The 121,896-nt window shown below is 46.0% G+C and overlaps 1 protein-coding gene across 3 annotated transcripts; it reads right to left on the bottom strand.

Annotated features, from left to right (window-relative positions):
• Positions 1-5,573: 5,573 nt before the first annotated feature.
• On the bottom strand, positions 5,574-106,543 carry LOC129810772 (rho GTPase-activating protein SYDE2-like). 3 transcript variants are annotated; one of them, XM_055861636.1, is made up of 7 exons: positions 103,962-106,543; positions 87,869-88,615; positions 70,966-72,161; positions 40,951-41,077; positions 27,985-28,166; positions 27,549-27,780; positions 5,574-9,694 (listed from the first exon to the last, which is right to left on the bottom strand). In XM_055861636.1, exons 1-7 carry the CDS (start codon positions 106,198-106,200, stop codon positions 8,961-8,963), a joined length of 5,457 nt encoding a protein of 1,818 aa, XP_055717611.1. In that variant the 5' UTR covers positions 106,201-106,543; the 3' UTR covers positions 5,574-8,960. The 3 variants fall into 3 exon arrangements, with proteins under 3 accessions (XP_055717611.1, XP_055717610.1, XP_055717612.1); XM_055861635.1 differs by having other exon boundaries at positions 70,966-72,164; positions 103,962-106,542; XM_055861637.1 differs by having other exon boundaries at positions 70,966-72,164; positions 106,092-106,528.
• Positions 106,544-121,896: the final 15,353 nt, after the last annotated feature.

Here is a 121,896-nt window from a genome sequence, read left to right as displayed (position 1 = left end):
AAAATGTAGAGAGGAGGGAGTGAAAGGATGCCAGGTCCGCAGGGAGGCGAGTTTTCCTCAATTTCCGCTCGGCTGTCCGGAGCCCTGTTTTTTCAACTACTCAAAAAATTTCTTGTTAACAAACTGTAGTTTTGGCAAGTCGGTTAGGATATCTACTTTGTGCATGACACCAGTAATTTTTCCAACAATTGTTAACAGATATTATTTGACTTATAATTCACTGTATCACAATTCCAGTGGGTCAGAAGTTTCTAAACACTAAGTTGACTGCCTTTAAACAGCTTGGAAAATTCCTTCCAGTCGTTCCAGTCATTGGCAGCAGAGAACTGGAAGGAAAGGCGACCAAAGGAGGAATTGGCTTTGGGGGTGACCAGTGAGATATACCTGCTGGAGCGCGTTCTACGGGTGGGTGTTGCTATGGTGACCAGTGAGCTGAGATAAGGCGGGGCTTTACCTAGCAAAGACTTGTAGACGACCTGGAGCCAGTGGGTTTGGCGACGAGTATGAAGCGAGGGCCAGCCAACGAGAGCATACAGGTCGCAGTGGTGGGTAGTATATGGGACTTTGGTGGCAAAACGGTGGCACTGTGATAGACTGCATCCAATTTGTTGAGTAGAGTATTGGAGGCTATTTTGTAAATGACATCGCCAAAGTCGAGGATCGGTAGGATGGTCAGTTTTACGAGGGAATGTTTGGCAGCATGAGTGAAGGATGCTTTGTTACGAAATAGGAAGCCGATTCTATATTTAATTTTTGGATTGGAGATGCTTAATGTGAGTCTGGAAGGAGAGTTTCCAGTCTAACCAGACACCTAGGTATTTGTAGTTGTCCACATATTCTAAGTCAGAAGCGTCCAGAGTAGTGATGCTGGACGGGCGGGCAGGTGCGGGCAGCGATCGGTTGAAGAGCCTGCATTTAGTTTTACTTGCATTTAAGAGCAGTTGGAGGCCATGGAAGGAGAGTTGTATGGCATTGAAGCTCATCTGGAGGTTAGTTAACACAGTGTCCAAAGAAGGGCCAGAAGTATACAGAATGGTGTCGTCTGCATAGAGGTGGATCAGAGAATCACCAGCAGCAAGAGCGACATCATTGAGGTATACAGAAAAGAGAGTCGGCCCAAGAATTGAACCCTGTGGCACCCCCATAGAGACTGCCAGAGGTCCGGACAACAGGCCCTCTGATTTGACATACTGAACTCTATCAGAGAAGTAGTTGGTGAACCATGCGAGGCAATCATTTGAGAAACCAAGGCTGTTGAGTCTGCCGATAAGAATGTGGTGATTGACTGTCTCCTAGAGATGAACGTACTTTGGTGCGAAAAGTGCAAATCAATCCCAGAACAACAGCAAAGGACCTTGTGAAGATGCTGGAGGAAACAGGTACAAAAGTATCTATATCTACAGTAAAACGAGTCCTATATCGACATAACCTGAAAGGCCGCTCAGCAAGGAAGAAGCCACTGCTCCAAAACTGCCATAAAAAAGCCAGACTACGGTTTGCAACTGCACATGGGGACAAAGATCTTACTTTTTGGAGAAATGTCCTCTGGTCTGATGAAACAAAAATAGAACTGTTTGGCCTTAACGAACATCGTTATGTTTAGAGAAAAAAGGGGGAGGCTTGCAAGCCGAAGAACACCATCCCAACCGTGGCAGCATCATGTTGTGGGAGTGCTTTGCTGCAGGAGGGAATGGTGCACTTCACAAAATAGATGGCATCATGAAGATGGAAAATTATGTGGATATACTGAAGCAACATCTCAAGACATCAGTCAGGAAGTTAAAGCTTGGTTGCAAATGGGTCTTCCAAATGGACAATGACCCCAAGCATACTTCCAAAGTTGTGCCAAAATGGCTTAAGGACAACAAAGTCAAGGTACTGGAGTGGCCATCACAAAGCCCTGACCTCAATCCTATAGAAAATTTGTGGGCAGAATTGAAAAAGCATGTGCGAGCAAGAGGCCAAAATGGGCAAAAATTCACCCAACTTATTGTGGGAAGCTTGTGGAAGGCTACCCAAAACGTTTGACCCAAGTTAAACAATTTAAAGGCAATGCTACCAAATACTAATTGAGTGTATGTAAACTTCTGACCCACTGGGAATGTGATGAAAGAAGTAAAAGCTGAAATAAATCATTCTCTTAACTATTATTCTGACATTTCACATTCTTAAAATAAAGTGGTGATCCTAACCAGGGAATGACCTAAGACAGGGAATTGGTAGGGAATACTAGGATTAAATGTCAGGAATTGTGAAAACCTGAGTTTAGATGTATTTGGCTAAGGTGTATGTAAACTTCCGACTTCAACTGTATAAATATATATATATTTCTATCCAGCCGGATAAACACTACAAACAGCCTACCCGACCGCTCAGAGTCGTCCGCACGGTCCTAAAGCACACCATTGCCTCGTTTTGTATCACATGATAAAACTGTGGTGGACAAAAATTAATTTCAGAATGTGGGGGCGACATGTCGTCCCTCCCGTCCCGAGTGAAAGTTGCGCCCCTGATATTCACAACAAGCTCTCACATCAGAATTAGATGTTCATCCATGTTTCTCAAACGTCAAATTTCACAGTCGTTTCAAATGTCAAATTTCGAGGTGTTTAAGGTTAAGTCTAGGCATTAACACCACATTTTTAAGGTTAGAGTTACATTTAGCCATTAACTCCTTAAGGTTAGTTATTAACTCTGAATGGTTAAGGTAAGGGTTAAGATTTGGGTTAGGCTTAAAAAAATTACAAAATAAATAGTTTCTGTCGCTGGATTTGAATATGCAACCTTTGGCTCATGCTTACGTCCATGTGCTATCCCCATCCACAATACTCTAGCAAAACTAAAATCTACTTGAATGTAACAGCGCTCACTGTTGCCTCTAGTGGCCGGTTTTCACATCTTCTCCCAATGTCCTCAGACATGGATGGACATCTAATACCGACTTCTATCATGGGTGACCTGGCCGTATTTTCAAACAAGACAAAACAAAACATACAAATACAAAAGATAACATAATGATGCACAAAAACATCAACATCACTCCTGCCCAGACCCACCTGTTCTATCTCCTGCCCAGACCCACCTGTTCTATCTCCTGCCCAGACCCACCTGTTCTATCTCCTGCCAAGACCCACCTGTTCTATCTCCTGCCCAGACCCACCTGTTCTATCTCCTGCCCAGACCCACCTGTTCTATCTCCTGCCCAGACCCACCTGTTCTATCTCCTGCCCAGACCCACCTGTTTTATCTCCTGCCCAGACCCACCTGTTCTGTCTCCTGCCCAGACCCACCTGTTCTATCTCCTGCCCAGACCCACCTGTTCTATCTCCTGCCCAGACCCACCTGTTCTATCTCCTGCCCAGACCCACCTGTTTTATCTCCTGCCCAGACCCACCTGTTCTATCTCCTGCCCAGACCCACCTGTTCTATCTCCTGCCCAGACCCACCTGTTCTATCTCCTGCCCAGACCCACCTGTTCTATCTCCTGCCCAGACCCACCTGTTCTATCTCCTGCCCAGACCCACCTGTTTTATCTCCTGCCCAGACCCACCTGTTCTATCTCCTGCCCAGACCCACCTGTTCTATCTCCTGCCCAGACCCACCTGTTCTATCTCCTGCCCAGACCCACCTGTTCTATCTCCTGCCCAGACCCACCTGTTCTATCTCCTGCCCAGACCCACCTGTTCTATCTCCTGCCCAGACCCACCTGTTCTATCTCCTGCCCAGACCCACCTGTTCTATCTCCTGCCCAGACCCACCTGTTCTATCTCCTGCCCAGACCCACCTGCAGACCCATCTGCATCTTCCACCTGTTCTATCTCCTGCCCAGACCCACCTGTTCTATCTCCTGCCCAGACCCACCTGTTCTATCTCCATGCCTGCACTACTCTCCGCCACATGTCCTCAAATTGCACCATTTTGTTCCTCTTCGTTGCCCACGCTCTTTCAATATTTACATAATGAAGCATGTTTTTTCTATTGTCTTAACAATGGAGGATTGGTTGACATATGACATGTCTTGAAATATGCGGACAGACGGATGAACAACTTTCTAACTCAGGCCATCATTTTTTAACTTCATAGCATTCCCAGAAGGCATGGATTATTGACTCATTGTTAGTCTTACACTTAAGACGTGACTCTCCGTTGTGCTGTAGAATTTATTAATTTTGTCTCTTGTATAATAAATTCTATACATGGGATTAAGTGTACATTTTTGTTACCTGTAACTTTGTTTGCTATGCTCCAACATTCCCTCCAACTTGTACCAATATCAGTTATTTTTAAGTCTTTTATATTTGTTTTCTAAGAGATTGTCAGTTGGATAGTCTCTCTGCAAGGTTTTGTATATCTTACCCATCATATGAGTATCATTTTCTGACTCAAATAGAATTCCCTCAACATTGCTCTGATGTCCAAAAGATTTCAAATCAAAACTTTTAATTTGCATATATTTTAAAATATCTACATTGGTCTTTTTAATTCTGTCATGGAACTTAATGTATTTCCTAATACCAATTATTTTACGGTTCCTATGCTTTTAGTTTTCTATGTGGACCAAATTATCGGTGTTTTATGAAACGCTGTCCAGGGATTGCTCCATAAGGTTGTGGTTTTAAGGAGTGATATTGGTTCTTGTAGAATCCGTTTCATTTCATTCCATATTGTTATGAGGTTCTTAACTATGAAGATGTTAATGTTCTTAGCTTAATCTTTTGAAAACAAACATGTAAAAAGATTCTGAGGATGAGCATGTGCATCTTCAATATGTACCCATTGTTCCTCTTTAGTGCATTTAACGATATGTCGCTAGTAAAAGCCTTGGGTAGCGAGTTGATACAATTCCACGTCTGGAAGGTTAAAACCACCCTCAGACTTAGGAATATGTAAAACTTTTCTTTTTAATCCATTAGTTTTATTTGTCCATATAAAGTCTGTTATGGAAGAGTATACTTTTTTAAAGAATGTCTTCAGTGGGGTAATTGGTATTACAGAGAGTAAAAAGAAAGAAAAGAAAGGCTACTCCACAGAGTTAAAATGATGAGGGCTGTCATTTTGGAATGTCCCCGAAGCTGTGCCAAGCACTGGGAGATTCCCACATCCTAAAAATATTTCCAAAACTCTGCAGAGCCAGGAACACTTCCCATCTTTCCTGTCTTTTGTTGCTTTGCTCCAACTTTTCCATAGCAAAGATAGATTAACCCGAACACCTTGGAAATCCATATTTGATCCCTAATACCTTAAAAACCCTTATTTGAACCCTAATACCTTAAAAACCCTTATTTGAAATCACTTCTAACTTAAAGGCAGGAAGTCACAGCACAGTAGCAGATTCTGAAAGCAACATCGGTAGAAACCAAGACCCAATAAATAACTGACTGTCAATGACTGTTAATGTTACGACATTTTAATACTGGTCTAAAGTGATTAGCAAAAAGACATATAACAGACATTACATCTCAAAATGGGATGCTTTGAGTGTTTCACTTTACTCTCATCTACAGGCCAATGATTTGGCAGCAAAACATGGTTGAATCAACTTGACAAAATGTAATAACCAGAAAGACGCAAGGCCATGTGAAATATATACTTTAATATGACCATACATTTTTCAAGATCAGTACAAAGTATTATTCTATTTTAGTGATGCTTTCATCATAGTTTTCTGTTTCCAAGACAGACATACAAACAGGACAGAGATGAAACAAAACAACTATTACAAAAACACGTTGACCGTATGACACTTACTGTACACACAACCAACGATGTACACACAACCAACGATGTACACACAACCAACGATGTGCACATGCTCAGACACAATGTGGACATGTGACACACTGATTAAGAGGGAAGGAGGGAGGGGGTTAGAGAAAGAGTGAAGAGGGAGGAATGCATTGATAGATACAGTGCTAGGCCAGGCCCGGAGTAAAGGAAACAGGGCCAGGCCAGGCCCGGAGAGGAAACAGGGCCAGACCAGGCCCGGAGGAGAGGAAACAGGGCCAGGCCAGGCCCGGAGGAGAGGAAACAGGGCCAGGCCAGACCCGGAGGAGAGGAAACAGGGCCAGGCCAGACCCGGAGGATAGGAACTAGGGCCAGGCCAGACCCGGAGGAGAGGAACTAGGGCCAGGCTAGAACCAGAAAAACATCCTTATATAATGAAAGCTTCACTGGATAGTTTCCCATCACCATAGGAAACTACTGCACTGCAGTGCAATCGCCTTAGGGACTAGCTAGCTGAATGATTTTCCTTTCTTTTAGTCTTTCAATTAAATGTTCTTTTGAACCTGGTTGTTAGTCTGTGTGAGCAGCTGTCAAAGGGATGACAAAAAAGTGGGATAGGAACAAATAGAAAATAATCTCCATGTACACATAAATATGATACGATAACCTCAGGTGGGAAATATACTTGTTTAAGTCAGTAATAAAGCTTTTGACCATGCAACAATGTTCATCAGTACCTTTTAAACACAACTATGAACACATATTAGACCAACCGGCGACAAAAACAGATGCCAAATATGTACAAAAAAAATATAACAATATCTCTCTTTCTGCAAGAACGTATTTCTGTCATATATATTACAGCTTAAGTTGTACCATTAGTCCAGCACGTTTAAGATGTGTACAGGTAGCTTAAGTGGGAGGAAACAAAGCAACATAGACGGGTTAGGTGACAACGTCACGAAAACCATGTACGCATTTGAATGGGGCAGAAGGCCGTGTGTTGTTGTGGTCCTGGATGGCCAGACAGCGAGCAACAATGACAAGAATCTGCCATGTGGGGAAACGTATGTGGCTCGTTTCAGCTGCTTTTACCTTGTTCTTGATTCCATGTCTTATTTTGACTGATGTCACGTCTATGCTAATATGGCGAATGTTCTCTAGCTATCTAACCAACTATAACAATGTATTTGAGAGACAAGTGCTCATTGTGGAAATGTATTTGTTTTCAATGAACATTAGAAACCAAATATAGTTGACATGTGATCAACAGTCTAAGCCAAACCCGTCTGTTTGACCCCATAGTTGCACATGTGTTGGTTTTGTTGCTAAACAACCAACCCGTCTATATAGTCTATCATGGGTCAACACTACAATGTTATGGAGAGCATTTAAATATGCCTGTATGGAAATATATATATAAGCTGTAAAAAATAATATATATACTCCAAATACATTTATATATACATAAATATGTTAAATACTGATCATTCTGAATCCCTGGATTTCTGAAAACTTTCTTTTATCTATTTAGGTAGTGGACTCACATGTCATACTAGCCAGAGCCCTCTCCACACAGTAACTGTTTCTATGAAACACGTGAACTGCTGTTCTGCAGTCAGTATGTACCATACGTAAGTTTCCCATATTTGACTTTTTCCTCTTTAAACCCGCAGGTGATCACTGTCTGTCTAGATCATGGGTCTGAAACTCATTCCATGAAGGGCCTAGTGCCTGCAGGTTTTTGGTTTTTCCATTTTAATTAAGCCCTAGACAACCAGGTGTAGGGAGTTTCTTACTAATTAATTACCTTAATTAATCAATTAAGCACAAGGGAGGAGCGAAAACCCGCAGACACTGGGCCCTCCGTGGAATGAGTTTGATACGCGTGGTCTTGATCAGGGCTTCTGGGGAACCCCTGGGTGCACATTAAGACCAAACCCTGGTCTAGATCATGTGGGAGGTGGCGAAGGTCTAAAAGAAAACCAGATATGAATGGTTTTCACCCATGTCATATTCACTTATTCATTTTTCAAATACATGACATCACATGAGTTATTTTTTTCTATCTCTGTTTGTTGCTACAGATTAGCTGCTCTGTTCTAGCAGGTATAGAGAAACACGTATCACCCATTATCTCCTTGTTTATGTGTTTCTTCATGGTATTGGAGCAGGTATGTATGTGACTGTATGATACGTTTGTACTCGTACCCGAGGAGGAGGAGGGTTCAGAGGGCTAGCCCCCTCCCTGGTTCTCCTCCCAGTCCATAGCCAGCTATACTGCATGTACCATATACCTAAATGACTTGTACTATACACTAAAGCCTGCCTCATAAGTGCATTGCTGTACGTCATAATGTTTCGTACCTCAATAGAAAAGCTCTCCCCTGCCTTAAAGTCCCACCTTCACACAATTAAGGCACCGTTTACACCCCTGGGGGTCAATGGGTTCTTCTAATAAGAAGATAAGCAACAACAACAACCGGATAAGAACAACAGAACATGAGCGACATGTAAAAACAAGTCATCAAAAGCAAAACATTAATGAAACATCAAATAATGTCTTGTGGGTAGGTGCTAAATGAAGTGTCCAGCCAATCACGCACCAGAGTTCTAAACACCAGAGTTCTGCAGGGGCACACGACACAACACGGGTGCACGTGCCACTGAGTCGTCTTTATTAAGAGTCACCACGGCAACCCTGGAGCCCAATTCCTGAACCCCAACAACTCCAACCAGTCTCGAAGCCCTTAGAATTAGCTAAGCCTTTTCCACCATTGGGGGCTGTGTGTTTGAGTCAGTAGCCTGTTGGGCTGTGTGTTGAGTCAGTAGCCTGTAACGGCTGAGTGTTTGAGTCAGTAGCCTGTTGGGCTGTGTGTTGAGTCAGTAGCCTAACGGGCTGTGTGTTTGAGTCAGTAGCCTGTTGGGCTGTGTGTTTGAGTCAGTAGCCTGTTGGGCTGTGTGTTTGAGTCAGTAGCCTGTTGGGCTGTGTGTTTGTGTCAGTAGCCTGTTGGGCTGAGTGTGTGTTGAGTCAGTAGCCTGTTGCCCTGTGTGTTTGAGTCAGTAGCCTGTTGGGCTGTGTGTTGAGTCAGTAGCCTGTTGGGCTGTGTGTTTGAGTCAGTAGCATGTTGGGCTGTGTTTTTGAGTCAGTAGCCTGTTGGGCTGTGTGTTTGAGTCAGTAGCCTGTTGGGCTGTGTGTTTGAGTCAGTAGCCTGTGGGGCTGAATGTGTGTTGCGTCAGTAGCTAACTTTGAGATTGTTCTTGTTGAGCTCTCTCTCCAGGTTGCCTATGAGCGTGTCGATGCTCTCCTGCAGGTCTCGCAGGTTGACCCTGTTGCTGAGAACGGGGCTGATGTCCTGGATCTTCATGTAAGCCTGGTATGTGTGCTCTTTGGGGTTGTGGAGGGGCAGGATGCGCTCATCATCATCATCATCACACACCCTATCGTCTGACGGCTGACCGCCACTGGAGACATCGCTCTCCTCCACTCTCTCCTTCTCTGCTTCTCTCTCCTCTTCCTCCTTCTCTACAGGTCCCTCCATCACCTCCTGGAGTAGTGGGGGTTCCTGTTTTGCTGTAGGTGGCTCTGCCTGTCCTTCCTCCTGTCCACTGTCCAGTAATCCTTCCTGTCTCAGCTCCTCTCCCCCCTCCTTCTCCGTGTCCTGTCCTTCCTGTCCCTCCTCAGTGACCTCCATATCCTCAGAAGGAACATCATCATAGTCATTTTCCTCCTGGGGCAGAGGAGGGGGGAAGTAGCGCTCTCCACAGCGACTCCAGTCACCAGCGTAACGGTTGCTAGGGCTGTCCAGTCGGCCCGGCCTAGGTCGCAGCACCCCGGCCATCTCTGCATCACTCAAGTTCAGCACCTGGGGACGCTCCTTCCTCCGACGCAGGGGTGGAGCGGCAGGCTGGTCGGCTGGGCCGGGGTGCTCCAGGACGGGGGATGAGGTCTTGCCATGTGGGTCCACCACTATAAGGAGAGATGGAAAGACATAGGAGAGAGAGAGAAAGAAAGAGTTAGTTAAAGAGTAAGCAGGAAGTTATTCAGTCAGTGTCATAGTCCTAGCTTTGTTAACTCCTGGTGTACGGCACAAGCTCTTCAAGCATTGTTGGTGCAAACCAATTATTCAACTAAAAAATATTATAATTTTCATTCAAGCACACTGTATACACAAGGTCCTCCTGGAGTTCAGCCACGGTCTAAAGGTGGTATTTCAGACATTAACCCATGCCATGCTGCATAGAAATATGCCAAAGCCACTCCAACACACTCTACTACTTCACTTCTACAGCTGTACATTTTACCTAGTCTTCAAATGTCTGTGAACTAACCTAACACATGTCCCTTCTGTGGGGTGAAGAAGGGGTAGGAGGGAATCACATGATATGAGCATGTCTGAGCTAAGGAGAAGAACAGAACACTGAGCACTCCAACCACCACAGCCCAGTTACCTGTCTGTCTCTCTGTGTTCCTACTAGAGGTCGCCCGATTATGATTTTTCAACGCCGATACCGATACCGATTATTGGAGGACAACAAAAGACGATACTGATTAATCGGCCGATTTATATAAAATAAAAATAAATGTTTAATATATATATATATATATCATACGTACACACACATTTTTGTAATAATGACAATTGCAACAATACAGAAAGAACAATGAACACTTTTATTTTAACTTAATATAATACATAAATACACACACACACACAGCTCTGAAGTGACAATGATACTGAAGAGTCTGCTTAGGAGACAAATACTCTCAACTGTGTGAATAAAAATAGAGAAAAAAAATAGAGTTTAAGTTACCTGTGATGAATGTTGAAAACAAAAACTGTAATTTCTATATGCAGGAAATCCTATTTTGATAATGGGCATGGTAAGAATTGACGACCAAAGTGCGAGTCATAATTCCCATGACAGCAAAATCTGAAAAGCGGTTCCTTCATTTATTCCATAGGATATTTTTAGATTCACTTAAAATAAGGTCTGTGTTTCGTGTAGGCTTACACCACCTTGCCAATTTTATAACTGTGTAGATATCCATAGGACAAGGTAACTCTGATCAATATTGGCTAAATATAAGCAAAGATAAAAAAATGTGTAGAGTGGATTTATGAAAACATTTTGACAAACGTTACCTTATCCTAGTGAGATTTACACGGGTATCAAACCGTCGAGGCGGTTTAAGCCTGCACGAAACACAGACCTTATTTGAAGTAGATCAAGACATTCTCTATGGAAGACATGAACGGTAAAATAACGAAGGAACCCCTTTCAAGTTCAGCCGCAAGTTATAACAGGAATTATAACGCGTCGACTACTTCTCTCTAAACCATATACCTTTGACTAATCCGGAAACTATCACCTCGAAAACAAAACGTTTATTGCGTTCCGTATTTTATCTAACGGGTGGCATCCATGAGTCTAAATATTCCTGTTGCATTGCACAACCTTCAATGTTATGTCATAATTACATAAAATTCTGGCAAATTAGTTCGCAAAGAGCCAGGCGGCCCAAACTGTTGCATATAGCCTGACTCTGCGTGCAATGAACGCAAGAGAAATGACACCTGGTTAATATTGCCTGCTAACCTGGATTTCTTTTAGCTAAATATGCACGTTTAAAAATATATACTTGTGTATTGATTTTAAGAAAGGCATTGATGTTTATGGTTAAGTACACATTGGAGCAATGACAGTCATTGATTGATTGTTTTTTATAAGATAAGTTTAATGCTAGCTAGCAATTTACCTTAGCTTACTGCATTCGCGGCACAGGCAGGCTCCTCGTGGAGTGCAATGTAATCAGTGTTAGAGCATTGGACTAGTTAACTGTACGGTTGCAAGATTGGATCCCCCGAGCTGACAAGGTTAAAAATCTGTCTTTCTGCCCCTGAACGAGGCAGAACGTTCCTAGGCCGTCATTGAAAATAAGAATGTGTTCTTAACTGACTTGCCTAGTTAAATAAAGATTAAAAAAAGGTGTAAAAAACCAAAAATACCGATTTCCGATTGTTATGAAAACTTGAAATCAGCCACGATTAATCGGCCATTCTGATTAATCGGTCGACCTCTAGTTCCTACTACACGGTGTCCCCCACAGTACACCTTTACATACCTCCTACAGTCAGTGGCGGAATAAAACAAAACAAACAAAAAACATTTCAGAGGTAAAACTGACATGTCCACTCACTGCAACAAAAAGCAACCAGTCAAGCAGCCAGTTGACATGAAATACCTTGAAACTTGACTTTACTATTACAGCTATTTCATGCTGAAGAAGGTAGAAAGTAAAGTACACAAGCTCCACAGTGGTACAGCAAAGCCAACAGCTGATTTTGATATCATACTGTATGAAAGCTTTCAATGAGTCCCACCGTAACGCTGGCGCGGAGTGCCACGTCTTTCGACAAATACGTCTGTAGAGTCCGGATGGTTTGTCTTATTAAAAGCTGAGAGTCCCACGAACACGGATATGTAACATGTTTTGCTCTATGACTTCACAAGCTACACAAGAGTTGTTAGAAGGTATGGGATTCGTCTACATAGGAAGTCCCAGGACGAAGTGTCTATAATACTGTAATAAGCTCACATAGTTGCGGTCTCAAACTCCAAACTGTTGTCACTGTCATTTCCCAGTGAGCAAACAATTTCTGTACTTACATTCGTATAAATTCATTTTTTATCAGGTTTTTGCTTTGGTGGACCTTCTTTTTTTGTATTGACATTTGTCAATAAATCATGAATGCATTTGTTTATATCAAATTGATTTGTGATCGACTTGTAGCCCTGGTTGTCCTGAAAATAAAATGTTAAAACACTTCATTGTGAGTCTACATATAAGGGCTGGACATGGAGATAAATGAAATGCCGATTTTTGCCGGGGTATCTGGCAAACAGTCATCACAGCTGATCCAAGAATAAGCAAATAACCCCGAACCCCCATCACCTCAACCCCTGAACTCCCAGCCACCCCATCCTGCCTGTGCCACACACCCTCCTGGACACTTCCAAATCCATGGCTGCTCCCACTGTGCTGTCCCTGACCAGTTAAAAATATCCAGAGCCTTACACACCCTTCCCCCTTCCCTCCTCCCCTCCTCTCATCTCCTCTCCCCTCTCCTCCTCTCCTCTCCCCTCACTCCACCACTCTGCCATAGTGTGATCTCTCCCTGACCACCTGCTCTCTGCCCAAACACACACGCCCGCAAGCACACATGCGCGCACACACACAACACAAACAAGCACGCCCACACACACACTCACCAGAAAAGCACAGCGGTCACCAAGGCCAATGAGTCACACGCACACTTTCACCTCCTTATGAAAGTCACCAAATACCAAGGCCAAGCAGTCACATACACAGACACATGTCTGCCCACACACACACACACCGTTCATTAACACCCTCCCCCCCATTGAAAACAATGCAAGTACAGAGGACAAGCCAACTCTCCTAATCACATAACCCCAGAAACACATTCACACAATCCCAGAAACACATTCACACAATCCCAGAAACACACTCACACAACCCCAGAAACACACTCACACAACCCCAGAAACACATTCACACAACCCCAGAAACACACTCACACAACCCCAGAAACACTCACACAACCCCAGAAACACACTCACACAACCCCAGAAACACATTCACACAACCCCAGACACACATTCACACAACCCCAGAAACACATTCACACAACCCCAGAAACACATTCACACAACCCCAGAAACACACTCACACAACCCCAGAAACACATTCACACAACCCCAGAAACACATTCACACAACCCCAGAAACACATTCACACAACCCCAGAAACACACTCACACAACCCCAGAAACACATTCACACAACCCCAGAAACACATTCACACAACCCCAGAAACACATTCACACAACCCCAGAAACACTCACACAACCCCAGACACACTTACACAACCCTAGAAACACACTCACACAACCCCAGAAACACATTCACACAACCCCAGAAACACACTCACACAACCCCAGAAACACTCACACAACCCCAGAAACACATTCACACAACCCCAGAAACACACTCACACAACCCCAGAAACACTCACACAACCCCAGACACACCTACACAACCCCAGAAACACATTCACACAACCCCAGACACACCTACACAACCCCAGAAACACATTCACATAACCCAGGTCACACACTCCAGGCCTATGCAACATTGCAGTGGAAGGTGTGGACCTCGTGAAGAGGCTGGACATTTCTCATAATGATTGTGAAATTTTAGGGTGAAGCTGGGAGGGCTAAGGGCTAAGGTTAGGACTGGAATATCCTAGGTGGAGAGGGTACTAAAAGTCATGTTTTAACAAAATCGTGCAGTTTGAGGCCATGTGGTGGAAAGTGATACGGGCGCTGGAGATAGGGGTGATGGCTAGTGGGTCTGGGTAGGAGTGATGTAGTTGGTGGAGATAGGGGTGATGGCTAGTGGGTCTGGGTAGGAGTGATGTAGTTGATGGAGATAGGGGTGATGGCTAGTGGGTCTGGGTAGGAGTGATGTAGTTGATGGAGATAGGGGTGATGGCTAGTGGGTCTGGGTAGGAGTGATGTAGTTGATGGAGATAGGGGTGATGGCTAGTGGGTCTGGGTAGGAGTGATGTAGTTGATGGAGATAGGGGTGATGGCTAGTGGGTCTGGGTAGGAGTGATGTAGTTGATGGAGATAGGGGTGATGGCTAGTGGGTCTGGGTAGGAGTGATGTTGGCGCCCCCCCCTTGGTTTGTGCTGTGGTGGAGATCTTTGTGGGCTATACTCGGCCTTGTCTCAGGATTGTAAGTTGGTGGTTGAAGATATCCCTCTACTGGTGCGGGGGCTGTGCTTTGGCAAAGTGGGTGGGGTTATATCCTTCCTGTTTGGCCCTGTCCGGGGGGATCATCGGATGGGGCCACAGTGTCTCTGACCCCTCCTGTCTCAGCCTCCAGTATTTATGCTGCAGTAGTTTATGTGTCGGGGGGCTAGGGTCAGTTGGTTATATCTGGAGTACTTCTGCTGTCTTATCCAGTGTCCTGTGTGAATTTAAGTATGCTCTCTCTAATTCTCGCCTTCTCTCTTTCTTTCTCTCTCTCGGAGGACCTGAGCCCTAGGACCATACGTCAGGACTACCGGGCATGATGACTCCTTGCTGTCCCCAATCCACCTGGCCTTGCTGCTATTCCAGGTTCAACTGTTCTGCCTGCGGTTATGGAACCCCTACCTGTCCCAGACCTGCTGTTTTCAACTCTTAATGATCGGCTATGAAAAGCCAACTGACATTTATTCCTGATTATTATTTGACCATGCTTGTCATTTATGAACATTTTGAAAATCTTGGCTCTCTCTAATTCTCTCCTTCTCTCTTTCTTTCTCTCTCTCGGAGGACCTGAGCCCTAGGACCATACGTCAGGACTACCGGGCATGATGACTCCTTGCTGTTCCCAGTCCACCTGGCCTTGCTGCTATTCCAGTTTCAACTGTTCTGCCTGCGGTTATGGAACCCCTACCTGTCCCAGACCTGCTGTTTTCAACTCTTAATGATCGGCTATGAAAAGCCAACTGACATTTATTCCTGATTATTATTTGACCATGCTTGTCACTTATGAACATTTTGAACATCTTGGCCATGTTCTCTTATAATCTCCACCCGGCACAGCCAGAAGAGGACTGGCCACCCCTCAAAGCCTGGTTCCTCTCTAGGTTTCTTCATAGGTTTTGGCCTTTCTAGGGAGTTTTTCCTAGCCACCGTGCTTCTACACCTGCATTGCTTGCTGTTTGGGGTTTTAGGCTGGGTTTCTGTACAGCACTTCGAGATACTAGCTGATGTACAAAGGGCTATATAAAATAAACTTGATTTGATTTGATGTAGATAGGGGTGATGGCTAGTGGGTCTGGGTAGGAGTGATGTAGTTGATGGAGATAGGGGTGATGGCTAGTGGGTCTGGGTAGGAGTGATGTAGTTGATGGAGATAGGAGTGAGGGCTAGTGGGTCTGGGCAGGAGTGATGTAGTTGATGGAGATAGGAGTGAGGGCTAGTGGGTCTGGGCAGGAGTGATGTAGTTGATGTAGATAGGGGTGATGGCTAGTGGGTCTGGGTAGGAGTGATGTAGTTGATGGAGATAGGAGTGAGGGCTAGTGGGTCTGGGCAGGAGTGATGTAGTTGATGGAGATAGGAGTGAGGGCTAGTGGGTCTGGGCAGGAGTGATGTAGTTGATGGAGATAGGAGTGAGGGCTAGTGGGTCTGGGCAGGAGTGATGTAGTTGATGGAGATAGGAGTGGGGGCTAGTGGGTCTGGGTAGGAGTGATGTAGTTGATGGAGATAGGAGTGAGGGCTAGTGGGTCTGGGTAGGAGTGATGTAGTTGATGGAGATAGGAGTGAGGGCTAGTGGGTCTGGGCAGGAGTGATGTAGTTGATGTTTGTATGATGTCTGTTTTGTACTGTTGATAAAACTTCAAATAAAACCGTATATTTTTTTTTATAAAGGTCATGTTTTAACATATTAATAAGCAGAATGGGATTCAATTTGGAGGGCGGGGACAGAGAGGAGTATAAAGATCAGTGAGGAGTATAAAGATCAACGAGGAGTATAAAGATCAGTGATGAGTATAAAGATCAGTGATGAGTATAAAGATCAACGAGGAGTATAAAGATCAGCGAGGAGTATAAAGATCAACGAGGAGTATAAAGATCAGTGAGGAGTATAAAGATCAACGAGGAGTATAAAGATCAACGAGGAGTATAAAGATCAGTGAGGAGTATAAAGATCAACGAGGAGTATAAAGATCAGCGAGGAGTATAAAGATCAGCGAGGAGTATAAAGATCAACGAGGAGTATAAAGTATAAAGATCAGCGAGGAGTATAAAGATCAGCGAGGAGTATAAAGATCAACGAGGAGTATAAAGATCAGCGAGGAGTATAAAGATCAGCGAGGAGTATAAAGATCAGCGAGGAGTATAAAGATCAGCGAGGAGTATACAGATCAGTGAGGAGTATAAAGATCAACGAGGAGTATAAAGATCAGTGAGGAGTATAAAGATCAGTGAGGAGTATAAAGATCAGTGAGGAGTATAAAGATCAGCGAGGAGTATACAGATCAGCGAGGAGTATAAAGATCAGTGAGGAGTATAAAGATCAGTGAGGAGTATACAGATCAACGAGGAGTATAAAGATCAACGAGGAGTATAAAGATCAGTGAGGAGTATAAAGATCAACGAGGAGTATAAAGATCAGCGAGGAGTATAAAGATCAACGAGGAGTATACAGATCAGTGAGGAGTATAAAGATCAGTGAGGAGTATACAGATCAGTGAGGAGTATAAAGATCAGTGAGGAGTATAAAGATCAGTGAGGAGTATACAGATCAGTGAGGAGTATAAAGATCAGTGAGGAGTATAAAGATCAGTGAGGAGTATAAAGATCAGTGAGGAGTATAAAGATCAGTGAGGAGTATAAAGATCAGTGAGGAGTATAAAGATCAGTGAGGAGTATACAGATCAGTGAGGAGTATAAAGATCAGTGAGGAGTATAAAGATCAGTGAGGAGTATAAAGATCAGTGAGGAGTATAAAGATCAGTGAGGAGTATAAAGATCAGTGAGGAGTATAAAGATCAGTGAGGAGTATAAAGATCAGCGAGGAGTATAAAGATCAGCGAGGAGTATAAAGATCAGTGAGGAGTATAAAGATCAGTGAGGAGTATAAAGATCAGTGAGGAGTATAAAGATCAGTGAGGAGTATAAAGATCAGTGAGGAGTATAAAGATCAGTGAGGAGTATAAAGATCAACGAGGAGTATAAAGATCAGCGAGGAGTATAAAGATCAGTGAGGAGTATAAAGATCAGTGAGGAGTATAAAGATCAGCGAGGAGTATAAAGATCAGCGAGGAGTATAAAGATCAACGAGGAGTATAAAGATCAACGAGGAGTATAAAGATCAGTGAGGAGTATAAAGATCAGCGAGGAGTATAAAGATCAGTGAGGAGTATAAAGATCAGTGAGGAGTATAAAGATCAGTGAGGAGTATAAAGATCAACGAGGAGTATAAAGATCAACGAGGAGTATAAAGATCAGCGATGAGTATAAAGATCAACGAGGAGTATAAAGATCAACGAGGAGTATAAAGATCAACGAGGAGTATAAAGATCAACGAGGAGTATAAAGATCAGCGAGGAGTATAAAGATCAGTGAGGAGTATAAAGATCAGTGAGGAGTATACAGATCAGTGAGGAGTATAAAGATCAGTGAGGAGTATAAAGATCAGTGAGGAGTATAAAGATCAGTGAGGAGTATAAAGATCAACGAGGAGTATAAAGATCAGCGAGGAGTATAAAGATCAACGAGGAGTATAAAGATCAGTGAGGAGTATAAAGATCAACGAGGAGTATAAAGATCAACGAGGAGTATAAAGATCAGTGAGGAGTATAAAGATCAACGAGGAGTATAAAGATCAGCGAGGAGTATAAAGATCAGCGAGGAGTATAAAGATCAACGAGGAGTATAAAGTATAAAGATCAGCGAGGAGTATAAAGATCAGCGAGGAGTATAAAGATCAACGAGGAGTATAAAGATCAGCGAGGAGTATAAAGATCAGCGAGGAGTATAAAGATCAGCGAGGAGTATAAAGATCAGCGAGGAGTATACAGATCAGTGAGGAGTATAAAGATCAACGAGGAGTATAAAGATCAGTGAGGAGTATAAAGATCAGTGAGGAGTATAAAGATCAGTGAGGAGTATAAAGATCAGCGAGGAGTATACAGATCAGCGAGGAGTATAAAGATCAGTGAGGAGTATAAAGATCAGTGAGGAGTATACAGATCAACGAGGAGTATAAAGATCAACGAGGAGTATAAAGATCAGTGAGGAGTATAAAGATCAACGAGGAGTATAAAGATCAGCGAGGAGTATAAAGATCAACGAGGAGTATACAGATCAGTGAGGAGTATAAAGATCAGTGAGGAGTATACAGATCAGTGAGGAGTATAAAGATCAGTGAGGAGTATAAAGATCAGTGAGGAGTATACAGATCAGTGAGGAGTATAAAGATCAGTGAGGAGTATAAAGATCAGTGAGGAGTATAAAGATCAGTGAGGAGTATAAAGATCAGTGAGGAGTATAAAGATCAGTGAGGAGTATAAAGATCAGTGAGGAGTATACAGATCAGTGAGGAGTATAAAGATCAGTGAGGAGTATAAAGATCAGTGAGGAGTATAAAGATCAGTGAGGAGTATAAAGATCAGTGAGGAGTATAAAGATCAGTGAGGAGTATAAAGATCAGTGAGGAGTATAAAGATCAGCGAGGAGTATAAAGATCAGCGAGGAGTATAAAGATCAGTGAGGAGTATAAAGATCAGTGAGGAGTATAAAGATCAGTGAGGAGTATAAAGATCAGTGAGGAGTATAAAGATCAGTGAGGAGTATAAAGATCAACGAGGAGTATAAAGATCAGCGAGGAGTATAAAGATCAGTGAGGAGTATAAAGATCAGTGAGGAGTATAAAGATCAGCGAGGAGTATAAAGATCAGTGAGGAGTATAAAGATCAACGAGGAGTATAAAGATCAACGAGGAGTATAAAGATCAGTGAGGAGTATAAAGATCAGTGAGGAGTATAAAGATCAGTGAGGAGTATAAAGATCAGTGAGGAGTATAAAGATCAGTGAGGAGTATAAAGATCAACGAGGAGTATAAAGATCAACGAGGAGTATAAAGATCAGCGATGAGTATAAAGATCAACGAGGAGTATAAAGATCAACGAGGAGTATAAAGATCAACGAGGAGTATAAAGATCAACGAGGAGTATAAAGATCAGCGAGGAGTATAAAGATCAGCGAGGAGTATAAAGATCAGCAAGGAGTATAAAGATCAGTGAGGAGTATAAAGATCAACGAGGAGTATAAAGATCAGCGAGGAGTATAAAGATCAGTGAGGAGTATAAAGATCAGCGAGGAGTATAAAGATCAGTGAGGAGTATAAAGATCAACGAGGAGTATAAAGATCAGTGAGGAGTATAAAGATCAGTGAGGAGTATAAAGATCAGTGAGGAGTATAAAGATCAACGAGGAGTATAAAGATCAGTGAGGAGTATAAAGATCAGTGAGGAGTATAAAGATCAACGAGGAGTATAAAGATCAGTGAGGAGTATAAAGATCAACGAGGAGTATAAAGATCAGTGAGGAGTATAAAGATCAGTGAGGAGTATAAAGATCAGCGAGGAGTATAAAGATCAGCGAGGAGTATACAGATCAGCGAGGAGTATAAAGATCAGTGAGGAGTATAAAGATCAGTGAGGAGTATACAGATCAGCGAGGAGTATAAAGATCAGTGAGGAGTATAAAGATCAGTGAGGAGTATAAAGATCAGCGAGGAGTATAAAGATCAACGAGGAGTATAAAGATCAACGAGGAGTATAAAGATCAGTGAGGAGTATAAAGATCAGTGAGGAGTATAAAGATCAGTGAGGAGTATAAAGATCAACGAGGAGTATAAAGATCAACGAGGAGTATAAAGATCAACGAGGAGTATAAAGATCAGTGAGGAGTATAAAGATCAGCGAGGAGTATAAAGATCAGCGAGGAGTATAAAGATCAGTGAGGAGTATCAAGATCAGCTTAAGCAATACACCATGCAGCGTACGTAAACAACACTATGAAATTAAATGCAGTTAGTGCAGTTGGAATGTTAGTGATCTGAGGGGATCAGACAGGTTTAGCCTTATAGGCTTCTATTCTCCATCCTCCTCAGACTTAAACAATAACACAGGCTTTGACATCTAAACCGCCTAGCAACCCAACACTCATACCCCTCTCTCTCTCATATCCCTCCCAATATCCCTGTACTCGACGGTGCGTATTTGTTCTCATGTCACCGTGCACACTAAGAAGACAGCTGCTGAGAGCAGAACAGTTAAACAGGGAGACAAATGACCAACCATAGAGCCACAGTTGGTCCAGGATGTCTGTCTGCATCCCAAACGGCACCCTACAGGGTGTCCACCCACTCTGCATCCCAAACAGCACCCTACAGGGTGTCCACCCACTCTGCATCCCAAACGGCACCCTACAGGGTGTCCACCCACTCTGCCCAGAGCGGGTGAAAATGCAATTTGGTGAGGAAATTTCACTTCCTTATGTTGTAAAGTAAATTTTAACAAGACAAATATGATTATTCACGTTTTGAATAGTTCAGTGTGGTCTTTCTCTAACATATAATTAACATTACAGTTGCAGTCGGAAGTTTACATACACTTAGGTTGGAGTCATTATAATTCGTTTTTCAACCACTCCACAAATTTATTGTTAACAAACTATAGTTTTGGCAAGTCGGTTAGGACATCTACTTTGTGCATGACACAAGTAATTTTTCCAACAATTGTTTACAGACAATTGGAAAAAGGGGGAGGCTTGCAAGCCGAAGAACACCATCCCAAACGTGAAGCACGGGGGTGGCAGCATCATGTTGTGGGGGTGCTTTGCTACAGGAGGGAATGGTGCACTTCACAAAATAGATGGTATCATGAAGATGGAAAATGATATGGATATATTGAAGCAACATCTCAAGACATCAGTCAGGAAGTTAAAGCTTGGGTCTTCCAAATGGACAATAACCACAAGCATACTTCCAAAGTTGTGGCAAAATGGCTTAAGGACAACAAAGTCAAGGTATTGGAGTGGCCATCACAAAGCCCTGACCTCAAACCCATAGAAAATGTGTGGGCAGAACTGAAAAAGCATGTGTGAGCAAAGAGGCCTACAAACCTGACTCAGTTACACCAGCTCTGTCAGGAGGAATGGGCCAAAATTCACTCAACTTATTGTGGGAAGCTTGTGGAAGGCTACCCGAAACGTTTGACCCAAGCTATTTAATTTAAAGGCAATGCTACCAAATACTAATTGAGTGTATGTAAACTTCTGATCCACTGGGAATGTGATGAAAGAAATAAAAGCTGAAATAAATCATTCTCGCTACTATTATTCTGACATTTCACAACCTTAAAATAAAGTGGTGATTCTAACTATTTTAAGATAGGGAATTTTTACTAGGATTAAATGTCAGGAATTGTGAAAAACTGAGTTAAATTGTATTAGGCTAAGGTGTATGTAAACTTCTGACTTCAACTATGTATAAAAGGTCAGATTTCGTAACCTAATACATCCGATAATAAGCCCTGAGCTCTGTTGACCTGCACATGGTGCAGGTTTCTCTTTTGAGTATTTTACATATTGTGGTCGTCGTCTTCAAAGTTGCGTCCATGGGTCACAAAAAGCTAAATTAGCATGACACGAGCTGAAATAAATGTAAAATGCTTTGAAAATAAAAAGCTTGGTATACGCTCAGTGCTCTGTTGACATTTCACAAAGATGAGCTTATTTTTGTGAGAAATCTTTGAAAAAGAACAGGAATTTCAAATTAATATGAAAAGCATATACTAAAATATGAAAATACTACATGTCATGTCTCTAAATTGATATCCATCTTACCTCTATATTGTTTTATGTCCTGCGGATTCGAGAAGAAAGATGAGCCTGTCAGGTAGCTATGTAGCTTTAATTCTTGCACAGAATCCAGCCTAGCTGATGCGAAGCAATTTTCCAATTTGTTTTACCACTTTGTTTCTCTGGCCTCCATTGATTTAGTCACCCTAATTCTGGCCATGCTACAAGGGTAAAAACTTCAAAAACGTTTGTACGGATTATGATAGAGACCAGAAGTTTGGACCATTGGTTTTCTGGAGAATTACAATGCATTTGAAAAGTATTCAGACCCCACTTTTTCCACATTTTGTTACATCAGAGCATAATTCCCAAATGTATTGAAATTATTTATTTTTCTCATCAATCTACACACAATACCCCATAAAGACAAATTTTTGCAAATGTATTACAAATAAAAAACAGAAATAGCATATTGTGACCAGTTTCAGGAAAGTTGGCGTTTGTTGCATGACACAACTTCACAGGAGCGTCATTTGAACGTAAACATTCAAAATAAATCATCAAAATGCGTTATTTAGCAGGCGCTATCGACAGATCAGTTGGAAAAAGTCATGTGCTACTTTCTGCGCACGCCCCGGTCAGTGTGAACCAGAGCTGTCACGTTCCTGACCTATTTATGTTAGTTTTTGTGTGTTAGTTGGTCAGGACGTGAGGTTGGGTGGGCATTCTATGTTATCTGTTTCTATGTTGGTTTTGGTTTGCCTGGTATGGCTCTTGATTAGAGGCAGGTGGTTTGCGTTTGCCTCTAATTAAGAGTCATATTTAGGTAGGGCATTCTCACTGTTTGTTTGTGGGTGATTGTCTTCCGTGTCAGTATGTTTGTTCGTACCACACTGGACTGTAGCGTTTGTTTGTTTCGTTTCGTTGTCGTCTGTTTCCTGTACGTGAGTTTATGTTTAGTTATGTAAGTTTATGTTCAGGTTTCGTTCGACGTCGTTTTCTTGTTTTGTTATTTCGTAAGTGTATTTGTTTTCGTGTTGCCATCATCGTTGTTAAATAAAAGATGGCTTATTTCCCTGAAGCTGCGTTTTGGTCTGAGGATCCTTCTCTCCTCTCCTCATCCGAGGATGAGGAGAGCGACAGACTTTACAGAATCACCCACCACGCTAAGACCAAGCGGCCAGGGAAAAATAAACGGAGTAAGGGACAGAAGAAGGAGCAATGGACATGGGAGGATTTATTGGATGGAAAAGGTGTCTACACATGGGAGGAGATCCTAGCTGGTAGAGATCGCCTCCCATGGGAACAGCTGGAGGCACTGAGGAGAGCGGAGGCTACCGGAGAGAGGAACCGGAGCTATGAGGGAACGCGTCTGGCACGGAAGCCAAAAAAGCCCGTAAGTAATTCCCAAAAATTTCTTGGGGGGGGGCTAGGAGGTAGTGGGCCAAGGGCAGCTAGGAGACCTGCGCCCACTTCCCAGGCTTACCGTGGAGAGCGGGAGTACGGGCAGGCGCCGTGTTACGCAGTAGAGCGCACGGTGTCTCCTGTACGAGTGCATAGCCCAGTGCGGGTTATTCCACCTCCCCGCACTGGTAGGGCTAGATTGGGTATTGAGCCAGGTGTCATGAGGCCGGCTCAACGCGTCTGGTCTCCAGTGCGTCTCCTCGGGCCGGCATACATGGCACCTGCCTTACGCATGGTTTCCCCGGTTCGCCTACATAGCCCGGTGCGGGTTATTCCACCTCCCCGCACTGGTCGGGCAACCGGGAGTATTCAACCAGGTAAGGTTGGGCAAGCTCAATGCTCAAGAGTGCCAGTACGCCTCCACGGTCCGGTATTTCCGGCACCACCTCCCCGCCCCAGCCTAGTACCTACAGTGTCTACACTACGCACTAGGCTACCAGTGCGTATCCTGAGCCCTGTTCCTCCTCCACGCACTCTCCCTGTAGTGCGTGTATCTAGCCCGGTGCCTCCAGTTCCGGGTCCACGCACTAAGCTACCAGTGCGTCTCCAGAGCCCTGTACAAACTGTATCTTCTCCCCCTACTAATCCTGATGTGCTTGTCCTCAGCCCGGCGTCACCAGTGCCGGTACCACGCATCAGGGATAGAGTAGGCTTTGAGAATACAGTGTGCCCTGTCCCTGCTTCCCGCACTAGTAGGAAGGTGCTTGTCATTAGCACGGTGCCTCCAGTTCCGGCACCACGCACCAGGTCTACAGTGTACCGTATCCGGCCAGAGCCATCCGTCTCCCCAGCGCCATCTGAGCCATCCGTCTCCCCAGCGCCATCTGAGCCATCCGTCTCCCCAGCGCCATCTGAGCCATCCGTCTCCCCAGCGCCATCTGAGCCATCCGTCTCCCCAGCGCCATCTGAGCCATCCGTCTGCAAAGCCGCCCGTCTGCCATGAGCCTGCAAAGCCGCCCGTCTGCCATGAGCCTACAGAGCCGTCAGCCAGACAGGAGCCGCTAGAGCCGTCAGCCAGACAGGAGCCGCTAGAGCCGCCAGCCAGACAGGATCTGCCAGAGCCGCCAACCAGACAGGATCTGCCAGAGCCGCCAACCAGACAGGATCTGCCAGAGCCGCCAACCAGACAGGATCTGCCAGAGCCGCCAACCAGACAGGATCTGCCAGAGCCGCCAACCAGACAGGATCTGCCAGAGCCGCCAGCGAGCCATGAGCAGCCTGAGCAGCCAGAGCCGTCAGAGCGCCATGAGCAGCCAGAGCCGTCAGAGCGCCATGAGCAGCCAGAGCCGTCAGAGCGCCATGAGCGTCGAGAGCCGTCAGCCTGCCTTGAGCGTCGAGAGCCGTCAGCCTGCCATGAGCGTCGAGAGCCGTCAGCCTGCCATGAGCGTCGAGAGCCGTCAGCCTGCCATGAGCGTCGAGAGCCGTCAGCCTGCCATGAGCGTCGAGAGCCGTCAGCCTGCCATGAGCGTCGAGAGTCGTCAGTCAGCCATGAGCTGCCCTTCAGCCTGAAAAGGCTAGATACCCAGAACTGCCCATCAGTCCAGAGCTGTCTCTCTGTCCGGAGCTGCCTTTCAGTCCGGAGTTGCCCCTCTATCCTGATCTCCCTCTCTATCTTTATCTACCTCTATATTCTTATCTATCCCTCTGTCTTGGTTTATCTCTCTGTCCCGGTGTTGTCATTATTAGATATGTTATTAAGAGGATTTTGTGGGGGAAGAAAGAGGGTGGACATTCTTGGAGGGAGGAGGCTAGGATGGATTATGGTGGGGTGGGAACCGCGCCCGGAGCCTGAGCCACCACCGTGGTTAGATGCCCACCCAGACCCTCCCCTAGACTTTGTGCTGGTGCGTCCGGAGTTCGCACCTTGTGGGGGGGGTACTGTCACGTTCCTGACCTATTTATGTTAGTTTTTGTGTGTTAGTTGGTCAGGACGTGAGGTTGGGTGGGCATTCTATGTTATCTGTTTCTATGTTGGTTTTGGTTTGCCTGGTATGGCTCTTGATTAGAGGCAGGTGGTTTGCGTTTGCCTCTAATTAAGAGTCATATTTAGGTAGGGCATTCTCACTGTTTGTTTGTGGGTGATTGTCTTCCGTGTCAGTATGTTTGTTCGTACCACACTGGACTGTAGCGTTTGTTTGTTTCGTTTCGTTGTCGTCTGTTTCCTGTACGTGAGTTTATGTTTAGTTATGTAAGTTTATGTTCAGGTTTCGTTCGACGTCGTTTTCTTGTTTTGTTATTTCGTAAGTGTATTTGTTTTCGTGTTGCCATCATCGTTGTTAAATAAAAGATGGCTTATTTCCCTGAAGCTGCGTTTTGGTCTGAGGATCCTTCTCTCCTCTCCTCATCCGAGGATGAGGAGAGCGACAGACTTTACAAGAGCGAAACAAGATGAGGCTACAAACAAAACGGAGTTAAATGGTTCCAATCTGCCGTGAACTGTTCATTTATGTATACGGGTAAGAGTCTAGCTACATTTTCAGATCTACATTGTTGACAGTGCATGTCAGAGCAAAAACCAAAACACCAAGCCATGAGGTCAAAGAAAATGTCTGTAGAGCTCCGAGATAGGATTGTGTCGAGGCATAGATCTGAGGAAGGGTACCAAAACATTTCTGCAACATTGAAGGTCCCAAAGAACACAGTGGCTTCCATCATTCTTAAATGGAAGAAGTTTGGAACCACCAAGACTCTTCCTAGATCTGGCCAGAGACCAGACTTGAACCCGATCGAACATCTCTGGAGTGACCTGAAAATAGCTGTGCAGCAACGTTCCCCATCCAACCTGACAAAGCTTGAGAGGATCTGCAGAGAAGAATTTGAGAAACTCTCCAAATATAGGTGTGCCAAGCTTGTAGCGTCATACCCAAGAAGACACTAGGTCAAGGCTGTAATCGCTGCCAAAGGTGCTTCAACAAAGTACTAAGGGTCTGAATACTTATGTAAATGTTATATTTCAGTTTTTTCTTTTTAATAAACTTGCAAACATTTCTAAAAAGCTGCTTTTGCTTTGTCTTTATGGGGTATTGTGTGTAGATTGATAAGGGAAAAAAACTATTCATTTTAGAATAATGCTGTAACGTAACAAATTGTGGAAAAAGTCAAGGGGTCTGAATACTTTCTGAAAGCACTGTATCTACACAATTAACATAGTATGTTACCCATTTGTCAAAAGATGCGTTTTTGATTCAACACTTACACCCTATTCCCTTTATAGTGCACTTATTTTGACCAGGGCCAATAGGGCTCTGAACAAAAGAAGTGCAATATATAGGGAATAGGGTGCCATATTTTCTCTGGACAGTGATTTATATAAAAGCGGCACTACCCAATGAGCTTGGTTTACAACAAGGCTTTGGCCCTCCCAATATGATGAAGCACTCTGTGTAGCATTTCATCTATGCCGATCGAACAGATGGCAGAGAATGGCTAATTGCTGTGTGTGTGTGTGTGTCAGCCAAGCCAAACCACCAGAGATCAAAGCGCCAGCCCAGCCTTTTAAAGTCATGTTTGGAACAGAACCACAGAGCTAGGAGCAATTTGCGCTAGAAAGCAGTTCCACCAACATAGTGCCCTTCTAGGAAATGTCTTGATTTTGGGTGAGTGCTTTTTAAAGTCTATAAATGTAATTAGTTGTTTATTAAGTTGTTGGCTCAGCGATTCACAATGCCCAGGATGTTCATAATCCCAGACTGCCAGATCTTAAAGCCTCATACATCCACTGCAAGATAAATGACCTAGTAATTAAGCTAGTCATTAATCAACTATAAAAAAATGGATGGATGAAGTTGACTAGATATTCATTTATCCCTGACCAAGATGGCTGCCATTATGCGCTACATTCTAGAGTTATGAAGGTTTATGACATAGGTCACTCTCGTAATATTGCATCTCTATGGTGGAGGTTACCTGGCCATAGCTGCAGAAGGTAGTGCAGCACCTCGATGTGCTTCTTAAAGTGCAGGGCACTGGCCAGCTCTTCTGAGTCGATGAAGACGCGGTTGCTATGGCAGCTGGCCTCCTGGCGTTGGCTGAGCAGCACGGGGCCGAAGCACACTGCCAGGTTCTGACACGTCATCTTGTTGACGTCGTGGTGCGACGCCACCAGCTTCAGGTGGTCCAGCAGCCTCCGCAGGGTCAACTGGGATCACACAGACAGAGAGCATGCTGGGCAGGGCAGGCTAACACAACTGTACTGCGCTGCCTCAGATATTTTTTTTTTTTACAGCATGGTTCCAGAAACTACAGGGAGGATTTGCAATCAGGCCAGCTCAGTACAGCTTGGTTTGGCTCAGGTTCGGCTCAGTAGTGTGAAAAGCCCTTAATACAAGGATTTTTTCCTTACCCTCTCCACCTCTGGCAGGTTCTCCAGCAGGCTGACAGTGTGTTCTGTGTCCACCAGGTCGTTCTCACATCCTCCTGCTCCAATACGCAGAGGTCTCTTAGCCATGGAGTCTAACACAGCCTCATACAGGTGCTTAGTGATGAGGGGGTACGGCAACTCACGCAGGTAGTCCTTCAGCACACCTGGAGAGAGGAAGGGATGGACAGAGAGAAAGAGGGAGGGAGAGAGAGACAGAGGCAGGAGAGAGAGGGATGGAGAGAGAGGGGGGAGAAGGAGAGCATGAGAAACCCTTTATGGAATGAACAGAATAATTATCTCTGATTATAACAACTCTGGCAACGATGATGACAGCAACCAGATGTTACTTCAGAGGGTAGAAAAGATTTTCACCAGAAAGAAGACCATGAACAACACCACTGTCTGTCTGTGCCATCTGGACCTGATTCAGCCTCGATCAGCTGGACTTTAGATGCTTTTTTCACAGCTCAATCGAGTGAAACACACAACCTCTTATGCACTTCACAAGACAGCTTAAATACCTGACAAATTGCTAACAATATAATCTTTATGAAGAGTCGTTATTGAGAAATCAAAGGCTTTTCTTCTCCCTTACTTTTATACAGCAGGATGGGCCTGGTACACACTCTGCTGGCTGCCAAGGATTTTAGGACCCATTGTTGTGGTGGGCTCTGTTCTGGGGGCATCTAGGGCGATGCCTGATTGGAATCGGGCGTGACATGGTAGCCTGAGAATGTCGAAGAAGGGGTGGGGGGACTCGATTCTGTGATGGTGCAGACTTTTAAACCTGTAACTCCAGCCACATTCAGCCTCCAACAGGCCCAGACAAAAGAGGCGAGCAAACATGAAACCCACACTGTCTGTCTCCACTAAGCCCCCTCAAAAGTATTTTATTTTCCTCAAAGGCGAGGAGAAAAAATAACAGACAAATATGGAAATAAAGAAAGATGTCTTGGCAGCGTGTCAATTCTCAGCGGTGGAATGGATTGATATGCGTAACTAGCTATTGGTTTTCAGAGCAGAGCTGTGAGTTGGGCAGTCAGTGGGTCCTCAGTGACTTGGAGACAGAGACTGAGGCTGCTTCAGTTAGTAACTACTACAGGTCCATTACCATACAAAGACAACTTCAGTTCAGACGCATGTACGTGACTAGATTGACAATAACATCTAGATTAAGCCACTGTAAATAGAACTGCTTAATCAATTAAGCATGGCATATAACCAGCACAATCAGTACACTTAATTGGGTTTTGGCTTTTTTCACAACAGTTCTCCAGAGTATAACTACAACGTTATAAGAAGAACCTTATGTCAATTGTTACCCATATTTTATTTCTAACATACTACATTACAACTCACGGTCTAGTTGTCTTCCCTAACAGCTTTATAGGAGAAATAAGAGCATGAATCAATGTTCACTTTTTAATCCTGTCCAATCCCGTTGTTCACTTAAGGAAGAGGGAGTCATTAACTTAATGCTGTCCCGTCTTTTTCAGACTGCCTGGTATAATCTCTATCCATGCTACCCTCTAATCCAGATAGAAACAAAGAGCAGACTGAAAGCATAGTGGGGATCTGGGATTAGGCTGCTTTTTAGTGTGTGGAATAACCAGCATTTCCTCCCCAGAGATGGACTAATAAAGTACTATTCTAATCTACATCCAGAGCATGTAGTCTGCCGGGAATGCAGTAGGTGGACTTCTGTTGACAGAGTGATGTAGATTCAGTCCACTGTTGAAAACTCCCAGATGACCATCAGGCTGAGTTGTTTTACTCATCAGCAGACACCTGCAGTTTAAGGATGGGATCTGCAGTAGGGGAAACAGCGCCACTGGCTGTCCCACTACAGCTGTTATAGGTTTTGTTGTCGAGCTGAGATTTTGTTGTTGTTGCAGTACATATTGTGCTCTTCAGTTGCGAGTGCAATGTTGTCCGAGGTGAAAAAACAGTGTCCATTGTTTTCAGTCACTTCTTTGTTGATGTAATTTCACAAACCAACATGGCCGTTTCAACATGAAGGATTCCAGCTTCAAACACACTGGCAAGAGCATAGTATATAGTTACAGTCTAGTGGTAAGACTGATTACAAAACTAATCTAAAGAAAATAGATATAGTAGGACCCTATGTTAAAGGTTTTTTCACGACTCCCACCGAAGGTGGCTCCTCTTCCTGTTCGGGCGGCGCTCGGCGGTCGTCGTCAGCGGTCTACTAGCTGCCACCGATCCCTATTCCCTTTTCTGTTGGTTTTGTCTTATTGGTTACACCTGTTTCTTGTTTAGGTTTTCGTTGGGCTATTTAAGCCGGTAATACCCGCCTGCTCTTTGTGCGGGCTTATTTTCCTCTGTTCATGTTTGTGGTTGTGCGTTTTTCTTGGTTTTCTCCGGACTGGTTGGGTCCTGGTTTTGGGCCGGTCTTGTTATTTGCGCCTGGTGTTTTGGCGTTACCATTTTCCTGCGCCGGAATAAAACATTGTCCTTTACCCTCTGCTTCCTGCGTCTGACTCCGCACCCACTACGCATAGAAGTGCGTGACAGATTTATACATACTGTATGGTCTTTAAAGTTGTTGCTGTGTCAGAAAGGATTTCCCTCTTATATCGCTCCTGACCTACAGTACATAAAAGTCAGGGGTGTGACCGTTTCTTTCCCTTCCTCTGTCCCTAACTCAGGTCTGTTTTTCACATCGGGATACAGAATCTGAGCCCCCTCCATAACTGTACTCAAGACCCAACATGCCTCAACATAGCAGTGCGGAGGACAGTCTGCTGTTTGTGCATTCCTACACCACATAGCCATGGTGGTGCTGCAGATTTTATTTTACTGAAAAAACAACTAAGTTTGCTGTGTCAAGCCATCACGGTAGGCACTTAAAGCATCATCCTGTCTCTCTCTCAATTAAATTAAATTCAAGGGACTTTATTGGCATGGGAAACATCTGTTTACATTGCCAAATCAAGTGAAATGGATAAACAAAAGTGAACAGTAAATATTACAATCACACAAGTTCCAAAAGAATAAAGACATTTCAAATGTCATATTATGTCCTATTATTATTAATTATAATTATTAATAGTTAAAGTACAAAACTGAAAATAAATAAACATAAATATGGGTTGAATTTACAATGTTTTTTGTTCCTCACTGGTTGACCTTTTCTTGTGGCAACAGGTCACATATCTTGCTGCTGTGATGCACACTGTGGTATTTCACCCAATACATATGGGAGTTCATCAAAATTTGATTTGTTTTCGAATTCTTTGTGGGTCTGTGTAATCTGAGGGAAATATGTGTCTCTAATATGGTCATACATTTGGCAGGAGGTTAGAAAGTGCAGCTCAGTTTCCACCTCATTTTGTGGGCAGTGTGCACATAGCCTGTCTTCTCTTGAGAGCCATGTCTGCCTACGGCGACCTTTCTCAATAGCAAGGCTATGCTCACGGAGTCTGTACATAGTCAAAGCTTTCCTTAAGTTTGGGTCAGTCACAGTGGTCAGGTATTCTGCCACTGTGTACTCTCTGTTTAGGGCCAAATAGCATTCTAGTTTGCTCTGTTTTTTTGTTAATTCTTTCCAATGTGTCAAGTAATTATCTTTTTGTTTTCTCATGATTTGGTTGGGTCTAATTGTGTTGCTGTCCTGGGGCTCTGTGGGGTCTGTTTGTGTTTGTAAACAGAGCCCCAGGACAAGCTTTGTTAGGGGACTCTTCTCCAGGTTCATTTCTCTGTAGGTAATGGCTTTGTTATGTAAGGTTTGGGAATCGCTTCCTTTTAGGTGGTTGTAGAAATGTAACGTCTCTTTTCTGCATTTTGATAATTAGCGGGTATCGGCCTAATTCTGCGCTGCATGCATTATTTGGAGCTTTAAATTGTACACAGAGGATATTTTTGCAGAATTCTGCATGCAGTCTCAATTTGATGTTTGTCACATTTTGTGAATTCTCTCTTCTTCTCTCTCTCTCCCCCCTCTCCCCACCCCCCACCATTCTCCCCCTTTCTCCCTCTATCTCTTAGGTAGATCTACAATGATGACAGGTCTCTGTTCAGACTGGAGGACTGCATGCCTAGATGAAAACAGCAGATATGAAAAGGACATTTTTGTTCAGGGAGCCTGGCGATAGATAGCACTCCAACCAGCCTGCCAGCCAGTCAGCCCACCCCTCTTGAACAACAGCCTGGGCAGAGACTCTACCTGGTTTACTATTGAGCTTTTGAAACATTTGACAAACAGCTACAATGTTGTTTGCTTTTTCATTCATGATTTTCCCCCCATTTGACTCAGAGGTACCAGGTATTAAAGAGATGTTCAGAATGGGCAGTGTTAGATAAGTACAGATAAAGGAGAGATAAATGTAACAGGGTTTTACTTCGTAGCTCTCTGGATACTTCCTTAGACATGCTGATTTCCCAGACAGATAGAAGCAGTGTTTTTGAACATCCTCCAGCAAAACCAAAACACAGTGTTCTATCAGTCCTCACAAAAACAAATAGATTTATCAACTTCAGTTTAATCTAGTTATTCCATCACCAACTAACATAGTGCTGTACTAGTACCAAGTTTGAAATGCAATGTGACAATGAAAATAACCTTTTTTTACTACTGAGCACAAATAACGCTTATAGGTTCTCACTTCCACCACCTTAATGACCTCTGTGTGAACACAACACACCTATAACTCAATACACACCAATATTCTATGTTCCCTTCTGGAGTAGTTTAGATATAAACACTGGTCACCCTGTTTGTTTGTGTGTGTGTGTGTGTGTGTGTGTGTGTGTGTGTGTGTGTGTGTGTGTGTGTGTGTGTGTGTGTGTGTGTGTGTGTGTGTGTGTGTGTGTGTGTGTGTGTGTGTGTGTGTGTGTGCGTGCGTAGTGACTCAGAGCAGAGAGAATGCAGCCATTATGTGTGGGGTAAATGATTAGCCTGCTATGACACAGCTCTGTGTTTACTCTGCCGTTGGAGTACCTTAACCCCTGTTAGGGCTTGACACACACACACACACACACACACACACACACACACACACACACACACACACTCACACACACACACACACACACACACAACGCACGCACACACACACACACACACACACACACACACACACACACACACACACACACACACACACACACACACACACACACACACACACACACACACACACACACACACACACACACACACACACACACACACACCAGGCAAGGTCATGCTCAGTTTGGAACAGGTGGCCTTCCTCTGCAGGTGTTACCTTTATTTTCACAGCCTGTGATGTGTTAGGCAACAAACACATCATGGAGACGAGGAATGTTGTTGTCAGGGAAGGTGTTTGTGTTTTTCAGGGAAGGTGTTTTGGTTTTTCAGTTAAATTGTTTTGGGATTTTCCTGTAGGGGAATTGGTGGCAGAAATTAGCTTTGAGTTGCTTGAGAAATGTGTTGTGTTTTTGGTCCAAAGTTTAGTCATTGACGGGCAAATCTTATAAATACGGTTTCTCACAACTGAAACTGTTAACTTTTGCAGAATATCTACAAGACACACTACAAGGCCCATACAGCTATGGTCCAACACCTTTTCCAAACAGAACTACAGGTCACTGCTGCCGTCGGTCGATGCCGCCCTAAAGAAACAAACAGGGGCTTGTTCTCCCCTTCCAACACCTGCCTTCTCCTCATAGTCCCAGACCAGTAGAGAGACATTCAGAGGGGCTGTAGAGGACAGGGGGCGGTGCCTTGCCTTGCCCGCTTCTCTCTCTGACACCCACCCACCCTTCTCTCTCTGACACCCACCCGCCCTTCTCTCTCTGACACCCACCCACCCTTCTCTCTCTGACACCCACCCACCCTTCTCTCTCTGACACCCACCCACCCTTCTCTCTCTGACACCCACCCACCCTTCTCTCTGACACCCACCCACCCTTCTCTCTCTGACACCCACCCACCCTTCTCTCTCTGACACCCACCCACCCTTCTCTCTCTGACACCCACCCGCCCTTCTCTCTCTGACACCCACCCACCCTTCTCTCTCTGACACCCACCCGCCCTTCTCTCTCTGACACCCACCCACCCTTCTCTCTCTGACACCCACCCACCCTTCTCTCTCTGACACCCACCCACCCTTCTCTCTCTCTGACACCCACCCACCCTTCTCTCTCTGACACCCACCCACTCACACTGGACAAGGACTGTAGGTGTTTGTATGACGGGCCCTCCCTGCCTCCTGTTCGGCCTAGAGTTCAGCTAAGCCACCATGCCTCCACTTAACCAAATACCATCTGTGTGTTCTGCATCAAAGGGAGCACTATTAATGACTTTCCATGTATTCACTGCATGGGGAGGGCTGGACTGGGTAGCTGGGCTACAAACTAGACTCTTTATCCTTGTTAACAAAGGGAGTCTCTTAAATCAGATGCAATTTCAGATTTTTCCGTTTTTCTAAGCTTTCGGTTTGTGATGACCTATGTCGGAGCAACTAGCAGCTCATCACACGCACAGACTCTAACTAAGCCCAAACCACTATCTTCCCTTTCACTGAGAGGAGGGAAATTACACTGATTCACCATTAACCCTTGCTCTATTTAATTTAGAACGCATCACTGAGGCTTCTTGTTGTGTTGGCTTCCTGCCAAGAAAAAGGTTGATAGATGGGACTCTCAGATTACTGTCCATGCATTAGCTACCAGGTGGAGAAACAACATCAGTTATATCTACAATGATCCTCGGACAGCCTCATTGCTATGTTACATAGACTAGAAATATATTATATTTCAATAATAACTTAAAAATGGCAGATGTTGTGACTGACCTAGTCGGCCTCTCAAAAGCCTCCTTGTGTAAAGCATGGCGTTCTCTGAGATCAGAACCAGAGAAGTCTGAAGTAATGCCTGGCCGGTGACCGAAGCACACCACCGTGACTAAAACTAAAATGAGCAGCTTGTCCTTCCATCTGTGCTCCTAACTGAAGGGGCTGGGGGGCGGGTCTGTGGACGCTGGGTCCTGCCAAAGCCCTCCCAGCCCTGGAGGAATGTCTCTGAGTCAAAGGGGGCTAAAGAGAGAGAGAGCTCCTGCCCCCCTCCACCACCCTTCTTGATTTAAGTCACATCCCAGCTGTCAACACTGATTCAATTACAGTAGAGACCTACACCATCTAGACTCCTGTTGTAATCCATGTTAACCCACATACAACTTCTGAATGTACTGACAAGTCAAGTTTTAATGTTAATACCAAAAATGTCTGTACCTGAAAATACTGTATCGCAATAAAAAAATCTAACCCAGAAATTCCGCTGCCTGAGACAAAAAGAGTCATTGGCTACATTCAGTTCATGTATGTTACCAAAACTATTCTCTATTCAGAGCATGACAATCATGATGAGTTGTTTCCTTTGTCTGGGATCATGGTTTGAAACAAAGTAAGGCTAGGCAGTTCACATGTTTTGCAAGCTTTGGATTGAACTTTGACACGGGGTAATCCCTTTCAATACCTCCGCCTTTTAAATTAGCCGGGTGACAGCCCAGACCTCGCCGCCTCCTCTTAGCTCATCCATTTGGCCTGCTTATTAGCTAGTCTCTCTGTCTCTCTCTCTGGCTGACCTGACTACACTCAAACCACCAACCCCCATACCCCACCCCCCTCTATCTATCACTGCTCTCAGCCCAGCCACCCTTCCCCCACGCTCTCTCTCTCACTCCCTCAGCCCATCTGCAACAGCCACACGCTCGGCAGAGTAAATTTAGACAGCAAGCAAAAACCAACAATCCACCCTGGTGCTGGCCCTTTTTTCTAACCCGCTCAACTGTTAACTGTGTTCTTTGCCCTGCCATGCTAATGCATTTGGATCAAAGCAGGCATGATATGAGGACGCCTATATGGGCCTCTTTCCAAAACCAACAGCAGCTCCCACAATGCCAAGGGGCTTCCATGGTCTTCCTCTTTTTCGGTGGGAAGAAAATAATAATCCATGAGCAAGTATTTTTATTTATTATTTTTCTCTTAACTGTTGCCCCTCCCCTGTCTATTCCCGGATTCTGTATTCATTGGTTAACAAGTGACATGGAAGACATACTCTGGAAGTTAACAGATCATTGGTGTTGTTTAGATATTTTGATCAGGCTAACATCCTTCTGCAGGCTGCAGCGAAGGGGAATATTGGACATTCACTCGAGTCCCAACTTCAAGCAGAGTGAAACTGGGTTATTGTCCTCTATTTTATGTGTAAATAATGGTAACCCTCAGTGTGTGAGTTATGTTCAGGGGTCTGTGTGTGTGTGTGTGTGTGTGTGTGTGTGTGTGTGTGTGTGTGTGTGTGTGTGTGTGTGTGTGTGTGTGTGTGTGTGTGTGTGTGTGTGTGTGTGTGTGTGTGTGTGTGTGTGTGTGTGTGTGTGTGTGTGTGTCAGAGCGGGGGTGGTCAGAGCGAGTGGCATGTCTAAACCTGGGGAAGAGAAATGAAGGAATGACCTAAATGCACATTGGTCTGGATGGTTGGCTGGCTGATGTGAGGGCTCTCCTCTCAGACACACTCACATGCTGGTGGTATGCTGACTGGAATGCTTTTACAACAAACAAAGACATGCATGCACACACAAAGTAAGCATGCATGCACACACACACACATGTACACACACACACATATACACACACACGTAAATGCAAACGCAAACACACATGCACAGACACATGTGTGACGTGTGTACAGTACCCTCAGAGAGCATTCACACCCCTTGACTTTTTCCACATTTTGTTTTGTTACAAAGTGGGATTAAAATGGATTGAATTGTCGTTTTTGGTCAAAGACCTACACAAAATACTCTGTAATGTCAAAGTGGAAGAAAAATTATAACATTTGTAAAAAATATGACTGTCACGCCATGGCCTTAGTATTCTTGGTTTTCTTTATTATTTTAGTTAGGTCAGGGTGTGACATGGGGAATGTTTTTGTTTTGGTGGTTTTGGGTGTTGTTTATGGTAAAGGGGTTGTGTATAGTATATGGGTTTGTGTGGAGTACATGTTTCTAGTATTGTCTATGTATGTTTAGTTGTCTAGGAGAGTCTATGGTTACCTGAATGAGTTCCCAATTAGAGACAGCTGATTTCGGTTGTCTCTGATTGGGAGCCTTATTTAGGGTAGCCATAGGCTCTCATTGGTTGTGGGTAATTGTCTATGTAGAACGTTTGTAGCCTGTATGTATGTGCACAACGTTTGTAGCTTCACGGTCGTTTTGTTGTTTTGTTAGTTTGTATAGAGTTTTGTGTCGTGTTCATCTTCGTGTTGTTAAATAAAAGAAGATGGCTTATTTTCCAACTGCTGCATTTTGGTCCGTCAATCCGCCACACGATCGTGACAGAATTACCCACCATAGGACCAAGCGGCATGGAAGGCGGCAACAGGACCTACCTACACAGGATTTCTGGAGATGGGAGGAAATTCTAGACGGGAGAGGACCCTGGTCACAGCCAGGGGAATATCACTGCCCCAAGGCAGAGATGGAGGCAGCACGGAGACACGGGAGGAAGCCCAAGAGACAGCACAAAAAAATTTTTGGAGGGGGGCACTTGGAGCAGTCGGCGAAGTTGAGGGGGAGATTATGAGACATTCGAAGAGTTGTTGACGAAATTGGAGGAGAGTGAAGAGAGAGAGCTGTTGGTTTGGCAGAGCATGCAATGCATTCTCCCTGAGGAGCGTATTAGCTGTCCGATGCCACCTGTGTCAGTTCCTCGTACTCAGCCTGAAACTCGTGTTAAAGTTCCGGAAGATTTGATGCCGGCTATACACACCAGGTCTCCAGTACACCTTCACAACCCGGTGTGTCCTGTTCCTACTTTTTGCACTCATCCTGAGATGCATGTCCCCAGCCCTGTACCACTAGTTCCGGCACCAAGCACTAGGTCTAAGGTGCGTCTCCAGAGCCCTTTACGCACTGTTCCTGCTCCTCGCACTAGCTTTGAGGTGCGTGTTTCCAGCCCATTACCACCAGTGCCTACACCACGCATCAAGCTTCCTGGGTGTCTCCAGAGCCCTGTTGTTCCTCCACGTACTAGCCCTGTGGTGCGTGTCTCCAGCACATTACTACCAGTGCCTACACCACGCACCAAGCCCTCTGTGTGTCTCCAGAGTCCTGTACGCACTGTTCCTTCTCCCCGTACTCGCCCTGATGTGCGGGTCCTCAGCCCGGTACCACCAGTACCGGTACCACGCACAAGGCCTATAGTACGCCTTGCGAGTCCAGTGTGCCCTGTTGTTGCTCCCCGCACTAGCCTTGAGATGCGTGTCCCTAGCCCGGTACCACCAGTTCCGGCACCACGCACTAGGCCTAATGTGCGTCTCCAGGGTCCAGTATGCCCTGTTCCTTCTCCCCGCACTAGCCCTGAGATGCGTGTCCCCAGCCCGGTGCTACCAGTCCCGGCACCACGCACCAGGCCTACAGTGCGCCTCAGCCGGCAGGAGTCTGCCGTCTGCACAGCGATGACTGAACTGCCCGTCTGCCAAGCGCCATCTGAGCCATCCGTCTTCCCAGCGCCATCTGAGCCATCCGTCTCCCCAGCGCCATCTGAGCCATCCGTCTGCAATGAGCCTGCAAAGCCGCCCGTCTGCCATGAGCCTGCAAAGCCGCCCGTCTGCCATGAGCCCACTGAGCCGTCCGCCAGACAGGAGCCGCTAGAGCCGCCAGCCAGACAGGAGCCGCTAGAGCCGTCCGTCAGACAGGATCTGCCAGAGCCGTCAACCAGACAGGATCTGCCAGAGCCGCCAACCAGACAGGATCTGCCAGAGCCGCCAATCAGACAGGAGCAGCCAGATCAGTCAGTCAGCCATGAGCAGCCAGATCCGTCAGCCAGCCATGAGCAGCCAGATCCGTCAGCTAGCCATGAGCAGCCAGATCCGTCAGCTAGCCATGAGCAGCCAGATCCGTCAGCCAGCCATGAGCAGCCAGATCCGTCAGCTAGCCATGAGCAGCCAGATCCGTCAGCTAGCCATGAGCAGCCAGATCCGTCAGCTAGCCATGAGCAGCCAGATCCGTCAGCTAGCCATGAGCAGCCAGATCCGTCAGCTAGCCATGAGCAGCCAGATCCGTCAGCCAGCCATGAGCAGCCAGATCCGTCAGCTAGCCATGAGCAGCCAGATCCGTCAGCCAGCCATGAGCAGCCAGATCCGTCAGCTAGCCATGAGCAGCCAGATCCGTCAGCTAGCCATGAGCAGCCAGATCCGTCAGCCAGCTATGAGCAGCCAGATCCGTCAGCCAGCCATGAGCAGCCAGATCCGTTAGCCAGCCATGAGCAGCCAGATCTGTCAGCCAGCCATGGGCCGTCCCTCAGTCCGGAGCTGCAGTCCCTCAGTCCGGAGCTGCCATTCCTCAGTCCGGAGCTGCCATTCCTCAGTCCGGAGCTGCCATTCCTCAGTCCGGAGCTGCCCCTTACCCTGGTACTGCCCCTTACCCTGGTGCTGCCACTTACCCTGGTGCTGCCCCTTACCCTGGTGCTGCCCCTTACCCTAGTACTGCCCCTGACCCTGGTACTGCCCCTTACCCTGGTACTGGCCCTTAGTTCGGAGCTGTCCCTTAGTCCGGAACTGCCCTTTAATGCAATGGGGTTAATGTGGAGGGGGGTCGTTTGGAGGAAGCCTAGGATGTGTTTAGGTACTGTGGTGACGTGGGGACCGCGACCAGAGCCGGAGCCGCCACCGTGGATGGAAGCCCACCCAGACCCTCCCCTAGACTGTGTATGGTGCGCCCGGAGTTCGCGCCTCAAGGGGGGGGTTATGTCACGCCATGGCCTTAGTATTCTTGGTTTTCTTTATTATTTTAGTTAGGTCAGGGTGTGACATGGGGAATGTTTTTGTTTTGGTGGTTTTGGGTGTTGTTTATGGTAAAGGGGTTGTGTATAGTATATGGGTTTGTGTGGAGTACATGTTTCTAGTATTGTCTATGTATGTTTAGTTGTCTAGGAGAGTCTATGGTTACCTGAATGAGTTCCCAATTAGAGACAGCTGATTTCGGTTGTCTCTGATTGGGAGCCTTATTTAGGGTAGCCATAGGCTCTCATTGGTTGTGGGTAATTGTCTATGTAGAACGTTTGTAGCCTGTATGTATGTGCACAACGTTTGTAGCTTCACGGTCGTTTTGTTGTTTTGTTAGTTTGTATAGAGTTTTGTGTCGTGTTCATCTTCGTGTTGTTAAATAAAAGAAGATGGCTTATTTTCCAACTGCTGCATTTTGGTCCGTCAATCCGCCACACGATCGTGACAATGACAAATAAAACTCTAATATATTTTGATTAGATAAGTATTCAACCCCCTGAGTCAATACATGTTAGAATCACCTTTAGCAGTGATTACATCTTACCAGCGATTAAGAGCTTACCACACCTGGATTGTACAACATTTGGCCATTATTCTTTTCGAAATTCTTCAAGCTCTGTCAAATTGGTTGTTGATCATTGCTAGTCAACAATTTGCAGGTTGTGCAATAGATTTTAAAGCAGATTTAAATCAAAACTGTAACTCGGCCACTCAGGAACATTCACTGTCTTCTTGGTAAGCAACTCTGTTTTAGGTTATTGTTCTGCTGAAAGGTGAATTCATCTCCCAGTGTCTGGTGGAAAGCAGACTGGACCAGGTTTTCCTCTAGGATTTTTGCTGTGCTTAGCTCCATTCTTTTCTATCTTGAAAAACTCCTTATCAATTATAAGCATACCCATAATATGATGCATCCACCACTATGCTTGAAAATATAGAAAGTGGTACTCAGTAATGTGTTGTATTGAATTTGGATTTGCCTCAAACATAACACTTTGTATTCAGGACAAAAAGTGAATTGCTTTGACACATTTTTTGCAGTATTAATTTAGTGCCTTGTTGCAAACAACTTTCTAAAGGCACTGTACATGTCACACACACAGCAATAGCTTCACTAGGTGCTACAGGACACAGGTTCTGATGCTATTTGCAGTGTAATGTTACCTGTGATGACGTTGATGTCAGGGTAGGTGTTTTCACAGAGCTCCACACGCAGGCTGTCCCTTTCAAAGGCCTCCCGAAGCTCCTTCTTTACTGCCGCTGAACCACACAGACGGTAGAGGCCCACAACCTGCAGAAACACACACAACCAGGTTAAATACACACAACCTACAGAAACACACACACAACCAGGAAAAATACACACAACCTACAGAAACACACACACAACCAGGAAAAATACACACAACCTGCAAAAACAGACACAACCAGGAAAAATACACACAACCTACAGAAACACACACACAACCAGGTTAAATACACACAACCTGCAGAAACACACACACAACCAGGTTAAATACACACAACCTACAGAAACACACACACAACCAGGTTAAATACACACAACCTGCAGAAACACACGCAACCAGGTAAAATACACACAACCTACAGAAACACACACACAACCAGGAAAAATACACACAACCTGCAAAAACAGACACAACCAGGTTAAATACACACAACCTACAGAAAAACACACACAACCAGGTTAAATACACACAACCTACAGAAACACACACACAACCAGGAAGAATACACACAACCTACAGAAAAACACACACAACCAGGTTAAATACACACAACCTGCAAAAACAGACACAACCAGGTTAAATACACACAACCTGCAGAAACAGACACAACCAGGTTAAATACACACAACCTGCAGAAACACACACACAACCAGGAAGAATACACACAACCTACAGAAAAACACAAACAACCAGGTTAAATACACACAACCTGCAGAAACACACGCAACCAGGTTAAATACACATTACCTGCAAAAACACACACAACCTGCAAAAACACACACAACCTGCAAAAACACATACACAACCTGCAAAAACACAAACAACCTGCACAAACACACACAACCTGCAAAAACACACACAACCTGCAAAAACACACACAACCTGCAAAAACACACACAACCTGCAAAAACACATACACAACCTGCAAAAACACATACACAACCTGCAAAAACACATACACAACCAGGTAAAATACACACAACCTGCAAAAACACACACAACCTGCAAAAACACATACACAACGGGGTTAAATACACACAACCTGCAAAAACACACACACAACCAGGTAAAATACACACAACCTGCAAAAATACACACAACCTGCAAAAACACACTCAAAACCAGGTAAAATACACACAACTTGCAAAAACACACAGGTCAAATACAGGCAAACAAAAAAAAACAGCAAAAACACACAACTAGGTCAAACACAAAGACAAAACCTGCTAAAATCACTCACATGACTAGGTTAAATACTCACCGTCCCAAATACAGAGTGCAGACCCTCTAACATGAATCATACACAGAGGGTTATACCATTATCTAGTATATACAACAGTGTTTACCCTAGGATTTTCAGCAGCGGTGGCAGATAGTGGACGGGCGGAGGGAGGCACTTCTGGTGACTTTTAAAAAGACATTCTACTCCAAAATGCATAAAACTTATATGAGGTTGACAACATCTGAAATATAATAAAATATGTGCACCACTGCACTGTAGAAATGATGAGGATCAAGCTGTGGCTGGACGCTTGTGGCTCTCATTCACGCCACTGCTTGCTATGTTTGCTACAAATATATGTTGTAACTTGTCACTCTGATCTTAAAGGGATAGCATGAGATTTTGGCAATTAAAAAAATACATATATCCATGGGTTAATCTGACTCTGGATAAGTATAAAAAGGGCTTAATTGCCACAATCTGGCACTATTCCCGTAAAAGCGTAAAATATAAATAAACAACTGACTGAGTTTGAGAAACCTTAGCTTAGATCATGTATTTCATCCCTCTGAAATCGTGCTGTGGCGCATTCTTCTGTCTCTTTTAGGTGTAAAAGAAACAGATCGGACAAGTAGGCGTGCAATGGATTATGGTCGTTGTAGTTAATTAACATTATTTCTGCGCTAAACTATGTAGAATATTGGCCTGTTGGAAACTACAACTCCCTACTACATCACACACTTCGGGCATGATCTGATTTATCTCTACAGAAACTGCACAATCTGGGCAGAATTTTTTTACAAAATGGAATTCAAATAATTGAACCGATGTCTGTCAATGAGTTGTTTGAAAACCGAAATGTCAGTTAATCGCTCAGCACTAATGACTAGCAAGGATCCCACAGCTGTCAGTTCAAAACATGGCAGTCACCCACTGTAAACAACCTCTTAGAGTAGCAACAGAGTAGTTACATGACCAGTGAAACCACCATGGAAAACCCATGGGAACACGGAGCGTGTGTGTACTGGCTGATCCCAATAAACACTTAATTACACTGTTATGAACTGTTTGGAACTGTTATGAATAGCTCAATGATACAGCTTTCTAATCTCCGGCCAGGGAACTGCCATGTTCCAGGTAGTGCAGCACCTATCTATGGTTCTGGGTGGTACGAAGCCTCTTTGCTTTGTTTCTTACTAAACAATAGGTTTAATGAGTACAATGCAGAAACCACACGTTCTCTTGCATAACCCAGAGGGGTAATGCACTGACTGGACTCTTCACAACTGGAATGGGAAGCTAGCTAAACAACAACAAGCATAAAATACCTGTATTTATGGCAAATATGTTTGAAAAGGGTTTCAATTATATTGTAAATTGAAATGGTAGAGTTATGTCTTTCATGGAGTTATCAGAATTGTATGGGAAGGTCTGCTCAATCCAAGATTACAACCAATTGATTTCAGCATTACCCCAAAAAGGGAGGATGCAGGTGGCAGCGGTAGGAGGTAGGGAACTGGTCTGTCTGCCCAATATAAAGGATCAAGGATGAAAGGATGAAAATAGGATCAAGGATGAAAATAGCATAAATAGGAAAGTATACCAGTTTAATTTGAGGCCCGGATGTTTACAGCTGTGCCATACAGATTGCAAAATAGTTGGGAAGAGATTTAATGTACCGATTCCATGGTACAGGGTGTATGAGTTGATATATAATATGACGTAAGATTCAAGACTTTGTGCTTTTCAGCTCAAATTACTATATAGAATGGTTGAGGAGCAAATCTTGGGGAACTGTAGGGGGGATCTTGGAGGGCTGGTGGGTGATCTGTCAACATGCCCTTGAGCAGGGCATTGACTCTGGTTGCTTCTGTGTGTCGCTCTGGATGGGAGGCTGTTAGATGACTAATATGATGTAGTTGTTGAGTGGCTTCACTGCAAGTATATTGTATGTTTTGAATACAATTTTTCAATATATTTATATTTTAAACACCAAGCATGGTGTCACACATTCCACCAACTAGGGGGACGTTTACTGGACATAGATTATTCCTAGTCCTGGACTAAAAAGCATCCTCAATAGGGAATCTCCATTTAATTGGCTTTGAAAAAACATGTGCAGAAAAGTCTTCACCCACACCCCTTTGAGCAATTTCCTAACGGTATACAGTACCAGTCAAATGTTTTGACACACCTACTCATTCCAGGGTTTTTCTTTATGTTTTACTATTTTCTACATTGTATAATAATAGTGAAGACATCACAACTATGAAATAACACATATGGAATCATGTAGTAACCAAAAAAGTGTTAAACAAATAAAAATATATTTTATATTTGAGATTCTTCAAAGTAGCCACCCTTTGCCTTGATGACAACTTTGCACATGCTTGGTAATTTCTGAACCAGCTTCATGAGGTAGTCACATGGAATGCATTTCAATTAACAGGTGTGCCTTGTTAAAAGTTAATTTGTGTAATTTCTTTCCTTCTTAATGCGTTTGTGCCAATCAGTTGTGTTGTAGGGGTGGTATACAGAAGATAGCCCTATTTGGTAAAAGACCAAAAACCATCAAAAACCATCAAGTGCTATGATGAAACTGGCTCTCATGAGGACCGCCACAGAGGATAAGTTCATTAGAGTTAACTGCTCTTCAGATTGCAACAAGTAACAGACACTTCTCAACATCAACTGTTCAGAGGAGTGTGAATCAGGCCTTCATGGTCGATTTGCTGCAAAGAAACTACTACAAAAGGACACTAATAAGAAGAAGCGACTTGCTTGTGCCAAGAAACACGAGCAATCTGTCCTTTGGTCTGATGAGTCCAAATTGGAGATTTTTGGTTCCAACCACCGTGTCTTTGTGAGACGCAGAGTAGGTTAACGTATGATCTCCGCATGTGTGGTTCCCACCAAGAAGCATGGAGGAGGAGGTGTGATGGTGCTTTGCTGGTGACACTGTCAGTGATTTATTTAGAATTCAAGGCACACCTAACCAGGATGGCTACCACAGCATTCTGCAGTGATACTCCATCCAATCTGGTTTGCACTTAGTGGGACTGTCATTTGTTTTTCAACAGGACAATGACCCAACACACCTCCAGACTGTGGGGCTATTTGACCAAGAAGAAGAGTGATGGTGCGGCATCAGATGACCTGGCCTCCACAATCACCCAACCTCAACCCAATTGAGATTGTTTGGGATGAGTCGGGCCACAGAGTGAAGGATAAGCAGCCAACAAGTGCTCAGCATAGTCCTTCAAGACTGTTGGAAAAGCATTCCTCATTAAGCAGGTTGAGAGAATGCCAAGAGTGTGCAAAGCTGTCATCAAGGAAAAGGGTGGCTACTTTGAAGAATCTAAAATCTAAAATATATTTGGTTTGTTTAACACTTTTTTGGTTACTATATGAGTTAGTTCATAGTTTTGATGTCTTCACTATAATTCTACAATATAGTAAAACCTAAAAAAAAAAAAAAAAAAAATATTTTTATGTACTGTATGTAAATTCAATATATCTGTATTTCATTTCAATAAATGTGCAAACATTTCTACAAACATGTTTTCACTTTGTCATTATGAGGTATTGTGTGTAGATGGGTGCCAAAAAAATCTATTTAATCCATTTTGAATTCCGCCTGTAAAACAATATAATGTGGAATAAGCCAAGGGGTCTGAATACTTTCTGAAGGCACTGATGCTGGATATCTATGGTGTTTACAGGCCTCCTGACTCCAGCCCCTAGCTCGGTACATAGCTGGAAGCTGGATATCTATGGTGTTTACAGGCCTCCTGACTCCATCCCCTAGCTCGGTACATCGCTGGAAGCTGGATATCTATGGTGTTTACAGGCCTCCTGACTCCATCCCCTAGCTCGGTACATCGCTGGAAGCTGGATATCTATGGTGTTTACAGGCCTCCTGACTCCATACCCTAGCTCGGCACATCGCTGGATATCTATGGTGTTTACAGGCCTCCTGACTCCATCCCCTAGCTCGGCACATCGCTGGATATCTATGGTGTTTACAGGCCTCCTGACTCCATCCCCTAGCTCGGTACATCGCTGGATATCTATGGTGTTTACAGGCCTCCTGGCTCCATCCCCTAGCTCGGCACATAGCTGGATATCTATGGTATTTACAGGCCTCCTGGCTCCAGCCCCTAGCTCGGCACATAGCTGGATATCTATGGTGTTTACAGGCCTCCTGGCTCCAGCCCCTAGCTCGGCACATAGCTGGATATCTATGGTGTTTACAGGCCTCCTGGCTCCAGCCCCTAGCTCGGCACATAGCTGGATATCTATGGTGTTTACAGGCCTCCTGACTCCAGCCCCTAGCTCGGCACATAGCTGGATATCTATGGTGTTTACAGGCCTCCTGGCTCCAGCCCCTAGCTCGGTACATAGCTGGATATCTATGGTGTTTACAGGCCTCCTGGCTCCAGCCCCTAGCTCGGCACATCGCTGGATATCTATGGTGTTTACAGGCCTCCTGGCTCCATCCCCTAGCTCGGTACATAGCTGGATATCTATGGTGTTTACAGGCCTCCTGGCTCCATCCCCTAGCTCGGTACATAGCTGGAAGCTGGATATCTATGGTGTTTAAAGGCCTCCTGGCTCCATCCCCTAGCTCGGCACATAGCTGGATATCTATGGTGTTTAAAGGCCTCCTGGCTCCATCCCCTAGCTCGGCACATAGCTGGATATCTATGGTGTTTAAAGGCCTCCTGGCTCCATCCCCTAGCTCGGCACATAGTTGGATATCTATGGTGTTTAAAGGCCTCCTGGCTCCATCCCCTAGCTCGGCACATAGCTGGATATCTATGGTGTTTACAGGCCTCCTGGCTCCATCCCCTAGCTCGGTACATAGCTGGAAGCTGGATATCTATGGTGTTTACAGGCCTCCTGGCTCCAGCCCCTAGCTCGGTACATCGCTGGATATCTATGGTGTTTACAGGCCTCCTGGCTCCAGCCCCTAGCTCGGTACATCGCTGGATATCTATGGTGTTTACAGGCCTCCTGGCTCCAGCCCCTAGCTCGGTACATCGCTGGATATCTATGGTGTTTACAGGCCTCCTGGCTCCAGCCCCTAGCTCGGTACATAGCTGGATATCTATGGTGTTTACAGGCCTCCTGGCTCCAGCCCCTAGCTCGGCACATAGCTGGATATCTATGGTGTTTACAGGCCTCCTGGCTCCAGCCCCTAGCTCGGCACATAGCTGGATATCTATGGTGTTTACAGGCCTCCTGACTCCAGCCCCTAGCTCGGTACATCGCTGGATATCTATGGTGTTTACAGGCCTCCTGACTCCAGCCCCTAGCTCGGTACATAGCTGGATATCTATGGTGTTTACAGGCCTCCTGGCTCCAGCCCCTAGCTCGGCACATAGCTGGATATCTATGGTGTTTACAGGCCTCCTGGCTCCAGCCCCTAGCTCGGCACATAGCTGGATATCTATGGTGTTTACAGGCCTCCTGGCTCCAGCCCCTAGCTCGGCACATAGCTGGATATCTATGGTGTTTACAGGCCTCCTGGCTCCAGCCCCTAGCTCGGTACATCGCTGGATATCTATGGTGTTTACAGGCCTCCTGACTCCATCCCCTAGCTCGGCACATAGCTGGATATCTATGGTGTTTACAGGCCTCCTGGCTCCAGCCCCTAGCTCGGCACATAGCTGGATATCTATGGTGTTTACAGGCCTCCTGGCTCCAGCCCCTAGCTCGGTACATCGCTGGATATCTATGGTGTTTACAGGCCTCCTGGCTCCAGCCCCTAGCTCGGTACATCGCTGGATATCTATGGTGTTTACAGGCCTCCTGGCTCCAGCCCCTAGCTCGGCACATAGCTGGATATCTATGGTGTTTACAGGCCTCCTGGCTCCAGCCCCTAGCTCGGCACATAGCTGGATATCTATGGTGTTTACAGGCCTCCTGGCTCCAGCCCCTAGCTCGGCACATAGCTGGATATCTATGGTGTTTACAGGCCTCCTGGCTCCAGCCCCTAGCTCGGCACATAGCTGGATATCTATGGTGTTTACAGGCCTCCTGGCTCCAGCCCCTAGCTCAGCACATAGCTGGATATCTATGATGTTTACAGGCCTCCTGGCTCCAGCCCCTAGCTCGGCACATAGCTGGATATCTATGGTGTTTACAGGCCTCCTGGCTCCAGCCCCTAGCTCGGCACATAGCTGGATATCTATGGTGTTTACAGGCCTCCTGGCTCCAGCCCCTAGCTCGGTACATAGCTGGATATCTATGGTGTTTACAGGCCTCCTGGCTCCAGCCCCTAGGTCGGTTCATCGCTGGATATCTATGGTGTTTACAGGCCTCCTGGCTCCAGCCCCTAGCTCGGTACATAGCTGGATATCTATGGTGTTTACAGGCCTCCTGGCTCCAGCGCCTAGCTCGGCACATAGCTGGATATCTATGGTGTTTACAGGCCTCCTGGCTCCAGCCCCTAGCTCGGCACATTGCTGGATATCTATGGTGTTTACAGGCCTCCTGACTCCATCCCCTAGCTCGGCACATAGCTGGAAGCTGGATATCTATGATGTTTACAGGCCTCCTGGCTCCAGCCCCTAGCTCGGCACATTGCTGGATATCTATGGTGTTTACAGGCCTCCTGACTCCATCCCCTAGCTCGGCACATAGCTGGAAGCTGGATATCTATGGTGTTTACAGGCCTCCTGGCTCCAGCCCCTAGCTCGGCACATAGCTGGATATCTATGGTGTTTACAGGCCTCCTGACTCCATCCCCTAGCTCGGCACATAGCTGGAAGCTGGATATCTATGGTGTTTACAGGCCTCCTGGCTCCAGCCCCTAGCTCGGCACATAGCTGGATATCTATGGTGTTTACAGGCCTCCTGGCTCCAGCCCCTAGCTCGGCACATAGCTGGATATCTATGGTGTTTACAGGCCTCCTGGCTCCAGCCCCTAGCTCGGCACATAGCTGGATATCTATGGTGTTTACAGGCCTCCTGGCTCCAGCCCCTAGCTCGGTACATAGCTGGAAGCTGGATATCTATGATGTTTACAGGCCTCCTGGCTCCAGCCCCTAGCTCGGCACATAGCTGGATATCTATGGTGTTTACAGGCCTCCTGACTCCATCCCCTAGCTCGGCACATAGCTGGAAGCTGGATATCTATGGTGTTTACAGGCCTCCTGGCTCCAGCCCCTAGCTCGGCACATAGCTGGATATCTATGGTGTTTACAGGCCTCCTGACTCCATCCCCTAGCTCGGCACATAGCTGGAAGCTGGATATCTATGGTGTTTACAGGCCTCCTGGCTCCAGCCCCTAGCTCGGCACATAGCTGGATATCTATGGTGTTTACAGGCCTCCTGGCTCCAGCCCCTAGCTCGGTACATCGCTGGATATCTATGGTGTTTACAGGCCTCCTGGCTCCAGCCCCTAGCTCGGCACATAGCTGGATATCTATGGTGTTTACAGGCCTCCTGGCTCCAGCCCCTAGCTCGGCACATAGCTGGATATCTATGGTGTTTACAGGCCTCCTGGCTCCAGCCCCTAGCTCGGCACATAGCTGGATATCTATGGTGTTTACAGGCCTCCTGGCTCCAGCCCCTAGCTCGGCACATAGCTGGATATCTATGGTGTTTACAGGCCTCCTGGCTCCAGCCCCTAGCTCAGCACATAGCTGGATATCTATGATGTTTACAGGCCTCCTGGCTCCAGCCCCTAGCTCGGCACATAGCTGGATATCTATGGTGTTTACAGGCCTCCTGGCTCCAGCCCCTAGCTCGGCACATAGCTGGATATCTATGGTGTTTACAGGCCTCCTGGCTCCAGCCCCTAGCTCGGTACATAGCTGGATATCTATGGTGTTTACAGGCCTCCTGGCTCCAGCCCCTAGGTCGGTTCATCGCTGGATATCTATGGTGTTTACAGGCCTCCTGGCTCCAGCCCCTAGCTCGGTACATAGCTGGATATCTATGGTGTTTACAGGCCTCCTGGCTCCAGCGCCTAGCTCGGCACATAGCTGGATATCTATGGTGTTTACAGGCCTCCTGGCTCCAGCCCCTAGCTCGGCACATTGCTGGATATCTATGGTGTTTACAGGCCTCCTGACTCCATCCCCTAGCTCGGCACATAGCTGGAAGCTGGATATCTATGATGTTTACAGGCCTCCTGGCTCCAGCCCCTAGCTCGGCACATAGCTGGATATCTATGGTGTTTACAGGCCTCCTGACTCCATCCCCTAGCTCGGCACATAGCTGGAAGCTGGATATCTATGGTGTTTACAGGCCTCCTGGCTCCAACCCCTAGCTCGGCACATAGCTGGATATCTATGGTGTTTACAGGCCTCCTGACTCCATCCCCTAGCTCGGCACATAGCTGGAAGCTGGATATCTATGGTGTTTACAGGCCTCCTGGCTCCAGCCCCTAGCTCGGCACATAGCTGGATATCTATGGTGTTTACAGGCCTCCTGGCTCCAGCCCCTAGCTCGGCACATAGCTGGATATCTATGGTGTTTACAGGCCTCCTGGCTCCAGCCCCTAGCTCGGCACATAGCTGGATATCTATGGTGTTTACAGGCCTCCTGGCTCCAGCCCCTAGCTCGGTACATAGCTGGAAGCTGGATATCTATGATGTTTACAGGCCTCCTGGCTCCAGCCCCTAGCTCGGCACATAGCTGGATATCTATGGTGTTTACAGGCCTCCTGACTCCATCCCCTAGCTCGGCACATAGCTGGAAGCTGGATATCTATGGTGTTTACAGGCCTCCTGGCTCCAGCCCCTAACTCGGCACATAGCTGGATATCTATGGTGTTTACAGGCCTCCTGACTCCATCCCCTAGCTCGGCACATAGCTGGAAGCTGGATATCTATGGTGTTTACAGGCCTCCTGGCTCCAGCCCCTAGCTCGGCACATAGCTGGATATCTATGGTGTTTACAGGCCTCCTGGCTCCAGCCCCTAGCTCGGCACATAGCTGGATATCTATGGTGTTTACAGTCCTCCTGGCTCCAGCCCCTAGCTCGGCACATAGCTGGATATCTATGGTGTTTACAGGCCTCCTGGCTCCAGCCCCTAGCTCGGTACATAGCTGGAAGCTGGATATCTATGGTGTTTACAGGCCTCCTGACTCCAGCCCCTAGCTCGGCACATAGCTGGATATCTATGGTGTTTACAGGCCTCCTGACTCCATCCCCTAGCTCGGCACATAGCTGGAAGCTGGATATCTATGGTGTTTACAGGCCTCCTGGCTCCAGCCCCTAGCTCGGCACATAGCTGGATATCTATGGTGTTTACAGGCCTCCTGACTCCATCCCCTAGCTCGGCAAATAGCTGGAAGCTGGATATCTATGGTGTTTACAGGCCTCCTGGCTCCAGCCCCTAGCTCGGCACATAGCTGGATATCTATGGTGTTTACAGGCCTCCTGGCTCCAGTCCCTAGCTCGGCACATAGCTGGATATCTATGGTGTTTACAGGCCTCCTGGCTCCAGCCCCTAGCTCGGCACATAGCTGGATATCTATGGTGTTTACAGGCCTCCTGGCTCCAGCCCCTAGCTCGGCACATAGCTGGAAGCTGGATATCTATGGTGTTTACAGGCCTCCTGACTCCATACCCTAGCTCGGCACATCGCTGGATATCTATGGTGTTTACAGGCCTCCTGACTCCATCCCCTAGCTCGGCACATCGCTGGATATCTATGGTGTTTACAGGCCTCCTGACTCCATCCCCTAGCTCGGTACATCGCTGGATATCTATGGTGTTTACAGGCCTCCTGGCTCCATCCCCTAGCTCGGCACATAGCTGGATATCTATGGTGTTTACAGGCCTCCTGGCTACAGCCCCTAGCTCGGCACATAGCTGGATATCTATGGTGTTTACAGGCCTCCTGGCTCCAGCTCCTAGCTCGGCACATAGCTGGATATCTATGGTGTTTACAGGCCTCCTGGCTCCAGCCCCTAGCTCGGCACATAGCTGGATATCTATGGTGTTTACAGGCCTCCTGACTCCAGCCCCTAGCTCGGCACATAGCTGGATATCTATGGTGTTTACAGGCCTCCTGGCTCCAGCCCCTAGCTCGGTACATAGCTGGATATCTATGGTGTTTACAGGCCTCCTGGCTCCAGCCCCTAGCTCGGCACATCGCTGGATATCTATGGTGTTTACAGGCCTCCTGGCTCCATCCCCTAGCTCGGTACATAGCTGGATATCAATGGTGTTTACAGGCCTCCTGGCTCCATCCCCTAGCTCGGTACATAGCTGGAAGCTGGATATCTATGGTGTTTAAAGGCCTCCTGGCTCCATCCCCTAGCTCGGCACATAGCTGGATATCTATGGTGTTTAAAGGCCTCCTGGCTCCATCCCCTAGCTCGGCACATAGCTGGATATCTATGGTGTTTAAAGGCCTCCTGGCTCCATCCCCTAGCTCGGCACATAGCTGGATATCTATGGTGTTTAAAGGCCTCCTGGCTCCATCCCCTAGCTCGGCACATAGCTAGATATCTATGGTGTTTACAGGCCTCCTGGCTCCATCCCCTAGCTCGGTACATAGCTGGAAGCTGGATATCTATGGTGTTTACAGGCCTCCTGGCTCCAGCCCCTAGCTCGGTACATCGCTGGATATCTATGGTGTTTACAGGCCTCCTGGCTCCAGCCCCTAGCTCGGTACATCGCTGGATATCTATGGTGTTTACAGGCCTCCTGGCTCCAGCCCCTAGCTCGGTACATCGCTGGATATCTATGGTGTTTACAGGCCTCCTGGCTCCAGCCCCTAGCTCGGTACATAGCTGGATATCTATGGTGTTTACAGGCCTCCTGGCTCCAGCCCCTAGCTCGGCACATAGCTGGATATCTATGGTGTTTACAGGCCTCCTGGCTCCAGCCCCTAGCTCGGCACATAGCTGGATATCTATGGTGTTTACAGGCCTCCTGACTCCAGCCCCTAGCTCGGTACATCGCTGGATATCTATGGTGTTTACAGGCCTCCTGGCTCCAGCCCCTAGCTCGGTACATAGCTGGATATCTATGGTGTTTACAGGCCTCCTGGCTCCAGCCCCTAGCTCGGCACATAGCTGGATATCTATGGTGTTTACAGGCCTCCTGGCTCCAGCCCCTAGCTCGGCACATAGCTGGATATCTATGGTGTTTACAGGCCTCCTGGCTCCAGCCCCTAGCTCGGCACATAGCTGGATATCTATGGTGTTTACAGGCCTCCTGGCTCCAGCCCCTAGCTCGGTACATCGCTGGATATCTATGGTGTTTACAGGCCTCCTGACTCCATCCCCTAGCTCGGCACATCGCTGGATATCTATGGTGTTTACAGGCCTCCTGGCTCCAGCCCCTAGCTCGGCACATAGCTGGATATCTATGGTGTTTACAGGCCTCCTGGCTCCAGCCCCTAGCTCGGCACATCGCTGGATATCTATGGTGTTTACAGGCCTCCTGGCTCCAGCCCCTAGGTCGGTTCATCGCTGGATATCTATGGTGTTTACAGGCCTCCTGGCTCCAGCCCCTAGCTCGGTACATAGCTGGATATCTATGGTGTTTACAGGCCTCCTGGCTCCAGCGCCTAGCTCGGCACATAGCTGGATATCTATGGTGTTTACAGGCCTCCTGGCTCCAGCCCCTAGCTCGGCACATTGCTGGATATCTATGGTGTTTACAGGCCTCCTGACTCCATCCCCTAGCTCGGCACATAGCTGGAAGCTGGATATCTATGATGTTTACAGGCCTCCTGGCTCCAGCCCCTAGCTCGGCACATAGCTGGATATCTATGGTGTTTACAGGCCTCCTGACTCCATCCCCTAGCTCGGCACATAGCTGGAAGCTGGATATCTATGGTGTTTACAGGCCTCCTGGCTCCAGCCCCTAGCTCGGCACATAGCTGGATATCTATGGTGTTTACAGGCCTCCTGACTCCATCCCCTAGCTCGGCACATAGCTGGAAGCTGGATATCTATGGTGTTTACAGGCCTCCTGGCTCCAGCCCCTAGCTCGGCACATAGCTGGATATCTATGGTGTTTACAGGCCTCCTGGCTCCAGCCCCTAGCTCGGCACATAGCTGGATATCTATGGTGTTTACAGGCCTCCTGGCTCCAGCCCCTAGCTCGGCACATAGCTGGATATCTATGGTGTTTACAGGCCTCCTGGCTCCAGCCCCTAGCTCGGTACATAGCTGGAAGCTGGATATCTATGATGTTTACAGGCCTCCTGGCTCCAGCCCCTAGCTCGGCACATAGCTGGATATCTATGGTGTTTACAGGCCTCCTGACTCCATCCCCTAGCTCGGCACATAGCTGGAAGCTGGATATCTATGGTGTTTACAGGCCTCCTGGCTCCAGCCCCTAGCTCGGCACATAGCTGGATATCTATGGTGTTTACAGGCCTCCTGACTCCATCCCCTAGCTCGGCACATAGCTGGAAGCTGGATATCTATGGTGTTTACAGGCCTCCTGGCTCCAGCCCCTAGCTCGGCACATAGCTGGATATCTATGGTGTTTACAGGCCTCCTGGCTCCAGCCCCTAGCTCGGCACATAGCTGGATATCTATGGTGTTTACAGTCCTCCTGGCTCCAGCCCCTAGCTCGGCACATAGCTGGATATCTATGGTGTTTACAGGCCTCCTGGCTCCAGCCCCTAGCTCGGTACATAGCTGGAAGCTGGATATCTATGGTGTTTACAGGCCTCCTGACTCCATACCCTAGCTCGGCACATCGCTGGATATCTATGGTGTTTACAGGCCTCCTGACTCCATCCCCTAGCTCGGCACATCGCTGGATATCTATGGTGTTTACAGGCCTCCTGACTCCATCCCCTAGCTCGGTACATCGCTGGATATCTATGGTGTTTACAGGCCTCCTGGCTCCATCCCCTAGCTCGGCACATAGCTGGATATCTATGGTGTTTACAGGCCTCCTGGCTACAGCCCCTAGCTCGGCACATAGCTGGATATCTATGGTGTTTACAGGCCTCCTGGCTCCAGCCCCTAGCTCGGCACATAGCTGGATATCTATGGTGTTTACAGGCCTCCTGGCTCCAGCCCCTAGCTCGGCACATAGCTGGATATCTATGGTGTTTACAGGCCTCCTGACTCCAGCCCCTAGCTCGGCACATAGCTGGATATCTATGGTGTTTACAGGCCTCCTGACTCCATCCCCTAGCTCGGCACATAGCTGGAAGCTGGATATCTATGGTGTTTACAGGCCTCCTGGCTCCAGCCCCTAGCTCGGCACATAGCTGGATATCTATGGTGTTTACAGGCCTCCTGACTCCATCCCCTAGCTCGGCAAATAGCTGGAAGCTGGATATCTATGGTGTTTACAGGCCTCCTGGCTCCAGCCCCTAGCTCGGCACATAGCTGGATATCTATGGTGTTTACAGGCCTCCTGGCTCCAGCCCCTAGCTCGGCACATAGCTGGATATCTATGGTGTTTACAGGCCTCCTGGCTCCAGCCCCTAGCTCGGCACATAGCTGGATATCTATGGTGTTTACAGGCCTCCTGGCTCCAGCCCCTAGCTCGGCACATAGCTGGAAGCTGGATATCTATGGTGTTTACAGGCCTCCTGACTCCATACCCTAGCTCGGCACATCGCTGGATATCTATGGTGTTTACAGGCCTCCTGACTCCATCCCCTAGCTCGGCACATCGCTGGATATCTATGGTGTTTACAGGCCTCCTGACTCCATCCCCTAGCTCGGTACATCGCTGGATATCTATGGTGTTTACAGGCCTCCTGGCTCCATCCCCTAGCTCGGCACATAGCTGGATATCTATGGTGTTTACAGGCCTCCTGGCTACAGCCCCTAGCTCGGCACATAGCTGGATATCTATGGTGTTTACAGGCCTCCTGGCTCCAGCTCCTAGCTCGGCACATAGCTGGATATCTATGGTGTTTACAGGCCTCCTGGCTCCAGCCCCTAGCTCGGCACATAGCTGGATATCTATGGTGTTTACAGGCCTCCTGACTCCAGCCCCTAGCTCGGCACATAGCTGGATATCTATGGTGTTTACAGGCCTCCTGGCTCCAGCCCCTAGCTCGGTACATAGCTGGATATCTATGGTGTTTACAGGCCTCCTGGCTCCAGCCCCTAGCTCGGCACATCGCTGGATATCTATGGTGTTTACAGGCCTCCTGGCTCCATCCCCTAGCTCGGTACATAGCTGGATATCAATGGTGTTTACAGGCCTCCTGGCTCCATCCCCTAGCTCGGTACATAGCTGGAAGCTGGATATCTATGGTGTTTAAAGGCCTCCTGGCTCCATCCCCTAGCTCGGCACATAGCTGGATATCTATGGTGTTTAAAGGCCTCCTGGCTCCATCCCCTAGCTCGGCACATAGCTGGATATCTATGGTGTTTAAAGGCCTCCTGGCTCCATCCCCTAGCTCGGCACATAGCTGGATATCTATGGTGTTTAAAGGCCTCCTGGCTCCATCCCCTAGCTCGGCACATAGCTAGATATCTATGGTGTTTACAGGCCTCCTGGCTCCATCCCCTAGCTCGGTACATAGCTGGAAGCTGGATATCTATGGTGTTTACAGGCCTCCTGGCTCCAGCCCCTAGCTCGGTACATCGCTGGATATCTATGGTGTTTACAGGCCTCCTGGCTCCAGCCCCTAGCTCGGTACATCGCTGGATATCTATGGTGTTTACAGGCCTCCTGGCTCCAGCCCCTAGCTCGGTACATCGCTGGATATCTATGGTGTTTACAGGCCTCCTGGCTCCAGCCCCTAGCTCGGTACATAGCTGGATATCTATGGTGTTTACAGGCCTCCTGGCTCCAGCCCCTAGCTCGGCACATAGCTGGATATCTATGGTGTTTACAGGCCTCCTGGCTCCAGCCCCTAGCTCGGCACATAGCTGGATATCTATGGTGTTTACAGGCCTCCTGACTCCAGCCCCTAGCTCGGTACATCGCTGGATATCTATGGTGTTTACAGGCCTCCTGGCTCCAGCCCCTAGCTCGGTACATAGCTGGATATCTATGGTGTTTACAGGCCTCCTGGCTCCAGCCCCTAGCTCGGCACATAGCTGGATATCTATGGTGTTTACAGGCCTCCTGGCTCCAGCCCCTAGCTCGGCACATAGCTGGATATCTATGGTGTTTACAGGCCTCCTGGCTCCAGCCCCTAGCTCGGCACATAGCTGGATATCTATGGTGTTTACAGGCCTCCTGGCTCCAGCCCCTAGCTCGGTACATCGCTGGATATCTATGGTGTTTACAGGCCTCCTGACTCCATCCCCTAGCTCGGCACATCGCTGGATATCTATGGTGTTTACAGGCCTCCTGGCTCCAGCCCCTAGCTCGGCACATAGCTGGATATCTATGGTGTTTACAGGCCTCCTGGCTCCAGCCCCTAGCTCGGCACATCGCTGGATATCTATGGTGTTTACAGGCCTCCTGGCTCCAGCCCCTAGCTCGGTACATCGCTGGATATCTATGGTGTTTACAGGCCTCCTGGCTCCAGCCCCTAGCTCGGCACATAGCTGGATATCTATGGTGTTTACAGGCCTCCTGGCTCCAGCCCCTAGCTCGGCACATAGCTGGATATCTATGGTGTTTACAGGCCTCCTGACTCCATCCCCTAGCTCGGCACATAGCTGGAAGCTGGATATCTATGGTGTTTACAGGCCTCCTGGCTCCAGCCCCTAGCTCGGCACATAGCTGGATATCTATGGTGTTTACAGGCCTCCTGACTCCATCCCCTAGCTCGGCACATAGCTGGAAGCTGGATATCTATGGTGTTTACAGGCCTCCTGGCTCCAGCCCCTAGCTCGGCACATAGCTGGATATCTATGGTGTTTACAGGCCTCCTGGCTCCAGCCCCTAGCTCGGCACATAGCTGGATATCTATGGTGTTTACAGGCCTCCTGGCTCCAGCCCCTAGCTCGGCACATAGCTGGATATCTATGGTGTTTACAGGCCTCCTGGCTCCAGCCCCTAGCTCGGTACATAGCTGGAAGCTGGATATCTATGATGTTTACAGGCCTCCTGGCTCCAGCCCCTAGCTCGGCACATAGCTGGATATCTATGGTGTTTACAGGCCTCCTGACTCCATCCCCTAGCTCGGCACATAGCTGGAAGCTGGATATCTATGGTGTTTACAGGCCTCCTGGCTCCAGCCCCTAGCTCGGCACATAGCTGGATATCTATGGTGTTTACAGGCCTCCTGACTCCATCCCCTAGCTCGGCACATAGCTGGAAGCTGGATATCTATGGTGTTTACAGGCCTCCTGGCTCCAGCCCCTAGCTCGGCACATAGCTGGATATCTATGGTGTTTACAGGCCTCCTGGCTCCAGCCCCTAGCTCGGCACATAGCTGGATATCTATGGTGTTTACAGGCCTCCTGGCTCCAGCCCCTAGCTCGGCACATAGCTGGATATCTATGGTGTTTACAGGCCTCCTGGCTCCAGCCCCTAGCTCGGTACATAGCTGGAAGCTGGATATCTATGGTGTTTACAGGCCTCCTGACTCCATACCCTAGCTCGGCACATCGCTGGATATCTATGGTGTTTACAGGCCTCCTGACTCCATCCCCTAGCTCGGCACATCGCTGGATATCTATGGTGTTTACAGGCCTCCTGACTCCATCCCCTAGCTCGGTACATCGCTGGATATCTATGGTGTTTACAGGCCTCCTGGCTCCATCCCCTAGCTCGGCACATAGCTGGATATCTATGGTGTTTACAGGCCTCCTGGCTACAGCCCCTAGCTCGGCACATAGCTGGATATCTATGGTGTTTACAGGCCTCCTGGCTCCAGCCCCTAGCTCGGCACATAGCTGGATATCTATGGTGTTTACAGGCCTCCTGGCTCCAGCCCCTAGCTCGGCACATAGCTGGATATCTATGGTGTTTACAGGCCTCCTGACTCCAGCCCCTAGCTCGGCACATAGCTGGATATCTATGGTGTTTACAGGCCTCCTGACTCCATCCCCTAGCTCGGCACATAGCTGGAAGCTGGATATCTATGGTGTTTACAGGCCTCCTGGCTCCAGCCCCTAGCTCGGCACATAGCTGGATATCTATGGTGTTTACAGGCCTCCTGACTCCATCCCCTAGCTCGGCAAATAGCTGGAAGCTGGATATCTATGGTGTTTACAGGCCTCCTGGCTCCAGCCCCTAGCTCGGCACATAGCTGGATATCTATGGTGTTTACAGGCCTCCTGGCTCCAGCCCCTAGCTCGGCACATAGCTGGATATCTATGGTGTTTACAGGCCTCCTGGCTCCAGCCCCTAGCTCGGCACATAGCTGGATATCTATGGTGTTTACAGGCCTCCTGGCTCCAGCCCCTAGCTCGGCACATAGCTGGAAGCTGGATATCTATGGTGTTTACAGGCCTCCTGACTCCATACCCTAGCTCGGCACATCGCTGGATATCTATGGTGTTTACAGGCCTCCTGACTCCATCCCCTAGCTCGGCACATCGCTGGATATCTATGGTGTTTACAGGCCTCCTGACTCCATCCCCTAGCTCGGTACATCGCTGGATATCTATGGTGTTTACAGGCCTCCTGGCTCCATCCCCTAGCTCGGCACATAGCTGGATATCTATGGTGTTTACAGGCCTCCTGGCTACAGCCCCTAGCTCGGCACATAGCTGGATATCTATGGTGTTTACAGGCCTCCTGGCTCCAGCTCCTAGCTCGGCACATAGCTGGATATCTATGGTGTTTACAGGCCTCCTGGCTCCAGCCCCTAGCTCGGCACATAGCTGGATATCTATGGTGTTTACAGGCCTCCTGACTCCAGCCCCTAGCTCGGCACATAGCTGGATATCTATGGTGTTTACAGGCCTCCTGGCTCCAGCCCCTAGCTCGGTACATAGCTGGATATCTATGGTGTTTACAGGCCTCCTGGCTCCAGCCCCTAGCTCGGCACATCGCTGGATATCTATGGTGTTTACAGGCCTCCTGGCTCCATCCCCTAGCTCGGTACATAGCTGGATATCAATGGTGTTTACAGGCCTCCTGGCTCCATCCCCTAGCTCGGTACATAGCTGGAAGCTGGATATCTATGGTGTTTAAAGGCCTCCTGGCTCCATCCCCTAGCTCGGCACATAGCTGGATATCTATGGTGTTTAAAGGCCTCCTGGCTCCATCCCCTAGCTCGGCACATAGCTGGATATCTATGGTGTTTAAAGGCCTCCTGGCTCCATCCCCTAGCTCGGCACATAGCTGGATATCTATGGTGTTTAAAGGCCTCCTGGCTCCATCCCCTAGCTCGGCACATAGCTAGATATCTATGGTGTTTACAGGCCTCCTGGCTCCATCCCCTAGCTCGGTACATAGCTGGAAGCTGGATATCTATGGTGTTTACAGGCCTCCTGGCTCCAGCCCCTAGCTCGGTACATCGCTGGATATCTATGGTGTTTACAGGCCTCCTGGCTCCAGCCCCTAGCTCGGTACATCGCTGGATATCTATGGTGTTTACAGGCCTCCTGGCTCCAGCCCCTAGCTCGGTACATCGCTGGATATCTATGGTGTTTACAGGCCTCCTGGCTCCAGCCCCTAGCTCGGTACATAGCTGGATATCTATGGTGTTTACAGGCCTCCTGGCTCCAGCCCCTAGCTCGGCACATAGCTGGATATCTATGGTGTTTACAGGCCTCCTGGCTCCAGCCCCTAGCTCGGCACATAGCTGGATATCTATGGTGTTTACAGGCCTCCTGACTCCATCCCCTAGCTCGGCAAATAGCTGGAAGCTGGATATCTATGGTGTTTACAGGCCTCCTGGCTCCAGCCCCTAGCTCGGCACATAGCTGGATATCTATGGTGTTTACAGGCCTCCTGGCTCCAGCCCCTAGCTCGGCACATAGCTGGATATCTATGGTGTTTACAGGCCTCCTGGCTCCAGCCCCTAGCTCGGCACATAGCTGGATATCTATGGTGTTTACAGGCCTCCTGGCTCCAGCCCCTAGCTCGGCACATAGCTGGAAGCTGGATATCTATGGTGTTTACAGGCCTCCTGACTCCATACCCTAGCTCGGCACATCGCTGGATATCTATGGTGTTTACAGGCCTCCTGACTCCATCCCCTAGCTCGGCACATCGCTGGATATCTATGGTGTTTACAGGCCTCCTGACTCCATCCCCTAGCTCGGTACATCGCTGGATATCTATGGTGTTTACAGGCCTCCTGGCTCCATCCCCTAGCTCGGCACATAGCTGGATATCTATGGTGTTTACAGGCCTCCTGGCTACAGCCCCTAGCTCGGCACATAGCTGGATATCTATGGTGTTTACAGGCCTCCTGGCTCCAGCTCCTAGCTCGGCACATAGCTGGATATCTATGGTGTTTACAGGCCTCCTGGCTCCAGCCCCTAGCTCGGCACATAGCTGGATATCTATGGTGTTTACAGGCCTCCTGACTCCAGCCCCTAGCTCGGCACATAGCTGGATATCTATGGTGTTTACAGGCCTCCTGGCTCCAGCCCCTAGCTCGGTACATAGCTGGATATCTATGGTGTTTACAGGCCTCCTGGCTCCAGCCCCTAGCTCGGCACATCGCTGGATATCTATGGTGTTTACAGGCCTCCTGGCTCCATCCCCTAGCTCGGTACATAGCTGGATATCAATGGTGTTTACAGGCCTCCTGGCTCCATCCCCTAGCTCGGTACATAGCTGGAAGCTGGATATCTATGGTGTTTAAAGGCCTCCTGGCTCCATCCCCTAGCTCGGCACATAGCTGGATATCTATGGTGTTTAAAGGCCTCCTGGCTCCATCCCCTAGCTCGGCACATAGCTGGATATCTATGGTGTTTAAAGGCCTCCTGGCTCCATCCCCTAGCTCGGCACATAGCTGGATATCTATGGTGTTTAAAGGCCTCCTGGCTCCATCCCCTAGCTCGGCACATAGCTAGATATCTATGGTGTTTACAGGCCTCCTGGCTCCATCCCCTAGCTCGGTACATAGCTGGAAGCTGGATATCTATGGTGTTTACAGGCCTCCTGGCTCCAGCCCCTAGCTCGGTACATCGCTGGATATCTATGGTGTTTACAGGCCTCCTGGCTCCAGCCCCTAGCTCGGTACATCGCTGGATATCTATGGTGTTTACAGGCCTCCTGGCTCCAGCCCCTAGCTCGGTACATCGCTGGATATCTATGGTGTTTACAGGCCTCCTGGCTCCAGCCCCTAGCTCGGTACATAGCTGGATATCTATGGTGTTTACAGGCCTCCTGGCTCCAGCCCCTAGCTCGGCACATAGCTGGATATCTATGGTGTTTACAGGCCTCCTGGCTCCAGCCCCTAGCTCGGCACATAGCTGGATATCTATGGTGTTTACAGGCCTCCTGACTCCAGCCCCTAGCTCGGTACATCGCTGGATATCTATGGTGTTTACAGGCCTCCTGGCTCCAGCCCCTAGCTCGGTACATAGCTGGATATCTATGGTGTTTACAGGCCTCCTGGCTCCAGCCCCTAGCTCGGCACATAGCTGGATATCTATGGTGTTTACAGGCCTCCTGGCTCCAGCCCCTAGCTCGGCACATAGCTGGATATCTATGGTGTTTACAGGCCTCCTGGCTCCAGCCCCTAGCTCGGCACATAGCTGGATATCTATGGTGTTTACAGGCCTCCTGGCTCCAGCCCCTAGCTCGGTACATCGCTGGATATCTATGGTGTTTACAGGCCTCCTGACTCCATCCCCTAGCTCGGCACATCGCTGGATATCTATGGTGTTTACAGGCCTCCTGGCTCCAGCCCCTAGCTCGGCACATAGCTGGATATCTATGGTGTTTACAGGCCTCCTGGCTCCAGCCCCTAGCTCGGCACATCGCTGGATATCTATGGTGTTTACAGGCCTCCTGGCTCCAGCCCCTAGCTCGGTACATCGCTGGATATCTATGGTGTTTACAGGCCTCCTGGCTCCAGCCCCTAGCTCGGCACATAGCTGGATATCTATGGTGTTTACAGGCCTCCTGGCTCCAGCCCCTAGCTCGGCACATAGCTGGATATCTATGGTGTTTACAGGCCTCCTGGCTCCAGCCCCTAGCTCGGCACATAGCTGGATATCTATGGTGTTTACAGGCCTCCTGGCTCCAGCCCCTAGCTCGGCACATAGCTGGATATCTATGGTGTTTACAGGCCTCCTGGCTCCAGCCCCTAGCTCGGCACATAGCTGGATATCTATGGTGTTTACAGGCCTCCTGGCTCCAGCCCCTAGCTCGGCACATAGCTGGATATCTATGGTGTTTACAGGCCTCCTGGCTCCAGCCCCTAGCTCGGCACATAGCTGGATATCTATGGTGTTTACAGGCCTCCTGGCTCCAGCCCCTAGCTCGGTACATAGCTGGATATCTATGGTGTTTACAGGCCTCCTGGCTCCAGCCCCTAGCTCGGCACATAGCTGGATATCTATGGTGTTTACAGGCCTCCTGGCTCCAGCCCCTAGCTCGGCACATAGCTGGATATCTATGATGTTTACAGGCCTCCTGGCTCCAGCCCCTAGCTCGGCACATAGCTGGATATCTATGGTGTTTACAGGCCTCCTGGCTCCAGCCCCTAGCTCGGCACATAGCTGGATATCTATGGTGTTTACAGGCCTCCTGGCTCCAGCCCCTAGCTCGGCACATAGCTGGATATCTATGGTGTTTACAGGCCTCCTGGCTCCAGCCCCTAGCTCGGCACATAGCTGGATATCTATGGTGTTTACAGGCCTCCTGACTCCATCCCCTAGCTCGGCACATAGCTGGAAGCTGGATATCTATGGTGTTTACAGGCCTCCTGGCTCCAGCCCCTAGCTCGGCACATAGCTGGATATCTATGGTGTTTACAGGCCTCCTGGCTCCAGCCCCTAGCTCGGCACATAGCTGGATATCTATGGTGTTTACAGGCCTCCTGGCTCCAGCCCCTAGCTCGGCACATAGCTGGATATCTATGGTGTTTACAGGCCTCCTGGCTCCAGCCCCTAGCTCGGCACATAGCTGGAAGCTGGATATCTATGGTGTTTACAGGCCTCCTGACTCCATACCCTAGCTCGGCACATCGCTGGATATCTATGGTGTTTACAGGCCTCCTGACTCCATCCCCTAGCTCGGCACATCGCTGGATATCTATGGTGTTTACAGGCCTCCTGACTCCATCCCCTAGCTCGGTACATCGCTGGATATCTATGGTGTTTACAGGCCTCCTGGCTCCATCCCCTAGCTCGGCACATAGCTGGATATCTATGGTGTTTACAGGCCTCCTGACTCCAGCCCCTAGCTCGGCACATAGCTGGATATCTATGGTGTTTACAGGCCTCCTGGCTCCAGCCCCTAGCTCGGTACATAGCTGGATATCTATGGTGTTTACAGGCCTCCTGGCTCCAGCCCCTAGCTCGGCACATCGCTGGATATCTATGGTGTTTACAGGCCTCCTGGCTCCATCCCCTAGCTCGGTACATAGCTGGATATCAATGGTGTTTACAGGCCTCCTGGCTCCATCCCCTAGCTCGGTACATAGCTGGAAGCTGGATATCTATGGTGTTTAAAGGCCTCCTGGCTCCATCCCCTAGCTCGGCACATAGCTGGATATCTATGGTGTTTAAAGGCCTCCTGGCTCCATCCCCTAGCTCGGCACATAGCTGGATATCTATGGTGTTTAAAGGCCTCCTGGCTCCATCCCCTAGCTCGGCACATAGCTGGATATCTATGGTGTTTAAAGGCCTCCTGGCTCCATCCCCTAGCTCGGCACATAGCTAGATATCTATGGTGTTTACAGGCCTCCTGGCTCCATCCCCTAGCTCGGTACATAGCTGGAAGCTGGATATCTATGGTGTTTACAGGCCTCCTGGCTCCAGCCCCTAGCTCGGTACATCGCTGGATATCTATGGTGTTTACAGGCCTCCTGGCTCCAGCCCCTAGCTCGGTACATCGCTGGATATCTATGGTGTTTACAGGCCTCCTGGCTCCAGCCCCTAGCTCGGTACATCGCTGGATATCTATGGTGTTTACAGGCCTCCTGGCTCCAGCCCCTAGCTCGGTACATAGCTGGATATCTATGGTGTTTACAGGCCTCCTGGCTCCAGCCCCTAGCTCGGCACATAGCTGGATATCTATGGTGTTTACAGGCCTCCTGGCTCCAGCCCCTAGCTCGGCACATAGCTGGATATCTATGGTGTTTACAGGCCTCCTGACTCCAGCCCCTAGCTCGGTACATCGCTGGATATCTATGGTGTTTACAGGCCTCCTGGCTCCAGCCCCTAGCTCGGTACATAGCTGGATATCTATGGTGTTTACAGGCCTCCTGGCTCCAGCCCCTAGCTCGGCACATAGCTGGATATCTATGGTGTTTACAGGCCTCCTGGCTCCAGCCCCTAGCTCGGCACATAGCTGGATATCTATGGTGTTTACAGGCCTCCTGGCTCCAGCCCCTAGCTCGGCACATAGCTGGATATCTATGGTGTTTACAGGCCTCCTGGCTCCAGCCCCTAGCTCGGTACATCGCTGGATATCTATGGTGTTTACAGGCCTCCTGACTCCATCCCCTAGCTCGGCACATCGCTGGATATCTATGGTGTTTACAGGCCTCCTGGCTCCAGCCCCTAGCTCGGCACATAGCTGGATATCTATGGTGTTTACAGGCCTCCTGGCTCCAGCCCCTAGCTCGGCACATCGCTGGATATCTATGGTGTTTACAGGCCTCCTGGCTCCAGCCCCTAGCTCGGTACATCGCTGGATATCTATGGTGTTTACAGGCCTCCTGGCTCCAGCCCCTAGCTCGGCACATAGCTGGATATCTATGGTGTTTACAGGCCTCCTGGCTCCATCCCCTAGCTCGGTACATAGCTGGATATCAATGGTGTTTACAGGCCTCCTGGCTCCATCCCCTAGCTCGGTACATAGCTGGAAGCTGGATATCTATGGTGTTTAAAGGCCTCCTGGCTCCATCCCCTAGCTCGGCACATAGCTGGATATCTATGGTGTTTAAAGGCCTCCTGGCTCCATCCCCTAGCTCGGCACATAGCTGGATATCTATGGTGTTTAAAGGCCTCCTGGCTCCATCCCCTAGCTCGGCACATAGCTGGATATCTATGGTGTTTAAAGGCCTCCTGGCTCCATCCCCTAGCTCGGCACATAGCTAGATATCTATGGTGTTTACAGGCCTCCTGGCTCCATCCCCTAGCTCGGTACATAGCTGGAAGCTGGATATCTATGGTGTTTACAGGCCTCCTGGCTCCAGCCCCTAGCTCGGTACATCGCTGGATATCTATGGTGTTTACAGGCCTCCTGGCTCCAGCCCCTAGCTCGGTACATCGCTGGATATCTATGGTGTTTACAGGCCTCCTGGCTCCAGCCCCTAGCTCGGTACATCGCTGGATATCTATGGTGTTTACAGGCCTCCTGGCTCCAGCCCCTAGCTCGGTACATAGCTGGATATCTATGGTGTTTACAGGCCTCCTGGCTCCAGCCCCTAGCTCGGCACATAGCTGGATATCTATGGTGTTTACAGGCCTCCTGGCTCCAGCCCCTAGCTCGGCACATAGCTGGATATCTATGGTGTTTACAGGCCTCCTGACTCCAGCCCCTAGCTCGGTACATCGCTGGATATCTATGGTGTTTACAGGCCTCCTGGCTCCAGCCCCTAGCTCGGTACATAGCTGGATATCTATGGTGTTTACAGGCCTCCTGGCTCCAGCCCCTAGCTCGGCACATAGCTGGATATCTATGGTGTTTACAGGCCTCCTGGCTCCAGCCCCTAGCTCGGCACATAGCTGGATATCTATGGTGTTTACAGGCCTCCTGGCTCCAGCCCCTAGCTCGGCACATAGCTGGATATCTATGGTGTTTACAGGCCTCCTGGCTCCAGCCCCTAGCTCGGTACATCGCTGGATATCTATGGTGTTTACAGGCCTCCTGACTCCATCCCCTAGCTCGGCACATCGCTGGATATCTATGGTGTTTACAGGCCTCCTGGCTCCAGCCCCTAGCTCGGCACATAGCTGGATATCTATGGTGTTTACAGGCCTCCTGGCTCCAGCCCCTAGCTCGGCACATCGCTGGATATCTATGGTGTTTACAGGCCTCCTGGCTCCAGCCCCTAGCTCGGTACATCGCTGGATATCTATGGTGTTTACAGGCCTCCTGGCTCCAGCCCCTAGCTCGGCACATAGCTGGATATCTATGGTGTTTACAGGCCTCCTGGCTCCAGCCCCTAGCTCGGCACATAGCTGGATATCTATGATGTTTACAGGCCTCCTGGCTCCAGCCCCTAGCTCGGCACATAGCTGGATATCTATGGTGTTTACAGGCCTCCTGGCTCCAGCCCCTAGCTCGGTACATAGCTGGATATCTATGGTGTTTACAGGCCTCCTGGCTCCAGCCCCTAGCTCGGCACATAGCTGGATATCTATGGTGTTTACAGGCCTCCTGGCTCCAGCCCCTAGCTCGGCACATAGCTGGATATCTATGGTGTTTACAGGCCTCCTGGCTCCAGCCCCTAGCTCGGCACATAGCTGGATATCTATGGTGTTTACAGGCCTCCTGGCTCCAGCCCCTAGCTCGGTACATAGCTGGATATCTATGGTGTTTACAGGCCTCCTGGCTCCAGCCCCTAGCTCGGCACATAGCTGGATATCTATGGTGTTTACAGGCCTCCTGGCTCCAGCCCCTAGCTCGGCACATAGCTGGATATCTATGATGTTTACAGGCCTCCTGGCTCCAGCCCCTAGCTCGGCACATAGCTGGATATCTATGGTGTTTACAGGCCTCCTGGCTCCAGCCCCTAGCTCGGTACATAGCTGGATATCTATGGTGTTTACAGGCCTCCTGGCTCCAGCCCCTAGCTCGGCACATAGCTGGATATCTATGGTGTTTACAGGCCTCCTGGCTCCAGCCCCTAGCTCGGCACATAGCTGGAAATCTACAGTGCATTCGGAAAGTATTCAGATCCCTTGACTTTTTCCACATTTTGTTACATTACAGCCTTATTCTAAAATGGATTAAATTAGTCCTTTAGGTGCCTTTTGGCAAACTCCAAGCAGGCTATCATGTGCCTTTTACTGAGGAGTGGCTTACGTCTGGCCACTCTACCATAAAGGCCTGATTGGCGGAGTGCTGCAGAGATGGTTGTCCTGCTGGAAGGCTCTCCCATCTCCACAGAGGAACTCTGGAGCTCTGTCAGAGTGACCATCCGGTTCTTGGTTACCTCCCTGACCAAGGCCCGCCTCCCCCGATTGCTCAGTTTGGCCGGGCGGCCAGCTCTAGGAAGAGCCTTGGTGGTTCTAAACTTATTCCATTTAAGAATGACGGAGGCCACTGTGTTCTTGGGGACCTTCGATGCTGCAGAAATGTTTTTGTGCCCTTCCCCAGACCCGTGCCTCGACACAATCCTGTCTCTGAGCTCTAAGGTTTTTGCGCTGACATGTACAGTTAACTGTGGGACCTTATATAGGGAGGTATGTGCCTTTCCAAATCATGTCCAATCAATTAAATTTACCACAGGTGGACTCCAATCAAGTTGTAGAAACATCTCAAGGATGATCAATGGAAACAGGATGCACCTGAGCTCAATCTCGAGTCTCATAGCAAAGGGTCTGAATACTTATTTAAATAAGGTATTTATGTTTTATTATTTTTAATACATTTGCAAAAACTTCTAAAAACCTGTTTTTGCTTTGTCATTATGGGGTATTTTGTGTAGATGAGGAAAAAATGTCATATAATAAATTTTAGAATAAGGCTGTAACGTAACAAAATGTGGAAAAAGTAAAGGGGTCTGAATACTTTCCGAATGCACTGTATATTTTTTTACAGGCCTCTAGGCTCCAGCCCCTAGCTTGGTACATAGCTGGTTATCTATGACTTTTAACAGGCCTCCAGACTACAGCCACTAATGTCTACACAGGCCACTAGCCACACTGTTTGTGACTGAGAGCTCTCTGTTCTGTCTAGCATTTCTAAACCCCACTCACTCACACGAGAGGGTAAAAAATGGGCAGATTAGGCAGGGATTTAGCTTAGTGCAAGAGTAAACAGAAGTCACTGGGCACAATGAACAACAAGCCTATTGAAAGAAAGCTCTTTCTTTAGTTTAGAGTGAGTAGCAGCTCTGAGAGGAGAGAGCAGAGAGCACACAGACAGGCAGTAGTTTGACAGCTGATGGTGAAGAGGCCTTGGCCTTATCTGCTGCTGCTGAGCAACACACACACACCAATAGGAAACAATGGTCTGTCCTCGCCTTAATTAAAAACAACAGAATGGTTTCCCGTGGTGAGTCAGAGACTTCCTGAATGAGCGAGCATGAGGACAGGCAAGCAGGCACCCATGAACCCCCACCCACACACCCAGCCACACACACAGGCTTGTTGGACCCCTAACTAAGCCAATCAGTAGGGATGGGAATATGCGATCTTGACAGGTAGCAAAAAGATGGATGCACCTGCACCATTCACAAACTTCTGACCCCCTTCTAGGAAAACAATGCACTAAAATTCACTGACTTTTTACTAAAGATAATAGAACTAGTGGAGCTGATATCAGATAGTTATTTGTCTCAACATATGTCAATTTCATCACTTAGCAGGCACTCTTACACAGAGCAACTTGCAGTAGTGAGTGCATTCATTTCATACTTTCATTTTCTCCTTACTGGTCACCCATGGGAATCGGACCCACAACCCTGGTGTTGCAAGCCTCATGCTCTACCAACTGAGCCACACGGGACTATATCAGACAGATACATTTTCTGAAAGGGCATCTGTCTCTTACAAATACAAAAACCCGCCTTACTGCAACCCCACACACATAACTCGCTCCTGGGACACCAATCAGCAGTTGTTTCAGAACAGCCACATTCATCCAGTGCCTTAAAGGCTTTACAGCCCCAGAGGCCATGCATTTATGGAGACACTGAAACGAGAGTAGTCTCCATCTAGGGATACACATCATTATTTCTAAAGACATGCTATGCTGTGTGTCTGGCTCTCTCTGCATGCCTCTGTGACATGTCCTATACATTCCTGTGTAATCTGATGTAGATCCCCCCTAACCCCTCTCAAACAGGGTAAAGATGGCTCCAAACTGCATCTAGTGATAATCATCTCCCCTACACAAACTCTACCAAGTCTCTGAGTTATGTTTGTCTCTTGAATCAACAGAGAAAGGGAGAGAGAAATTGAGAAAGAAAGAGAGGAGGGGGAGAGAGCGTGAGAGAGGGGGAGAGAGAGAAATGGAGGAGTACAAAGAAAACGCAGCTAATAAATGTACTTGGCCATTGGCTAAAACCATTAGCACACTGGCCAGACCTTACCTCAGGTTACTCGTTTTCAATGTACTCCTCCATTTGATAGATTAGCTGTGGAAAGGACCGGAGAAAGCAATGGCGAAAGACCCAAGGAGGTTGCCCCACCAAGGCGTAGCCTCTCAGGGCACCCCCCCCCCCCCCGGGTGTATAGATGTCCTACGGGCAGCAGCACAATTTTACTGCTGGGCAGAGTCTCAACTAATTAGAATAAACCAAAGCTGGAGTGTCTCTCCTTTGGCACTGGACTTCAAAGAAGAAGAAGAGGAGTTGGAGGAGGTAGAGGGCATTATGTCTGATTTCAGCAAGTCTATCCAGTATGTTCAGTTAGCTAGTTTCAAGTATCATGCCAAACTAATAACTTTCACATGGTTTTCTGCAACATACAGCTAGTACTGTACAACTACAATAACTAAATTTCATCAAATTCACACAAGTCTACCACCATAGAGATGAATCCGCTAAATGTGCCAAACAAACATTAAACATGAACTCTCATGAGCTGAACTCACCTGGCAGCCTCTCTTCTCAATCTCTGTGATGCACTTCTCGATGAGCAGGGGCACCATGAGTCCTGAGTTCTCCCTCTCCACCACCCTCCAGGCCTCCACCCCAAACATCTGTCGCTCCCGGTCCCCATCGTAGCCTCCGTCCAGGGAGTTCTGCCAATGCTCCATCAGGTTCAGCTTCACGTAGATCAGGCCTCGTGGCTCCAGCTTCACGGCCAGCTGATGACTCCTGGTCACCCTGAAGAGAGCCGGTAGCACCACAGTGCCATGACAGCACACACGGTTCTTCTTGGGTGTGGGGTCCCAGCTGAACACCACTAGCTTCAGGTGCTGGGCGTTCTCCAGCTCGATGTTGAAGGTGTGGTCCATGTCTAGGAAGGTGGTCCGGCAGGTGAGCAGGGCAGTGCGCGCCTTGTTGACCGAGTCTACCTGGATGGCGCAGTAGACGTCCCGGGAGTCGACACGTGGCGGCTTGAGGTCCTCAGCGCCGTAGAAGTGCAGGCTCATCAGGCCTGAGATGTATTGGGTGCACTTGGGCTGTTCTGTGAAGGCGTAGTGGCGGAACGCGTCAATGTCTAGTTCTGTGCCGTGCAGCTTGGAGCTGCCACCTCCTCCTGTTACTCCTCCTGCTCCTGTTCTCTCTCCTCCTCCAGTGGCTGGGTCTTTCTCTTTCTCCTTCCCCTTGCCTCCCTTGACCTCTGAGGACCTGTGCTTCCCAGACTTGGCCACCAGTTCTGGGGAGTCCCCGTCACTGAGGTAGCCCCCCTTGCTAGCCGACATGGAGGTCCCGCTGCTCTTCTTCTTGCTGTAACTTTGCTGCGTCGACACACTGCTGTCCAAGTGATACCTCGAGATCACATTACGGCTGGCGGCCGCCCCCTGCCCGCCTCCTGGGGACAACCTGGGAGGAGCTGAGCCTGGTTCTGACCCACTATTGGTTTTGGGACACTGGGTCCTTGTCTCTGATTGGCTGCTCGCGCTGGCTCCGTTACCGCTGGTGTTGTTGTTGTTGCTAGGGATCCCTTTGACGCTGAGCTTGCGGCTGAGTTCCGGAAGCTTCTTCATCTTCATGGAGAGTTTCCTGACGGTGCGCGGGGACTTGATCTTGTCCGGGAATGACCAGTTGAGGGAGCTTCCCTTCTTAGCAGGGTTGGGGCTGGAGGGAGGCGAGAAGCCGGGTGTGGCCAGGTCAGGGCCTTCTGCTGCAGTGGGAACAACAAGGACAGACAGAGAGAGAGAGAGAGAGAGAGAGAGAGAGAGAGAGAGAGAGAGAGAGAGAGAGAGAGAGAGAGAGAGAGAGAGAGAGAGAGAGAGAGAGAGAGAGAGAGAGAGAGAGAGAGAGAGAGAGAGAGAGAGAGAGAGAGAGAGAGAGAGAGAGAGAGAGAGAGAGAGAGAGAGAGAGAGAGAGAGAGAGAGAGAGAGAGAGAGAGAGAGAGAGAGAGAGAGAGAGAGAGAGAGAGAGAGAGAGAGAGAGAGAGAGAGAGAGAGACCATGTTGAAACTCACAGAGGTCACCAGAGAAAATACACTAAGATAGACACAACACTCAACCTTTAGATACTAAAGAAGGGTACTGGGAAGATTTATTGAAGGTTAAACAAATCTAAATTGAATTATGTATATGTAATAGTTTTTAGACGGCTGACAGTTAGACAGGGGTTGACATGAGACTAACATGGGACTAAATTCAACTGCTTTACATCATCAGCAATAGCTTGCATTCCAGACCAGACCATAACAAACTTCACCATTGAAAAAATATTTCAGTTGTTAGCTAAGAATGAACTCCTGTGATGTGGTTAACTAAATTAAATGCTAAGTAAATTCTAGATTACGGTAGATCTTATTAGCAAAGGTGTGAGCGAGCCAGGTCTCTGAAGCAAATTGTTACACAAAGAGGAATTAGACACTTCTGCTTCAGGGCTCAAGGCTAACATTGCTGAAGGGAGAACCCATTACTGACACATCCATTCAATGGTATGCATCTACAAGTTGCCTAAATTACACTCAGGAATGTTAGAGCCTGGAGAGAAGCTCCTAACCAGTAGTCTTATGTCCAGAGTGAGAGTCGAAAGCCTCTGAACCAGTAGCCTGGGGCCAGAGTGAGAGTCTAGTAGAAAGAAAGCCTCTGAAGTGGGACTGAATTTGGGAGCTCCTTCTCAGATCTTTCCCCCAAGGCACTGTCCTTCAGCGGGCTCTGCCTGCTTCCATGATCCATCCATCCATCCAGCTATACTCTGTTTCTACAACAACAACCCCTCTTGCGCCAAACTATTCAAATAATTTGTTTCAGTAGAAGTTTGTCAGGTTAAACGAATCCATCTGGCCTTCCCCAGCAGCGAGCCAGCACCAGGTGGGGTGGACAGAGAGGACATGGACCGGACAGCCCTCACCCTCCAGCCTGAGGCCAGGCCAGCTACAGTTTAGATGACTGAAGTGTCCCGCTGGTCCCCCGACGGGATTATTGAGCCCATTTCAAACGGAGAAGAGCACTTTTCCTAATAGGATTTCCTCCTTTGCTAACCTTTCCCTTTTTCTATCCTCTCCCCTTTTCACACATGACAGGGAAATATCATCAGCTTCAAGGGACAGAATGTCCAAAACATGTAACATGGCTGAGGTAACTCATTTATATATTGTACAGAACCAAAATCACTCTGTATCACCACCATTTTAAGAGAACGGTATGATTTGGTGTACTGCAGTACCAGTAGTATCTACATTCATGGCCTTCCAAGACAATAAGTCAGTAACTAGTACAACAAAAACTTTCTTTAATTTCTTCAACATTCAGTTACTTTTTGAGCACAATTCTGTCACAGTTGAATATTTCAGCAATAAGGCCAGAGGAGTTGTGGTATATGGCCAATATACCACGGCTAAGGCCTGTTCTTATGCACGACAAAACGCTGAGTATATTGGCCATTTATCACAAACCCCAGAGGTGCCTTATTGCTATTATAAACTGGTTACCAACGTAATTAGATCAGTAAAACTAAACGTTTTGTCATACCCATGGTTTACGGTCTGATATACCATGGCTTTCAGCCAATCAGAATTCAGGGATCAAACCACACAGTTGAATTTAAGACATTAAATCACTCCAAAACACGCTACAATGTGCTTATTCTCTATTTACAGTTATCACTTGCGTATCATTTTCAGTTTTCTGTTTTCAAACCGCAAGTTCCTCCACACTGCTGAAACAAAGAAGTGATTCTGTTGGCTATTCATTGTGGAGAGCAAAGGAGAGGGAAAGGGAGAGAGAAGGAGAGTAAAAGAGAGGAAGGAGAATATAGAAGAAAGAGAGATAGAGGAAAAGAGAGTTAAAGAGCGAGAGGCAGAGAAAAAAAAAGCAAAGAGAAAGAGAGAGAGAGCACAGAAGAGGGTAGCATGACCTGCCAACATCCCCTGCTCTATTTTCAGAGGGGCCTGCTGTGCTATTCTGGAGAGAGAGGTAAGAGGGATGCAGGGAGGGGGTAGGGGAGGTGTCGGAGGGTGTAGCGAGGGGGTAAGAGGGATGCAGGGAGGGGGAAGAGGAGGTGTCGGAGGGTGTAGCGAGGGGGTAAGAGGGATGCAGGGAGGGGGAAGAGGAGGTGTCGGAGGGTGTAGCGAGGGGGTAAGATGGATGCAGGGAGGGGGAAGAGGAGGTGTCGGAGGGTGTAGCGAGGGGGTAAGAGGGATGCAGGGAGGGGGAAGAGGAGGTGTCGGAGGGTGTAGCGAGGGGGTAAGATGGAGGCAGGGAGGGGGAAGAGGAGGTGTCGGAGGGTGTAGCGAGGGGGTAAGAGGGATGCAGGGAGGGGGAAGAGGAGGTGTCGGAGGGTGTAGCGAGGGGGTAAGAGGGATGCAGGGAGGGGGAAGAGGAGGTGTCGGAGGGTGTAGCGAGGGGGTAAGAGGGATGCAGGGAGGGGGAAGAGGAGGTGTCGGAGGGTGTAGCGAGGGGGTAAGATGGATGCAGGGAGGGGGAAGAGGAGGTGTCGGAGGGTGTAGCGAGGGGGTAAGAGGGATGCAGGGAGGGGGAAGAGGAGGTGTCGGAGGGTGTAGCGAGGGGGTAAGATGGAGGCAGGGAGGGGGAAGAGGAGGTGTCGGAGGGTGTAGCGAGGGGGTAAGAGGGATGCAGGGAGGGGGAAGAGGAGGTGTCGGAGGGTGTAGCGAGGGGGTAAGATGGAGGCAGGGAGGGGGAAGAGGAGGTGTCGGAGGGTGTAGCGAGGGGGTAAGAGGGATGCAGGGAGGGGGAAGAGGAGGTGTCGGAGGGTGTAGCGAGGGGATAAGATGAAGGCAGGGAAGGGGAAGAGGAGGTGTCGGAGGGTGTAGCGAGGGGGTAAGATGGAGGCAGGGAGGGGGAAGAGGAGGTGTCGGAGGGTGTAGCGAGGGGGTAAGAGGGAGGCAGGGAGGGGGAAGAGGAGGTGTCGGAGGGTGTAGCGAGGGGGTAAGAGGGATGCAGGGAGGGGGAAGAGGAGGTGTCGGAGGGTGTAGCGAGGGGGTAAGAGGGATGCAGGGAGGGGGAAGAGGAGGTGTCGGAGGGTGTAGCGAGGGGGTAAGATGGAGGCAGGGAGGGGGAAGAGGAGGTGTCGGAGGGTGTAGCGAGGGGGTAAGATGGAGGCACGGAGGGGGAAGAGGAAATGTCGGAGGGTGTAGCGAGGGGGTAAGATGGAGGCAGCAGTAGGGCAGAGTGGGTTGCTGCATGCATGAAGAGGGGCAGACAGAAGACGAGAGGGGGGGGGAAGGGGGTATGGGGGGGGGGGGACAAAGGCACTCCTTGTACTGCGAATCAGAGGCCTGGCCAGTGAAAGGGGGTGTTATCTGACATTCCATAATAAACCATGTTTAGCCTCCATCCCCTTCCTTAGGCTGCTGAATATAAATCCCTGTTAGCTAGTGGTTCCTGACAATAACAAATACCAGCACACAGAGGTGGAAAGGGGGAGAGAGCCGGACCAAAGGTGCAAAATACCTCTGGAAGAAGTGCCAAACAACATCTAGGGTGGGTCCCAGATACTGAGGTTTAGGTTTCGCCAAACTCACATGCCTTCAGAAGGTACTGAAACAACTGGAACAAATTTTTTGACCAATCAACTTTCAAAATCTCCTATAATAAAGGTAAATTACTTGTAAAGCAAATGTATGTTCAAATGTATTGTCTGATTTTATGTCCGTTTTCAGATTAGTACATGATGTGGAAATGTATTTGGCAATTATCCTAAATCTAATGGTTTGAACAGAACCCTCATCCACAACAGCCAACTGAGTTAAATCTGGTGGATATAACATTTACCAAGTAGAATAATATTACCTTTAAAACAAATCCAATGACTACTGTGCTGTTCTCCATAGTTCCCTCACTATTCACAACGTCAGAGAGAAAGAGAGGGACAGACACTCAACACCCTCTACCTGAGGATCAGGGGAACTGTTTTATACTTAATCCCCGGGGGATGTTCATAGGGTCAAAGGGCAAAGGGTTGCATTCCGCACGCTGGAACCGGAGCTGGGTGACCAGTGTCGCCCCCATACACCCCCCTCTCCCTTATGACCCCCAAGGCCCACCCCGGGCAGACTGTCACTGACACCCTTCTAACAAAGAAAAGGAATTTATGGCCCTTGATTGCCTTTAATAACGTTCTGGGCCCAGAGAGGTGCTAAGCGAGAGAGCGGTGTGTGTGTGTGTGTGTGTGTGTGCGTGTGTGTGTGTGTGTGTGTGTGTGTGTGTGTGTGTGTGTGTGTGTGTGTGTGTGTGTGTGTGTGTGTGTGTGTGTGTGGAAGGAGTGTGTGTATGTGTGTGTGTGTGTGTGTGTATATGTGTGTGGGCATAAAGAGAGACTGTGTGGGGGGGGGGGGGGCATGGTATGTGTGAATATGGCAGTGTGAGAAAGTTATTGTGTTCTGTAACAGTAACTGTGTGTGTATGAGTGTACTTCCTCTGACATAAGGTGATAGGAGACAAAGTTGATGTCCTTAATTACCCCTAGGCAATTCCACGGTAACATAGTCTCATTTACTTGAAGAACAGCACAGATGCTAAGTTTGATAACAGAATGATGGTGTGTGCTGTTTGTGCTGTCATTCTGTTACCAAACCTTGCATCTGCACTTTTCTTCAAGTAAATCTGTTTTTGCACCATTTTCTGTGGAAATTGTCAAAGCTGCAATATGTAACTTTTTGTGCGACCCAACCAAATTCACATAGAAATGTTCCCATTCTTAAGTTTAGTTTTTGCATCTTTTACTTTCGGTTTGGTACACCAGCATCAAACAGCTGAAAATACAATATTTTTGGTTATTGAAAATATATTTCACAGCGGTTTAGATGGTACAATGATTTTTTACACTTGCTTGTTTTGTCACATAAACTGAAATTAGGCAAACTATTAACATTTTTCAACCAAAAAATAATAATAATAATAATCAAAATTAAAAAAATATATAAAAAAACATTTTCAACCAGGAAATGGATGAACGATTTCTGCATATTGCAGTCCTTGTGCATAGAGTTGTATGGTTTGTTTAAAGTTATATTTTGGCATTGAAGCCCTTCATCTACTTCCCCAAAATCAGATGAACTCATGGATTAGCAACATGCATGCCCCGGCCACCTAAAGATCTGTCTTTTTCAACCATCTATTTCCTGTGTTTGAGTGGTCCAAAATCCCTTGTCACTTAAATCTCGCTGGATAGATTGCTTTCATTTTACTCCTGAGACTCTCATACTCTTGCTTGTGCCTGTCGTTATTCCCATTAACGTTACGACCGCGTAAATGTTTGGAATGACCTGTCAAACACAACCCGGTAATGGCTGAAATGGGCTCAATGGAATACATCATCTCTCCGTTGAATCTATAAGAGCATCAAAGCTTCGTCTGAGATTTAACGCCTCATCGACACTTACATCACAAGAAAGAGAAGAGACTTTTATTTTGATGGGTGTACATTCTTTGGTGGAATTTTAAAAAGTAATAATTTAATACAGTTGAAATGCTTACAAATTAGTTGCACTGAAATGAAAGCAACTTCTGAAAATTAACACTCTGATTATAGTGATAGTATGTCTGATTTTGCAAACAATGTAAAGTATGTATAGATAGGTGTAATCTAGAGCCAAGCGTGTTGACTTGTTATCTGAGGGTATCCTGCTATTGACACATTTGTTGAATAATGCAACAGAATTTGACAACAACAGTAATTAATAAAGCAGTCTAGACAGTGCAGATAGGCCTAGACCAATCAATCAATTAAATGTATTTATAAAGCCTTTTTAACATCAGTCGATGTCACAAAGTGATATACAGAAACCCAGCCTAAACCCCAAACAGCAAGCAATGCAGACAGCACATTGTTGGTGTTGCAACCCTGTTCCACCCCTTTATGTTAATGTATTAATACATGCAAATACACCCAGTGTATTTATGCAAATGCTGCACATATAACTTTATTTTAACACAAAATATATATAAAAATACCTGATAGCATTAGAAAATGTAAATATGAGTGCATTCTAAGAAAAAAAAGTGATATTTGACATTAAATTGAACACCTGAATTCCCAACAAAATTCTTGAACTTCATTCATTATTTGTCCATGCCAGTAAAATGTTTAATATGCTATAATTCTTTATTTAACTAGGCAAGTCAGTTAAGAACAAATTCTTATTTGCAATGACGGCCTAGGAACAGTGGGTTAACTGTCTTGTTCAGGGGCAGAACGACAGTATCTTCATATATTGTCCAACTGTTGCATGTATTACAACTGTTTTTAGAACATTTTAACAATTTTGATGACTGTTGCTACATGGATACCATTTGTATGTCTCTGCATCCAGTTTGAAAGAAGTTAGAGGTAGTTTCGCGAGCCAATGCTAACTGCGCTAATGCTAGCTAGCAATTGCGCTAACGCTAGTTAGCAACTTCCTTCAAACTGCACACAGAGCCATAAAAATGGCATCCACGGATTAATCTGACTCTGGGGAAGTAGATAATGGCTTTCATTGCCAAAATCTCAAAATATCCCTTCAACTTTGCAATCATAGTTTTTTTGGGGCATACATTTTAAAGTGAAAAACTGCCCTCCCCCTGCAAACTCTCACACACTCATTATAGACAAAAACAGAGAAGGAAAGAGAGTTCTCTAGTGCACTGTTCTCTGGCACCCTATTCTCTAGTGCACTGCTTTCGACCAGGGCCCATAGGTCTCTGATCAAAGTAGTGCACTGTATAGGGAATAGGCTGCAATTTGGAACACAGTCAGAGACACTGTATTGGTGTCTCTCCTCTCCTTGAGGCCTAAATCATTCAGTGCTGGAATCCTTTCAGAGGCCACAGCAGCCAAGGGAGGTGTTTCATTACAATAGTGAACAAATATAGTATGGTGACCAAATATAGTATACGTCCCCTATTCCCTACAGTGCACCACTGAACTACTTTTGACCATTACCCTATGGGCCTTATAGTGTACTAAATAGGAAACAGGGTGCCATTTGGGATACACACATAGCCAGGCATGGTAGGCAGGCCCTATGCTTTCTATACTCCCAATAGCACAACAACATGGCTACCTGCCAACGCAGACTGTCTTGCTCTCTATGTAGACTAAGGCTACTGCCACAGGCATTCCAACTCAGCCCAGAGATCCTCTGTATCTCCAACAACAGTGTGTGTGTGTGTGTGTGTGTGTGTGTGTGTGTGTGTGTGTGTGTGTGTGTGTGTGTGTGTGTGTGTGTGTGTGTGTGTGTGTGTGTGTGTGTGTGTGTGTGTGTGTGTGTGTGTGTGTATATTTTCACTCTTGTGATCCAAAATGAATGAAATGATCCTTCATTTACTGCAGTGCTTCACTTTTGCAGGCTGATCCGATCCAAACAACCATAAAAATAGCTCTGATCACATTTGACCCCATAGGCCCAACTTCCAGATTTCCTGTCCAGGCGCTATGGGAACACACACCTGCCTCTACATGCTCTCTATAGTCCATTCGTCATTATCCTCCATACAAACACAGCATTCAGCCAGACAAAGGAGCAGTCAATGACAGCCCTATGAGGAGTCTAGGGTGTATCCGGTTAGGAAAAAGAACCAACCAACCAGCCGGACAGAAAGACAGAGATAGTAGGTCTAGTGTTGAACTGGGTCATTCTAATCTAACGTGCATAAATTAATTATTATTCAACAGACACTCTTATTATTCAAAGCCAGTAACAAAGTGTTATCCATTTTTAGCCACTTGTAATGAAGTAGCCCTCTGTGCTAGCGGGTTTGGCTCGTAGTGAAGAGAGGATTGAGACTTTATAAAGGAGAAGAGGAGGAGGGTGATAGGATGTAGTCATCACAAAAACCTGAAAAAGAAGTAGGACACTATAGTTCCCCACTCCATTCTTCTATCCCCCTTTTATTCTAATCTAGGGCCTTCTTTTACAGGCTGCATGTGGACAATATGGCGCTACTGAATGCAGTGATCATACTACCCCCATGTCTGTTCCTCCCTGTAGCCTGTGGCAAGTAGATTGAGTGACAGGTCTCCATTACTCCCTGTGGGGAGAGGGGTGAAACAATTCCATGACCAGTCAGTCAGCCAGTTAGTCACTCACGACTAGAAGGCCAAATCACACAGCACAGCAGACATTTGTCCTTTAAACTTAAGTTCTCAACCTTACCTCCCCTCCCAATAGCCCCACCAACCAGCTAATAGTACACCCTGCTTAACCGTGTTGTCTTAAGGGTCAAAAATGACCCCCCACTATGTTTAAGAGCAGAGAAAAAACCCTAAATTATATTTTTTCAATTTGAAATTGGATTACTTTTCCTAGAGTGACCCCAACATTAGAAAAAGTGAAACATCGCCTTTGTTCTTATTTCCATGAAAGCTGTACACCACCAGGGTACAAAGATTGTCTTAGGGTCATTTTTGACATGGCAGTTTAAAAATAATTTACACACCACAAAAAACACAACGACAGACACACACACACACACAATGAGAAATTGAGATTATGTGTGCTACTGATGAACTCAGACAAAACTAAAACGTTCTTGTGCATGTGCACCATCTCCCCTCCATGACCCCACACATGACTCAAGTTCACAGACAAAATGAACAAAATTTCAGACAAAATAAACATTTCTTAAAAGCATTGTTTACTAATGGGGAATGTAGTCAGAGGCTATAAAGGTGCTGCAGATGACAGTCCCCCCAGTTCTCTCTTTGCTGAAGCCATGATTCTCAGTGCACAACAGGTTGTAGATCAGATTTTTTCAGATGTCCAGGAGGAACAAGAGAACAATGATTTAGAAGAGTAGGTATCTGAAGAAGAAGATGGGTGTAGAATACAACCCAGAGCACGATGCATCATCTTCAGATGAAGAAGAAATCCCCCAAGATGAAAGAGAGACATTTTTGTCAAAGAACAGCAAAATAACATGGTCCTTGTCACCATATGACAACCAGGGCAGGATGGCAGCTCAAAATGTCATAAGGATGACCCCAGAGCCCACAAGACATGCAGTTGTCCATGCCCAGGACATCACCTCAACATTCTACATGTTCATCACACCAGCCATAGAAAAAATCATCCTGGAGATGACAAATTTGAAGGATTTCCGTAAATATGGAGACAACTGGAAAAGGATGGATAAGATTGACCTGCGTGCCTACATAGGGCTGCTAATCTTAGCGGGTGTGTAAGGTCCCGAGGCGAGGCTACATGTTGTCTCTGGGATGCAGGGAGTGGAAGGTCGATTTTCCGTGCCACAATGCCACTGAAAGTCTTTCACACTTTCTCAAGAATGCTACGATTTGACAAGAGAGGTCTGGGAGAAGTGGGTGGAGCGTCTGCCATACCTCTACAACCCTGGGCCTGCAGTAACAGTGGATGAGCAACTGGTTCCATTCAGAGGTACATTTTTATATTCACATCTGTAATGTAAGTGATTTTCACTGTTCATCTTATTAGGTATTGCTGTAATATCACTGATTTATGTGATTGTTTTCTGTGACATTGATACTAATTACTGATAGTAATCTCTTTTGTCAAAAGGTCGCTGTCCTTTCCGGCAGTATATGCCCAGCAAGCCAGCAAAGTATGGCATCAAGATATGGGTGGCCTGTGATGCACAATCCAGCTACGCTTGGAAGATGCAAGTCTACACAGGGAAGCCGACCAGTGGAGGCCCGGTGAAGAACCAGGGGATGCGGGTTGTGCTTGATGTGACAGATGGACAAATGGGGTACAATGTCACATGTGACAATTTCTTCACCTCTTATGAACTCCAGCAGCTCCTGAAGAGGAAGATCATCATGGTTGGCACAGTTAGAAAGAACAAGCCTGAGCTCCCCCCTGCACTCCTTGCAACAAGGGGGAGAGAGGCCTTCTCATCAAAGTTTGCCTTCACCCCCACCACCACTCTAGTTTCTTACCTCCCAAAGAGGAACAAGAATGTGGTCCTCCTGAGCACACTGCACAAAACGGCTGAGATCAGTGATCGTGAGGACAGGAAGCCAGCCATCATCCTGGACTACAACCACAACAAATGAGGCACGGACAACCTGGACAAGGTGATTGGAACTTACAGCTGCAGGAGGATGACTGCCCGCTGGCCCCTGGTCATCTTCCATAACATGATTGATGTGTCCTCATACAATGCCTTCGTGATATGGAACAAGATCAACCCTACCTGGATGCCTGATAAGCGGAACAAGAGGAGGGTGTTCCTGGAGCAGCTGGGAAAGGCACTTGTAACACCACACATTTAAAGAAGTGAGCGCCTCCCCCGCATAGCAGCCTCTGCAGCGCTTGTGAAAGCTGTTCAGGGGGCTGAATCTTGTCCTGATCCACCTGAGGCTGCAGCTGGGGCAGGCAAGAGGAGGAGATTCCAATTCTGTCCCCCAAAGAAGGACTGTAAAACAAATACTATGTGCTGCACATGTGAGAATATCTGCAAAGTCCATGCTCACACACTTGCACACTGTCCTACATGTGCTAATTAGAATTGACTGATTTATGTTCTTCACGTTTTTGTTTTGTATCTATTATCTTATTTTATTCGTATATATTGTTGTTGTTTATACACCTTGTGGGTGGGGGCAATGGCTCAAAAAATGGGAGACGACTAGTATTTTGTAGTTGAATTCCTCATTGTACAGTATTTAAGAATAAATCACTATGTTGTCAAAAAAGTTCAAGACTGTTATTGCTTCCCTTCAATAAAATGCATTCAAAACTACTTTCTGCACATTTCTGATACTTTCTTAGGCTATAGAAGTGCTATCTCTTGCTAAAGAAATTATGTTTACACCTATACAGTATCTTTAGTAATAATAATAATAAACCTCTACTTAAGTAAAGAAAACAATTATGACAGCTGTGTTGTAATAAAAACAAATGGTGTCCACTGATTAAATGCAGTCTTTCTGCATTGTGAAGAGGGAAAACCCAGATATTCACAAAGTTTGTGATGAATGACAGGTTCTTTCTTCATGCAAAATAGATTTGGGGTTTAAAGTTCAATAAGCGGCATTATTTTAGGGGTTTAGTGAAGGCGGAGCATTTTTTACCTTTAGGACAAGGGGAGTATACAGAATGTTAAGACTACACAAGGGTTAAGTCAGGGACATGTCTGATACATTGTCCTCCTGCAAACCCAAAACACGGCCTGTCACACTGCCACTTCCTGCCATGACAGCATCTCATTTAGACGTAGCACTCAGCTCCTGTTACATCCCAAAGGATTATGGGAGTATTTTTACCAATTTACAGAGACCTGGACACATACATCATCATCGTCATCATCATCATCATTATTATTATTATTATTATAGGGCTCACCTCACCGGCGTTCACAACCACTGTGACTGACTGACTGACGGATAAATAGGTAACTTCACCTCTCACTGGGTGCCTAGCTGGCACACACACAACGTAGTAACACACACACACACACTTTCTCTTTGATGACACGTAATGCGGTAGGTTCTTTTTTGTTGAGACACGGGTTGAAGTGTGGAGTGGCGTCGGCTAACCCACAGGAGCCGACCGCAAAGTCAACAACGAGCAGGGAGTTCCGGAGTGGAACACTGGAACACAAAACACTCACTGAACACCCCCCTATCATTCACAACACAGAACACAGCATGCAGCACATCTCCCAGATAACTAGGCGACCTACACTATCACAAGGACGCCACATTCCAAACAACACAACAACATACTGACTCATTAATGACACAAGTTCCTGTAAATGCCTTTCTGACTCAGTCACAGATCAATCATCAGAATTCACACAGAATTCACAGAATAAGAACAGATTGATAAACCAACAGAATAATCATGCAACTTCTCTCTACACAGAGGAGGCTTTCTACGTGTTTTACCCTTTCATCGTTTAACCATGAAAGACTGTGGGAAATATCTGGAATTTCACACTGTACCATATCAAATGACAAGAGCAGAAAATAGCTTAGTTTTAATTGGTTATAATCAGTGTCTGTGGCTATTCCAGCATTCATGTGCTGGAACACTGAGACCCCCCTCAGGCCCTGGCCTAAGCCTAATCCTGATCCTGCATGTAAAGTCTTTCATGACTGAGACTTTGGCCACTCAGCATGTGATGTCACTGTGAGCCGGGGCTTTGTTGTTACCCATTGGCCGAGCTCTAGCTGTTGGCCGCCACCTGTCAATCAACCCTTGTGTTATGTCACTCACTCTCACAAAAAAGGTTCAGAGGGAGAATGTCCCCTCAGAACACATTGTTTTGGAGGGAATGTCCCCAAGACAAGACTGGAGATGTAGGATGAAGGAGGTTCCAAAATGTATGCTGTTGTTCACTCAGACAAATGTAAAAAGTGTTTTAATACTTTTAAAACTTCTAACCAACTAGTATTACCAATAGATATCTGGTAGTTTGCTCTTTTCACTAATACATTTAGTCAAAGTCAAGTGAGCAACACCATTGCACGTGTCAGGCTTATTATGACTTTCATAAAGAACTTCTGTTGCTATGGCTGCTGCCAATTATGCAGAAGAGATAAGTATATCCTTGCTATTTAGCTTCGCTTTGCGTTCAACAACCAGAAAGCTCTTTTGCATGCCATAGAAGACAGTAGTTAAAAGTCATAATTATGGGTTCACTTCAAGATTTGTCAAAATGTCCAAACAACCGTGTTGCCACATCAGAGCAGTCAAAAGAAGAAGTAAAAAAAATATTTAAAAAATACAACGTATTAAGAGAGTTGTGTGGGAGCTGTCATCACAATATAGGGGGCACTCCCTCTCTGCCCAGAATGGGTGAAAACGCACTTTGGTGATGAAATTTCAATTCCTTATCTGAAGACAAATATAATTTTTTATGTTCTGAATAGTTTCAGTGGGGTTATTCCCTAACATACTAACATTATATCCAAAAAGTAGTAACCTAACCTAATACACCTGATAATAAGCACTGACCTCTGTTGACATAGCGGTGCAGGTTTCTCATAAACACTTTTGAGGATTTTACATTTTGTGGTCGTCGTCTTCAAAGCTAAATTAGCATGACACGAGCTGAAATAAATGTAAAATGCTTGAAAATGAAAAGCTTGGTATATGCTGCTCAGTGCTCTGTTGACATTTCACAGAGATACACTTGTTTTGATGAGCAAACTTTGAAAAAGAACAGAAATGTCAAATGAAACGTATACTAAAATATGAAAATACTGCATGTCATGTTTCTAAATCGATATCCATCTTACCTCTATATTGTTTTATGTCCTGCGGATTCGAGAAGAAAGACGAGCCTGTCAGGTAGCCATGTAGCTTTAATTATTGTACAGAATCTAGCCTAGCTGATGCGAAGCAATTTTTCCAGATTTTTTTACCACTTTTTTTCTCTTTTCACCATTGATTTAGTCATCCTAATTCTGGCCATGCTACAAGGGTAAAAACTTCAATAAAGTTTGGACAGATTATGATAGAGACAAGAAGTTGGTCAAAATATGCATTTTTGATTGGACACCCTACATAATAGTTAAAATCATGCTGTGCAGTCTCAACACTGAAACACACACACCAGGCCTCAAATTTCCCAGCAATGACGCCTAAAATAATGAATGTCTTGTGGCCAAAGTGGCCGTTGTGCCCTTGGGCTGAATATAATAATTCCTTTCCTTTCTCCTGGCTGCCAATCGCCATGCTCCGAAGCACCTCTCACTCACATGGGTCTCTCAAATATCTAAATTCTTATTAGCCAATGCCCGTCACATGATCTGGTCCTTCTCACAGGCATCCCAGCTCTGAAGTAGGCTACAAGTGAAGACCCACCAGGGATGCAAAGGTGCGCATCCTTCTTATCCAATTCCGAGGCGCATATTAAAGATGTTAGAAGAATTGTCCACATTTACTTTTTGTCAGCCAACAAGATGAATAACGAACAGCAAAAGCACTAGCCTTTGTCAATGTACAAACATTGACATATTCTATTGGTCAGCTTGTCCTTCTGTGCAAGAAAAAAATAGTCTAAACATACTCTGGGACTGTTCTGGGACGCGATAGATACCAAATGAATACAACCCCTGTACATAATGAGCAATGAGGCTGATGCAACAGATCAGAATGTTTAAGATTAAAATGTTGATAAACTATTTCAACAGGACATCGACCGAAGCACACAGCCAAGACAACGCAGGAGCAGCTTCGGGACAAGACGCAACAACTAGCATGGGTTGGTAATATGACTAGGATTGTGCTTTTGGCTGCTGGACAATGAAAGAAAGTTGACAACATGAAAGAAATACTGGTTTCAATGACATATGAGGAAGTGTTTATAAAATAATCCCCTTAACATTCCTATGGTCGGAACACGGTAAGACATGCCTCATAAAATGGAGGGAAAAAACGGGACAGCAACCTGTTTTTGCTTTTTTCATTTTATAATCTATTTTAGAATAAGGCTGTAACGTAACAAAATGTGGAAAAAGTCAAGGGGTCTGAATACTTTCCGAATGCACTGTATGTCGACAGAATCAAGCCTTTATTAAGAATGATCCTAGATTATATTTGCCAAACATGACTGGTGTTTAGCCTGTATATACAGTATATGTAATTAAAAGTCTCATTAAAGTGTGGCTACATTTTCTGGCGCCTCCCTCATGTCAGCATCGGTCTGGTGCTGACATGATGGGGGCACACTTTAGATGTACTGTAGGCTAATTATTTATGTACATTTACATAGACGTGTTTTTTTAAAGAGAATAGCTACTGTTTTTCTGTTTTCAAAGCAATTTAATTGGCTATTTTGGTTTAATGGCCTTGGTGCCCTAGCAGATGGCCTTGGTGCCCTAGCAGATGGCCTTGGTGCCCTGGTAGATTGGGAACCTCTTAAGGCCAAATGGCCTTACCACTAAAATCACAAAATTCCAGGACTGCCACCCACCCACACACACACAGTGTATTTTGAATGCTTTCAGACAATGGGATAAATCGCAATAAATAAACAAATTGTGCACTGAAATTACAAAAAGTGAACTTCAGTAAATTGGTTAACTCGGACAGCCCTAGTCTACAGCGTTGCTTAATCCCCGGAATGAGCTTCAGTCACAAAGATTTTTTTTTTTATTCCCTTCAGGAATGCCAACTAATTCCACCTGGCTAACTAATGTCTGGCTGGGTTTAGCTAGCCTAATGACTGACACCACTATGTAGAGATATGATTAGAGAGAGGAGAGGTATGTGTGTGTGGGTGGTGTCTCAAGACTGATTGAAAGACTGATTGACTGAGAGACAGACAGACAGACAGCCGCCGGCACTAAGTTGAGGAAGGGAAAGAGGTGAGTACAGAGAAAGAGGAGAAAGGGATCGTAAAAGAAAAGAAAAGGGGTGAGTGAGAGTAGATTAGAAAGAGTGTAAGACTAGGAAGAGGGAGATGGATAGACATAGTTCTAGAGGTTATTTACCTGCAGCTGTGGCTCTGCTGGAACTGGATGGCCCCTCCTCCTGAGGTTTGCATGTGAGCAGCATCTGTCTGTGCAGCTGTACCGACGGCTCCATGGAATGTACAGCATTCCCCTGCTGACTCCCCTCTCCACCTCCATCTCCGCCACCCAGGCTCTCCCCCACAACCTCCAGGTCAGGGCTGCAGCCTTCCAGGGTCCACCCGCCCCCCCCTTCCCGGCTGGGCCTGCTCTGGATCTGGGGGGCTTGGAGCTCCTGGGGCCGTGTAGGGACCATCAGTCTGACCTGGGGGATGGCGGTGGGTCTGTAAATGTGAGGCAGCTCTGGTTCTTCATCCTCAGGGATGGGGTTGTACCAGATCTCCCCCTCGTCATCCGCATCATTCTCCTCGGCCGGGTCCACACACCTGGGCTGGGGCCCAACGCGGGCGTGGCACATGCTTACCTGGGGTAGGTGCAGGCGGAGGGGCCGAGAAGGCGGTGGTCCGGGGGCTTTTAGGTACTCCGGGGAGGGGATAGGAGGGGGTAGGGGTGTGTGTCCATGTCCATTGTCCTCCTCTGCTCCCAGAATGCACTGGGAGTCGTCCTGGGTGGTGTGATGTGGCCTCCCAGAGCTCTGCTGGAGCCAGTTGCGTTTCTTGGAAACGGTGATGGTGTTGAGTGGGGGTCTCCATAGTGACAGCTCGCTGGCCTTGCCCTCGCCAACCTCGCGCCTGTCGGAGGAGGAGGAGTGGACATTCTCTATCAGAGCTGCAGGAGAGAGAGAGAGAGAGAGAGAGAGAGAGAGAGAGAGAGAGAGAGAGAGAGAGAGAGAGAGAGAGAGAGAGAGAGAGACGTGTCAGACTGCAGAGCAGGAGAGACTGAGGCTGTTTCTGAAATGGCATCCTATTATCTGGTCAAAAGTAAAGCACTACTATGTAGGGAATAGGGTGCCATTTTGGACGCATTCTGATACTGATATCTCACTGCCACCATCTGCTTACCTGTATCCCTTCATACAGGAGCCTTAAGACACAACGAGATATTCTGGCAACTATCACCATGGAAATGGTGGGGGATGTTTTATAACCTGTTGAATCATAGCCTCCCACTTGTTTTCTAAACCCAACATTTGATTACCTGATCATATTTGCCTTGCGAGGATAACGTTGTGCCTTTGTTACTTCAAATGAAAACATCTGTATCATGAAACCATAGGTGACTTACCAACAGTGACTTACCCGGCCTTAGGATGGTGAAATGTGTAGGGACTTCCCCCTCTCTTCTCACGCTCACATACAACCACACACGCTACTCAAAATCCAAACACATCATCTTTCTTCACGTCTGTATTTCACCTCTGATAGACATAATGAGAAATGTGTTTTTTGGTATTTTTCTCCACTGCTGGTTCTGCTATATTCTAAAACACAAACCATCATTACTACGTGGCAGGCCTTGCAGGCCCCTTGGAACACGAACGCCTCACAACACTGGCACATCCCCTCCAATGACTTCCCATCTCTGGAATGTCAGCTTGGGGAATGTGCGAGCTCAGACCTAACGGAAAATCACACAGAGAGAGACGGGATAGAGTCAGAGCTTCCTTAAACAGAGCGGGGGGGAAATCTGAAAAATCACAGCCGCCGTGACAGCAGTGAAAATAGAGGTGCCAGGGATCAGGAGGGTGAGGAGGGGATGGAGGGGATGGAGGGTGAGGAGGGTATGGAGGGTGAGGAGGATGGTTTGGTCAGTTGACATAAGTAAAACCAGCGGCGATATGAGCATCAATAGGGACAGATAAAAAGGTGGTGACGAGGCAGCTTCTGGCTTGACATTTTTCAAAGGGTTCAGAAAGTACCATCCCCTTTCAACGCAACAAGAGATGTCTCTGTGTGTCTGTACAGTTCGCAGCTCTGTGTGTACAGTTTACCTAACAGATAATAAAAAGAGAAGCCAAATCTCTTACAAATCGCAAAGCAAGTAACCCTGCAAATCATGCAAAGATTGTTTGTCTGACAGGTCTTGTTTTTCCGCAGGCAGTGTTGACAAGCCATGGGCTGATGAGCAGATGCTGCCTGCTGGGAAAGAGAGAGGGAAACATACAGGCTGGATCTGAGTGCTGAGGGCTGGGTCCTGTTGCAACACGCATGGCATGGCAGTCTTCTCTCTGTAAAGACTGTTTTGATTCGTGCCTTCTCCTCTCAGCCCAGACGAGCCCCTCCACAGTAGACACTAATGACAAGTTCTCTTTTCCTTAAGGAAACAGATTTCCTGCAAGCTGCGCTACAACCACCAAATTACAGCCTGGATATCGAGAATGTTTTCACTTATAAAACAAAATACACAGGGTTCAGAGGTGTGTGTTGGTGTGTGTGTGTGTGTGTGTGTGTGTGTGTGTGTGTGTGCGTGTGTGCGTGCGTGCGTGCGTGCGCGCGTGCGTGCGTGCGTGCGTGCGTGCGTGCGTGTGTGTGTGCGCAGGGTTGAAGAAGTGTACTATTAAAAAGTACCAGCGTGTCAGAATAAATCGTTTATTTTTAACCAGTGCAATCAAACTAGTGGAACTTAAGCAAACAGAAATCACATGGCCTGTAAAGTTGCGTAAGGCAGCTATTCCGAGTTCACTAGATTGAAACGAAGTTTCTCTTTTGCTTGGCTGATTTTATTGACATGGGCCCTAAAGGCACAGTGTGTGTGTATGTGTGTGTGTGTGTGTGTGTGTGTGTGTGTGTGTGTGCGTGCGTGTGCGTGTGCGTGCGAGTGTGTGTGTGTGCGTGCGTGTGTGCGTGCGAGTGTGTGTGTGTGTGCGTGCACGCGCATGGACTATGGTGAGGGACTAGAAATCCACTGAGATTAGTTTCCTGAAAGTCAACCTCTCTGAGCTGTGGCTTGGGTTTCCTCTCCTCACATCTACACTGAATGACTGCACTTTATTAACTCTTCAAGAAAGCAACTGTTGACTTTGAAATAATTGCTGACATCTCCTGTACCCAAATCCCTTAAACCGAGCCTTAAAGTTTAAAGTTTCTCTCACCACAACAGACTGTGAATTTCATGACCCCCCCTACAAACATATTTGTGCAATTACTTCATAAATGTGATAAGTCTACAAACTATGATAGAACTTTAAATGAATGAATCGATCATAGGTTCAGCCTACATGCTATTATATAAGATGCTTAGCAATAAGGCTAAGGCACAAGGGGGTGTGGTATATGGCCAATATACCACGGATAAGGGCTGTTCTTATGCACGACGCAAAGCGGAGTGCCTGGATACAGTCCTTAGCCGTGGTATATTGGTCATATACCACAAACCTCTGAGGTGCTTTATTGCTATTATAAACTGGTTACCAACATAATTAAACCAGTAAAAATACATGTCGTCATACCTGTGGTATACGGTCTGATATACCATGGCTGTCAGCCAATCAGCATTCAGTGCTCAAACCACCCAGTTTATAATGGCATATAAAACAACTTTCATTGGTTTGAACAGAAGCCACTTCATAATACACTCTGATCTCCATAGGGGAACACACATACATTAAAGAGGGAACAAAACCTCTAGTGCACTTCTCTGATTCCAACTGTATCAGATTCCAACTGTGTAGACTGAATCTACACACTTCAAGGATATAACAAGCATCTTAGAAAGTGCTTGGCCACTGTATATTTACTACGACTAAGCCAGGAATCTGTTTACATTGAGCGAGCCAGCAGAGTTTTTGCATTAGCTCGGCTTAAGCTAATGTCCTCTTGGAAGGGATGGTGTGTTATCTTTAGCATGTGCTGAGTAATGTGACTGGCATGTTAGCTTTATCATGTGCTGAGTAGAGTGACTGGCATGTTAGCTTTAGCTTGTGCTGAGTAAAGGGAGATTGGCTGTTAGCTTTAGGACGTTTTTACATTGACAAAAGTTAAAGGAGATTCTCGAGAGGTATCCAATCAAATCCTGAGACTTATTACTGTATTGTAAACTTGCAAGCTTGTCATGTCTGGACAGCTACCTCTGGAGTTTGTGCACAACACTCGCTCGACAGTTGCCCCCCTCCAAACACGGCAGTCTCAACAGAATTGTCTTGTTGAGCCCAACACTCCTACAGTAAAAATAGTAATAGCAGAGAAATGTTTTTTAAACTGCTAAAATGTATAGACATTTTCATTATATTTGTAACTTCTTATATTGAGTTTTCACCTGAAGCTAAGCTACGGCAACAATTTCAGAATGGAACAGGCTGTTACTGAAGTACAGGTGAAAACTCAATATAACAAGTCACAAATATAATGAAAATGTCTATACATTTTAGCAGAAAATGGGAATCTCGACTGGACAGTGGGAAGACATCGTCCAGGCAAGCTAGCTATGCAAGCAGGCAAGAAGCTGATTTATTCCACAGAGAATTATCAATGTTTTTAGTCGCAATTAGCTTTTTACCTCATATAAACACTTGTATGAAGCCTGGCAGTGCCGTCTGGCACTGGGCTGCAGGCCCAGACGGCATTCCCTGCCGCGTCCTCAGAGCATGCACAGACCAGCTGGCTGGTGTGTTTAAGGACATATTCAATCAATCCTTATCCCAGTCTGCTGTTCCCACATGCTTCAAGAGGGCCACCATTGTTCCTGTTCCCAAGAAAGCTATGGTAACTGAGCTAAACGACTACCGCCCCGTAGCACTCACTTCCGTCATCATGAAGTGCTTTGAGAGACTAGTCAAGGACCATATCACCTCCACCCTACCTGACACCCTAACCCACTCCAATTTGCTTACCGACCCAATAGGTCCACAGATGACGCAATCGCAACCACACTGCACTGCCCTAACCCATCTGGACAAGAGGAATACCTATGTGAGAATGTTGTTCATCGACTACAGCTCAGCATTTAACACCACACATTTAACACCACACACACCCTGGGTCTCGACCCCGCCCTGTGCAACTGGGTCCTGGACTTCCTGACGGGCAACCCCCAGGTGGTGAGGGTAGGTAACAACATCTCCACCCCGCTGATCCTCAACACTGGGGCCCCACAAGGGTGTGTTCTGAGCCCTCTCCTGTACTCCCTGTTCACCCACGACTGCGTGGCCATGCACGCCTCCAACTCAATCATCAAGTTTGCGGACGACACTACTGTGGTAGGCTTGATTACCAACAACGACGAGACGGCCTACAGGGAGGAGGTGAGGGCCCTCGGAGTGTGGTGTCAGGAAAATAACCTCAAACTCAACGTCAACAAAACAAAGGAGATGATTGTGGACTTCAGGAAACAGCAGAGGGAGCACCCCCCTATCCACATCGACGGGACAGTAGTGGAGAAGGTGGAAAGTTTTAAGATCCAAGGTGTACACATTACGGACAAACTGAATTGGTCCACCCACACAGACAGCGTTGTGAAGAAGGAACAGCAGCGCCTCTTCAACCTCAGGAGGCTGAAGAAATTCGGCTTGTCACCAAAAGCACTCACAAACTTTTACAGATGCACAATCGAGAGCATCCTGTCGGGCTGTATCACCGCCTGGTACGGCAACTGCTCCGCCCACAACCGTAAGGCTCTCCAGAGGGTAATGAGGTCTGCACAACGCATCACCGGGGGCAAACTACCTGCCCTCCAGGACACCTACACCACCCGATGTCACAGGAAGGCCATAAAGATCATCAAGGACAACAACCACCTGAGCCACTGCCTGTTCACCCCGCTATCATCCAGAAGGCGAGGTCAGTAGAAGTGCATCAAAGCAGGGACCGAGAGACTGAAAAACAGCTTCTATCTCAAGGCCATGAGACTGTTAAACAGCCACCACTAACATTTAGTGGCCGCTGCCAACATACTGACTCAACTCCAGCCACTTTAATAATGGGAATTGATGGAAATTATGTAAAAATGTATCACTAGCCACTTTAAACAATGCCACTTAATATAATGTTTACATACCCTACATTACTCATCTCATATGTATATGTATATACTGTACTCTATATCATCTACTGCATCTTGCCATCTTTATGTAATACATGTGTCACTAGCCACTTTAAACTATGCCACTTTATGTTTATATACCCTACATTACTCATCTCATATGTATATACCGGTACTGTACTCTATACCATCTACTGCATCTTGCCTATGCCGTTCTGTACCATCACTCATTCATATATCTTTATGTACATATTCTTTATCCCTTTACACATGTGTGTATAAGGTAGTAGTTGTGGAATTGTTAGGTTAGATTACTTGTTGGTTATTACTGCATTGTCGGAACTAGAAGCACAAGCATTTCGTTACTCGCATTAACATCTGCTAACCATGTGTATGTTATTTGATTATTCAATCTTTTTCAGTGGGTACCCCATTTTTTCAGACAATTTCTGGAGACCACATTTTTTCCCCCAAACATTTTTCGTGACCCCACCTTACCCCAAATCTAATGACACAACCTTAAAATCGGTACATTTAGATTTTTACATCAACAAATAACCTTCAATCCATTGTAGTTTCATCTCTTATCAAAATGAAAACATGTATAAATACATTTACTCATTAAAACTATGTTTCAAATTATCATTCTCAAAAATATTTGTATATTATCCCATTCAATAATCTGTAGTCTTAATTTATTGTACATTATTATAATTTTTTAGGGACGACCTCAAAGCAGTTCCCCAGTTTTAGCTAACATCCGCATTTGGCTAACTAGCTAATGCAGCTATTATGACGTAGCTAAGGAGAATGCAGAAATAATTTTGTTTAGCTTGCTACCTACCATAAACTCGCATTGTTGAATAGTTTGCATGGCTAATGGCTACTGTGATGTTTACGGTAAATTGGAGCTGCAGAGCAAAAATGCCACGTTGCCCGCCTCAACGAAATGTAAGGAAGACAAGGATGTCATGTCAATTGAAACAGTTGATTTACATATTATGCCAATTGAAATCTTGTAGCAGTGCCTCTGCTTAAACTTTCGTCAATGAGAATAGGCTCTTAGCATGGGGATGGCATGTTAGCGTTAGTGCTAGCCTTAGCTCAAGTTGAATTAGAGGCTGCTGTCGTATAGCCTCGCGTGAGTTGAGCTGGTCACTGCAGAGCTGTCTCCTTTAAGGGGTCTTCCATAACAGAGGTAGCGTGTTCCAACATGTAGGACATTCCAGACCACAGCTCCTCTAGATTTACAGTTTTCTCTTCAACACTTCGGACACTTTCATCATGCATGGCACGGCACCGCCTTCCTCCAACACTCCTCCATCCCTTTCCTACTATCTCTCTACCATCACATTCAAACTGTAAACGCATATGCCATTCATATCAATGCCCTGAAAACAAAAAATACTCTTGATGTAGGTCACAACCTTTGCCATGGAGCCTCAAGCAGTGGAAAGAACCAACTGAAAAATAACTTGTGTAGGTTCTAGAACACCAGTGACATATGAAAAAGTTACTCCAATCACACTTCAACTCAGTAAACTGTAGGGATTAATATTCTTCAGAAAATCACCCAAGTTTCAATACCGGGAATAATTCATATTTATCCACATTGTCCCGGGAAATACTGCAAAAATCCGAAGTGTCCATTTAAAGTGTTTAAACCAAGATACTGTATGGTCACTATGCCAGGGTTCTCCCCAAATAAGAGGGGTGCTGTGCCACTATGTAAAGATTTCAGAGCAAATTAAACTGTTATTTAGTAATGATAGAGTAACTATCTTTGATCGCCAATGACATTGTTGTGAATTGCGAAACAGACCATTCATCCATTTTGAACATTATGTTCCTCAATTCAGTGCATTTCAGCAGTAGGCTATCCCGACACAGAGCGCGCTCAAGATGCACAGAGCGTCCCCCAAGTATAGTGTTGTCGAATCATACACATTTTGTAACGGCAGTAACAAAAGTCAAATGACCAAAGTTGCTATAACTTCCATCAAAGAATGACAGAATATCTCCTATATTTGGCAAAATCGGGTTGATGGTTATACATATAGCAGATCAGTTTAAATAGTGGAAATAGATTAAATATCAAGGTATCTTAACCTGTTTTAAAAATATCCATATCTACTCTCATACCGTTTATCGATCACATATTCTCTACTGAAGCTCTCATAGTCTCGCAAGTCATAGTCTCTCATAGTCTCGCAAGTCTCGCAAGTACGAGACAGCGCAGAGAAGCGGGGGAAATGTTATATAGCTATTTTGACATGCATTGGCAAGAGACATGCTTTGATAATGCAACCTATGGATTACAGAATAAAATTAGGAATTGTCATGCGAGACAGGATTTTGGGTTTCAGTGGGATTGGGACTGGATAGGAAAATAGCCTAGGCTTTAGGACAGGAAAATATAGAATTTTCTCTCATGCCTCTATGAATTGTTAACAGACTTCATTGTCTGTGACAGAGATGCCTATGTAGTGAATTCTGCATAGGCTTATCAAATTTGTGACTGTCTGCAGTCACAATAACAGCTCAAAGAGGCATACGTTATTTTACAGGCTATATGGTTTCCTGTAGGGTTTATTAACTGCATTCAGGTCACGTGTGCAGTCCGGCAGTGTCAATTATGAGTGTACTTTGAATTTATGGCGACTTTGTATGAAGTAAATCCTCTAGGCTAAAGGCTACCATGCGACAGCCTATTTGGATAATGTGTATTTAGAGAACAAATGATAATTGGTCGAGCCGATATATCGGGCCGATATTGGCCTTTTCTAGTCTATTGGCTATCGGTCCTCCTTTATCGGCTTTGCCGATAGTCCCTCTACATAGCAAAACTGCTGCTAGGCCAGCCGCAACTTACCGCCTGAGCCACGAGCACTGCACAATGCCGAGGAATGTCTAACTGGGAAAATCAGCAGCAGCAAGATAATCATTCTCCAACAGAAAGTTGCAGTATTGAGAAATGCATGAATTGACACAGTGGCCAAAATCTAACTCCTGTTGCAAATATTAGTTTAGTTCATTCACTAATAATAAGGCTTGTGTTGACGTGCCCGGACATGCATGGAATAAGCTAGATAGCTAGCTAGCTAAACAGATAGCTATGTGACCTGTTAGCAAAGATTATGATAACTAACCCTTTCATCTGTGGCGTTAGATAGCTATCTATATTAGCTACTATGCTAGCAAGCTGGCTAGATAAACATGGTTCTAATATATCAGATAGGAGCTAATAGCCAACGTAGTTAGCTAACGTTAGCGGGTTATCATTTTGAACATGCACCATTTCCGGCAATGAGCCATCTGACTTGCCGTGTAATGTTAGCTATTTACTGGTGTGCTGATCTGACCAACCACAATCATATCCATAAATTGACAGTTAATAGTTGGATTAGATTATTGTCATAATAGAGAAAGAAGGAACTGTTTTAAAATGCCTAAATAAAGGTTGGCAATAGGTCTAGCTACCTAAGAATCTTCCTGCATGCTTATGGACCAAAAAAGCTGTAGATCAGCAAGTGTGTATACCTTCTCACTTCGCAAACTATGGGAAGATTTGAGTCATTCAGACAGAACATGCATCGTTGTGTCATCTTTTTTCCTACCATTGGCAGCTGAGCTGTTAAGAGAAGCGTCCTGACAGCTGAAAAAATTAAAAATTTTCCTAGTCAAAGATAATTAGAAAAAATACTTGTTTCATAATCATCCGTGATCACTAGTGATGCACCGATATGACATTTTTGGCCAATACCGATATCTGTTATTTTCCTTACCCCCCCAAAAAAACGATACCAATTACCGATATTACATTTTTTTGTAGCCTTTTAAGCATTCTAGTACAGTTAAATAGTTAACACACACACATGGACGCAGCGGTCTAAGGCACTGCATCTCAGTGCAAGAGGCATCACTAACAGGGTCTGGGTCGTATCCAAGCTGTATCACATCCGGCCAAGATTGGGCGTCCTCTAGCGTCGTCCGGGTTAGGGAGGGTTTGGCCGGTAGGGATTTCCTTGTCTCATCGCGCTCCAGCGACTCCTGTGGTGGGCTGGGCGCAGTGCGTGCTAGCCAAGGGGGCCAGGTGCACGGTGTTTCCTCCGACACATTGGTGCGGCTGGCTTCCGGGTTGGAGGCGCGCTGTGTTAAAGAAGCAGTGCGGCTTGGTTGGGTTGTGCCTCGGAGGACGCATGGCTTTCGACCTTCGTCTCTCCCGAGCCCGTACGGGAGTTGTAGCGATGAGACAAGATAGTAATTACTAGCGATTGGATACCACGAAAATTGGGGAGAAAAGGGGATAAAATAAAAAAATTAAAAAAGATTGGGCGTCCCATAGGGTGGCGCACAATTGGCCGAGCATTGTTCGTGTTTGGCCGGGGTAGACCGTCATTGTAAATAAGAATTTGTTCTTAATTGACTTCCCTAGTTAAATAAAGGTTATACACACACACACCACACTGACCAAAAAGTTATTTTGTTGGCATTTACGTATGTCCCCATTACCAGTAAAACATCATCAAAACCTATTTCTTTCACTTACTTGCTGTGCTGTTTCGTTGTTCATTTGTTCAGTCGTTTCATTCTCAACCTGGATTTCATCATACATGTCAAGCAGTGAAGTTTCAGCTGTCTGTCCGTGGCCTCTCTTCCTCGGTGCGCACTGTCACTGTGTCCGTATCCATCTTGTCCAGCTGTATATGTAACATTTCACGTAAACCCTGTTTCTTGTCTGCATCAATGTAGCGGTCCTTGTACATAGCATCAAGCTTGGTGGTGGCACAGTAAAGAGAGAATGCCACCGAACCGCTTGTTCACAGCCTGTGTCGCCAGTTTTGTTGAGCAGGCGTTTCAATGCCATAAGAGGGTATCACGTCTGCTGCAGGCGGAAATTATGAGCTTACGAGTCAGTTGTTCGAATGGAGCTAGCTAGTGTGTTCATGTTTCCAAGTTTCCAACATGTTCTCAAATGCCATTGAAATGGCAGAGGCGGTATGACAACCAGAACATTCATGAGCGTGAAATACGACTTTCCTCAGTACTAAATCCTCAACAACCCACTGTGCTGTCAGACTCAGCATGCTCATGGGGCTCATATCGTGACGCTAATAGCAGTGACGTTATTACTGTGTAATTCCGGTAGGGCAATATCTGAAAAATAGCGCAGTTGGTAACGTCAGTGTGTACCGGTGCTCGACCAGTCGGCGAAAGCCAACATCACCCATGACAGAGAAAGTTGATTGTCAAGGGCAATGAATTATATTATCTTGGTGTTAATGGTTTTCGCCTTTGAGTTGTCTCGCTGAAATGTTCTTACTCTTTCAAATGACTGCTCGACTTGTTGACTGCTCGATCCACACAGCAGACATTGTGGGCTAGGTTAGGAATGCTGTGTTGCACGTGTAGCGCCAGATTTTACGCGGTGTCATTACGCCATGTACCTACATTATATAAGTATGCATGTTAGCTTTGACATCGGTTTTGGCGCATCGGTGTTAAACTAGACATCGGGCCGATGTCGATGTTGGCATTTTATCTAATATCGTCCGATTCCGATATCTTCACAGATATAGCGTGCATCCCTAGTGATCACACATCACGATCACAAATCAAATCATGAAATTACTTTGGACCCATAGATGTTCTTCTTTATCCTCAAACTAACAGCAGTGCCTATATGATGTCCTTCCATATAGGCGTGACATGCGGGAGAGGTGCTTCTTTGCAAATGTTGTTGATCAGTAGGATAATATTAAGTCCCAAATGAAGGACAAACAGATTGTTTGTCATCTGTAGCACCATAGACTCCACTGATCACCCAAAACAAGCTCAATAACTCAATGCATGCACACACTCCTATTGAATATGCATTCACCTGTATTGTGAATAGGCCTATGCCATCTTCATTTACCCAGTTTATCAAGACATTTACCATTCAAATTAAAAGATTGCCATTTTGTTGTTATGTATTATTGGCCAACAGCCTCCTTGAAACCCAAAAATCGGCATTAGTCCTAAATAATCCAGAATGGTCGCTTTCTAGTGTTTTTTTTTTTTTCTAATCTACTGCTGACATGTTGTGCATTTTGAGGAATTGCATTAGTGCCATATTGGGGGAAAATGTAATTTCTCAGGTCTTGTCATTTTATTTTTTCAGGAAATGTGAAGAGAGTTCCCGGGAATGTCCTGGGATTCCGGTTAAACATGTTAATTCATAGTAAACTGTGTGAGAACTAAAGCAGTGGTGAAAAACACTTAAACTGGGTCAACACTTCCTTGATAGAGACGTATGACTTTGCCCTTATAAACCTAATCTGTGAGAACGCAGTGTGTGTGTGCGCTGTGTGTGTGCGTGCCCTAACCCGACCCTGAGATAACGTTAGTGCACTCTGCGCTGATTGACACAGCTTGCCAAGACCTGAGCTTTTCTTTCGCCCTTGGCTTCTAGTTGGCATGAGAGTCCGGTAACCTTCACCACTAGTGTCCACAGTGGTCACCACACGCACACACACACAGGCCAATTAAAAGTCATGCAGACTGAGACCTGTGTCTCAGAGAGTGGCATGCCTGCCCAATGAACACCCAAGACCTTAGGGGTAACAGATGGCCTGGGAAAATAATGCAGTGTGTGTGTGTGTTTGTGTGAGTGTGTCAGTCAGTCCTCTTCCCTGCCGCCCTGTTGCAGGGGTGAGAATTGGAAATGGTGTCACTCTTCCGGTCACATAGAATGCCAACAGAAAAAACAACAAGAATTCCACCTTATCATTGTTCCTATGCTCTCCGACCTATTCATTCATACTGCTATCTCCTTTTCTTTGGAATCTTAAACTACAAAAACACATTAAAAAAAACATAACTTCCTGCCTGAGACATCACATGAAAACGAAGATGCTGGTGCTTGACGTTGACTTGGCAGAGTCATCAGACAAACTCGGAGAGTATATCGTATTATGATTAGTATTTGACTCACCCTCTACATAAAGATGTCTGGTTCTGCTACCATGATGCTGCTTCCTCTATCTCATTCATCATCTGATCTGTCTTTAGTATCACAAACAGCAGACAAGAGGAAGCATTGTACCTGGTAATCTGGAACTGGTGCTATGTGTGTTTATGAGAGAAAACAGTGCAGCTCAGTAACAAGACTTGGCTTGATGCAGACACAGAGAGCGACACAGTCTTAACACGACTTAACAGTGGAGGGAAGCTGGCAAAGAGGATCAGATTAAATATTTCCTGCCTATTTGATATTGTAGCCACTTTAATACATTAACAAGAGTAAGGGAGATCACTTTACCTTGGGTTATATGTTACATCAAAAGGGTTACGCCACAATTTTGGAAAGCATCAGTGATTTTAACCAATTATGAGGAGGCATTGACTACTAATTGTCTACTAATTGTTTGATGTCATTGGAATCACTTATCTGCCTGTATATATTTTTTTTTTTACGCAGAAATGTGCCATTTTCACAGTATGTTGATGTTGGGGTGGTGCTGGACATCATGAATATGAAGTTGACATGTTTTGAAATGTCCCTATAATACCAGATATATCACCTGTAGAAAGTATGACATTTGCATATAAATTATTTGTGAAGCATATATGTCAGCCTTATAAAGGGTTTATGAAGCCTTTACGCCTTGTAAATTATATATTGTGACCTCTGACAAATATTACCGATAATCCCAATTCAGATGTGTGACTTCCAATAAGGTTAATATCCAAAGCATGCAGACAGAGGCTGGTTATTATTCTCTCACGAGGGGATCAGACTGAGCCAAAACAGGTACTGAGAAAAAGAGAAAATCAAATCTTCAAAGTTCAAACAGCAGTCTGGTGGGCCTTTCACCCTACTGGCTGGCATGGCTATTGGTCTAGAGTAGGTTTGATTTATCCATATTCCTTTTGAGCACACACACGCACGCACGCACGCACACACACACACACACACACACACACACACACACACACACACACACACACACACACACACACACACACACACACACACACACACACACACACACACACACACACACACACACACACACACACACACACACACACACACACACACACACACACACACGATGAGCCATCTAACAACTTCTCACTACTCTATTTTAACCTACTTCCCAAGTCACTCAGTCACACACACACCACTGTGAATAGCACATTGTGGGTGATGAATATACAGGGGGATTTCACACTAATTATAAAAGTACAAAGATACCATACAGACACTTTAAAAGGACTGTCGTCAAATCTATTTTACACTGCTAATCAAACGCATTATATTTATGACTTCAAAGTGAGTTCTAATAAATAAACCAGGAGGGGGATAAATGGGGATCACTTTTAGCGTGTCAGCCAAGACACATATAAACATCTGCATAAATTAAAAGAGCGCCTATAAAAGGAACGTTTATAGTCTAAGTTTATAGTCACGCTTTGAGAGGTTTTGGCATTACGTTTTTTAAATGGCTCTTTGTGGAGCAGAGAGAGAGGAGAGAGAGAGATCTAGAGAGAGAGAGGGGCCCACAGGGGTAAGATAAGCTCTGGGGCTGACCTTAATAAATACTTAATCGCTGCCCATTTTGTTCATTCATACTAAGGAATTAAGTAACAGGGAGCAAACAAGTTAAACAACAGGATTGGCATTATAAAAATTCACTCCCAGGTCCTTTTAAAATGCAAGTTACCATGGAACTTCTGAAGAAAGGAGGGGGTGACATGACAGTGAATAAAACAACCTACAGGGAGAGAAGCCTTCTTTTCTCTTCCCAGGTCCCTGAGCTAGTCTTTCTATACATCCCTTTTCATACACCTAGTGGCTTCTATGTCTCTCTGTCCTCTCTTTCCCTGTCTTCTCCAGTTTGTCGACTTCAACAGGTATGGTTAGACAGTGGAAAAGTGCAGAAGAGGCTGAACTTTTCTATGATGAGAGAAGAAGAGAGTAGAGTAGACAAAGATGAATAGAGAGACAGAGAGGGAAAGACAGAGCGAGATGAAGAGACGGAGAGAGAGAAACAAAGACAGACATGGGAGATGAAGAGAGGGAGAGAGAGAAAGAGAGACAGAAACATGAGAGATGAAGACAGAGAGAAACAGAGACATGAGAGATAGAGAGAGGGAGAGAGAGAAACAGAGACAAAGATATGAGAGATGGAGAGAGAAAAAGAGAGAAATTAGAAAGTTAGCAGCCAAACCATCTTCGGAAGAGCCAACAGCTGCCCCCCTCTCCCTCACCCTCCCTCCCCACGCTCCCCCTCTCCCTATTTCTCTCCCTCCTCCTCTCTCACCCGCTCTATTTCTCTCCCTCTCCGCTGCAGTCCGGAGATCACACTCTATTTCTAGCCCTGCACCAGAGAGAGTCAACAACAGCACCCGGTACATGTGGCCTATCACCCTATTTACCCTGGATGAGGCTCAACCCACCAGTCATACACATACCATGGAACACCAACCTGACACACACACTTACACACACACACACACACACACACATCCGTACCAACCATAGGAAATATCACAGGGAAACAACAAGAAAGAGATATCACCTCACCAACTAAACCTTACAACCTGCAAAAGTAGACATGTTAACCATTTCCTTAAAAACAAAATTGGTCAGCAGATGAAAGGACAGGTTTTATGGTAATACCATAATAACATGGTAATATCAAAACAGGATATCAATTTGTGTTTCATGATATAGATGTTTTCATCTCAAATTATGGTCTCAAACAAACATTAATACACATTATACATTTCATTGTTCAAGAGTAATTTTCATACATACCCACCACAAACATTATCACTGTTATCAACACCATGAGACTACAGAGTGAGTTAGTGGTTATTGTTACTACTACAGTGTGGCCCACTATAACCAACGTACTATTCAGTGTTAAAATGGAAGCTACATTAGTGTGTGAAGAAGAAGAACCAGAACCCACCACCAGTTAGACTAGAGAATCCTACTAGGAAAGCAAAGGGGCCGGTCAGACAGGCATTCATTCCGTCCCTTTGCTTTGCATCCAGAGGGAGAGAAAGTGAGACCACCACCACCAGACCAGACGGAGTAGTTTAATATGGGTGAAGGAGGATGGAGGAGGACGACAGGGGGGAGATTCCCTGGACCGGAGAGTGGCTCCACCAGGGGGGCCACCACCACCACCTCCCTTCCTACCTGACTGATGCAATGCCTGGCTCAGGCATGGGACCACCGCGGCGGGTATAGCCACGTGAACTCTGGTCGTCAGGGCTGCTGGTTTAGATCCACCTGGAACTGAGCTGGCCTGGCCCTGGCTGGACCGTGCTGCACTATCCAGGCCACCGTGGGTGCCATGGGGTTGGGGCATGGAACCCGCGATGCGCTGCTTCATCTCCGAAGACAACAGACGGCCTTTGTGCATCCACTCCTGCATCTTGTTGACGGTGACTCCATGGGGCTTGGCAGAGCCTCCCCGGTCCCATGCGCTCATCTCTCCATCTCGCCTGCTGTTACCACCCTGCTGGGTGTCTGCGTTGTCGGACGACCCAGTGAGGCTGTTGACCGAGCCACTACTCTCGTTCAACTTGAAGTCTTCACCGGTGTCTTGAAGCAGGTCGTCGCTGCTCGTGCCACCATCGTAGCTGGCCTGTTTCTCAAACGGGTCAGAGGCTCCAACAGCCTGTGGCCTACTTGCTATATCCCCATTCTCACAGGCCCCAACAACAGCAGGGCTTTGGGAACCGAGGGCCTGGACGCAGGGCGCATTGTGCGCACCACTGCTGTATTTGATAGCTCTGTCACTAGTGGAACGCATTAAGGGAGGCCCAATCCTGCTAGCAGATAGATTCACGAGGCTCTTGCTAATGAAATGATTTTTGAGACTTGGATCCCCACGGTTTTCACTCAGCAGGCACAACAGGATGGAGTCTGTGTCAGACACCTGTTGTACACTGTGCTCTCCCGACGACCAAGCATCACTGTCCACGTGCTTGATGGACAACCGTGAGCACATGCTGTCCCGAGAGTGACTGGAGGAACTTGCCTGATCTATAAAACCGTTGACACTGACCTGACCATCAAAACTAATATCATGCATGGTGTTTATAAGAAGGTAATACGCCTCTTTCAACTGGCTCCGTAGTCTGTCTGTCTCCTGCGCACTGTCGCTGATGACTTGCCCTTTTGGAACATCTTTTCCCGACTCTATGGCTTCTATTTTATCAGAGCTTTTTCTATCATTTGGACCTAATGACTCAGATACATAAAAGGGAAGAATTACATTATCATAATAATCATCATCCTCGCAATCTAGAGAGTAGTGTCGGAGTGTTCCTTCTCTTGCGCATATGAAATGGGAGGCCACGTTAACGTCGCATATCTCCAATTCAGTGGGGAAAAATGTCGGGCTCTGCAAATGGGTCACCCTAATGTTGTCCCCTGTAAATTCAGGCGAGCTCCCGTAACTCTCTATGTTTCTAATCACAATGTTTTCCTCGGTGTAATTACTGTCCGGATGATGCGCACACGGGATACCCGGCGGACACATTTGCGTCCCGTTAGTTGTAACATTTGTTTTCAATATTTGGTTGTGGCCAGGATACACGTTTGCCGTAACCTTTAAATCAATTATAGACCTCTGCCCGTTGTCTGCCTTGTAGTTGTACACAGTTTGATGGCAGGAGTCGTCTGGCTGCCCGTGGCTTACTCGAGTCTTTAGATCTTTGTCAAAGCAGACATTTGTTCCATTCTCTGAAGCAGGATAGTGGCCATTTGTCATTTTAACTACCCCATCTGGCCTTCTGTGGTATATAATGTGATTATTAGGACTATTGCTCCCAAACCCTATTGAATCCCCTGCGCTATACTGTCGCGGAATGGGGACAAAGTGTTTTCTCTGTTCGTGCGGTCTCCCTATGTGCCCTTGTTGTAATTGTCCAGAGAAGTAGCCGGGCCCTTGTTTATGGATTCTGATCATCTCGTCTCTATCGTTCCCCTCGTACTGAGTTGCTCTTTGAAGTGAGACCCCCAAGAGTTCCTCATTTACTCGACCCCTAATCCCGGAGCACCCGCTACCCTGATTGTCCCCTGGCCCCCGGCTAGTGTTTATGTGCATGTTAGCTGAAGCCTCGTACTGCTGGGGAAACTCACTCGTCTCAACAACTCCTACCGTGCTCTGCTCCTGATCTAATCCAACCTTGTTTACTACAATGCCGTTAACGTAACTATCGTTACCTCTCATGATGTTGTCTGTCAGACAATGCACCTCTGCGAACATTACTACTGGACGAGTTTGGCCGTCTGGGTTTTGAGAAACTTTTCCTTTACCTGCTCTGCCCCCATTAGTCGCAGCGCCGTATCCACCAGCCGGCGTCCCTTTCTTAGATTTCTTCCCCCGAAGTTTTGCTAATAAATTCCTCCGCAGAGGATCAGCCATTCCTTCCTTTCCACCGGTGTTTCTCCAGTTTCAGCACACGCTCTCAGATGGGTAGAGATCGAGTTTGAGCACCCTTTCTGCGGACAAAACTCGCCGGGCGTGCAGAGTTCTCCCCATTCTCCTCTGTCACGTCAAAACTGTCCACCTCGGCCTCACTGACTGGCTTTAGCTAGTTAGCTCACTTGCTCAACTGCGCCTCTCTCTCTTCTCTCTCCGCTCTCCGGCCCCTTCCTCTCTGCGCGCTCCAACCCCCTTCCTCTCTGCGCTTGCTGTTCAAATATTTGGAATATTTTCTGGCGGGGGTGATAGGCGCATTGCGCAAACTCGTACGCAAGCAGTATAATATTTAGCTGCCTGCTACATTGTAGAACTTCACGACAATATGTTAAGAATTTGTCAACATATGGCTGCGTTTACACAGGCAGCCCAATTCTGATATTTCTTTCTCACTATTTGGTCTTTTGACCAAACAGATCAGCTCTGAAAAAGAGCTTGTGCTGTGAAAAGATCTGATGTGATTGGTCAAAAGACCAATTAGTGGAAAAAATATCAGAATTGGGCTGCCTTTGTAAACGCAGCCTAGTATGCCACTGATACAACATGTGCCATTGTATCCTAGAGGCAACATGTGACAGATTAGTAAATCACTGGTTACATTCCAGTGAAGCTATAAACGCATGAATAAATCCCCACTGAGTCCATATAGGTCTAGTCAAAAAAGGCCTAATAATAATAATAATACATAATAATATTAAGTAATAAGCCAGTCCAGAATCTATAACAATTTATACCTATAATGTTTTAAACTGTGATAAGTGTTTATTAGCAACATGTTTGTCAATCTCAAGATCTTTTCTTGACATTTTCTATTAAGGTATCTTTACGTTTACTCAAGTATGACAATAAAGTACTTTTTCCACCAAAGCACAGAGAAGGATGATGGAATTAACTGTCTACAATGTAGCCTATTGTGTGCCTGCATCAATCAACTGTAAAACAATTGATTTCTTATGGAGTTCTCCTCATTTATGCCTTACAGTTTCTGTATTATCTTTCTATATTACATATATTTGTATGTTACTACCTGTACTTACACAGCAGATACAATGTATTTACACAAGTTAACATTCTCCTTTAGTCTGGAATAAGACCTATGTGAGGTTGCCAGGATTTGATTCGATTTTTTATTTAACCTTTATTTAACTAGGCAAGTCAGTTAAGAACAAATTCTTATTTACAAGGTCGGCCTACCCCGGACAAACCCTAACCTGGACGACGCTGGTCTAATTGTGCGCCGCCCTATGGAATTCCTTCTTTCTAAGTGAAAATCTTTTTTCACATTCAAATCCCAGTCCTGACATGTTTAATGAAAGTACAGGACCATGAGCAGTAAATAGCCTCTGATCAGGCTTTAAATCAGCACCTTCACTGGTAGATAGCTGTGAAGCATTTCAGCAGAGAGACACACATCTGTCTTCTGCCTGCCGCAGAGGGAAACATGTTGGACAGAGTGTCCATACAGATAAATAGGATAAAATTATTTTTTGTCTGCGCTACAGACAGCTATATTGGTCTGCTAATATATATACATATTCATTTTGAAAAAATATGCTGAATTTTCAGGAGAGAGGGAGTGAGAGAAAGAGAGGGCATTTTACTCTGTATGCAGACCACCACAACATCAACTGTGCACAACTATTTCGATTTTTCAGGGGGTGCTGCAGGATCCTCAGCACCCCTACTTCTATATGCAAGTAGCCCTGAACAAAGTCTGGATAATCATGCTGGGTGTGTAAGGAACCATTCAGGAGACATCTTCTCCCCAGTATGACTCAATATTTAGAGGAATAACAACACAGTCTCTCTATCCTTTCTATGTTAAAGAGGATTTCACATCATGCTAACATCAGCCAAAAACCTCATCCAAAACCCACTTGACCACAGGCAAAAGGGTCCGATTTTTAGGCGCTCCAGTTCCTCTTGTAGAATGTTAGCTCAAAACTATTGTGGAGCTCCTGCACCTAAATATAACCAGTACTGGCACCCAAAATGAGTACCGGCACCAATTTCAGTCCAAGTCAGGCACTGCTTACATTTGTATATGATCATATACACTGAGTATACAAAACATTAGGAACACGTTCCTAATATTGAGTTGCACCTACCCCCTTTTGCCCTCGGGAACAGCCTCAATTCGTCAGGGCATGGACTACAAGGTGTCGAAAGCGTTCCACAGGAATGCTGGCCCATGTTGAATCCAATGTGCTTCCCACAGTTGTGTCAAGTTGGTTGGATGTCCTTTGGGTGGTGGACCATTCTTGATACACACGGGAAACTGTTGAGCCTGAAAAATATAGCTGCAGTTCTTGACACAAACCGGTTCGCCTGGCACCTACTACCATACCCCGTTAAAAGTCACTTCAATCAGTGTAGATGAGGACAGGTTCAAGAAGGATTTTTAAGCCTTGAGACAATTGAGACATGGATTGTGTATGTGTGACTTTCAGAGGGTGAATGGGCAAAACAAAAGATTTAAGTGGATTTAACAAGTGACATCAATAAGGGATCATAGCTTTCACCTGGAATCACCTGGTCAGTCTATGTCATAGAAAGAACAGGTGTTCTTAATGTTTTGTACACTCAGTGTATATCTATCTATTATGCATGGGAATACTTTGGAACAGATTTCCAAAATTAAAATTACTTGGAGCTGATTTGCTGGTGTTTTACAGTCTTTTCTGTTCAACAATAAAAACATTTTAAAAAATCCCTCGCGGGACATATTCGGTCTGTGGGCTTCCAGTTGGGGAATCCTGCTTTAGGGGAATAAAACAGAGTACAATGTCTGGAATGATCACGTGCACCCCCAAGTAAAACACTATGATAAGCATCTGTTATTGCTGCAGAGCCATGTAGACCTGTCACCTTTGCGTGCCTCACTGATGGATTAGACCTTGTCTGGGCAGCTATTTACTCTTCTTTTTTGTTTAAAAGCTGCACTGTTGGTTATGGCTTGTAAGTAAGCATTTCACTGTAAGGCGTTGTATTTGGAGCATGTGTGTTGTATTACCTGTTGTATTTGAAGCATGTGACAAATAAACTTTGATTTGATTTCATATTTACAGGTCAAAGCCTACAGGCAGGCACAGAGACGAGGGAGAGATGGGGAGGGAGAGAGTGACAGAGGGAGAGAGAGAGATGGGGGAGGAGAGAGAGTGGTAGAGAGAGAGGGAGGTAGGGAAAGAGGGGGGAGAGAGCGACAGAGAGAGAGGGAAAGAGAGAGAGAGAGAAAGAGAGGTAATTTTATTCTATATGCAGACCACCACAACAACAACTGTGCATAACTTATGGCACACGGCACAAGTGAACATGTTTGTATGTGAAAGATGTCTCATTGCACAACTACTTGCAACATGGAAAGCAGGAGCCTGGAAATGGGACCATGGGTTATTACCATAATCAGGTTCAGGTTATTACTATTGCTAAACAGTTAAAAAAAACATTTTTGCACATTTATTACAAATAAAAAACAGAAATACCTTATTTATATAAGTATTCAGATATTTTGCTATGAGACTACATTTTTTTCAGGTGCATCCCGCTTCCATTGATTATCCTTGAGATGTTTCTACAACTTGATCGGAGTCCACCTGCGGTAAATTAAATTAATTGGCATGATTTGGAAAGGCACACATCTGTCTATATAAGGTCCCACAGTTGACAGTGCATGTCAGAGCAAAAACAAAGCCATGAGGTCAAAGGAATTGTCCGGAGAGCTCCGAGACAGGATTGTGTCGAGGCACAGATCTGGGGAAGGGTACCAAAACATTTCTGCAGCATTGAAGGTCCCCAAGAACACAGTGACCCACATTATTTTTAAATGGAAGAAGTTTGGAACCACCAAGACTCTTCCTAGAGCTGGCCATCAGGGCCAAACTGAGCAATCGGGGGAGAAAGGCCTTGGTCAGGGAGGTGACCAAGAACACGATGGTCACTCTGATAGAGCTCTAGAGTTCCTCTGTGGAGATGGGATAACCTTCTGGAAGGACAACCATCTCTGCAGCACTCCACCAATTAGGCCGTGATGGTAGAGTGGCTAGACGGAAGCCACTCCTCAGTAAAAGGCACACTTGCAGTTTGCCAAAAGGCACCTAAAGACTCAGACCATGAAATGCATGATTCTCTGGTCTGATGAAACTAAGATTGAACTCTTTGGCCTGAATACCAAGCGTCACGTCTGGAGGAAACCTGGCACCATCTCTACCGTGAAGCATGGTGGTGGCAGCATCATGCTGTGGGGATGTTTTTCAGCATCAGGGACTGGTAGACTAGTCAGGATCGAGGCAAAGATGATCAAGGCAAAGTACAGAGAGATCCTTGGGGCGAAGGTTCACCTTCCAACAGGACAGCTAAGCATACAGCCAAGACAATGCAGGAGTGGCTTTGGGACAAGTCTCTGAATGTCTTTGAGTGGCCCAGCTAGAGTCCGTACTTGAACCTGATCGAACATCTCTGGAGAGACCTGAAAATAGCTGTGCAGCAACGCTCCCCATCCAACCTGACAGAGCTTAAGATGATCTGCAGAGAAGAATGGGATAAACTCCCCAAATACAGGTGTGCCAAGCTTGTAGTGTCATACCCAAGAAATCTCAATGCTGTAATTGCTGCCAAAGGTGCTTCAACAAAGTACTGAGTAAAGGGTCTGAATACTGTGATATTTCTGGGGGTATTTTAAATATGTTTTTGCTTTGTCATTATGGTGTATTGTGTGTAGATTGATGAGGAAAAAAATACAATTGAATGAATTTTAGAATGAAGCAGTAACGTAACAAAATGTGGAAAAAGTCAAGGGGTCTGAATACTTTCCGAATGCACTGTACTCTTATAATCTCCACCAGAAGAGGATGTTTCTTCCTAGGTTCCTGCCTTCCTAAGGAGTTTTTCCAAGCCACAGTGCTTTTACATCTGCACTGCTTGCTCTTACGGGTTTTAGGCTGGGTTTCTGTATTAGCACTTTGTGACATCCGCTGATGTAAAATGGGCTTTATAAATACATTTGATTGATTGATATAGGCAACATGTTTATACTAGTAAAAGAGGATAGCTACTTAAACAACTATGAACAATAATCACAGAAGTGAGCAGTGGATGACTCAAATGATCTGAAATAGTGAAGAGAGAAATACAGTGTTACTACTGTGTAATAGATCTGTATAATACAACATTACAGGATAACTACTGAAGGCTATCATAGATTAACCTATAAAACACAGACATGTCAGTTTAGTTTTACTTCCTAAAGCATAACATTGTCAGTGAAGTCACATGGCAAAGCAACATTCCTTACATTCTCTAGTAGAATGCTAGTATCTTAGTAACATTAAAGTTGTGCAACAACCAGCGTTGCCAAGTAGTGAGAGCATCTTAGCCTGTTCCAAGTGCCGTGTACATGTAAGAGCACATTGCAATTTACTCTGCAAGCTTTTTCTACAACTCCCTGATACAGCATGGAAAGAACAAAGAACGGGACATTTCTTTTTCTTTTTTCAATCACTCGCTTTTCGTCTTTGAGATGGCAAAGCAGAACATCTGCTTGGCTAGCCCCCATTGAGGCCAGCCTGGTCAGGGAGTGTGTGTTTGTGTGTGTTGGATAGAGGGCTTTGCAGCTGTTGGAGCGCTTGTCCTGATGGCTGACCATTGTTCCCAGTCTCTTCCCCTAGCTTATTTTACGGGCCTTTCCTTTTCTCAGTGTGCACCGCAACTAAATGTATGTCCATGACACTGAGTCTTTCTCTGGGTATAAATTAGACTGGATCCCTAACTGTCAGAACTGCAGCGTTGCCAAGGGCCTCCTTTATGATCGAGAGTCACTATTCTTTTCGCATGCTTTCCGCTGTATCCTCTCGCTATCTGGAATGATGAGAAGACCATGAAAACACAAAACCAAAATTGTATGTCTTCAGTTGAGAACACAGTTGTTAAATGTTCTATTCTCTTTTCAAAATGTCAGGGAAAATACTGTAGCAGTCAAACTGACAGTTTATTGTGATATTGTCCCAAAAGTGAACATTTTTTATTTGTTTATACATTGAAATGAAGACATTAATCTGTACTCCAACCACTGCCAAACAATATGTTGACATCACAACATCACAACTCCTTCCCTAAAATCTTGCCACAGCTTTATTAGTAGTACACACTTTTAAGCATCTAGACAACACACTCACCAACAAATTGACACACCCAGACCAGGGCAGTGTTATCTCTAAGCCTCCAATCCAGTGCATGTGTTTGCTACTTGACCTGCTCCGGCCACTTAAGCCTCTTGATGCAGGACAAGACCTGGACAGAGATGTAGAGATATACATCTCTCCTATTAGCCTACTGCTGTCCAGGCTGGCTATCAGGCTATCGCTCAGGCTACCGCTAGCCGCTTAGGGCATGGCTGGGCTCAGTGGGTTGGGGCTAGCCCTTCTGCCCTGCTTTTCCTTCTGCTTGGCTTTATCAACAGACAGCCACTGACATGTTTATCATCACAGTCAGACTTTTTGTCTCCTGTCTACCTCTTTGCTACTGTTCACCATTCATCACCAATCTCTCCTCTCTGGGTCTGGCTCCACTTTACTGCCATGCATCATTGATCTCAGGCCTGTCCAGGTTCTGTTAAGTGACTGGGGCCATGGCCTGTGTGTGTGTGTCTGTCTTTCCTCTATAATATCACTCCCAATACCACTCACCGAAATGCCCTGGTCTACTATACACTCAGTGCACAAAGCATGAGGAACACTTGTTCTTTCCATGACATAGACTGACCGGGTGAATCCAGGTCAAAGCTCTGATCTCTTATTGATGTCACCTGTTAAATCCACTCCAATCAGTGTAGATTAAGGGGAGGAAACCGGTTCAAGGAGGGTTTTTAAGCCTTGAGACAATTGAGACATGAATTGTGTATGTGTGTGCCATTCAGAGGGTGAATGGGCAAGACAAAATATTTAAATGCCTTTGAATGGGTCTGGTAATAGGTGCCAGGCGCACTGGTTTGTGTCAAGAACTGCAACGCTACTGGATTTTTCATGCTCAATAGTTTCCCGTGTTTATCAAGAATGGTTCACCACCCAAAGGACATCCAGCCAACTTGACACAACTGTGGGAAGCATTGGAGTCAACATGGGCCAGCATCCCTGTGGAATGCTTTCGAGACCTTTGTAAAGTCCATGCCCGACAAATTGAGGCTGTTGACTCAATATTAGAAAGATTTTCTTATTGTTTTGTACCCTCAGTGTATGTTTATAACACTACCTGTAAATAAATGTAATGATTATGTTGTGTTGCCTAAAAGACACACACACACATCTCAATAACACACGTCTGATGTACATCTGCAACAGCAACGTGTTGCCTTACGTTCAGTGGTGTAAAGTAACTAAGTAAAAATAGTTTGAAGGACTACTTAAGTCGTTCTTTGGGTTATCTGTACTTTACTACTTATATTTTTTACAACTTTTACTTTTACTCCACTACATTCCTAAAGATTTACTTTTTAGTCCCATACATTTGCCCTGACACCCAAAAGTACTTGTTACATTTTGAATGCTTAGCAGAACAGGAAAACGGTCCAATTCATGTACTTATCAAGAAAACATGTGGTCATCCCTACTGCCGCTGATCTGGCGGACTCACTAAACACAAATGCTTTATTTGTAAATGAAATAAGTGTGCCTTTTATCCCTAACTTAAAAAAACAAGAAAATCGTGCCGTCTGGTTTGCTTAATCCTTTGTCAAGATAATACATCCACCTGACAGATGTGGCATATCAAGAATCTGATTAAACAGCATGATCATTACAAAGGTGCACCTTATGCTGGTGACAATAAAAGGCCACTCTAAAATGTGCAGTTTTGTCACACAACACAATGCCACAGATGTCTCAAGTTTTGAGGGAGCGTGCAATTGGCATGCTGACTGCAGGAATGTCCACCAGAGCTGTTGCCAGAGAATTTAATGTTAATTTCTCTACCCTAAGCCGCCTCCATCATTTTCTATTAAGGTATCTTTCGTTTTACTCAAGTATGACAATAAAGTACTTTTTCCACCACTGAGTAAAAGCACAGAGAAGGTTGAATAAATAAGCTGTAATGTCTACAAAGTAGCCTATTGCGTGCCTGCATCAATCAACAGTAAAACAATTGATTTCTTATGGAGTTCTCGTCATTTATGCCTTACAATTTCTGTATTTTCTTTCTATATTACATATATTTGTATGTTACTACCTGTACTTACACAGCAGATACAATTGATTTACACAAGTTAATATTCCCCTTTAACCAGTATTTATGCATTAGTTTATGTGTCGGGGGGCTAGGGTCAGTTTGTTATATCTGGAGTACTTCTCCTGTCTTATCCGGTGTCCTGTGTGAATTTAAGTATGCTCTCTCTAATTCTCTCTTTCTTTCTCTCTCTCGGAGGACCTGAGCCCTAGGACCATGCCTCAGGACTACCTGGCATGATGACTCCTTGCAGTCCCCAGTCCACCTGGCCGTGCTGCTGCTCCAGTTTCAACTGTTCAACTGCCTGCGGCTATGGAACCCTGAACTGTTCACCGGACGTGCTACGTGTCCCAGACCTGCTGTTTTCAACTCTCTAGAGACCGCAGCAGCGGTAGAGATACTCTTAATGGTCGGCTATGAAAAGCCAACTGACATTTACTCCTGAGGTGCTGACTTGCTGCACCCTTGACAACTACTGTGATTATTATTATTTGACCATGCTGGTCATTTATGAACATTTGAACATCTTGGCCATGTTCTGTTATAATCTCCACCCGACACAGCCAGAAGAGGACTGGCCACCCCTCATAGCCTGGTTCCTCTCTAGGTTTCTTCCTAGGTTTTGGCCTTTCTAGGGAGTTTTTCCTAGCCACCGTGCTTCTACACCTGCATTGCTTGCTGTTTGGGGGTTTAGGCTGGGTTTCTGTACAGCACTTTGAGATATCAGCTGATGTAAGAAGGGCTATATAAATACATTTGATTTGATTTGATTAGTCTGGAATAAGACCTATGTGAGGTTGCCAGGATTTGGGGCCTTTTTCTACCACTGCTTATGTTGCCTTACATTAAACATTTAATGACAGATTTAAGAAAGGATTCGTCCCTACTAGCTGTTATTCCGTGTTTTCCACTGTGCAACATCTGTTTGTCAGTATGGGCCGGCCGGTGGTGTGAAAAGTAACTTCTAAGAAACATCTGCCTGTGGGAAGAGAGAGACAACCCCAGGGCACGTCTCTCAGCACCCAACAGACTGGGTTTAAATACTATTCGTCATCTTTCAAATACTTTGTGCGCTTGCGCTTGCCTGTCTGGAATTGTCAGATGGGCGGTGTTTGCAGGTTTTGGAGTATTCTATTGGCCAGGCAAGCTCAATCAAGCACAGATAATGTAATTGAAATTTCAAATAGTATTTGAACCCAGGTCTGCGCCTCTACACAGCACCCACCACCTAGCATTCCCAGTGAGCCTTGGTGACAGCCTGACAGCCCTTTTTCCTGGCACTTAGCAGTCCTCAGTGTGTAAATACAGACCACCACACAGCTCACCAGCAGTTAGATAATAGCCGTGGCCAGAGTCATGGGATGATATTACAAGTGGATGTTATACTGTACCATCATAATTTGGGTTTGATACTGCAACTAGCACATTATGAAAAAAATGTCTTCATTAACTTCTTATGGCTGCAGGGGCAGTATTGAGTAGCTTGGATGAAAGGTGCACAGAGGTGCTCAGAGTAAACAGCCTGCTCCTCAGTCATAGTTGCTAATATATGCATATTATTATTAGTATTGGATAGAAAACACTCTGAAGTTTCTAAAACTGTTTGAATTGTGTCTGTGAGTATAACAGAACTCATATGGCAGGCAAAAACCTGAGAAAAAATCCAAACAGGAAGTGGAAATTCTGAGGCTGGTAGATTTTCAAACAAGCTCCCATTGAAATCACAGCGAGATATGGATGAGTTTTCACTTCCTACGGCTTCCACTCGATGTCAACAGTCTGTAGAACTTTGTCTGATGACTCTCCTGTAAAGGGGGGCCGGATGAGAGGAGAATTAGTCAGGTCTGCCATGAGGTGACCATACTTTGACCATGCGTGTTCACATGAGAGGGTGCTCCGTTCCATCGCTCATCTGAAGTCAATGTAATTCTCCGGTTGGAACGTTATTAAAGATTTATGTTAAAAACAGTCTAAAGATTGATTCAATACATAGTTTGACATGTTTCTACGGACTGTTACGGAACTTTTTGACATTTCGTCAGGTTTTAGTGAACGCGCTTCCCTGACGTTGGATTTTTATACCAAACACGCAACAAAAAATAGCTATTTGGACATAAATGATGGACATTACCGAAAAAACCGAACATTTCTTGTGGAAGTGGGAGTCCTGGGAGTGCATTCCGACGAAGATCAGCAAAGGTAAGTGAAGATTTATAATGCTTTTTAGGAGTTTTGTTGACTGCACAATTTTGGAGGGTAACTGTATGGCTTGCTTTTGTGGCTGAACGCTGTTTTCAGATTATTGAATATTGTGTTTTGCCGTAAAGCTTTTTGAAATCTGACACAGCGGTTGCATTAAGAACAAGTGTATCTTTAATTCTATGTAAAACATGTATCTTTCATCAAAGTTTATGATGAGTATTTCTGTTATTTGACGTATTTCTGAACATGGCGCCAATGTAAACAGAGGTTTTTGGATATAAATATGAACTTAATCGAACAAGACATATATGTATTGTGTAATACGAAGTCCTATGAGTGTCATCTGATGAAGATCATCAAAGGTTAGTGATGAATTTTATCTCTATTTGTGCTTTTTGTGACTCCTCTCTTTGGCAGGAAAAATGGCAGAATATTTCTTTGAGTTGGTGGTGACCTAACATAATCGTTTGTGGTGCTTTCGCAGAAAAGCCTATTTGAAATCGGACACTTTGGTGGGATTAACAACAAGATTACCTTTAAAATGGTATAAGACACATGTATGTTTGAGAAATTTTAATAATGAGATTTCTGTTGTTTGAATTTGGCGACCTGCACTTTCACTGGCTGTTGTCATATCGATCCCGTTACCGGGATTGCAGCCATAAGAAGTTTTAACTACAGTTGAAGTCGGAAGTTTACATACACCTTAACCGAATACATTTAAACTCAGTTTTTCACAATTCCTGACATTTAATCATGGTAAAACTTCCCTGTCTTAGGTCAGTTAGGATCACCACTATATTTTAAGAATGTGAAATGTCAGAATAATAGTAGAGAATGATTTAATTTCAGCTTTTATTTCTTTCATCACATTCCCAGTGGGTCACAAGTTTACATACACTCAATTAGTATTTGGTTGCATTGTCTTTAAATTGTTTAACTTGGGTCAAACGTTTCAGGTAGCCTTCCACAAGCTTCCCACAATAATTTGGGTGAATTTTGGCCCATTCCTCCTGACAGATCTGGTGAAACTGAGTCCGGTTTGTATTTCTCCTTGCTCGCACACGCTTTTTCAGTTCTGCCCACAAATTTTCGATGGGATTGGGGTCAGGGCTTTGTGATGGCCACTCCAAAACCTTGACTTTGTTGTCCTTAAGCCATTTTACCACAACTTTGGAAGTATGCTTGGGGTCATTGTCCATTTGGAAGACCCATTTGCGACCAAGCTTCAACTTCCTGACTGATGTCTTGAGATGTTGTTTCAATATATCCACATAATTTTCCATCCTCATGATGCCATCCATTTTGTGAAGTGCACCAGTCCATCCTGTAGCAAAGCACCCCCACAACATGATGCTGCCACCCCTATACTTCACGGTTGGGATGGTGTTCTTCGGCTTGCAGCCTCCCCCTTTTTCCTCCATACATAATGATGGTCATTATGACCAAACAGTTCTATTTTTGTTTCATCAGACCAGAGGACATTTCTCCAAAAAGTTCGATCTTTGTCCCCATGTGCAGTTGCAAACCATAGTCTGGCTTTTTTATGGCGGTTTTGGAGCAGTGGCTTCTTCCTTGTTGAGCGGCCTTTCAAGTTATGTCGATATACGACTCGTTTTACTGTAGATATAGATACTTTTGTACCTGTTTCTTCCAGCATCCTCACAAGGTCCTTTGCTGTTGTTCTGAGATTGATTTGCACTTTTTGCACCAAAGTACGTTCATCTCTAGGAGACAGAACGTGTCTCCTTCCTGAGAGGTATGATGGCTGCGTGGTCCCATGGTGTTTATACTTGCGTACTATTGTTTGTACAGATGAACGTGGTACCTTCAGGCGTTTGGAAATTGCTCCCAAGGATGAACCAGACTTGTGGAGGTCTACAATCTTTTTCTGAGGTCTTGGCTGATGTCTTTTGATTTTCCCATGATGTCAAGCAAAGAGGACTGAGTTGGAAGGTAGGCCTTGAAATACATCCACAGGCACACCTCCAATTGACTCAAATTATGTCAATTAGCCTATCAGAAGCTTCTAAAGCCATGACATCATTTTCTGGAATTTTCCAAGCTGTTTAAAGGCACAGTCAACTTAGTGTATGTAAACTTCTGACCCACTGGAATTGTGATACACTGAATTATAAGTGAAATAATCTATCTGTAAACAATTGTTGGAAAAATTACTTGTGTCATGCACAAAGTAGATGTCCAAACCAAATTGCCAAAACTATAGTTTGTTAACAAGAAATTTGTGGAGTGGTTGAAAAACGAGTTTAATGACTCCAATCTAAGTGTTTGTAAACTTCCGACTTTAACTGTATGTCCATTTCACAGGTACAGTTTCACTGGAAATGAGTAGTTAAGGATTTTTAAGAGCAAAGCAGTAGCAGCCAGAGCTATGGATTAAAGAGGTCTTGTCCCAGAGTGCACTCTGTTTGTCATGCCTGGACATCATCATCAAGGCTTGATTTGACTGGTTATGTGACACATAAAATACAGTCCAAAATGTGGTCGTTCCACCAACTCGGTACCTTTTAAGAAGTGTAACTTGGTCAAAAGAAAACCTTTGATTTCATCAACTGTTAACATTCTGTCATAAAGAGCTAATTTTCAACCTAAACAAACATGATTTCCCATCTCAATAGATAGAAAATTAAATAATAATACTATAGCTAGGGTGGCTGATCCCACCCTGGCTTATATTCAGGGCGGGATGTAAATGTAAAATGTTCTTTTTCTAAAATAAATCCCTGCACAAAAAGAAATCACTGCATTTGACTCACACAGCCTCAGTCACTTACTCACCTTGTCCACTGTGTGTGTGCCTCTCTGTGACATATGCTAAACATCTAGCTGGCTAGCTCATCATGTCTCAGTCTAAACTATACACTAAAAAATACAGAAAGGAGTGGGAATCAAACCTTGAATTTAAAGGCTGGTTGAAGCCGTTTATTGGAGATGATACACGGGCATACTGCCTGTATTGTAAGGCTGACTTCTACGCCAAACTCAGTGATGTAAAAAAACACATGACAACTCAAAAACATACCATTTATGGTTAAAAAAAATTGACTCTGCAAAAAAGGCTGAGGCCACCATGGCATTAGCTATCGCTGAACACTGTTCCATGCTGGCATGTGATCACATTGGAGAAGAATGTAGAGCAAATGTAGAGCAAAGTTTCAGACTGATCCAGTGAAGAATTACATCACTACACAACATTTGTGTAGTGATGTAGAGACAGCAGTGGGGTAAAACTGTAGAACTCAGTTCCAACATTTGAATATAAAAATGCATTTTTTTCAAACAAAATTACACTACATTTTATCTCTGGGACCCTCAGGATGACAAATCAGAGCAAGATTACTGAATGTAAGTACATTATTTACTTTCAGAGGTGAATGTATCAAACCAGTTACCTTGATAAAAGTGTTTTGTTGTTGTGCACTATCCTCAAAAAATAGCATGGTCTTTTTTTTGTAATAGCTACTGTAAATTAGACACTGCAGTTAGATTAACAAGAATGTAAGCTTTCTGCCCATATTAGACATGTCTATATCCCGGAATTGGCTGTTGTTTACAACGTCATTCTAGTCACATTATCGCATATTGAGCAACTGTCCCGGTTTAGGGACACCGAAAAGCCTGCGCCCCCCTGCCAACCCCTCAGTTTGGGAACCACTGATCTACAGAGTCACATGTTGCTTGCCTTTCGTTTAGCTCATTTTAAATGAGGCCACGAAACTGCGCATCTCCTAAGGTTTGTGGCATGGCAGGCATGAGCAAACTCCATGCTCACGGTGATTCCCTCTCTAGAGTTCTTCCTCTCTCACACGCATTTAATTCATCACAGGGAACATCCAAACTCTGACCAATCAGCATGGCTTTGAATGTTGCTAGGTCACTCTTGGGCGTGGTTTTGCATCAAGTTTGGCGTGGATAAAAAGGATGTCTGGGAGTGGTCTGAGTGGGGAGGGGAAAACTGAAAACGAGCTATTATTGGCAGAGAGGTTTGGAATTTTTTGTTATTGGTCTATTAACCAATTTACCGAATGGTGATGTCACCATTGCAAGCCGAAACTTCCGCCGACGCAAACCTGCTGATTAGAAGGTCCCGTGTAGATTGTATTTTCAACCAGTAACTATCAGGAAATAACACTGACAAAATCAAATAAAAACATTTACATTGTTAGTTTCATCAGCTGTTCTACAATATGAAAAAACACACGAAAAACTGAATTTCGATTGCACAGGTTCTTTAAAAAATGTCTAGCCTGTCTATCTATTGGCAACAGGGTTGACTTGTTATGTTCGACCAACTCAGTTTTCCATCACAAAACACCAGAAAATGGCCAGAGTAGAACCAGCTCACCTGCTTTTACACTATGATTTGACTTCTAGATGTTCAACATTTCTTTCTAAAAAATATTTTAAAAGGAATGTAACAGGGACAGACTTAAATGAATCACTAATCACATAAAATAAATAATCATCTCCAGAAAGGAATTTGTCAAAGCAACAAAATAACTAGGGCTTTACAATGATAGTGAAAACCCACTTAACTGGTCAGAATTGAAGGAATGATGGATGGGGCTAAATACAGGGAAATTCTTGACGGAAACCAGTTTCAGTCTTCCAGAGATTTGAGACTGGGAAGAAGGTTCACCTTCAGGCAGGACAATGACCCTAAGCATACTGCTAAAGAAACACTTGAGTGGTTTAATGGGAAACATTTAAATGTCTTGGAATGGCTTAGTCAAAGCCCAGACCTCAATCCAATTGAGAATCTGTGGTATGATTTAAAGATTGCTGTACACCAGCGGAACCCTTCCAACTTGAAGAGCTAGTAATCTTGCTAGCATTTAGCTATTTGTGCCTTACGGATTGTGGTTGTTGTGGATGGCTGTTTACAAATCTAAATGTGTATTTGAACCTAATAATTGCTGAATTCAAGAAGTTTAAACTGCCTAATCATTGTTTTTGAAACCAGTGAAAAATGCACTCTCGCAACAGCTGCATAGTGCAGATCCCAGCCTATGGAATAAAAGTGGGGCTTTAATTGCTCAATCTAATTCATGCTGCTAAAAAAAAAAATCCATAGGCCTAATTGACACATACTCAAACTTGCACACTTTTGATAGACTTAAAGGGGCAATCTGTAGTTGCTACATCCATTTTTGGACTTATAAATTGTGTATATCCATTGATTCTTGAAGAATATAACTTATAAAT

Source organism: Salvelinus fontinalis, chromosome 14 (genome assembly GCF_029448725.1).
Source record: "Salvelinus fontinalis isolate EN_2023a chromosome 14, ASM2944872v1, whole genome shotgun sequence".
NCBI classification, from domain to species: Eukaryota; Metazoa; Chordata; class Actinopteri; order Salmoniformes; family Salmonidae; genus Salvelinus; species Salvelinus fontinalis.
The sequence above is the reverse complement of the archived record's forward strand: the minus strand, read 5'-3'. Positions and strand labels throughout refer to the sequence as shown.

Coding starts and splice junctions, on each gene's coding strand:
- LOC129810772 (XM_055861635.1), bottom strand. CDS start 106,200: ATGGCTGATCCTCTGCGGAGGAATTTATTAGCAAAACTTCGGGGGAAG. Junction 72,165..87,868: donor CAGCAGAGCCACAGCTGCAG/GTAAATAACCTC, acceptor TTCCCACTGCAG/CAGAAGGCCCTGACCTGGCC. Junction 41,078..70,965: donor TTGAGAAGAGAGGCTGCCAG/GTGAGTTCAGCT, acceptor GTGTTTCTGCAG/GTTGTGGGCCTCTACCGTCT.